This window comes from Schistocerca serialis, chromosome 2 (assembly GCF_023864345.2).
Source record: "Schistocerca serialis cubense isolate TAMUIC-IGC-003099 chromosome 2, iqSchSeri2.2, whole genome shotgun sequence".
Lineage (NCBI taxonomy): Eukaryota > Metazoa > Arthropoda > Insecta > Orthoptera > Acrididae > Schistocerca > Schistocerca serialis.
This window is the reverse complement of record NC_064639.1, coordinates 868,557,747-868,701,925: the sequence shown is the minus strand read 5'-3', so window position 1 is coordinate 868,701,925 and position 144,179 is coordinate 868,557,747. Positions and strand designations below refer to the sequence as shown.

The following is a 144,179-nucleotide window of genomic DNA, read 5'->3' as shown; positions in this document are numbered from 1 at the left end:
GCGGTAGGGCATCGGCTGTGCACGTCATCCACGTGGAGAGGAGACGTAGTTTTCGTCTCATCGGATAGGCTCTCTTCAACGTCGACCTGTGGGGGCGACGGCGTCAGTAATGAGGGGTGTTCGTTGCCAGTGGTCGCCTGTGGCGGGTCTGTCGCATCAGCCTTTCGGTCATCAAAGATCGGTTTGTCGTCCATCTTCGGGTCTGCATCCCCGGTATCCATCCGTAGAATGGATTCATCAGGGGGTGTACGGCTACGTTTCTTTCTCTTTCGTGTCGACCCTTGTTTTCGAACAAGTCGTTCAGAGTCCGATGGCGGGTGGCTTTCGTCTGACTCCGGACCAGTCTGAAGGAAAGCAGAAGTAGGTACCACTCCCGGATCAACGTCCATCTCAGTAGCATTTTCAGTCACAGTGCTGCGATGATTCGGCAGGTTAGGATCTGGCGTCTGGGGCACCTCAGAAGGAATCTCAGGAGCGGTTGTATCTACCTGATCAGACGACGTCAACGGAGCAGGAAGACTCTGTGTAGACGTGCTACCTTCCTGGGCAACCTTGGCGTATGTGACAGGGATCTGAGTCATCACCGCTGGGGACGCTTCCTCGCCGACCGGCGTCTGGATCAGGCGGCGTCGCATGCAGGCGGATCTGACGTGGCCTTCTTGTCCACAACCCGCACATGTTCGGGGTTGGCCGTCGTACATGACAATGGCTCGCACCCCGCCAATGGTCAGGTATGATGGAATATGTTTTTTCAGTTCAATTTTGACCTGACGCACACCATTAAGGACATGGTAGGTCGTGAAGGTTTGCCATTTTTCCTCTACGTAACCGATGACGTTACCGTATGGTTGTAACGCAGAGACAACTTCGTCCTTCGGCACTTCAAAAGGTAGTTCAAACACCCTAATCGTGCGTTGACCGTACTCTGCGAGTTCAAGTGTTACAGCTCCGACGTGACCATCAGAGTATTTGAACTTAAGTCCATTGGCATGGCGGCGAATAACATCTTCACACACCTCGGTGTTTGTCATTTTAATATGAACAACACTACTCGTGATCGAAAAATGGATTCCGATAACGTGGTTAGGATCTAAACGAACTTCTTCACGTATGAACGTTTCAACTTCATGTGCACGAGGTCGCGCATGTTCAGCTGGGAAGGAAACTTTAAGGGTCGCACGGCGGTAAGCGCTCGACATGTTGTTCACAGTGGACGGACGCAAGCCTGAAAGCTACGACGCGGAAGTAAACAACGCCTGCAGCGGAGCACTGGCCGGCGCGCGGGGCCGTCCGCACGCTGCCACGGCTGAGAGCCGACTTACGCTAGACCACAGGCGTAATCAGCCTAGTGTTTCTCTATCATGGGACAAGTTTTCCTCCAGGTAGCGCCGCAGTCTGCAGTGTTGCCAGATTGTGCAGATAACCGGACTTAGAGAATTAGCGAGTTGGCCAGTTTTATTGTCCCATGTCGCGATCGGCGCGGACTTAGCCTCTGAAGCGGCCGGCCGCCGGTCGAGTTTTATGTCAAAGAGTGTACTTTACCATCAATCCTGATGTTAAGTTTCTCGCTGTTCTCATTTACGCTACTTCTCATTACTTTCGATTTACTCTCACTCCTTACTCTGTACTCTTTAGACTGTTCATTCCATTCTGCGGATCATGTAATTCTGCTTCACTTTCGCTCAGGATAGCAATGTCATCAACGAATCGTATCACTGATATCCTGTCTTTTCACCCTGAATTTTAATTCCACTGCTGAACCTTTCTTTTATTTCCATCATTGCTTCTTCGATGTACAGATTTACCAGTAGGGCCGAAAGACTACTTACCTGTCTTACACCCTTTTTAGCATGAGCACTTCGTTCTTGGTCGTCCACTCTTATTATTCCCTCGTGGCTCCTGTACGTGCTGTATATTACCTTTCTCTCCCTTTAGTTTACCCCTACTTTTCTCAGAATTTCGAACATCTTGCACCATTGTACATCGTCTAATGTCTTTTCTAGGTCAACAAATCCTATGAATGTGTCTGAATTTTTCTTTAGTCTTGCTTCCATTATCAACCGCAACGTCAGAATCGCCCTCTGGTGACCTTACTTTTAAAAAAAAAAAAACAAGCTGGTCGTTATCTAACATATCCTAAACTTTCTTTTCTGTCCTTCTGTAAATTATTGTTGTCAGCAACTTGGATGCTTGGGCTGTTCAGCTGATTGTGCGATAGTTCTCGCACTTTTGAGCTCTTGAAGTCTTCGGAATTGTGTGGATGATATTTTTCCTTAAGTCAGATGGTAAGTCGCCAGACGTATACATTCTACACACCAACGTGAACAGTAGTTTCGTTGCCACTTCCCCCCATTATTTTAGAAATTCTGATGGAATGTTATCTGTCCCTTCTACCTTATTTGATCTTAAGTCCTCCAAAGGCCTCTTAAATTCTGATTCTAATACTGGATCACATATCTCGGCAAAATCGACTCCTGTTTATTCTTCTATCACATCAGACAAATCTTCCATTTCATAAAGGCCTTCAATGTCTTCCATCAATCCGCTCTCTCCTCTGCATTTAACAGTGGAATTCCCGTTGCACTCTCAATGTTACCACCGTTGCTTTTAATTTCACAGAAGGTTGTTTTGACTTCCCTGTATGCTGAGTCATTCCTTTCGAAAGTCATTTCTTTTTCTATATCTTCGCATTTATCATGCAGCCATTTAGCTTCCCTACATTTTCAATTTATTTCATTCCTCAGCGGCTTCTATTTCTCTATTCCTGAATTTCCCTGAACATTTTTGTACTTCCTTCTTTCATCAATCAAGTGAAGTATGTCTTCTGTTACCCACGGTTTCTTCGCCCTTACCTTCTTTGTACCTATGTTTTCTTTCCAGCTTCTGTGATGGTCCTTTTTAGAGATGTCCGTTTTTCTTGGACTGTACTGCCTACTGAGCTACTCCTTATTGCTGTATTTATAGTCTTAGAGAACTTCAAGAGTATCTTGTCATTCCTTAGCACTTCCGTACCCCACTTTTTTGCATATTGATTCTTCCTGACTAATCTCTCAAACTTCAGCCTACTCTTCATCACTACTATATAGTGATCTGAGTCTATATCTCTCCTGGGTACGCCTTACAATCCAGTATCTGATTTCGGAATCTCTGTCTGACCAAGATGTAATCTAACTGAAATCTTCCCGTATCACCCGGCCTTCTCCACGTATTCCTCTCTTCTTCTTGTGATTCTTGCACAGAGTATTCGCTATTACCAGATGAAATTTGTTGCAGCACTCAATTACTCTTTCTTCGCTCTCATTCCTTGTCCCAAGCCCATATTCTCTTGTAACCTTTTCTTCTGCTTCTTCCCCTACAACTGCATTCCAGTCCCCTATGACTATCAGATTTTCGTCTCCTTTTACGTATTGTATTATTCTTTCAATATCCTCATATACTTTGTCTATCTCCTAGTCTTCAGCTTGCGACGTCGGCATGTATACCAGAACTATCGTTGTCGCTTTGCTGTCGCTTCTGATAAGAACAACCCTATCACTGAACTGTTCACAGTAACACACTCTCTGCCCTACCTTCCTATTCATAACGAATCCTACTCCCATTATACCATTTTCTGCTGCTGTTGATATCACCCTATACTCTTCTGAACAGAAATCCTTGTCTTCTTTCCATTATACTTTACTGACCCCCTGCTATATCAAGCTTGAGCCTTTGCATTTTCCTTTTCAGAATTTCAAGCTTCCCTACCGCGTTCAAGCTTCTGACATTCCACGCCCCGACTCGTAGAACGTTATCCTTTCATTGGTTATTGAACCTATTTCCCATGGTGGCCTACCCCTTGACAGATCCTTCCTGGAGACCCGAATGGGGTACTATTTCGGAATATTTTGCTAATGGAGAGATCATCATGACAGTTTTTCAGTTGTAGGCCACATGTCCCGTGGAGGCAGTGGTTTCCATTGCCTTCTGGATCCCCATGCCGTTGGTCATTGCTGATTCTTCTGCCATTAGGAGCGGTTTCTCACCCCAAGGAGAGGAGGGTGCCCTGAACCTCTGTCCGCTTCTCCGCCCTCTTTGACAAAGCCGTTGACAGAATGAGGATGAGTTCTTATGCCGGGAGTCTTCGGTCGCCAATGCTGATTATTAATCAAAATTTAATCGATGATTGGTTTTGAACCCGAAACAGACGACGTTTTGATTACTAATCAAAGATGGTACCCCCCTTTTCTTAATCTCATTTTGTTCGATACTGTTCGTTGCATTTTTTCGAGGCGGATGTCCCATAACACCCGTTCAAGTTGGTCGATGATCTATTCACTCAGTTTTTTTTTTAATTGCAGATGGCAGCTAACCCTCTGACCGAACACGCTGAGCTACCGCGCTGGCTACCCTACACTGAAACTAGGAAACATTTACTGCTCTCTCTACACACGGATAATGCGGCTGGTTCCACTACAGCTTTTCCAGTCGACATATATTTTTCGTTTACTAACAGGGCAGGCGAATGGATCGGACTGCAGGAGAAGAAATCACCAGAAGGTGAGTGGACAGTTTTCTGTAGGTAGAAAGTCACAGATAACGGCGCAGTTGCACAATAAGTGGCAGCTTGCTTTAAATGACAATAAAAGTTAATTTGGAGAGCTAGGATAAATACACTCCTGGAAATTGAAATAAGAACACCGTGAATTCATTGTCCCAGGAAGGGGAAACTTTATTGACACATTCCTGGGGTCAGATACATCACATGATCACACTGACAAAACCACAGGCACATAGACACAGGCAACAGAGCATGCACAATGTCGGCACTAGTACAGTGTATATCCACCTTTCGCAGCAATGCAGGCTGCTATTCTCCCATGGAGACGATCGTAGAGATGCTGGATGTAGTCCTGTGGAATGGCTTGCCATGCCATTTCCACCTGGCGCCTCAGTTGGACCAGCGTTCGTGCTGGACGTGCAGACCGCGTGAGACGACGCTTCATCCAGTCCCAAACATGCTCAATGGGGGACAGATCCGGAGATCTTGCTGGCCAGGGTAGTTGACTTACACCTTCTAGAGCACGTTGGGTGGCACGGGATACATGCGGACGTGCATTGTCCTGTTGGAACAGCAAGTTCCCTTGCCGGTCTAGGAATGGTAGAACGATGGGTTCGATGACGGTTTGGATGTACCGTGCACTATTCAGTGTCCCCTCGCCGATCACCAGTGGTGTACGGCCAGTGTAGGAGATCGCTCCCCACACCATGATGCCGGGTGTTGGCCCTGTGTGCCTCGGTCGTATGCAGTCCTGATTGTGGCGCTCACCTGCACGGCGCCAAACACGCATACGACCATCATTGGCACCAAGGCAGAAGCGACTCTCATCGCTGAAGACGACACGTCTCCATTCGTCCCTCCATTCACGCCTGTCGCGACACCACTGGAGGCGGGCTGCACGATGTTGGGGCGTGAGCGGAAGACGGCCTAACGGTGTGCGGGACCGTAGCCCAGCTTCATGGAGACGGTTGCGAATGGTCCTCGCCGATACCCCAGGAGCAACAGTGTCCCTAATTTGCTGGGAAGTGGCGGTGCGGTCCCCTACGGCACTGCGTAGGATCCTACGGTCATGGCGTGCATCCGTGCGTCGCTGCGGTCCGGTCCCAGGTCGACGGGCACGTGCACCTTCCGCCGACCACTGGCGACAACATCGATGTACTGTGGAGACCTCACGCCCCACGTGTTGAGCAATTCGGCGGTACGTCCACCCGGCCTCCCGCATGCCCACTATACGCCCTCGCTCAAAGTCCGTCAACTGCACATACGGTTCACGTCCACGCTGTCGCGGCATGCTACCAGTGTTAAAGACTGCGATGGAGCTCCGTATGCCACGGCAAACTGGCTGACACTGACGGCGGCGGTGCACAAATGTTGCGCAGCTAGCGCCATTCGACGGCCAACACCGCGGTTCCTGGTGTGTCCGCTGTGCCGTGCGTGTGATCATTGCTTGTACAGCCCTCTCGCAGTGTCCGGAGCAAGTATGGTGGGTCTGACACACCGGTGTCAATGTGTTCTTTTTTCCATTTCCAGGAGTGTATTTCTGTGATGATCGAAAACAGTACTAACTGTATCCTGTTTGACCCAGTCACTTCAGTTAAATATGTAGGCGAAGCATTGCGAAATGGCGTGGATCTAGCTGATATAGGAGGACTACGGTTTTTCGGAGACTTTAGGGAAGCTGTAACATACCCATAAGAGACCGTGCAAACGTGAGGCTTGTACGAACCATTCTTGAGTGCACTCGATGAGCCGTTTTACGATGTATGGCATTGATTAGGTCTCATACCACTGTTACTTTCCATCTTTTCCTGTTCCAGACGCGAGTGGTGCAGGTGAAGAAAAATTGTTGCCAAACCTTAGTGTCGTGTTTCTTGGTGATGTACTCTGTTATGATGATTTCGTAGTTGGTGTAAGAACATTTTACCCACAGCACAAGTTCGTAAATAAGTTAGTTCCAAGAACAACTGAAAAATCGTCCGTGATCAGTTGACAATAACAGAAACAACGTTCCATGTTGCAATACCAAGCTCGCAGGAAGCCTCAACCTCAGTGTGTATAGGGCGGCGTCCGCGGGGACAGCGCCGTGTGGCGTGGCGTGACGTGACATGACGTGCAGCTGTGTAGAGAAGGTGTGGAGCAGAGCTGGCTGGTCTCGGCGAGTTCCGAATGGTGAGCTACGAGTGTAGCCGACTCCTGGCCCAGAACTGACTGAGCAACTGGCTGTCCGCTGCGCTGTCGCTATCTTCTCTTTCTGGGGGCGAAGGATGCAAGGCAGTGTTTACCCTTGGGCATTTACCGCAACAACAGTGTGTATTACTATCCATTTCTTTCTTCAGTGTACTGATGTGTCATCTCGTGAGCGATGCACTGCAGGGTCGTAGTTAAGTGACCTTGCCATCTGTTAAGTGACGTCACTGGTCGCCGAAAGCAATCTCTGTCGTCACTTCGTCGGCCGAGTTGGCGGATGATTGGGGTGGGGGATTCTCTCGCCTTTTCGTATGTCTTGCGTACTTGATGTTGGAAGCGGGCAAGGACTTCCATTTCTTGTGCTGCGTCGTGCAGGGGCTGTACCGGAAACCATCGAGGTATATGAAATATACTGTGTAGTGCGACGTTCTGGGTATAGGTGTAAGTAGGCTGTTTAGGTTTTTATGTTGGTAACGTCACGTAGCGCTCTGTATGAAAATCACTGACTGTGCTGTGTGCAGTCTGTGGCTGGTTTGCATCGTTGGAATATTTACCATTGTAGTGTTGGGCAGTTGGATGTGAACAGCAAGTAGCGCTGCGCAGTTGGAGGTGAGCCGCCAGTAGTGGTGGATGTGGGGAGAGAGATGGCGGAGTTTTGAAAGCGGATGATCTGGACGTGTGTCCATCAGAGACAGTAAATTTATAAGACTGGATGTCATGAACTGATATATATATATATATATATATATATATATATATATATATATATATATATATATATATGGGGTTATGTGAAAGATTCAGTGTTTAAACCTCCTCTACTAAGAAACGTGCCAGAACTGCGAGCTCGCATCAACGATACTTTCGAACTCATTGACTTCATCTTTCAACAGGATGGTGCTCCACCGCACTTCCATCATGATGTTCGGCATTTCTTAAACAGGAGATTGGAAAACCGATGGATCGGTCGTGGTGGAGATCATGCTCAGCAATTCATGTCATGGCCTTCACGCTCTCCCGACTTAACCCCATGCGATTTCTTTCTGTGGGCTTATGTGAAAGATTCAGTGTTTAAACCTCCTCTACTAAGAAACGTGCCAGAACTGCGAGCTCGCATCAACGATACTTTCGAACTCATTGATGGGGACATGCTGCGCCGAGTGTGGGAGGAACTTGATTATCGGCTTGTTGTCTGCCGAATCACTAAAGTGGCACATATCGAACATTTGTGAATGCCTAAAAAAACTTTTTGAGTTTTTGTATGTGTGTGCAAAGCATTGTGAAAATATCTCAAATAATAAAGTTATTGCAGAGCTGTGAAATCGCTTCAATAATTTGTAATAACCCTATATATATATATCAGGTTTCTGCCGCCAGAGCGCTCGAGAGCGCGGTGAGACAAAATGGCGACAGGAGCCGAGAAAGCGTTATATATATATATATATATATATATATATATATATATATATATATATATGCTTTCTCGGCAGACAAAATGGTATATATATATATATATATATACATACGCTTTCTCGGCTCCTGTCGCCATTTTGTCTCACCGCGCTCTCGAGCGCTCTGGCGGCAGAAACCTGAAGTGCGGCTCCAGCTGAACAAAACTTCATGAGTTTTTCTACGTATCTGTAGTGTGTCGTGACCATATGTCAATGAATGGCGCTACAGTGAATTTATGAAATCGCTTCAATCATTTGCAATAGCCCTGTATAACACTATTACAGTAAATACATTGTTTGTTCTCTATCAAAATCTTTCATTTGCTAATTATCAGTAGTTAGTGACTTCAGTAGTTAGAATCTTTTATTTAGCTGGTAGTATTGGCGCTCGCTGTATTGCAGGAGTTCGAGTAACCAAGATTTTTGTGAGGTAAGTGATTCATGAAAGGTATAGGTTATTGTTAGTCAGGGCCATTCTTTTGTAGGGATTTTTCAAAGTCAGATCGCGTTGCGCTAAAAATATTGTGTGTCAGTTTAGTGTTGATCAGAATAAGTAAAGAGAATAATGACTGAGTACCTTCAGTTTTGCTCAGCTGTTTGAAAATCAAATAACGTAGAGATTTACGAGCACAGTAATTCACTAATTTTTCTAAGGGGATGTTTCATAGGTGGTAGCTAGGAGCTGTGCCCCATGCCTCGCACGCCTACTCCATGATGAGGTGGGCACAAGGCCAGAAGAACGTGAGGTCACAGTCGTCCAGCTAGGTGGATTCTTCATTCAGGAATGAATAACGTGCGCCATGCCGTTGCTGCATCTTCCGTTTAACATCGCACACGTGTTTTCGACTGGTGAGCTTAGGGTCAAGAGTGACACCAAGGTGCTTCGCGTCATTTGTCCGTTTTATGGGCTCGCCGAAGAGCTGCAGTTGCGGCATCGCTGGACGACATATCTTGGCGAATGGTACACCTTGGCTCTTGGTCGGACTGAAGCCTATCCTCCAATTCGCTGCCTAGTCCTCCATGTCTAATCATGTCTAATATTGTGTGTCAGTTTAGTGTTGACCAGAATAAGTAAAGAGAATAATGACTGAGTACCTTCAGTTTTGCTCAGCTGTTTGAAAATCAAATAACGTAGAGGTTTACGAGCACAGTAATTCACTAATTTTTCTAAGGGGATGTTTCATAGGTGGTAGCTAGGAGCTGTGCCCCATGCCTCGCACGCCTACTCCATGATGAGGTGGGCACAAGGCCAGAAGAACGTGAGGCCACAGTCGTCCAGCTAGGTGGATTCTTCATTCAGGAATGAATAACGTGCGCCATGCCGTTGCTGCATCTTCCGTTCAACATCGCACACGTGTTTTTGACTGGTGAGCTTAGGGTCAAGAGTGACACCAAGGTGCTTCGCGTCATTTGTCCGTTGTATGGGCTCGCCGAAGAACTGCAGTTGCGGCATCACTGGACGACTTATCTTGGCGAATGGTACACCTTGGCTCTTGGTCGGACTGAAGCCTATCCTCCAATTCGCTGCCCAGTCCTCCATGTCTAATCACGCCTCCTGCAAGCGTCGGTGTACGGCCAGCAACTATCGACTTCTCCTAAGGAAGACAGTGTGTCCACGTAAAGCACTCTAGTAATGTGAAGCGTCCTGGGTTGGTCCGAGGTGTACACTGAGTAGAGGGCCGGCTCAAGGACGGTGCCATGTGGGACACCTGCCTCAACGAGTCGGACAGTAGAAGTGGTCTCATCCGCTTGGGCTACGAACGTCCTCCCTTGCAGATAACTTTTCATCAGCTGAACGCACTGGGTAAGAAATCCAAAGGCGAAAACTTTGTACAGCACGCCTGGGTGCCAAACGCTGTCAAATGCATCGCTTCACATCCAATAAAGAGGGCACTACAATATCCCTTTAAATGAAGGCGATCGTGATCTGTTAACCACTCGAAGGCGATCGAGTGTGGCTGAGTGTCCTTCCTCTGAACTCAAATTGTTCCGATGGTAGAAGTCCATCATCGGTAATTCTCTGAGAGATCCGTAGCAGTAGGATTCGTTGAAAGACCTGCTCAGAATGAATAATTCTTCGGATCGGCTCTGCTTTTGCCTGGCTTTGGAATAGCAACAGCGACAGCGTGATTGCTGCGAATGATACAGGCGAAGATATTCTCAAGTACTGCTTCAGCCTCCTTCGGTAGCGCCCTCAGGGCCTGACTCAATAATCATGTCCCGGGGCCCTGGAGACAGGCAGAAACCCAAGACAGAAGCGAACTTCCTTTAGACTAACAGCCGAGATGGGGTGCCCAGTGACAGCGTCGGCTGCTTCTGCTGCAGCAAGGTACGTGCTGAGCCTGCCCTCAACTATATGTACGTGTGGAACATACTGTGGCTCGTCCATAGGGCTAAAGTTGACTTTAAATACGTACGCAAGAGTCTTGACCTAGTCCTGTGGTTTGTAGACAGGGCCAGTCGGCGTCTAAAGAGGTGGGAGGCGTGTGCGTGCACCCCATGTCCCAGGATGTGGCGTCAGGCTTCAAGTTGGCGACCTCGTCTCACCATCGACGGTTTCTAACGTCTACCAGGGCGGGCAGTGTCTGGCGGCGCAGGATCGCATATGACTCGCCAGTCACGGATTATGGCGGAGGCTATGCTCGGCCTTTAGTATCCAGCAGATGGAAGTAGGTCCACGACTACGTGGAGTGCAGACGATACTTGCTCCTTGATGGCAGCACCGCCGGTTTCCTGATGTGCGCACTTATCATAAGCGTGGCAGGTGCTCTCTAGCGGCACCTGTGACAGTGTGTACAGTATTGTTTCCATAACATGTGATGCCTGTGTTGTATCACTAAATGAATGGAAATAATGAGAAACCCCACATGACCAAAAAACTAAACTTTGCAAGAGATACAAAAAACATTCTAGATTTTAAAATTATGTTGAAATTCCGCTTTACGTCTCATCTTTCGTTAAAATAAATATAGAGGGAAGAATACCAATGCTCGGAAGACAATCTTGATTAATTTTTTTGACATTACGTAAAAATTTATGTCGTGAACATAAGAGCTTTCTCAATATTTTATAACAAATAATCATCAATCATTACTTATAATTTATTGTAAAAATGCACAAAACCCAAAATCGTTATGTCTATTTTCCGTTCTCTTTTGCACTATACTCCACACGTAATTCATCCTGTGACACATGTTAGTCAATTGCGTATGTCATATTAGAAGTTCTGGAGGATTTCTTCTTTCGGTAGGAATGGTAAAAAAATCATTTAAAGGCACGTGATCTTGATTAGCCTGACTTACAGGATGTGGTGAAATTACAGATGGATCAGCCCAGTTGGAAGGTGTGTTCTTCTGCTCCATCAGTGAATGGTCTAATTTTAACACCACTAAGACCTTTATGTAAATAGCAGAAACTGCATGATTTGTCTTCATTTGTGCAACCCTTCTTTGAGTTTCAACGGAAACACCGTTTTTTTTTTCAATTCCTTAAAACTGAGCACTTCTTTTGTTTCTCTTCAAAATTCATCTTCTTGCTGGATTCCAATATTAGTTGTGTATTTTCTTTCAGCAAATATATCCTATCCACCTTTCTGATTTTCATTTCTATTATGCTGAAGTCTCTATCACACGGAACGTAAATGTTGCCTCTTATTGGAAAGTTATGCGTGCAGAACTGTAATCTTCCTCGTGCCGCAAGCATTAAACAATATGTCACCGAAGAATGATTTCTATTTTGGCCTCTACAAGAGTCGGACAACAGGAGAAAGTGTTTAACGTGTTGTCCAACGTTATTAGTTTGGAAGTCAATAAATTTTGTATGTAGTTCTATTTTGCTGCCCTGCATAACTTTAGTTGTCATTCATTTCATCTGGAAACTGGAAATAGAACTACATATTCAGTTGAATTTAATGTTCTATATTACTATGTTCACTGCGATAATTAAACATTAATTTTGAACTAATACTTACCTGCAGTCATAGATGTATCCTATTTCCAATTTATACAGGCTTCTTTTTTCACCCTTGCTCGTTTTATGGCTGCATGTTTAAGAAACTCCACAGCATTGTTTCTTTTTTATTATTTCCTGACATTTGTCGCTAGCATCACCATTGTCTGACATTTTACCACCAATAATGATAGAAATCGATTAAACGAAAGGGTAAGTGGCAATACCGATTATTCTTTCTGTTTATAACAGCGCTGGCAACTTAAAATTTTGAGAATGCCAGCATCTTTTGTACATGAGGGGCTTCTCTTCAGTTTAGGTAATACAATGGCCGCATAACAACACAGAAAATGCCAGAACTTATCAGGTTTCTATACATTATAAGAGGCCTATACGTTCAAAGTACAAAATCACAGGTAACTCAATTTTGTCAAAAAACGGATATGTGGCTTTCTCAACATTCCCAATCAAATATTCTCCGGAGTGGAGACGCCTGCGGGCGACGGGTAGGCAAACCCGCATATCGAATACGTCGGACTGGCAGTGTATGTAGACGGCCTAAGGCCGATACATAACATGAAAGACCGTACCTCCACTTGTTCACAAGATCCGCGTAGGGGAAAGCTATATGTTGATAGACTTTTCAGCAAACATACACTCTTGGAATGTTAACAGTAAACCACGCCGTGATGGACAACAGCTGTCTCGTAGTGTCTGCCACTGGGTGTTGGATTAAGCGTTGCTTTTCTTTGTACCTTCACTATTTCCTTTATCATTCCTTGACGGTAAGCGTCCCAGACTTAGGTGCAATTTTTCGTGTTTCGTTATGAAGGATGATTAGATTTTTAACGTCCTTTCGACAACGAACTCATTAGAGACCGAGCCATATTTCCGTCGAACGACAATTCATTAGCAACTTTCTATGTCGGTCTATTACTCTGTTTGCGGTTTGTGTCTGGCATCCGCCTTTCCTACGATTACTTTCAAGTGGTCGTTCCACTTTAAATCGCTCATCACGCGTACTCCTAGACGTTTGGTGGATGTGACTGCTTCCGGTGATTGTTCAGCGATAATGTAATCAAACAATACTGACTCGGTCCGTCTATTTATGCGCAGTACGTAGCATTTGGTTATGTTGAGGATCACGTACCGATCGCTTCACAAAGCGTCGATCATCCACAGGTTTTGCTGCATTTCGCTAGAAGGATTTATTACTTCTCTCTATAAAGAGTGATTCTTATTAACATTTGAAAATCCGTCAAGCGACGTAGGTGGCGCTAAGACAAGTAATTTAGTGTAAGACACATGGGACCGCGAATATCGGGAAACACCCCAAAATGGATGACAAATGTTGAACATGTGACGTCACCCCTCGCAGTATGTGCAGCGGTTGGGCTTGTCACCTCACTAAGTTACTCTGTACTCGTTCTTACATCATCCGATGTGATAGGTAGTGCTCGCAAATATCAACAAAGTACAAAACATTTCACACGTTAGATTTTATCTGATAATCAATCTTCATTTCAGAACACGGCATTCCAACCACTGTGTTACCTTTCCTCAAAACATTTTTTGCCTTCATTGTTTGCTTAAGTGCAGGGTCCCTGTTTCATGGGGTCCCTGTTGCATGCATTCGACGATCCAAAGTAGCGAACCATGCACGAGAAGGTAAAACACAACATGGGAAATGTTCTGCGAAAGTACGTCTTGCTGCAAATGCATTGCAATTAGTAGCACTATGACTAGATGCATGTCTGAAAGCTCGTTAAATGCTAATCGATTCTTTGTAGTGTTGTATTACTACTGCCACTAGCACTAAAGGATAACTTCGGATAATACAAGAACGAAAATCGAGTATCCTAGCCGAACGGTGTGTAGCGCTGCCCCCTGCCGGCGAGGGGAGGATCGACACGCCCAAACGCTGCACGTGCGGTGAGGTACGTCATTTGGTGACGTCATGTGTTCAACATCTCTCATACACTTTTCACGTATTTCCGGGCATTTGCGGCCCCATGTATCCTGCATCAAATTACTTGTCTCTGTATCATCTACGTCATTTTAGGGGTTTTTCTTCTTCTTGCGTATCTGTCTAGGCCAGGAGGCACAGAGGCGTTCGGCCATTGCTAGGTGCTGGCGTTCAGTTTACTATTCACACCTTGAATAGTAATCCAGGGCAGGACGAGGACCAACCAGCTCACCTCCGTAACTCGTTTGAAAACCTGGAATCAACACTAAATGAAGATCGAGCTACACTGAAAAAATACTATGACACATGGCATCTAAAAATCAATGTGACAAAAAAAGTAAGCACAGTCATGCATCTAAACAAGGAAACGAGAAGGGAACTGCGCCTGGTTATAAATGGTAAAGCTGTCAGCCATGAGAATTTCCCAAAATATCTCGGTATTAAGCCAGATCGCAGCATGACTTTCAGACAACATCTAACTGATACTGCCCAAAAGCCAAAGACGAGAAATAACCTGCTCAACAGACTGGCAGGCACCACCTGCGGTTGTGATGCTGCCACTCTACGAACTGCTGCACTGGCACTGGTGTATAGCACTGCAGAATACTGTGCCCCAGTCTGGAGCAGAAGCCCGCCGCCAAAAAAGTGGATGTACAACTAAATACCACTCTGAGAAACGTCAGCGGCACTCTCAGGCCAACCCCCGTCGAGTGGCTTCCATACGTAGAGAGAAAGCAACCCAGGACATAGTAGAAAAAATTGAAGCAAACCCAAGGCTACCCATACATGCCGACATGGGAGGACCCACGTGACTCAAGTCCAGGAAACGTATTGTCTGGAGTAGAACATTGGGCACAGAGGGCCTCGATTCTGAATGGAAGAATGCATGGCAGGGTCTGAGAAGAGGCGTCGTGGAAGACCATCACCTAATCCATGACCCAACCAAAAGGGTTGAAGGCTTCAATCTCAACAGGAAACACTGGTCGGCTCTAAACAGGATTCCCACGGGATTTGGACGATGCAGACAGCAAACAACGAAATGGGGCTATACAGACGATTCGTGTTGTGACTGTGGCGAGGTACAAACAATGGCCCATCTTCTGGTTTGTAACATTCGTGGTTTCAGAGACAGCTCTCTGATGTCGCTCCACAAGTTAAAGGACAATGCCAGGAAATGGGTCCATAATCTTAATGTTACTGTGTAATTAATTGTCTTCAATTTATGTGATTTTTATTCCATTTAATGTAATAATGAAGTTTCCCTGACATAATTGTGATGTAATAACTGATATAATTTGTTTCCACATTGTAAGTTCCAAACGTTTATTGCGATTTATATTAATCTTATCTGTTCTTTGTAAATTGTATCTGGCAGATCGAACGAGAAATAATAATAGGAGTTTTTAAATGTTAATACTGTATCAATCACTCTTAAAGCATCATTGGTAAGTTTATGGGATTCCCGCCAGGTCAGATTAAACAGAGGTATCAAAATAATTCAGAGACGTGCTAACGCACTCCCGGGAATAAAAATTGCAAAACCATGAAGAAGGTGTGCGAGAAACGTCATACTAGCATGAAATATACCACATTCTCGGATATGAAAGTGATCAGCTCTTAATGCTACTGCATAGAATAGCACTTTCCGTTCATAAGGAAAGATTGTGGAACACGTTTCATTCAGAAATCAAAATGGTTCAAATGGCTCTAAGCAGTATGGGACTTAACATCTGAGGTCATCAGTCCCCTAGACTTAGAACTACTTAAACCTAACTAACCTAAGGACATCACACACATCCATGCCCGAGGCAGGATTCGAACCTGCGACCGTAGCAGCAGCGCGGTTCCGGACTTAAGCGCCTAGAACCACTCGGTCAAAACGGCCGGCCATTCAGGAATCGTATTGCTATGATGATTCTTTGTAAGAAGATCGTGTTGCCCCTCGTGCAAATAGGAAATACCGGGTACCAGCACATACAATTCGGAACTGGCAGGATAGTGGCCTGTCAACACTGCGACTTATGATTTCACTATAGAGCTGCTCATGTTGGTTGACATCCCACGATTGCCATGTATATATGGAATCTACGACTTGAGAAGAGCGATACTCAGCACCACATAGGATCTCAATGGCTGCACGCGACTAGCGCCTGAGAGGGTAGTCGTATTGTTCGTTTTGCCTCGCAAGATCTTACAGGCACATAATACACCTTGAGTCAGGGAATCGGTTTTTTTCCAGCGAGCCAGGTATCCGTAAGGACAGCGTGACCTCCTCAGCAGCACAGGCTACCAATACGGCGACCAGCACTGGAGCTTCCCTTACGGGACAGCAGAGAGCGGCCCACTGAAAGTGTTGCGCCCAACGACAACACTGGACACGGCGTCTTTACAGAATAGTCCCCGTCTGTATGCAGCATCAGAACGAACGTACACAGCCGTGGCTGGAGGCTCTGAGTTGAACAAACACTGCCCGATCGACTCATCACTGCGGTACAGGTCCAGCACCTACAGCATGGCGGCATGCAGGTGCCATTTGGTACACTGCTCAATCACCGATGATCCACATAGTTGGTAATTTGTAGACAGGAGCAGTTACATTTCTCACGTGTTGAGGCTAGTCGAGATCTCTGTGACGTTATCTTTCAACATGATAACCCAAGACCCAAAATTGCCAGTACTGTCCTGACGTAGCACCATACAGAGGACATTGGACTGTTGTCTTTGCCAGCAAGTTCTACAGATGTCTCAGTTTTAAAAAAACGGTTGGTCACGGGTTGCTGAAAGACTGACACTCCACCAAGATTGTTGAACTGTGGCATAGAGCTGAAGCAGCGTGGAGTGACCTACCAGTATCTGTGATGCAAGTTCAAAATCACTCAATGGCCAGTCGTGTTAGGCCATTTGCTGCAGCCGTAGGTGACAGGCATTCTGTATACTTACAAAATACAAACCTGTTCAGACTTTGTACCTTTTCCAGATGACACTAGTGTTGAAATAAACGCCATTAGAGAGAAAGGAACAGAAGAAATGGTAAATGATATTTTCCAAACAATTATCAAGTGGTTCTCGAAATATGAACTCACCCTAAATTTTGAAAAAAAGTTCTATATTCATTTCTGTACAACAAATAGTCATAGCAAGAATGATGTAGCACATCAGCAGGAGTCAGGGGTGGAACGCTCCAAGTTTTTGCTGTAGATATTGATGGAAATTTGAGCTGTAAGAAGCATATTATGAGCTTCTCAAACAACTAAGTTCAGTTTCTTTTGCTCTTCGTATGATTGCTAATATTGGAAACAAACAAATCAAACTGTTCGCATATTTTTCATATTTCCACTGAATAATGTCTTATGGAATAATTCAGGCATAACTCATCACTTACAAAGAAAGTATTGATTGCATAAAAGTGACCATTAAGGATAATATGTGGTGTTCACCCACGGACGTCATGTAGGTACATCTTGAAGTGCCTATTCATTTTAGCTGCGCCGTCACAACACATATTTTCGCTGATGAAATTCGTCATAAATAATCAATCACAATTTGAGGACGATAATGAACATACATACAAACTAGAGAGAAAAAATGATCTTTAGTACCAATAATAATTAAAGGGGTCAGTGGCTCAGAAAGGAGTTAAACATGCAGCATGAGCAACAAAAATTTTTCATCACTAGCCCAAAAGCGTTATATGTCTGACAGGTTGAGAATCAAGTCTTATATCCAACTTAAAATTATTTTTCTGAACAACTACTTATATCCCATTGACGAACTTCTACTTAAAAACTGGAAGCCAGTAATAAAAAAATCTTCTTTTTAAGTGCAGCTGCGTGAGTAGAACTAACATAACACAAAAGTGTTCAATAATTTTAACAATAATTTTGTATACATACTCTGTAAACTGCTTCGTTCCCCATCATTTCGATGAAAGAACCGTTCAAATGATCTATGTAACATGTAACTAACTAATTAACAAAAACTAAAGATTCACCATTTACTACCGCCCTCTGTGTTGGAATTTTAAGGGAAATGTGTATCTAGGGTAGACTGAAGACTACAGGACGGACAAGAAACAGAAATAAACTTAACTGGCTTTAGCTATATTTGCATAAAAATCGGGTGTGAATTTTTAACACGGTCTATCCGAAAAAGCGTACTTCGTTTTACTCACTGATCCACCTTGGGACAGGCTGACACACGAATAGTTGACAATTTTAATATTGGATAACAATTGAACATCTAGCAGTATTACATTCAAATGTCGCTCCAAAGTGTGGTGGTTCGTAGAAAAAGTCGGTAAAGGTCGTTTTGTGACAATTTCGGCAGTTCCTTGTTTCGCGGTTGGTGTTTCTCCATGGCCGAGCACGAAAGTTTACCTGTACAGACGCGTGTTAAGGCAGTTCTCGTTTACGTTGAATTGAAAAGGGCAATGCTGCACACGCGTTGGGCTTCATTAAGGAACACAATACTCCGATTAAAGACAGAATTTTAAGATGGAAACAGTCTGTTGGAAGGGAAAGCACCTCCAGTACCGACTGCTAAAAAATGGTTCAAATGGCTCTGAGCACTATGGGACTTAACATCTGAGGTCATCAGTCCCCTACACTTAGAACTACTTAAACCTAACTAACCTAAGGACATCACACACATCCATGCCCGAGGCAGGATTCGAACCTGCGACCGCAGGAGCAGCGCGCTTCCGGACTGAAGTGCCTACAACCGCTCGGCCACAGCGGCCGCTGAAAATGACAGAGAACCTGATCAATTGGGATGCAGGATATTAGCTCAGTACGGCGTGGAATCCGGCTTTAGAATTACTAAAGAAACAACGGTAAAAGTTCCCTTCTCCAATAACGGAGCTCAGACAACCAAGCTGCACGGTTCTCCATAAGAGTTTCCATCCCGTTAATTACGCGCCCCTGGTTGTCTGAGGTCCGTTATTGCAGAAGGGAACTTTCTCCGCTGTTTCTTTAGTAATTCTAAAGCAGGATTCCACACCGTACTGAGCTACTATCCTGCATCCTCATTGATCAGGTTCTCTGTCAACTTCGCCTGCCGCTGTGGCCGAGCGGTTCTATGCGCTTGAGTGCGGAACCGCGCTGCTCCTACGGTCGCAGGTTCGAATTGTGGCTCCGGCATGGATGTGTATGATGTCCTTAGGTTAGTTAGCTTTAAGTAGTTCTAAGTCTAGGGGACTGATGACCTCAGATGTTAAGTCCCAAAGTGCTCAGAGCCACCACCGACTGCTCGTTCCCCGCAAAACATCGCAGCGCATAAGGTCGCCGTACAATGAAGTCCAAATAAGTCATCCCGACGGCAGCTAGATAAATTGAGATAAATGGTCGTTCTGCAAAAATGATTTTGCAGGATGATCTCAAGCTCTTCTCTTACAAAATGATTGTGTACAGAAAGTCACTGAGCAGAACGAACAGATACCGCTTCACTATTAATTATGGACAGGAGGAAAAGATGAAACAATGTTCAAAACATGGTTCTCGAACAAGGCTTATGTCCACCTCAGTGGAACAGTAAACAAATCAAATGTTCGATTTTGGGGTGGAGAAAAACAGCAAAATGTTCATGAAAAAAAAGGTGAATGGGGGAGAAATGACAGTATAGATAGGTAGCTCTATCCAGTCATGGCCTAATCGGACTAGTGTTTTTCAGTGAAACTGTCAGTGCTGACCGATACAAGATAACGTTGGAAAATGACTTTGCGCCAAATCTTCGAATGAACACACACTGGTTTACGAAAGATGGCGCAACACCTCATACGACTAATGCTGCACTGAATCTTCTACAGGAAATATACGGCAGTCATGTGATGATGTCCATCGTTACCCGCAGCCTCCTCATGGGAGATTTTTTGGACTCCTTCAAGTCCATGTTTAAACACGTGTGATTTATTTTGGGGGGTATTGGACAGAGGAACTGTCCTCTTTGAGACTACAGAATGTTATAGAAAAGCACGCCGGTGTAGTCCAGTTCTGCAAAGAGATAAATGAACGCTCAAGCCACAAGGTTGTAAAGAATTTGTGTCGTTGCCTCCGCGAAGTAGTCTGCTGCAATGGAGCGAATATTGAACACGTGATGAAGTGAAATGCATTTCCTTGTACCATGCCACATGTGTCTAAAATTTGAAAAGTTTCATTTCGGAAATAAACGTGTTGTGATATCAAAAGTGTAACTTGAAATGTACCAGTAGTTCTTGTTGTTGTTTTCGTCTTCAGTTCTGAGACTGGTTTGATGCAGCTCTCCATGCTACTCTATCCTGTGCAAGCTTCATCTCCCAGTACCTACTGCAGCCTACATCCTTCTGAATCTGCTTAGTGTATTCATCTCTTGGTCTCCCTCTAAGATTTTTACCCTCCACACTGCCCTCCAATACTAAATTGGTGATCCATTGATGCCTCAGAACATCTCCTACCAACCGATCCCTTCTTCTAGTCAAGTTGTGCCACAAACTCCTCTTCTCCCCATACCTATTCAATACCTCCTCATTAGTTATGTGATCTACCCATCTAATCTTCAGCACTCTTCTGTAGCGCCACATTTCGAAAGCTTCTATTCTCTTCTTGTCTAAACTATTTATCGTCCATGTTTCACTTCCATACATGGCTACACTCCATACAAATACTTTCAGAAACGACTTCCTGACACTTAAACCTATACTCTATGTTAACAAATTTCTCTTCTTCAGAAATGCTTTCCTTGCAATTGCCAGTCTACATTTTATATCCTCTCTACATCGACCATCATCAGTTATTTTGCTCCCAAACAGCGAAACTCCTTTCCTACTTTAAATGTCTCATTTCCTAATCTAATTCCCTCAGCATCACCCGACTGAATTTGACTACATTCCATTATCCCCGTTTTGCTTTTGTTGATGTTCATCTTATACCCTCCTTTCAAGACACTGTCCATTCCGCTCATTTGCTCTCCCAAGTCCTTTGCTGTCTCAGACAGAATTACAATGTCATCGGCGAACCTCAAAGTTTTTATTTCTTCCCCATGGATTTTAGTACCTACTCCGAACTTTTCTTTTGTTTCCTTTACTGCTTGTTCAATATACAGAATGAATAGCATCGGGGAGAGGCTACAAACCTGTCTCGCTCCCTTTCCAACCACTGCTTCCTTTTCATGCCCCTCGACTCTATAACTGCCATCTGGTTTCTGTACAAATTGTAAATAGCCTTTCGCTCCCTGTATTTTACCCCTGCCACCTTCAGAATTTGAATGAGAGTATTCCAGTCAACATTGTCAAAAGCTTTCTCTAAGTCTACAAATGCTAGAAATGTAGGTTTGCCTTTCCTTAATCTTTCTTCTAACATAAGTCGTAGGGTCAGTCTTGCCTCACGTGTTGCAACATTTCTACGGAATCCAAACTGATCTTCCTCGAGGTCGGCTTCTACCAGTTTTTCTATTCGTCTGTAAATAATTCGCGTCAGTATTTTGAAACTGTGACTTATTAAACTGATAGTTCGGTAATTTTCACATCTGTCAACACCTGCATTCTTTGGGATTGGAATTATTATATTCTTCTTACAGTCTGAGGGAATTTCGCCTGTCTCATACATTTTGCTCTCCAGATGGTAGAGTTTTGTCAGGACTGGCTCTCCCGAGGCTGTCAGTAGTTCTAATGGAATGTTGTCCACTCCCGGGCCTTGTTTCGACTTAGGTCTTTCAGTGCTCTGTCAGACTCTTCACGCAGTATCATATCTCCCATTTCATCTTCATCTACATCCTCTTCCATTTCCATAATATTGTCCTCAAGAACATCGCCCCTGTATAGACCCTCTATATACTCCTTCCACCTTTCTGCTTTCCCTTCTTTGCTTAGAACTGGGTTTCCATCTGAGCTCTTGATATTCGTGCTAGTGGTTCTCTTTTCTCCAAAGATCTCTTTAATTTTCCTGTATGCAGTATCTATCTTACCCCTCGTGAGATAAGCCTCTAAATCCTTACATTTGTCCTCTAGCCATCCCCGCTTAGCCATTTTACACTTCCTGTGAATCTCATATTTGAGATGTTTGTAATCCTTTTTGTTTGCTTCATTTACTGCATTTTTGTATTTTCTCCTTTCATCAATTAATTTCAGTACCTCTTCTGTTACCCAAGGATTTCTACTAGTCTTCGTCTTTTTACCTACTTGATTCTTTGCTGCCCTCACTATTTCATCCCTCAAAGCTACCCATTCTCCTTCTGCTGTATTTCTTTCCCCCATTCCTGTCAATTGTTCCCTTATGCTCTCCCTGAAACTCTGTACAACCTCTGGTTTAGTCAGTTTATCCAGGTCCCATCTCCTTAAATTCCCACCTTTTTGCAGTTTCTTTAATTTTAATCTACAGTGCATAACCAATAGATTGTGGTCAGAGTCCACATCTGCCCCTGGAAGTGTCTTACAATTTAAATTTAAAACCTGGTTCCTAAATCTCTGTCTTACCATTATATAATCTATTTGAAACCTTCTAGTATCTCTAGGGTTCTTCCATGTATACAACAATGTACCAGTATGTGAGTGTTAGGTTAAGTATGACGAGAAGTGTAGACATCAAATGTCAAGCTGACACATTTTGAGGCTCATATAAATTGTGTTACATCTTATTTCATTTATCTCGTCATTTTAAAACTGAGTTTGTTATGCTGTCATTAACTTCATTTCGAAGTTAGCAAGCATAAATATATTTCTGCTCTAGTTTGACAGTTACTATGAATACTTGAACATAAATCATAAACAATTCTCATGTTGTAAGTCCAGAATACTTTTCACAAGAAGTGAAACTAGGAACTTACGTACATGTTCGGAACATTTTCCGGCTAATAATTTTCAAGATATAAGCGTTTCTTATGTTATGGCAGTTATAATAGTCGAGGAGCACGAAAGGGGAAGCAGTCGTTAAGAAGAGAGTGAGACAGGCTGCAGCCTATCCCTGATGTTATTCAATCTGTATATTGAGCTAGCAGTAGAGGAAACAAAATAAAAATTAGGAGTAGGAATAAAACTCCATGGAGAATAAATAAAACTTCGAGGTTTGCCGACGACAGTGTAATTCTGTCCGAGACAACAAAGGACCTGGAAGAGCAGTTGAACGGAGTGGACAGTATCTTTAAAGGAAGATATAAGATGAACATAAACAAAAACAAAACGAGGATAATGGAATGTTGTCGAATTAAATCAGGTGATGCTGAGGGAATTAGATTAGAAAATGAGACACTTATAGTAGTAGATGAGTTCTGGTATTTGGAAAGCAAAATAACTGATGATGGTAGAAGTAGAGAGGATATAAAATGTAAACCGGCTATGGCAAGGAAAACTTTCTGAAGAAGAGAAATTTGTTAACATCGAATGTCCATTTAAGTGTTACGAAGTCTTTTTTCTGAAAGTATGGCAGTGAAACATGGACGATAAATAGTTTAGACAAGGAGAGAGTAGAGGCTTTCGAAATGTGGTGCTACAGAAGAACGCTGAAGATTAGATGAGTATATCACGTAACTAATGAGGAAGTAATGACTAGAATTGGCGAGTAGAGAAATTTATGGAACAAACTACTAGAAGAAGGGATCGATTGGTGGGACACCAATTTATTATTAAAGGGAAGCGTGGGGGGGGGGGGGGGGGGTAAAAATTGTAGAGAGAGACCAAGAGATGAATACACTAAGCAGATTAAGAAGGATGTAGACTGCAGTAGTTACTCGGAGATGAAGATGCTTGCACAGGATAGAGTAGTGGCTTGGAGAGCTGCATCAAACCAGTCTCTGTACGGAAGACCACAACAACAACCGTTTCTGTAAAAAGCGCTGCTATCGGACATATTTTACGAATTTCGGTACTCAAAACTAAGATCTAACTAAAACTTGCTGTCGCAGCATGGGAGGAGCGAGTTAATATTTAATTCTGTAATGTCAGTCTGTAAACGGACACAAGTTTTTGACTTTAGTTCTTAAATTTTCTTTCTGTAATGACGGAAGACGTAACATGTAATTGCTGAATTGATTTACAAGCTGTGGTGGACCGGGCATCGGGGTGGCAGATTGTGACAGATTTTGCGAGTCAATCCTATTACAGTTTTGCGCAGTGAGCATACAATTGTGTGTGTCAAACTGTTTACTTAAAATTTCTCTTGGCAACCAAATCGTTAGCTACACTATGAGTAGCTTAGGAAGTTGCAACACATTTTGATGGAGCAGATACTTACAAATTCTTTTACAGCTACTGCAGCATCGGGAAACACCATAAAACAGGAGACGGGTATTTTCTACTAACTAACCCAGAAAGAGCCCTGTTATATTTCAAACTATTCGTGTGCTATCCTGCAGCTGACCTGTTAAGAATCGCTGAGCTGCAGACAGACGGTATTCTGTAGGATGAGTCACATTAGAACACCTTCCACTCAACGTCAACGCATTGGTTCCTGACGTTTTCTGTGTAAGCCTGATAATGCTGCAGTTTACTAATCTAGTAACGTTGCATTGTGGCTAGGAGAGGAATAGAAGGAATTGCTTGACCGACCTGTTCAAGGATCTGACTCAAGTCCCACAAAAAGCTCTTTAGGTGAACTAGAGCAGTGGTTCCCAAACTGGGGGCAGTTGCCCCCTGAGGGGAAGACAAAATTTTCTGAGGGGTAAAAACTAAATGATTCGATTCGGTTTAAGTCACGAACCAAAATTATTTTCAAATGATCATTAGTATTATCACAATTTTGTAACACTTTCATACTGATTATACAAGTTATCAATAATTCCTTCTTCTCAATTACTGGCATTAATGTGATGGAGGTTACAGGTTCCTCACATAGTCCACCCACTACACACATATGTTGTACTTAGTCCCTTACATCGCTGTTGATAAAAGTGTGACATATAGGTAACAAATGCTAAATACTTCAAGAAAACGCCTTCTCAAAGTTGTAGATAGAATCTGCACTAGTCCAGAAATTACTTCATTACTCGGTCCGAAGCAGATAAATAAATTGATAGCACGACACAGCAGTAACTACATAAGGCCTACTATAGTGTTGTGTACAGTATGGTTCAAATGGCTCTAAGCACTATGGGACTTAACATCTATGATCATCGGTCCCCTAGAACTTAGAACTACCTAACCTAAGGACAGCACACAACACCCAGTCATCACGAGGCAGAGAAAATCCCTGACACCGCCGGGAATCGAACCCGGGAACCTGGGCGTGGGAAGCGAGAACGCTACCGCACGACCACGAGCTGCGGACTGTGTACAGTATTATTAGTATTATTATTAGTAGTATTACTATTACTATTAGTAGTTGTGGTTAGACTGAAAGCATTAACATCCTGAAATCTGCCAATTTCTGCCATTTCAGAAGCAACGAGTACAACAATAAAATGATTTACGAACAGTAAGTATAGTGCACACTTTTTAATTTGGTTGATTTTAAAAACGGTTGCAGTGTGCAGGTCAAACAAGTACCGCAGTCGAGAGGAGTAGTGTTGGGGAAGTATGTTTTCTAACGTGTATCTACGGAGTTGTGAGTAGCAATTCCGATGCACTACGGATTCCTTGGTCATTCTAACACACATACGTGTATCTACGGAGTTGTGAGTAGCAATTCCGATGCACTACGGATTCTTTCGTCATTCTAACACACATACACACACAATCTAAATACAGTTCATCTTTCATCATTTTCAAAACTCAAGTGTTCCAAGAAAAGTCTTTACTTCTACAATTTAGTTATGTGCTAAAGTTGGTGATAACGTGGGGGAGTAATATCTAATTGCACACAGGGGTAATGGGATAAGAAATGTTGGGAACCACTGAACTGTAGTGATCGTTACTCTGTAAGCCTAGTAGTGGTTTGATTACCATACTGAGGTAACAACAGAAGCAAGTACCACCTTACGTGCGTCAGCCGTTATCGAAAGCCAATCTCCAAAGCACCAGTTCGGTAACAATGTGGTCATGTAACATTAGAAAGACAGAAAAGAGAAAGTTGGACAATTAGTGTGCAAGATCCACAACATTAACTGTCGAAAACTTGAATTGTGTTGCCTGTACAGGAAAGGACCTTCAAACAGGTCCATGACTCAAATACACTGAAGAGGGAAAGACACTGGTACACCTGCCTAATATTGTGTAGGGCCCCCGTGAGCATGCAGAAGTGCCACAGCACGACTTGGCGTAGACTCGACTAACGTCTGAAGTAGTGCTGGAGAGAACTGACATCATGAATCCTGCAGGGCTGTCCATAAATCCGTAAGAGTACGAGGGGATGGAGATCTCTTCTAAACAGCAGGTTGCAAGGCATCCCAGATATGCAAAATAATGTTCATGTCTGGAGAGTTTGGTGGCCAGCGGAAGTCTTTAAACTCAGAAAAGCGCTTCTGGACGTGTAGGATGCCGCATTGTCCTGCTGGAATTGCCCAAGTCCGTCGGAATGCACAGTGCACATGAATGGATGCAGATGATCAGACAGGATGCTTACGAACGTGTCACCTGTCAGAGTAGTTAGATCGGTTGTCAGAGTAGTATCTAGACCTATCAGGGATCTCATATCACTCCATATGCGCACGCCCTCCGGCCTACACCGTTACAGAGCCTCCACCAGCTTGAACAGTCCTCTGCTAACATGCAGGGTCCATGGATTCATGAGGTTGTCTCCATACCCGTACACGTCCATCGGCTCGATACAGTTTGAAACGAGACTCGTCCGACCAGGCAACATGTTTTTAGTCATCAACAGCCAATGTCGGTGTTGACGGACCCAGGCGAGACGCAGTGGGCCTTTGGCTCCGAAAGCCAATATCGATCATGTTTCGTTGAATGGTTCGCACTCTGATACTTTTTGATGCCTCGGCATTGAAATCTGCAGCAATTTTCCGAAGGGCTGTATCTCTGTCACGTTGAAAGATTCTCTTCAGTCGCTGTTGGTCGCGTTCTTGCAGTATCTTTTTTCCGATCGCAGCGATGTCGGAGACTTGATGTTTTACCGGATTCCTGAAATTCACGGTACACGCTTGGTATCGTGGTACGGGAAAATCCGCACTTAATCGCTACCACGGAGATACTGTGTCCCATAACACCACTTTCAAACTCACTTAAATCTTGATAACCTGCCATTGTAGCAGCATTAACAACTGCGCCAGACACTTGTTGTCTTATATAGACGTCGTCGACCGCAGCGCCGTATCCTGCCTGTTTACATATCTCTATATTTGAATAAGCATGGCTATACCAATTTCTTCGGCGCTTCAGTGTATAACGAAAGGGACTGCAGTAGAGCAGCAATGGCGTATTCACGTTTACAGATTCGTTGTGATCAGGAGTGAATTTACAACGGAATGCCGCAGACACGGGGTGTGGACCCCGTTTCTAAAGGCAGATCAGCTGCTAAGGAACACCGAATGCAGGTTGGCGATAGAGCAGGATGCCCCACGGGAGCGCGTTGGAAGGTCCCTTCCCGGCAGACATGACTTGCTGTTTGTCCCGCCCTCTCCCTCCGCCGCTGCCCTACTCCCCTCACGTGACGGCCCCACGCCTTGTTGCGTTGTGCCGGCGTTCAAGTGACCGCCGGCTGCGGAACAACTGTCCGTAGTTTGCTCAAGTGTTTAATGTGCAGCCCGGACCGTGCGAAGGTCGCGCGTGTCCTGCAAAGTGGCGGCAGTTATCCAATGAGGCTCCGTGCTGTGACGGTCGCTGGACGCTCCAGTCCACTCCAGTCAAGCGCCGGGGGGGTTCGGCTGGCTACCTGCGCCGAGGCGGTGAGTTCCAGCTCAGACCACATAGGCCCACATCACTGGTCGTCAAACTTCCGCCCGCCTCAAGAGTTCATGCGGCCCGCGATTCTCAGCCATATTTTATGATAAGACTAGCTGACCAAACTCGGCATTACAGGGGTATTCATTTCGTCAATTTTCTGTTAAAAACGAAAACAAAAAATGAGCTTTGTTTGTAATGTAATATCGAAAAAACTTCTTTTACATGCCTTCGTCAAAACACCTGTGAAATTATGAAACAAAGAAATAAACTTAATGTACAAATGTATAATAAAATAAAAGACATCAATAAAATAAAAGACGGTAACGTAGTACAATGCTGCTATAATTGTTACTTGCTAAACGTTTTACATTAGCAGTAGTCCTATTTCGGCATTGTTGCCATCTTCAGGCTATCTGCAACCAAATACGCTTTGTTGAAAGTTATAACATTATAACAAACAACAATTTTGTTTTACTGTGTGCTAGTACTTACTTTCATATAGCATCGTGGCGCTGTCGCTGTCTTATTATCTTGCTGTTGTATAGGTCGTTTTGTGGGGCGGCGGGTTACTAATAATAATATATTATCATTCATAAGTAATAGGAGAAAATATTTGAAATATTAGAATATTGTCGAATGGCTGGGTGCGAAGTGAAGACTAGTCTTGGCTCTCGGGCTGTATTTACTCGTATATATACGGCGCAGCGGACGGCCAAGGGAACACCTGCTCTTGTCCGCCCTATGCCCACGGTAGCGGCCTCTAAACGGCCGCTTTCTCGTACACAGTTGTGTATTAATTTAGTATCTTCGTAATTTTTGTATGCATTTAGTTAAATTTGTTAAAATCACAGTAAAAGCTTTAGCTCGCCAGCATTTAAACTTTGCCGTCTAGAATTTTCAGAACGGAACTGACAGTAGAGCCTGACCTCTGAACTACAACTTTAAGAGACGTTGTGTTTGATATTATTTTCATCCAAGCCTTGAAACCAGTTATAGCTCTGCTATTTAATAGGTTTCATCACCTGCTTTAACCAAACTTTCTAGCATTAATATAACAGATACTTAATCTACCGCCGCGCGGGATTAGCCGAGCGGTTTTAGGCGCTGCAGTCATGGACTGTGCGGCTGGTCCCGGCGGATATTCGAGTCCTCCCTCGGGCATGGGTATGTGTGTTTTTCCTTAGGATAATTTAGGTTAAGTAGTGTGTAAGCTTAGGTTGAAATGGTTCAAATGGCTCTGAGCACTATGGGACTTAACTTCTGAGGTCATCAGTCCCCCAGAACTTAGAACTACTTAAACCTAACTAACCTAAGGACATCACACACATCCATGCCCGAGGCAGGATTCGAACCTGCGACCGTAGCGGTCGCGCGGTTCCAGACTGTAGCGCCTAGAACCGCTCTGCCACTCTGGCCAGCGTGTAAGCTTAGGGACTGATGACCTTTGCAGTTAAGTCCCATAAGATTCGACACACATTTGAACATTTGAACTTAATCTACTACAAATATGGACGTTTTAGTTCCAAATTTAGTTTTCTGCAGATTACTCGAAAACTATTAGAGGTGGCTCAGTGAGGTTACATAATTAATGTTTTTATGTTGAACTGAAGCTGCATACAAATTTTCATATTTCTACGTCTAATATTTAACTCCTTCAATTTTTCTTAAAAACGCGGATTCTAACCAAAATATTTGTTTAATCACTTTGAGACTTGCACCAGTTAATTTTGACATACGTCTGCACATTATAACCAGTTTTTGGGTTTCTAGCCTTATTATTTAGCGCCACTTATTATTTTCTTAAAACGATGTATTCAGGGGAAAATATTGACCCGATCATACTGAGATTTGACAGTTTACAAATTAATATACTAAATCACATGCTAACAAAGTTTGGAAAAGCAACTGTAACTTTTCATTCCATTACTAAATTATGGTGCAATACTTGTGTGATACGCACAGACGCGTTGTGCTGCCGTGGCGCTACTAGCGGTGAAATGGGGTAAATCCTGGCACACTCGCTCGCCTCTGTATCCCTCCAGTGATACAGCGCTTGTTTCACAACAGTTTCCAACTGCAGCCAAGTTCTTAAATATTCCTCTTAATCTCTATTAATTGCTGTTGTTCGCAGATTTAAGCTAGGTCTTTTATCTCTTGGACATACTGTTGTGGGTTTGACAGCTACGATTGACAGCTAATCCAGCGATGCTGTATGGTTACAATTTGTTTATTCATTTGTCTGTGTATCGTAATTATCAATTGAGTGTGTAAGTACATTATCCAAATTAAGGAGCAGTGTATTTCAATACGCTGGGCGCAGGTGCTTCGCATGTCTACAACGAAATTTGGAAAACGTCTCTATATAACGCCTCTTCATAGCTCTACAGATATCCATTCTCTTTGCCTACAGCAGTTTGCGCTACGCAGTTGAAAGATATCAAAAGCGCTGGCAGATGTTAGGGATTTCGTTTAGTTGAGGCGACTATAGGAGCATCTTAATGGCAAAGATAAATACACTACTGGCCATTAAAATTCTTACATCAAGAAGAAATGCAGATGATAAATGGGTATTCATTGGACAAATATATTATACCAGAACTGACATGTGATTACATTTTCACGCAATTTGGGTGTATACATCCTGAGAAATCAGTACGTAGAACAACCACCTCTTTCCGTAATAACGGCCTTGATACGCCTGGGCATTAAGTCAAACATAGCTTGGATGGCGTGTACAGGTACAGCAGCCCATGCAGCTTCAATGCGATACCACAGTTCATCAAGAGTAGTGACTGGCGTATCGTGACGAGCCAGTTGCTCGGCCACCATTGACCAGACGTTTTCAACTGGTGAGAGATGTGGAGAATGTGCTGGCCAGGGCGGCAGTCGAACATTTTCTGTATCCAGAAAGGCCCGTACAGGACCTGCAACATGCGGTCGTGCATTATCCTGCTGAAATGTAGGGTTTCGCAGGGATTCAATGAAGGGTAGAGCCACGGGTCGTAACACATCTGAAATGTAACGCCCACTGTTCAAAGTGCCGTCAATGAGAACAAGAGGTGACCGAGATGTGTAACCAATGGCACCCCATACCATCATGCCGGGTGATACGCCAGTATGGCGACGACGAATACACGCTTCCAATGTGCATTCACCACGATGTCGCCAAACACGGATGCGACCATCATGATGCTGTAAACAGAACCTGGATTCATCCGAAAAAATGACGTTTTGCCAATCGTGCTCTCATGTTCGTCGCTGAGTACACCATCGCAGGCGCTCCTGTCTGTGATGCAGCGTCAAGGGTAACCTCAGCCACGGTCTCCGAGCAGATAGTCCATGATGCTGCAAACGTCGTCGAACTGTTCGTGAAGATGGTTGTTGTTTTGCAAACGTCCCCATCTGTTGACTCAGGGATCGAGACGTGGCTGCACGATCCGTTACAGCCATGCGGATAAGATGCCTGTCATCTCGACTGCTAGCGATACGAGGCCGTTGGGATCCAGTACGGTGTTCCGTATTACCCTCCTGAACCCACCGATTCCATATCCTGCTAACAGTCATTGGATCTCGACCAACGCGAGCAGCAATGTCGCGATACGATAAACCGCAATCGCGATAGGCTACAATCCGACCTTTATCAAAGTTGGAAACGTGATGGTATGCATGCATTTGTCCTCCTTACACGAGGTATCACAACAACTTTTCACCAGCAACGCCGGTCAACTGCTGTTTAGTGTATGAGAAATCGGTTGGAAACTTTCCTCATGTCAAACAACCTTGTGTGAATGCTCTGAAAAGCTAATCATTTGCATATCACAGCATCTTTTTCCTGTCGGTTAAATTTCGCGTCTATAGCACGTCATCTTCGTATGTAGCAGTTTTAATGGCCAGTAGTGATATGGCACTTTTTCATGCGTCTCTTTATTTATGACGTAATATCTCTTAAAATGTGTCTCGTAGAATGTCATATTTGTGTAGATACGTTCAGCGGTATATGTGCGTATTCTTTGACAAATATGTTGTGAATTGAGTTAGTAGCAAAGATGTAATAACTTTTAAACGTCATGAATGATGCAACATTTTTTCGCACATCTCTGGTTTATGACGTCATATCCCATAATCTATGTGTCATACAATGATATAATTTTGTAGGTACTTTCAGCGGCGTATGTGAATATTGTCTGTAAAACGTGTTGCGAATAGAGTAACTAGTACAAAAGTAATAAATTAAAACGTCGTGCACAATGAGACAGTTTTTCAGTGTTTATGACGTCGAATCTGCTGAACTACCTCTGGTACTATGATATAATTTTGCAGGTGCGTTTAGCGACGTATTTGGGTACTATCTGCGAAATTTATTGCGAATAGAGTCACTAGCACAGAAGCAATAAATTTGAACGCCATTCTCGATGCAGATTTTTTTACGCATCGCATTGTTTATGACGTTATATTTCTTGAACTAAGTTAGGTTAGTGGCTCTTACCCCCACAGCGATTGTTGCCTGACAGTAAGCGTTATGTGTACCAAGTTCGGTTGCAATTGGTCCATTGGTTTTGAAGGAGATGTCGAAATTACGCACACACATACATATAGTCAGTTCCACAAGACGCTGTACGCCATTATCAGTATGAAATAAAAGACACTATTATAAATACATGTTTAAAAGAAAATACATGTTATTACTAATTGCACAATTACCTAATACTTAATCCAATCACCGCCGTTATGGATTATAGCTTGGCGCCTTTTTGGCAAGCTTTTCACGAGATTTTCTGCATATTCTCTCGTTAACGATCTCCATATCGTCCTCATTTTATAAGACAGCTGCTTTCCTTTAAACTTTATCTCAATATATGACCAAAAATTTCGATCGGATTTGCATCCGGAGACGTTGCAGGCCAATCCATCGTGGACACCCCACTCTCTTGTTTCCACTCTGTACAGAGATGGCTGCGATGCTTCGGATCATTATCCTCTTGGAGCACCCAGTTTGACTCGCTTGAACCAAATAGATCCTTAACGGACCACAGAAGGCATTTTTGATAAATATTTCACATTTTTTAGCGTTTAAACTGGCTGTAAATAAGTGCAAACAGCCAAAACTGCAACCGACAAAAGAACACATTCAACTCTCACGCTATTAATCTATACACTGTGCAAAAGCGCATTGGTTACAGATTCGAGACCACTACCAGAGATATCCCTGCAGACGTTACATTTGACATTATAGCGAACACTTTATTGTGGAAGTAACTGTACATACATTTTTATAATATGTATGGATACACCTATCAACTAACAGTCGATTTCTAAAATATCAATAAGAGCGCCTCTAACCGCGCGGCCACTCAGAGCGGCAATAATATTTCAAGGTGCGTTTAATTTTAGTTCCTGTTTGTGAAGTCGGCCGTGATCTAAGTAACATTGGCCGCTTACGTCAGCAGCAGAGGAGTTAAATAGCACGGACACTGTGGGTGTAAAGGATGTGAGAGGCGGAATGTTTGTTTGTCGTCCAATGATGACAACTCACGAGCGAGAGAGATTAGCATGGGTCAGCCGCTATGGTACAAATTCTGACAAGGAAGTTACATGTATTCACGGATGCGCATTGTAGAGACGGTCATCTTCAAATGACGTACATATTTCTAGCAAGGAATATGAAATTAAATTAAGACTGTTGTAAAGCGACGCAATAGGTACAAGGAAAATGACATTCAAAATATACAGTTTTAACATATTTCGGGATAACGAAAAGATTCTGCGGTGATCGGTAATTTTCGCAGGAACATAGTCAAAGATCATTTTCTCCTGAGTTTACACATAGTGGATATGTCTCTGCTTAGCATTTATGATCGGTGACTGTGCACTTTCTTGGACATCACAAAATAATGAGATGCAAATTGTATCCTGCAGTCGAACGTAAAAACTATACCGATTTATCCCATACGACTAAAAGAAATTGGACAATTATTATCGTTGAAATTATATTTTCCTTTTTTTTAATACGCACTTGATTACAGATGCATTGACATCAAATGAAAGTGTTTTCCATAGTAGAACGAGAGGCCTATTGGACGCGTTGAGGCCTACCTAGTATGTGTAAGGTCGCCGTTGCAGGTGTGCTCACTAACCATTAGGAGCGGCTGTGTCACTGTACTTTAGATGAACAAGTTGCACTTGAGGTGCCCGTCCTATTATCTCCTATTGTTTAGTTGACTATACACGCTATTGTGTTGGCATAGGAGTGTCGCTTTAAGGCGGCAGCCAGACAGTGGACAGCCGAATGCTGCGGACCATCTGGAACGTTCTCCGGATGGATGGAGTTATGCCGGTAAATTTTCCTTTTGTGTTGTCTAGGACCGTTGCCTCAAGGCATGCCGCGTATCGCGAGTGACAGTGGAGGGCCTGGTTGGGCCTACGGCAGTAGACAGGTAGGAAGTTGAGCCTCAGAAAAACAGCAGCGGGTGGGCAGTGGGGGAACGAGACGTTCTGCGGAGCATCTGGTCGTTTGAAGATGCATGTGTCCTCCCTGTCGGTGGATGGAGGGAGGCATGGTTGAGGGGGAGGGGGAGGCGTGGGGGGAGGTGAGAGGGCCCTGGTTTTCAGCAGTTTGTGATTGTACATCGAGGAGAACGCACGTCCAACTACCGCCCCCTCTGCAGTCCTTTAGGACGACAATTCTCCCAGTACATGTGTTGCATTATGACTCGTTCATGACAAGTGCTGGTTTCCTTTTTTTCACATTTTCGAAGTGTAATTAGAACTGTGACGCGTTTTTTCATCAGTTGTGATAGAGTGTATTGTCTTTGATTTCCTGGGCTGCAGGATGGCTTTTGAGTAGGCGGCTGTAGCGAACTCTGACATCCAACAGCGATAGATAGTGTATGCTTACAGGTAACACACTTATTAAACTCTTCTCTGTCCAACACCAGCACCTCATCAGTTGAATGTATTTCCCACCAAAAAGAATAAAGATAGTACCTTACACCTCTGCCTTTTTCCCGCCAGCTTGTAGGTGAAGGGTAGATTTCGAGTGTGTCTCTCTTCCTCTCCTGCAATTGGGCAGTTTCCATGTGTTGGAGGGAGCGCGGGGAGGGGTGCACTTGTGCTTTCCATCCAGTAGAATCAAGGTTCGATTCCCAGGGAGGGCACCACCATTTTTAATTTCCCGTTAATTCTAAGCTTCTCCGGACAATTTCCATGTGTTAGGGGGTGCACCTGGGCTTTCCATCCAATAGAATCAGGCTTCGAGTCGAGGAAAGTGTACCACCAATTTTAATTTCCCATCAGTGCCAAGTGCCCCTTGTAACATAATTGTTTTAAGGGGGGTGAACTTCGGCTTTCCAACCAGGAGGACAAAGGTTCAAGTCCGGGAAAGGGCAAAGCCAATTTTAATTTCCCGCAAAATTCCTGAGTGGAGGGTGAGATGGCGCGTCAGCACAGCCCTGGGACAAAGAAATTCCCACCAAAATTCGATATTCCCAGCAATAGGGTAGGTTAGGAGAGGGGGAAGGTGAAGACGGGGAGGGGAGGAGGGGCCTGAGGCACACATGCGCGCTAAGAAAAACGCGTGTGGTCATCCGGGGTCCGGAATGGGCGTGGTCGGGGGCGGGGGTGGGTGTTGTAGGGGTTGGGGGGTGCTTGATTGATCAGTTTAATTATTTTGCATATTATTCTGATATCAACATTGCACCCGTAACCCCATCTCCTTTCTACTGATGTGGATGACAGAGAATTATGTTGAATAATGTTTATTCAAGAAATGACATCGCAGATTAACAGGTAGCTGTCCTACGATATTCAGTGAAAATACAGACAGAAAATGCCCTTATCAAATGCAATGAAGCTACATTGAGAGAATGGTAGCAAAACCCCGAAACTAAATAGTGATCAAAGATATAAAAAAGCTAACCCAATTTCGTAATCACAATACACAAAATATTCACCAGCTCAAAACAGTTCAGAGTTCGATATGATGATTTGCAAATTAGCACATGCAACATGATGAGTAGAAACTCACATAATGTCTAACCTAAGCTCCGCAGTACAAGCAGAAAAAGTCAGAGTCTTCTCCAGGAGCCAGCCGGAGTGGCCGAGCGGTTCTAGGCGCTTCAGTCCGGAACCGCGCTGCTGCTACGGTCGCAGGGTCGAATCCTTCCTCGAGCAGGATGTGTGTGATGTCCTTAGGTTAGTTAGGTTTAAATAGTTCTAAGTTCTAGGAGACTGATGACCTCAGATGTTAAGTCCCATAGTGCTCAGAGCCATTTTTTCTTCTCCAGGAACACATTCAGACCCCACGAAATATAAAATTCCTTCAAAAGGTAGAGTGTTGTAGCTGTCGTCCACCAACCAGAATCAATCACCTACACGGTTGAATATCACTCATTGCCACAGGCAGGTCTACCTACTCCAAGCACAAACGTAAAAGTATCCAGAAACGCTCCCTTGAGCTCTTCAGTGGAAAGGTTCCAGTCTTCAGTTGTCTCCCTTTATTTTTATTTTTTTTTTTTTTTTTTGGTCATCAGTCTACTGACTGGTTTGATGCGGCCTGCCACGAATTTCTTTCCTGTGCTAACCTCTTCATCTCAGAGTAGCACTTGCAACCTACGTCCTCAATTATTTGCTTGACGTATTCCAATCTCTGTCTTCCTCTACAGTTTTTGCCCTCTACAGCTCCCTTAGTGTTCTGCTACTGTCTGCTTTCCCATAGGCTGAAGGCCATCCCCACGAAAAAGCATTGTTCTTAAGTTCTATGGACATAATTTGGCTCGACAACTTCCCAGACTAAGCTAATGTATTGCAACAATATTTAAATAAAGAAATATTATAAATATTCAGTCACGCATAGCTCATTCACAATAATTAGAGATAAATGTTTCTTCAGAAATTAATAAGCTAGTAATAATAATCAGCGTATGGCATTGGTGGCCGGGAGACCCCTCGCGGGGCGGTTCGGCCGCCGCACCACTTCGGCGACTTGCGGGTGAATGAGGATGAAATGATGATGAAAGACACACAACAGCCAGTCATTTCGAGGCAGAGAAAATCCCTGACCCCGCCGGCAATCGAACCCGGGACCCCGTGCGTGGGAAGCGAGAACGCTACCGTAAGACCACCCGCCGCGGACAATAAGCTAGTATTATCGCGCTAGTGCATTCATTTTAAATGACGATGAATTGTCGTTAAATATTGTTAAAACAATTATTGATATCTTCTTGACAGAAGCGTCTTTTGGGTCTCTTTTCAGTTGTGTTGTCCGGCAGCACATGCGATTGACCGCTTATAAATTATCAGTTTTTTAATAGCAATTGCAATGAACATTAAAAAAAGTTACTGGAAAAGTAGTAAACTGGTCATTAAATAACGACACAAATATATCATAATATGAGGTATTCATATGCTGTGTGATTGTGGAGAATACAATGTCCTGACAAATATTTGAGTAATAAGAAAGATATAAATAGATGATAAGTCAGTAAATAAAATATATACAGATGAGTGGCTTTCCGAGATGATAGGTGTTCTTCAGTACTATCATATGAGACATCGTTTTTCGAAATCGCTTTAAGCGTTTAAAAGTTATTAATTTAGAGGTTCATCATGTAAAGTTTTACTCACTGTGAAATATTAACTTCTGTAGTTTTAAATATATTGAAAATGTTGTGTCAGTGGATGCACCTCGTTTTTCTGAGTAGCAGTTGTATTCAGATTTGCTTTAATACTTGACTGTAAATTAGTATAGATTCTGTAAGAGCTGTAAGAAGCCAACTTTCAGCTTGTTCTGACACTCCTCCTTTTTCGCCACATCTGCTGCACAAACCCCATGAGAGCAACAGCTGTCAAGGTTCCCAGCTTTGGGACTGACCCATTTCCAGCTGCTGCTGCTGCTCACATCTTTTACTTTCCCCTCTTTGGGGAAGTGTGTGTGGGGGAGTTTGTAGCCTTTCTGCTTTTACTCCCCTGTGAACCTGTGTGTGTGATTTTTCTATAGTTTTTTGGTGTCTGTGACTTGTGATGTTTGTTGTGAGTGAGTCTAGTACTTGCCTGAGGTAGGCGAAAAGATTGGTGTTATATGGGAAGGAACTGGATTAGGGATTGGGTTTTGGGATTTTCTCTTCGACTTAGTCGTCGAAGATCGTCATAGGGCGCTTATGCTTATCGCGGGACGTGTCATACCGACCTAGGGAGTGGATGAGCGCGTTTTCGGATCTGGAAGAACCCTCATAGAAGGCCCTTGCCAGATCCTGGAAACGTTCTCTCAGGAGTGGGATTTCGGCTGCGGCGTGCAAGTCGTCTGTGGGGAATCCAAGAGGTAGGTGCAGTGACCTCCCGAGGGCGCGGTTCTGCAGCCTCTGGAGTTTGTCCAGGTGCTGCTTTGCCGCGTATCCCCAGACAGGGCACGCATACTCCATTACTGGCCGTATCAGGGCCTGATAAACATTTACTGCTACTGGGCAGGGAAGGGAGCTGTTTGTGTTCAGGATATGGTATAGAATGGACATTCTGGCGCAGACCTTCCTGTGGACCTCGTCTATGTGGGGTTTCCACGTAAGACGAGAGTCCAAGGCTACGCCAAGGTACTTGGCGGTTCTGCGCCAGGGGAATTGGATTCCATTTAGGTGAAGGTGGAGGGGGGCACGTTGAGGAGGTTCGCGCCTTCCGAGCCTGCGGGTAATCAGCATTGCCTGCGTCTTCTCGGAGTTGATCGTGATGCGCCAGCGACGGGCCCAAGTTTCTGTGTCATCTAAAACCTTTTGTAGCCTACGGATGACCAGGTCCTTGTTCGCATTTCTCGTGTAGAAGGCTGTACCGTCAGCGTACTGTGCAGTGTGCACCAGGGGGGCCGTCGGAGTATCCGCAGTGTACAAACTGTACAATACGGGCCCCAGGACCGATCCCTGTGGCACCCCTTCTGGTGGAGGTGGCAGTTTCTACTTTGACGGAGAAAGTCCTATTCGTGAGATAGCTCTTAATGAGCTGAACTATGCTCCCGGGAAACCCTTGTGTGTACAACTTGTAGAGTAGCCCTCTATGCCATACTGAATCAAAGGCTTTGGCTACGTCTAGTAGCACTATCCCGCAGTAGCCTCTGTGGTTGAAGCCCTCTGTGGCTGCTTCAACCATTCTCATGACCTGTTGTGGGGCATAGTGGTTCTGCCGGAACCCAAATTGGAAATCCGGCAGAATTTGCTCTCTGGTAATGTGTTCTTGTATGGGTCTTAGCAGGAGGCGCTCATAGATCTTGCTGAGTGTTGGCAAGAGGCTAATCGGCCTGTAGTGCTGCGGGAATAGAGGGTCTTTCCCTGGTTTGTGTATCGCGACCACTTCCGCATGTTTCCAGCAAGCTGGGAAAACACGGGAACGAGTAATCTCGTTGAGGACGTTCGCGAGGTGTGTGATCGCTGTGGGTGGGAGTTTTTTGACTAACTGGTTTGTGACACTGTCGTGCCCTGGCGCCTTTTTTGTAGGGAGGGACCTGATTACTCTTGCCACGTCCTCGGGGGCAAAAAGTATGGGTTCGTCCTCTGGGTCCTCCTCAGCATTGAGGAAGACGGCCAGTTGACGACTGACTACCTCTTCATGTTCTTCATCCTGGGGTTCTGCCGCTTGGAACTGCTTCTCAAAGGAGTCGGCGAGGGCGTTGGCCTTTCCAGCATGGCTGTAGACCAGTCCCCGCTCGCCATGCAGTGGCGGCATCCTAGCGCGTCGTTTTGTAAACTGTTTGGTCGCTTGCCATAGTGTGTGATCGTCTACTTTGAGAGATGTGAGGCGGTTTTGCCATTGCTGGTTTCTGTGCTCATTGAGCGCTACCTTCAGCTCTCTCTGTAGACGATTGAGCAGCCTCCTGGTGGCCTGATTTCTGGTGATCTTCCACTCTTTTGCCACTCTGTTCTTGTGTCGAATTTGAGCTAGCAAGTGTTCTGGGAGCTGTATTTGCGGCGGTGGGCCCTCCCTTTGTGGAGGAGTGGCTTCTTCCGCTGCCTGCAAGATGGTGCCTGTTAGGTCTTGTAGCGCTTGTTCTACTGTTTCAGCAGTGGGTGGCGGAGCGCGAGCGATATCAGAGGCGACAGTTTCTTGGTATCGCTCCCAGTCTGTTCGTTTGTACGACGTCTGGTACCGTGGGAGTGCTACCCATTCTCCCACATCGACCTCCAGAATCACTGGGTTGTGGTCGGAGGACATTCTGTTGATTGTCCTTGCGGCCACAAACCCTGCGATCCTCCTGGTGAGAGCTATGTCTAACACATCGGGCCTGCTTCCGTTTTTCGGAAAATGTGTGGGCTCGACTGGACCCCATGTTTCGAAGTGGTGGGCGCGCGCTAGTTGTTGCAGTTTGGCGCCTGCTCTGGAGGTTGCTCTAGAATTCCAATCAGGATGTTTGGCATTGAAGTCTCCCCCTAGTATGAGTTTGCCTTCAATTTGCCCTAGAGCAGCTATGTCTCCCTCATCTATCTGGTCATGTGGGGGTCGGTAGACTGCAACAATTGTCAGGGGTCCAGTGGCAGTGGTTACTTCCACTGCCACTGCTTCGATTTTGTTGGTAGCTGGTAAGAATACCTGGTGGTGGGGGATCCCTCTTTTATCATATATGGCCACTCCTCCACCTTGGGTTGGCCTGTCTTTACGGTAGCTAATGTAGTTGGGAACTGTCGCTTTTACTCCCGGTTTCAGGTGGGTTTCCCCCATCATGCATATGTCGATGGAGAACTCCTTCATGAGTTCTCGGAACTCGACCTCTTGATTAACAATGCCGTCTGCGTTAAAGACGCACATTGTCAGGCCTTGAATATTTGGTCGTCTATTCATGATGGGGTGTTGATACTACTGAGGAAGTCGCAGAGGGGAGCGACTGCTGGACTGTTGCCTGAAGGGCGACGAGGATCTGTGTGTTCTGCTTCTGGGCTTCCCTGAATTCCTTCATCATTTCCATGACGAGGTTCATGGTCTGCACCATTACGCCTAACAACTGATCCATGGGGGGAGAGTGTGTGTGGGGTTCCCTGGGCCTTCCTCCGTCATGGTGGGCCTGGTCGTTGTTGCTGTGTGTTTCCCGGTGTTGTTCTCGTGATAGTGTCTGGTGTTGTGATGGTTGGGCTACGCTTTCATGGTTCCTTGGTGGAGAAACCACTTCCGCATAAGTCGCCCTCGGTGTGTCCGGCCTTGGTTTTACCCAGGCCTTGTCCATGTGTGTTGCCATGGTTTGTTTTCTTGTGTGTCTTGGTGGGTTTATGGTGTTTTGTTTGTGTGTGTGGGGGGCGACCTTTGCGCCCTTTGCCTGTTGTGTGTGTCGTTTGTGGACCTCACAACCTTGGTAACCCGCCATGTGGTTTTTGCCACACAGCGCGCACCTTATTTGTGGGTCCGTGTGGTGAAGTGTGCATGTTCTCGTGTCGTGGGCCTCGGCGCACTTCCTGCACCTTACTGGCATGGTGCAGTAGGCGGCGATGTGGTTAAGGCCCTGACACCTGAAGCACTGCACCGTCTTGTTCTTACGGCGCAGCGGTTCGGTGGTGACAGGCACTGCCAGAACCATCTTTATCTCCCTTTTGTTCTGGGGGATGTCCGGGAGTGTGGCCTGGTATAGTGGCCACTTACTGTTTATGTTGCCCATCTGTTTGGACCGCCTTGACGACGTACCCCTGGGCAGTCAAATCTGTTTTGATTGCCTGGGGGGACACTCGTCTTGGGAGGTCTCGTATCACGATGTTTCTGTTCCTTGTTTTGGTTGTGGGGAACGTGTAGTGTGGTATGTTTTTATTTGTGAAAAGTGTTTTGACTGTTGTGTAGCTTTCGAGTGTGTGCAGTGTGATTTTGATTTTGTCTCCACCAGCAGGTTTTGCCTGGAAACTGCCTCCCCCGATTTCTGCCTTCAACAGCTCGAAAAGCTCTTCGTAGCTTTGTGCGAACTCTGCTACAATCGGGGGGAGGTGGTGGGCGACTTGGTTCTGCGTTTGTGTTGTGTTTTCTGATGCCTCTGGCTCATCAGCAACCGCCTGGAATCTGTTCGGGGTGGGTTCCACTCCCCGGGCCGGCGGAAGCTTCGGCTGGCGAAACGTTTTCTTCGCCAGCACGAAACCATCCGCATCCTGCCCGGTTACGTGGTTCCCTTCCAGTACCGGTGTTTCCTGGTCCCCTCCCAGTGCGACGACAGGTGCTGTCGGGGGCGCTGGCTCCTCAGAGGGTGTGGAAGCGGTTGGGGTGGGGGTGGTGGATTTCTTCTTCCCCTTGGAGTGCTTCTCCTTCTTGTCCTTCCTTGCACGCCGCTGGTTGGATGTGGTGGACTTGAGTGGGGGGGATTTAAGGTATTTGGAGCGGGTGGAAGACTGAGACGAGGGGGTGGGTTTGGGGAGGATTTTTGTCGGCAGACGGGGCATCTGCTTGCCATTCTTCATGGACGTGAGAAATTCGGGAAGTGTGCCGGTGGCGTGGGCAAGCAGGAGCGGAGATAGGACGAGGTTAGGAGGGGCAGGATTGCAAGTACTGACAATATATTTTGTTGTCGGCGTACTGTGTACGACTGCGTTTTTTGGTGTGTTTCTTGCCATGTCCGGGGCGGAAAGTGGGGCTGCTGCCAGGGGGGTGCCAGTTACAGCCTTCGTTGGCACCGTTAGGTATCCCGGCTGCATTGCTGGCCCTACTATTCTAGTGGACGCGGAGGTCTGATCGGCGGCGGCGGAAACCTTCTCTGCGGTTCTGCGGCCGGCTCCCAGGTCCTGGCCCACATTTTCCCTAACCTTGGGGGGGGGGGGGAGGGGGGGGGCAGAGCCTAGCTTTGCGGCAGCCGAAGTACTCGAGACGGCCGACGACGCGGCCCGCGGCAACAACAAGACGCGCTTTTTGTCGACAGCGGTTGACCGCTTCGACCCCAAAGCACCACTGGAGCTCGACATCCTGCAGTTGAAAGAGGAAACACGACAATTCTGCTGTCGGGCGTCTCCAAAAATATCCTGCCCGCCGTAAGACCTTACTGCAGACCTTGACTGGATCCCGCCGATGCTTTAATAAAAGCAAAGCCGTAGATTCCCCTGGTGTGTCACCCGTACAAGCGGGGGCCTATGACTGACAGTGCGCGAGTCAGAGGAGCAAGCTCAACCCTTGACTGCCACTCAGCGATAACTCACAAAAATCAAAATGACATGCCACATTACAACGGTACCCACTGTCCAACCGGCATCTCTGTTCTTCCAGTACACTGTCGACCGCTCATAACTAGTATACATTGTAGTGAAGAATTATTGTGCGTGACTGGCGACAGAGAAAACGCTGAAGGTATTCGACAGAGTCAGTTTTATTGCGGGATACATATTAGGTCAGTACTGCGGGAGTGTTCCACACGTGATCGCTGACACGAATTGAACAAGGGCGAAGGGTGGAATGAAATGCGTAGGCTACATAGAGTAGGTCACGTAAGACGTTAATACATATTTTATTTCGTGAATAGTTCAAGAGATCGGAACGAGGTTTTAGGCAAATTAGAGCAAGCAGAGGATCGCGTAGTTTTGTTTCAAGGTAAATACGCTTAACTCTAGTGTCAGTCGAGATATATATATGGATTTCTTTAATGGATCTATATAGTTCAATGGCCTAGGAAAACACTTGAAAAGATAAGTACAGTAATACAACGTTCGTTGATATTGGCATTGAAACTTCTCCAAAATCATTTTCAAGAAATGTACTATAGTTGAAACGCAAATGGAGCTGCCATGTTAGGTTCTGTTGTAGTAAGTCGCTGGAAGATAGGCCTACGGTATGTATGTATGTATTAATCTGCGGACCTAGAAACGACGGAGATGCTTCGTCCCGGAGTAGCCCTCAGTGGTTGACAAACCCACTACAGGCCACAGCAGTCCACCCACTCCACCGTCTCCCCACACCGAACCCAAGTTTATTGTGCGGTTCGGCCCCCAGTGCCCCCCCCCCTTTCCCCCCTGGGAATGTCTCATATCAGACGAGCGTAGAGTGTAACCCCAAATGTTTGCTTGGTAAAGTAATAATGATGTACGCGTACGTGGAGACAGTATTTGCGTAGCAATTGCCGACACGGTGTAACTGAGGCGGACTGAGGGGCATTCGCCGAGGCAGTTGGAAAGCCGCCTTAAAAAGCATCCACAGGCTGGCCGGATTTTTGCCGGGAACCGGAACGCCTTCCCAGACGGGCAGGCCTATGGTACTAACAAGGGAACCTCCCCATCGCACCCCCCTCAGGTTTAGTTATAATTTGGCACAGTGGATAGGCCTTGAAAAACTGAACACAGATCAATCGAGAAAACAGGAAGAAGTTGTGTGGAACTATGAAAAAAATAAGCAAAATATACAAACTGAGTAGTCCATGCGCAGGATAGGCAACATCAAGGATAGTCTGAGCTCAGGAGCGCCGTGGTCCCGTGGTTAGCGTGAGCAGCTGCGGAACGAGAGGTCCGTGGTGCAAGTCTTCCCTCGAGTGAAAAGTTTACTTTCTTTACTTTCGCAAAGCTATGATCTGTCCGTTCGTTCATTGACGTCTTTGTTCACTGTAATAAGTTTAGTGTCTGTGTATACCGCACCGCAAAACCGTGCGATTAGTAGACGAAAGGACGTGCCTCTCCAATGGGAACCGAAAACATTTGATCGCAAGGTCATAGGTCAACCGATTCCTCCACACGAAAACACGTCTGATATATTCTATACAACACTGGTGACGGCATGTGCGTCACGTGACAGGAATACGTTGTCGACCCACCTAACTTGTACACTTGGCGAATGGGTAAAAAGATTCCTCTAACTTAGGTTTTCTTGTGGATGTGATAATCACTCCCAAAAAAGTGATGAAAACATAAGAGTTTGTCACATAAACTGCAACAAATGAATGCAACAGTTTCACAGTCGCACAGTTTTCCCTGTGCTCTGACAAAACATATGTTTTTAACGTTTTTGCGCATATAGTCGACTGACGTCGTGTGTTTCGATGTTTGTTTAGGTGTAGCGTCCCCATACTACGGCGCAGTTACCTCGCATCGGATGGACGGACGAACAGATAATAATTGTCTGAAAATAAAAAATTAAACTTTCCACTCGAGGGAAGACTTGCACCACGGTCCTCTCGTTCCGCAGCTGCTCACGCTAACCACGAGACCACGGCGCTCCTGAGCTCAGACTATCCTTGATGTTGCCTATCTTGCGCATGGACTACTCAGTTTGTATATTTTGCTTATTTTTTCATAGTTCCACACAACTTCTTCCTGTTTTCTCGATTGATCTGTGTTCAGTTTTCGAAGGCCTACCTACTGTGCCAACTTATAACTAAATCTGAGGGGGGTGCGATGGGAAGGTTCCCTTGTAAGATAAAACTTATTTTCTCTTGACGACACAGATACATCGTCATTTATGACTGTCCGAAATGGAACTGAATGTTAATTTCAAGCGTATCAGAAGAGGCTCAAGAGAAGTGTGTCGAGTGTGTGTACGTACTCTTGTTTTAAGTCTACGCGCTTTGTGTAAACAAATAAACAGTGGACAGGTAACGGCGGAGCCCGACACGAGAGCACCACTTCACTGTGTTTACACAGCAATAGCCGATTCCGTCCGCATAGCTTACATCAATACTGCGCAAGCCGCCTGACGCTGTGTGGTGAAGAGTACTTCTGGTACCGCTAACTGATCCCTCCTTGCCTCTTCCATTCGCGAACGGCGAGTGGGAAGACTAGTAGTCGGCAAGCCTCTGTATTAGCTCTAATTTGTCAAATTTTCTCGTTGTCGTCATTTCATGAGGCTTATGTGGTAGGAAGGTATACGTTGTCCGACTCTTCTCGGAAACTACTCTCTCAGAACTTCAATAGAGAACCTCTTCGTGATTCACAACGTCTCTCTAACTGCGTTTGCCACTGGAGTTTGTCGAGCCTCCCTGTAACACACTCGCGCCGGTTAAACGTTGTCGTGACGAAGCGCGTCGCTCTTCCTTGGATCTTCTCTACGTCTTCTATCACTCCTACCTGGCGAGGGTCCAGGACTGATGAAGAATACTACATAATCGGCCGTACTAATGCTTTGTAAGCAATTTCTTTAGTGGATGACTTACATTTTCTTATGATTCTGTCTATCAATATCTCTGGTATGTGTTTTTCCTGGTACTTGCTTGATGTGGGCTTTCCATTTAAGGTTGCACCGGATAACTATTCCTCTTTATTTTACCGTAGATACTGTTTCCAGAGATTTATCATCAATGTTGTCGTTATACAGTAACGGATTTCTTTTCCTTTTTATGACCAAACTATGTTACATTTATTTACGTTCAGGATCAACTGCCAGAACCTGTACCATTCGTCAACCTGTGTAGATCATTCTACAAGTCTATACTGTCTTATGGCGTTGCTACGTTCTTACAGGCAACCCCGTCATCTGCGAACAGTCTTAAAAAGCATCCGACGCTTTCTACTAGATCATTTATATACACTCACGTTCAGAAAAAACAGAACACCCTGAACGACTGGAGACAGGCCCTGATAACTCGTTCCATGCGATATGGCATCGACGCATATAAGGCACGAATAGCGTCCTGTGGCGCAGCCATCCATACTGCATTCACCTGGATAGGCGGAGAAGTGGACGACGCCCACGTAACCCGTGCCGTGATAAACGTTACACTGCTGTGCCAGAGCCGAGGAGGACGCATATTTGTCCTTCCATACCACTGAATGAGGTGTCGATCTTCTCGGGAGGTGGTCTGGGTGGTGCGACCTGACCCATCTCGTCGTCGTGTTCTACGGCCTTTCGTGAGCCATTCTGCACGCACCCGTTGCACTGCCGAAACACTTCATCCCAAACGAGCAGCAGTTTCCCGGATGGATGCATCACATTTTCTCACGCTAGTAATGCGCCCTCTTCGAAACTCACTGATTTGACGGAACGGTATGCGCGTATGTCTGCGAGGCATCCTGTACGTCTGCTCAAGTCACACGGATCCATTATCTTCGGTTTATAGCGACAACGAGACCAGCAGACACATTTTACCGGTAGGCGCCTTTGTGCCGCGATATCGATATTGTCCTTGAACCCGCGGGCCGACACGGTTCAAATGATGATCATTTCTGCAGAACATAGTAATGTGCATATACTGTGTGAGCCGTGCGTGGCTCGTGTTCCCGCCATCATGTATTTTATACCCTGTTTCTAACGTACTTCCACCTCACTACGTTAATTTAAATTACTACTGTCATTGAGTTGCTGCTTTGCCTGACATTGAGCGGCGTTAGCAGCGTATATCGATATATCCCCTCTCGTAGTATCTTTGCTCGACTGCTACTACTTCCCGGTCGTTGTCTGCCGTAAGGAGTTTGAGTTGCGAGTTCGGGTCAGTTGGAACGCGTCTGGAGCGCAGTCCGGACCTGTCAGTCGGAGAGTTGTGATGCGGTACTAGTGCAGTCGGGTGGAGCAGCAGTGAGGTCTGTGTCGACATGGCTCGCCCGACCATTGCTGCCACGCATCACTTGAGCCGGGCCACGGTCTTGGTGGATCGTCGGTCGGTCGTCTTACCGGACGACGCGTTTTGGCTCGCCGATCGTTCATGAGTCGGCTGTACACACAGCCGACTCCCGAATAGTCTTCGTGTGTGCTTAGTTACTGTTGGGTATCGTTCAGGTCTTCGTGCAAGTGTTTGTCAGGTTGTGGGTGTAGTTGGGTGTTCTTTCCACTGATGATTATTTGAGATGCTTTCGGCATTCTCAGAGGAGTCGGTCGGTTGGTGCGACCAGGGAGGATATCTCCGTGCGGCGCGGTCGGCTGGGTCCGTTGCCGGTCCCTGCGCAGTGTCAGAGAGTGTGTGGAGCTGTCCGATCGCTACGAGCTTCGTGGCTCACCGACCTAGGACGTCAAGGTTGAGCAGTGCTTTCAAGTACCCAAGGTTTTGATAGCTTAATACATATACATATTTGGTTGTGGATAATTACGTCCGTAACATTCTGGTGTTTGACTTCTCATGTACCGGTTGGTGACAAGCAAGTCGTTCTGTCGGTCGGTCCGTGGCTGTCCCCTGGCTGGGTTCCGACGGGTGTAGTTGGGCTCACTACCTGTCTCACCTAAATGAACGAGGGCAGACCGACCTCCCTGGAGGCTTCTGAGTGCCGTTGTCTTTATTGTCTTTCCCACCGGTGTTTAATTATCCGCTTTCAGCTATTTAAAATTTAAGGCTTATGGTTATATTTTTTTAAATATTTGGAAAATTAACTGTGGGCTTTCAGCCTTGCAACTGTATTCTTAAAATTATCTTTCAAGCTTAAACAGTGCGGCCTTCTGCCTTTAAAAGGTTATGGTAACATATTTTAAAATTTTGAAAGTTAATTGTGGCCTTCAATTTGTATTGTACCTTGCAAATGTATGTTCTATCTACCTTGCCTTGAGGCTTTCCGCCTAGCTGTCATAGATGTTGCTTTTTAATTATTTTATTGCTATTTTAATTAGATTTTATCTTGTTGAATTTTTTTAAGATTTCTTGTTTGGAAGCCTTCAGCCGTGAAGGAGTTGCATCCGGTAAAGGTCGGCTATGTGCCGCTTTGATTGTGAATGTGTTACTGAATTACAATAAATTACAATTAAAAGGTGAAACTGACCCCAACCTTATTTGGCCCTTTCCACAATCCTAATTACCTGTTCCGTCCAAAGGGTTTAACGGGCGATTTCATTGTGAATATGAACATTCTATCTCTAGTCGTTCAAAGCGTTCTGCTTTTTCTGAACATGAGTATACATTGTAAACAGTAACGGTCTCGTCTTACTTCCTTGGGGTAGTCCTAAACTTACATTTACGTCTGTCGATTTCGTTCCATTAAGAACGACGTGTTGAGTTCTGTCTGCAAGGGAGTCCTGAATCTCCTCCGGTACTCGATAAACTACTATTCTTTTTCACTAAACGAAAGTTCAGGACGTTGTCAAACGACCTCCCGAAGTCAAGGAACTCGGCATGAACCTGAGCGCCGTTGTCTACAGTGCTGTGGATCTCATGGAGGAACAGAGCGAGCCGAATTTCCCAAGAATCCTATTTGCGAAATCCTTGTTGATTTTTAAGGAGGAGATTTTCATTTTCCAATAACGTCATAACACAAGAGCATAAAGCATATTCCATAATTCTACAATAGACTGACGTCAGCGATATAGCCCTATAATTATCTGCATTTGCCTTTCAATTTTAGCAGATTTGTCAAAAAAAAATTTTAGTAAAAGTTTCAATGACAATATTAACAAGCTTTGTATCACTGTGCTCGTCTTTTCAGTGGCTTTGGCATGCCGTCAGTGTTATATAACCTTCAATATAAAATGATTACCGGTTTCGACATTTCAAGCAGTCTTATTCATACAGTATCATTAAAATTTGGTTGCATCGAGTAACTTGTCACACGTAGTACAGACAGTAGTGTGTCGTTTAAACACCAGCGAGCCGGCTGCTGTGGCCTAGCGGTTCTAGGCGCTTCAGACCAGACCCTCGCTGCTGCTATGGTCGCAGGTTCGAATCCTGCCTCGGATATGGATATGTCTGATGTCCTTAGGTTAGTTAGGTTTAAGTAACATAGTGCTCAGAGCCATTTGAACCTCCAGCAAGAGTTTTAGTGACACAGGATCACAGGATGTCTTTGGACCACACGTGACGAGTTACTGACCGTAATGAAATTTGATATAAACAAGACTGCTTCGACTGTCGAAACCAGTCATCACTTTATAAATGTGGAAGCAAGACAAACAAATTTCATTCCAAAAATTAAGGTGGCGTGCTCCACAAAGGTGACCATGTCAAGCCTTATAAAAGTATGTCGGTCCATTAAAACCACACTTGCTTAAATGTCTATCTAAGACGGCGCAACAAAATTATATGTCCCTCTCTGTACTGTCACTTTCAGAGAACCTCGGTTAAGTATCTTGAAACGTTCACGAAACAAAAGCTGCGTCAAGTCTTAGACGACTCACTCTGTACAGTAGGAGTTATGAACACAGCGCAAGAAATCCACAGAAGAAGAAAGTCCCTCCTCGCCATCAATCCAGAGACATGGGGAATACCACACCATGTTCCTCTAAACTATCTCGAGGAACCGAAAACACTTCTGACAATACATCAATTCAGAAACAGAGGCAACCAAAGCTCCGTGTTCGACCGACCACCTTGTCATCCTCTGCCAATGGCGTCGTTTGGTTGCGATATGGTGGGGCGTGTGGTAAGCACACGGCTCTCCTGGCCTTTGTCGGCTTTCTCGATATTGGAGCCGCTACTTGTCTCTCAAATAGCTCCTCAGTTGGCGTCATGGGGTGAGTGCACCAAGTTCCAGTCCTCCCAGCAAGGAAAAACCCGTGTACCGGGAACTGAACACAGGTCCTCCACATGGTAGAATGCTGACCACTGAATTCCAGAGGCGGAGCCTTCAGTTCTTAGCTCTTGAAAGAAATGAATTTGCTACAATATTTGTAAAATTTCCCATGATTAACAGGCGCTGCTGTTGTGTGTAACTGCTGTCAGGACTCCAACTATACCGGCAGTGAAGGTACTTAACAGTACACCTGAAGAGGGGTGTGGAGCTGAAACATTAGCTCAGGCAGAAGATTCCTACTTTCCTCGAGTATTATCCTGTGTGGTTTCAGTCATTGAAACCTATACTGTCATAGGTCTTTTATCTCCACCTCCAAGTGGGTGTAACTCTCTTGAAAAGCATCTCTGGCCGTGTGTCCATATGACCTTTGCTCTCTGCAAGCTGTCCCCATGTAGCAAAATCACCCTGTAATCGTACATCAATGATGTCCCACTAAACATGGTAGGTGTTGCTCTTTATCTACTTGTGGATACACAAGTGCCTTTGTGGAAGATTTACAGCTAGGGTAAGAAACATAGTTACCTCATGACTTATAGAAAAACATTTGATGCTTAACTGGAACAAAATGTAGAGAATACACTTTCTGAAATACAGACCCTAAGTCTTGTAGCACAGCAGTTGTGTTGTCACAATTTGATCAGATGATCAGTGAAATCGAACATCTTTAATTCTTAGGACTAGAGGCTGATGAAAAGCTCTCCTGTACATATCACATTCAGGATATTGTACAGAAACTAAATGCTGCTGTCTACTAAGAACAATGTAGAGCACCTTCGTACACTTTCCATAATTTTACTCTGTCACACTCTGGAATATCATATTTTGAAGCAACTAAGAACACTCTTAGTCCAGAAAACGGCAGTCAGATAGAGCTGCAGAGTAACTTCGTGACCTACGTGCAGGCCGTTGGCCCGATGTGGAAATCTAATTTCCCATCCCTCTACATAAATATTCCCGTGGTATTTTTGATTAATAATATGCACTCATCCAAACGGAACTGTTACATTAGCCCGCGAAGGCAAAAGAGAAGAATACGTTACACGTGCATAACACTTTTTAACTATCGTACAGAAATGTGCGCGTATTTCTGCGGGTATCATGCTCAATAGTCTTCCCCCAGAAATGAAAACTTTGAACGATAAAAGCTTTATTTTCAAATACAAATTGAAGGTCGTCCGTTTGGCATAGTCCTTTTGTACTGTACAGAAGGCCCTCGAAGTTGTTTAGAGCGTTGCGCTTGTGACGTTACGTATCACTGGATGTCCGGACCTAGATAAAGCCTCAGTTCCCATAAGTTAAATATAAGTACATCAGCGCACATGATGATGGCAACGTGGTCGATTGCCGAAATATTGTGTCCTATGCACACTCATACAGGGCTGTTCGCGCGAGATTTATTTCGTAATAAACCATTTTCTCTGAATTAATGTTTCTACTTATTTATTAATACACGGAAACCTTTAGTACAAGTGAACCCAGATACCAGTCTCTTGGATTGGTCTGCAGTCAGAATACTTCATCGTTGTAACTGATGTACTGACTGTCAGTACATCAGCGCACATGATGATGGCAACGTGGTCGATTGCCGAAATATTGTGTCCTATGCACACTCATACCAGGCTGTTCACCCGAGATTTATTTCGTCATAAAATACGCCTGGAGAAATTGAAGAATCACATCTAATGGTTTATTAGTAAACACAGATCAGAAAAATCACGATTCACAAGATGCACCATGACTAACATCAGCAATATATTTTATTGATACCAATTTAATTTTGGCAGACAGCCACAAGAAATACCCCAATGTCATCTCACCCTGAACTGCCTGCGGCATCCCTTAAAAATCTATATATAGACATGCTTCGCCCTACCACTTTAGGCGATATTATACTACAAAAACAAAGTAAAATATGTACTTCATAGAAAAAGTAAGCCGCCTGTTCGCGGGCAATATATTAATTCATATTACTTTCAACACAAAAAACATTGCCACTCGCATATTTAAAAATCAGTCGGAATATACAGAAATGTGGTAGCAACCATTTTTTAGTCATCTAATCCTTCCACAATTCGTTCTGCCATCTTATCGAGATAAAATAAATGTAACTTTTACGAAATTTAAACCGACTCTAAAATTTTATGGGAAGTGTCTTGTCGTAAACGATTTGCTATGCTGATTAGATTTTGGGAAACAATCATATTTCCAAAGTTATGAATAATTTAATATTGATATCAATATTCTGTTAATATTAATTCATCTGATGCGTTTGGGATCCAGTTGTAGGTGCAAAACGTTTGACCGCTAACATTAGTTGAATGAATATATACTATGAGTATATTTGAAATTATCGTTTCATTGGATTTTGATACTGAAGAGCAGATCCCTTTATCTATACATGATGCAGTTAGGTAATTAGCTAGCAGAGTAGCTTCTTCTTGAAAATGCAGACACCGCAAATACATATTACCTAATTCTCTACAAAAGTAGGGGATGAGCATCACATGGAAACACAGTAGCCGTAATATTGACCCTTGTGGGACGTCATTATTGACTTTCCACAAAATCGCAAAACTATTCCCATCCACAGTTACAGAGTTACGTTGAACAACTTTCTAGAATCTTTGTGATGTGAATAATTTGTTGGTTATTTTGTTAATTGTATACAACGCCAGTTATTCGAACAAAATCTTGTGATTACACTGTGAAATTCCTTGAACAAGTATAACATAGGAGTTGGAATATTGTATTTTTTATTCCTTAATTTTGGGAAACACTTAAGTAAACCAGATTATACGTATCCTGAGGGGCCGTTAACTAATGGTTTCGCATTGTGATTTTGTTCAGTAGACTTATCAATAAAGACGTTATTAACAGCTGGTTTTGAGCACTTAACTGTCTTAGTTGGCAAGTTTACAGTAATACTTAAGATGAATGATAGTGTTACTGACTGTAATGAATTCGTACTGAAAGAAATTTTAAAAAGAACTATAGTGGAATCACCAGTAACCTCTGCTTCTTTGCTTTTTTATTTTATTACTTTAAAACGATATACAAACAGATTAAAATCCCTTGCTGCCACTCCGCATACACTTACTTATTTAAAACAATTGCAGTGATGTTCTGTACCTTTTCCGGATCGTTTGAGATAATGCTCTAACGAAATTTTATTAATGTCTACGTTCACAACTATATGCCAATTGCTGATGAATGTAGCAATTCCTCCTTGCTCCTTTTGTGCTCTACAGAAATGTTGATGCTTACTTGAATGCTGTACTGCTAAATCAGTGGTTATATAATGCTTAGAAAGGCAGCTTAGATCAACTAGGTTTGACGCCTCCAACTCATCGATGCAGATGGGAGGTTCATTAATTTTATACCTCAGTACTTGAATATTGCGATAGAACAAGGATAGCTGACATTTTTCACAGACAGAAATACAATAGTAAGGGAAAAATTCTAGCGATTGCCGTTTGCATCAAACAGTGCTTTGTAGAGGTGCAACATTCACAAATTACGCTTTTCTTCCTCAAATTGAATGTTTACTTCAATTATACATGTCTTAAAACGTGGTTGCTTTCTCTTTCTTCCCGCCCGTTTCCTATCCTACGAATGTGCTGCTGTGACATCTGTAATCACTTTACCACTCTTGATAGTCCCTCCCTCCTTCGGTTTTCTGATATTAGCCCAGCCAGTTTAGCCTCCCTTCTCCTGTTAAAGTGAACCTGTTGAGCAGAAGACCATGTACAGTATAATTCCATCTACTGACAGAATAAACAGGAACGACTCCAATGCGTGTCCCTCCACCCGACGTAAGCAGTCATTCGAACCGCAAATTCACTCTGCTGGCAAAAGAGTTCATTTGAGGTCGGTCGTGGAGTCTCGGAACACATACAGATTCAATCCTGTATTGTATCCAGGATCTCTGTAAGTACTGTTGCTTGGCCCACCCGCTACAACCACGGCGTCTTTGTTGTTTGAATCTTTACACAGCCATTCTAACTCATCTGTCACCTTTCCTAGAACAGTACTATGGCTTTTATAAAATTGGTGGCCCAGTAATCGCAATTCACTACAGAAAGATTCTTCCTGATCATTCCATGAAGCTTGAGCCTGCTCTGAACCATTACGCTATTGAGATGTGAATTTATATCTGCTCCAGGGCACACCTTCCAATCCCATATCTCACTTCAGAATCTTTGTCTCACCGTGCTGTAATGTGACTGGCAGCTACCTGTACCTAGTGGTCTTTACAAAGTATATCTTTTCCTCTAGTGACTTTTTGAACTATGTACTCAGTTATATGTAAATTAAATGTATGAAACTGCATCTTTGGCACCATAGACGAATAATATCATTGTACAATTTCCAATTTGCATGCACTTTCTGTATCTGTCATAATCTTTGTTCATATTATTATGTGAAATGTGATGTGTCCCTGTTCCACCATCCATACAGCTCCTCTAGCTTAGAACTGACACTGTGGACAAAGCTCTTCCGTGCATTACTGATATGCGGACAAGATGCTAGTCATCGCATACTAAGTTCACCCTGAGTGAAGCACCACTTGACCGCTTGTAGCTGAGTATGATTCTCTTCTGGTTCCACGCACGCTGCGAAATACAAGGGAACTTTTGGTTGAGCCATGCCAGATGCAACGACCGGCAGTTGACCCTCAGCGCGAATTTAATGTGATACTCGTAAACGTACGAAAACATCCGATATCGTTTGATTGCATGGTCGACGATCAGTCACCCTAATCAGTCAAAACTCTCAAGTATCTACGTGTTTCTGTCCAGAGCGATTTAAAGTGGAATGACTACGATTACAGGGGTAGATTGAATAACGAATGAAATAGCACTGAATCGAATTGGCGAAAAAATAAACTTGTGACAGAACTTGGCTAAAAGAAGGGGTGGGTTGATAGCGCACGTGCTAAGGAATCAAGAAATACTTAGCTGGGTTGTGGAGAAAATCGTATGGAGGTAAAAGATGTAAAGGAGTACCAAGGCCTGTCTAGACTAAGTAACTGTAGGCTGCAGTGGATATTCAGAGATGAGCCGGTTTGCACAGAGCGAGTGGAGAACTGCACCAAACCATTCTTCGGACTATCAAATTACCCATAAATATTTAAACCATGGGAAAGGCAGAAAACATGCTCAGATTTATCAGAAGAATAGTCGAGATGTGTAATACACGCAAGGAGATTGATTACAAAACTGTCGTTGTACCAATTTTTAGCGATCTTCGTCGGCCTCTGATCCTTACCAAAATGTGGTGTACCTGGTTAAAAGTTTTCTTGTGATTGTTCTCTATTTTATAAGTAGAGATGTTTGGTAGTCTTGCGTAATTTTTGAATGCCACAGTTTTTGCAAGAGCCTTAAAAGTATTTGAGTGAACAATCAGACAGTGATGGAGAACGTTCTGTCCAGAGTCTTCTTCCACAGGTCTACTTCTCAGCTGCCTGAAATGAAATAACATGTTCTATCTCTGTAAGAGTAATGCAAAGTAGTCGGCAGGCACAACGATAAATATGTCTGTTGTCGCTTAAGGAAACTGCGTATTATGATCGGTATTCATACCAACAAGAATAAGTATAAAAATCATTAAAGCTTGTCTATCATTCTCAGCACTCGAAACAGTTCAGAGATGATTTCTACTCTTTGTTCCCATTTACGAAAAGTTAAATGCTTGCCTCAAAAGTATAGAATAATCTCATAGACTTGTAATCTGCGTCCTTATAATATAGCGGACAGCACACAAAACAGAGCACTTTGTACGAAACACAGACTTTCCAGATAAACTCTTAATCCAACCAAGTTGGCGTTTACACAGTCTCACCAGTTACGCGTGATACATCATTCGACCGAAACACAATAATGTCAGCCATTATTAACGCCATCCGAGACTCAAGCGGACGCGAACAGATTCGCAGCGGTGAGTACCATATTCCCGTCTGACTGACAACGATCGAATAACTTTTCAGGTGCGGACATCTCGTTTTTTGTATAAGCACGGCGAGGACGGCAAGGGCAACATCTGCACCAGCTCAGGCAATGGCGCCCAGCCAGCACCGTCTGTGACTACAAAATTATTTACATCGTCGTTATTTTAATACTAACATCGATCCTCATATTTCTGTAAGTAAGTCTAGTTATGTTTCTCAAAATTCGTATCCAGATAAATTTTAAATTGTTAACTACAAAATCTTCCAAACGGAAACAACGGTAGATGGTGGCCTCTGAACTGTCTCTGTTTTCATTTCGTACATTTTTAATATTTACAATATTATCTTGAAACTTAGTACAGCTCCATTGTCACGTATAACGAATACAGCGCTGCCATCTTGGTTTTGTAGCTTAATAACAAGGATTAGTTAATTTTACTCGTTTTACAAAATTTAGATAGGAATATTGTTTTTTTTCTTAATGATTCAAAAAGTGGATGAAGCATCTTCATAGAAGCTTCTAACATATTTTTTTTTATGATAAAATGAATTTAATTCGAAAAGTAGAACTTTCTAGCTTGAATATTAGATGCCTCTTCGCAATTTACAAAAATTGGGTTTCAGAAGTAACTAACTAGCGAACCATGTCGAGATTCACAACATTTAACCTTACATACTCTGACCAAGTTTTGGAACAATATTTAACTTTATAGAAGTATATGGTGCAATCTCTATGTTAGCGACTCACAGCTTATGGCACGCGCTCTGTGAGACTGCGCTTGGCGAAGCGACTGGGAAAAATACCAGTACTTTACTCGCCTCCCTAGACTCGGCTTGCTTCCCCACAAAATGAAAACAAAGATTCAAAGAAGAGCAACACGGCTCATCATGGATTTATTTACACAGCGAGAGACAGTCACCTATATGCTCGAAAAACAGTAATGGGAGAGAGAAGTTAAGCGAAAGACGTTGTGCATCACGGAGAGTCTTACAGAATTTCTAAATAACTCCTGAAACACGCTCCTTCATCCAAAATATACCTCGCTTAAGTACCACAATGACAATAGTAAGTAACGTTACAAAAGGGCCCCAATAATCTTTTTTTTTTCCACGAAACCCTATCAAATAGAAAAGAGGAAAACGATATTGAATGTTCACTGAAAGGCTTAAGAAACTGGTACACCTGCCTAATATCGTGTAGGATCCCCGCGAGCACGTAGAAGTGTCGCAACGCCACGTGGCATGGACTCGACTAATGTCTGAAGTAGTGCTGGAAGGAACTGACACCACGAATCCTGTAGGATTGTCCATAAATCCGTATGGGTACGAGGAGGTGGATATCTCATCCGAACAGCACCTTGCAAGGCATCCCAGATATGCACAATAAAGTTCATGTCGGGGGAGTTTTGTGGCCATCGGAAGGGTTAGAATAATGTTCCTGGAGCCACTCCGTAGGATTTCTGGACGTGTGGGCTGTCGCATTGTCCTGCTGGAACATCCCAAGTCCGTCGGAATACACAATGGACATGTTTGGATGCAGGTGATCAGACAGTATGCTTACGTACGTGTCACCTGTCAGAGTCGTATCTAGACGTATCAGGGGTCTCATATCTCTCCAACTGCACGCACCTCACACGATTACAGAGGCTCTACTAGTTTAATCAGTCCCCTAGTGCCATGCAGGGTCCATGGATTCAGGAGGTTGTCTCCATACCCGTACACGTCCATTCGCTCGATACTATCTGAAACGAGACTCGTCCGAACAGGCAAGATGTTTCCAATCATCAACAGTCCAATGTCGGTGTTGACGGGTCCAGGAGAGGCTTAAAGCTTTGTGTCGTGCAGTCATCAAGGGTACACGAGTGGGCCTTCGCCTACGAAAGCCCATATCGATGAAGTTTCGTTGAGTGATTCGCACGCTGACACTTGATGGCCCAGCACTGAAATCTGCAGCAATTTGAGTTAGGATTTGAGACCTGGTGGTCAGGGGAAGGCAGGATTCGGTTACTATCGTGGACGGGGCCGTAGTCAGTTACTAGTGGTTGCCTTTTATAGTTATACACATTCATTTTAAAGCTGTAATCCAGACTCAACAATAAATAAAAACCACACGTTATTAACGAAGGAATGAACAATAGTGTAAAATGATAGTGTTTTCATTGCGTAAAAATTCAGCAAAACACCATAAAATACAGATACAACAGATAATGTTTTAAAAACAAACCACTGTGATCACGGCTGAAGGCCTTACACGCCAAGAATGGCAATAAATTAAGAATTTTTAAGAACTCGCTGCAATTTACAACTTACAAATATTAAAATATTACAGATAAGTAGCCACAAACACAGCAAAAGGCATCAGACGCCAGACATGGCAGTAAATAAGGTTTTAAGGCTTACTGCTGAAAATACCAATACCATATTAGAATATTAAGGCAAATAACCGCAATTACAGCTGAAGGCCTTACACGTCATGAACGGCAATTATATAAAAAAATTTAACATCCTGCCGTAAAACAGCAAATACAATAACGAAGGTTAATTTTAAAAGAACAAGCAACCGATCACCAAACGGGTGAAATAAAATGATGGTAAACCTTGTAAGACAACCCTTACACTGCTAGATTTATTCCAAAAGTCGACCACAACTATTAAGTACGCATACATAATCTTTAATGTAGGCATTACAAGGTACAATAATAAATAATACAATAATAAAACACAAGGACCAGTCACAGACGTTGCTCCAGGAATTGACCTCCGAGAACAAACACTTTCACGAGCGATGAGACAGGCAGCCAAGAGTTGTATTCACTTCACAAGATGGTAACTCAGACTAGTGGCAGTCCAATGAATGACTTATGATAACTTGCTGAAACCGACAAACCAAATGCAATGATGGAACAATACGCCAAAGCCGGGACCGGTGGTCTGCACTACGTCCCCAGAATACAGTGTTCAGAGCGCCCGGAACGAGAAAGGAATCATTACCACCAGAGTAGAAAAAATCAACAACCGTCCTAGAATCAAGAAAGCTGTCAAAACTACTCGCCTTACCGGACAGCAACGGCAAGGCGAGGAAACGTACACAGCCGTTACATACACTAACCCCCAGGGCAGCTAACTGGGGCGTTAGCGGCCACCAGGCAGGAAAAATAACGCCGATTGAACTTAACAAATTGTAACAAGATGAAAGCAGTAAATAGTAATAAGAAGTCGGGGAAAGCTAATCAGATCCGCCTTCCGCAAGCACTCCACTCGCTGCTCTTCGCATCGGCGATACTACGAGCAGCAACACGACCCAAGTAACTGGAAAATCGCGAGTATCACAATGGTGGAGGTTTCTCTATTTGAATTCAAGCGCACTCACCTTAAAGCTTGCAGGATTCGGTTTACGACGAGGTCGTGCACCCTCGTGACCACAGCCCTTCGATCCAGCAGTCCATGAGCGCTGCCGGTAGTCCCGGCGTGTTCTAGCACTGCGCGAATCTGGCTCCTCCTGAGTCCCCAACCGATTCCACACTCACACGACCCGGAAAAACAATGACGTCGCCCCAAAGATAGGGCAACAGTTACTGCATATCGCTAACCACCGCTGCTGCCACTAGCGGACAGTTAACGCTTGCGAAACGGTGTGGCGCCAATCAACACGAGAAGAAGAGAAACAACCGCAACCATGCCAACTAAACGATACAGTCTGGCCCCCAACAGAAGCGGAAACCTACAAAGCACCAACGCAAGCCGCAACATGGCTCAGTATTGCACTTCTGTTACGTTGAACGATTCTTTTCAGTCGTCGTTGGTTCCATTATTGCAGGATCTTTCTCCGGGGGCAGCAATGTCGGACATTTGATGTTTTAGGGATTCCTGATATTCACGGTACACTCGCGAAATGGTCGTATGGGAAAATCCCCGTTTCATCGCAACCTCAAATATGCTGTGCCCCATCGCTCGTGTGCCGGCTATAACATCAAATTCAAACTCACTTAAATCGTATAACCTGCCATTGTAGCAGCAGTAAATGTAAATGTCGTGTGACTAGAGCCTCCCGTCGGGTAGACCGTTCGCTAAGCTCAAGTCTTTCGATTCGGCACCACTTCGGCGACTTTTGCGTCGATGGGGATGAAATGATGATGATTAGGACAACACAACACCCAGTCCTTGAGCGGAGAAAATCTCCGACCCAGCCGGGAATCGAACCCGGGCCCTTAGGATTGACATTCTATCGCGCTGACCACTCAGCTACCGGGGGCGGATTGTGGCAGCAGTAACCGGTCTAAGAACTGCACCAGACCTTTGTTGTGTTATACAGGCGTTGCCGACCTCAGTGTCGTATTCTGCTTGGTTGCATATCTCTGTATTTGAATACGTGTGCCTATACCGGTTTCTCTGACGCTTCAGTGCATATTCATCACTGTCACAGCAACTAATCCTAAATAGGTCCAAGCCTCGCAATATGACAAAACCATTTGCAAAGACCGATCTTCTGCCCCATTTGAAATTTTCATACTAAATATTGTGCCCCCGGGAAATTGCTCCATGTTTTTACTTCATTTGACAGCTGGTAAACTTCTTCGAAAATTAGACTGATTACTGGACGTGCTTCCTAGGTGTTACAGTTTTCTCAAAAGTGTATTCAGCAGAAAATTCGACCTTTGTTCAACCGAGATGTGACTTGTTTGAACCCAAGAGACGTATCACGTTTTTATCGACGCTGTTTGGCCGGCAATGAGTGTTAACCATTTAGTTTACTTGCGCTTTTTGAGTGTTTCTTGGATCATACTTGCGGCAGTTTGTTATGACATACAATGTGTCAGTAGGTTTATAAACATTACACGTTGTCTCTGTACAAAGCTGACACATGCTAGCCATTTACGTAACTGTATTTTTACTTCTGTCTTAATCTACAGTAATATTTAATAGAAGAAACGCAATCGTTAGGTGCTAACTCAACACGAGCGACCAGAAGAAAGCATTCGACGAGTATAATTTTGTGACTGGATTTTGCACCAAGTGGAAGATAGCGAGCATTGTAAGTCACGTCATATGTACTGACAAATCTAGCTTCATTCAAGAAGGTATTTTTAACATTCATAACAGCTGTTATTGACCAGAACACAACCCACATGTCATCCGTGAACGTGGCTTTCAGGCATGCTTTGGCATAAACCTGTGGTTTGAATAGTGCGGAGACTCCAGAATGAGATTTTCACTCTGCAGCGGAGTGTGCGCTGATATGAAACTTCCTGGCAGATTAAAACAGTTTTAAACTGCCAGGAAATTTCATATCAGCGCACACTCCACTGCAAAGTGAAAACCTCATTCTGGAAACATCCCCCAGGCTGTGGCTAAGCCATGTCTCCGCAATATCCTTTCTTTCAGGAGTGCTAGTTCTGCAAGGTTCGCAGGAGAGCTTCTGTGGAGTTTGGAAGGTAGGAGACGAGATACTGGCAGAAGTAAAGCTGTGAGGAGGGGGCGTGAGTCGTGCTTCGGTAGCTCAGATGGTAGAGCACTTGCCCGCGAAAGGCAAAGGTCCCGAGTTCGAGTCTCGGTCGGGCACACATTTTTAATCTGCCAGGAAGTTTCAGTGGGAAGACTGATTTTGGGCCTTTAACTATGGTCGGAAAAGTTGAATGCGCCCCTGTATCGGACTTTTCTTTGCTGTACTTTACCTGACGCATTAGAATACATTCTATTCGGTGTTCAGCGACAGCTACGGTTTCAGCAGGATGGCGCACCGCCACAACTTGAATGAATGTGCGTAACTGTTTAAATGGATCGTTTGAAGGGAAATTTATTCGTCTAGAGGCCCAATGTTCAGGTCCCCACGTTCCCCAGACCTTAATCCACTAGATTTTTTTTATTTGTGGGACACTTAAAGGAATAAGTTTATGGTTTCCCACCCACGGACTCAATATCTCGCCTGCGTGCCTCTTCTACAGTGGTGGATGCAGATGTGTTGCGTAGGCCTCTACAAAGTACGATCCAGTGAGTGGTGAAGTGTTTGCAAATGCAAGATGGTCGCTCTCAACATCTTCTCTAAAGCGAACGTTGCTCGTACGCGTACGTTCCGGCTCTGTGAAGATAAGCCTGGACGTCAAACATACGGAATGGAATTAGCGTACGAAGCATAATGCGCAATCTACTGCAGCTTACCTGTTGTGTTTTTTGTACGTCACTAGATACAGACGATGTTACTGTATACACCTTTATTTTCTATTGGCCTTATTTGTGACATGGGCGAAACAAAGTGGTCGTTTACGTCTGTAAGAACTTCACGTTATGCATTAATGTTTATAGAAAAGTAACAGTAACAGAAAGAAATCGCAAGATACCACATTGTGTGGGTGTGAATTTAATGTTTCGGTCACTCTAGATCATCTTAAGATCTGACACAAAGCAAAACTAAATATGTATCTTCTAATGCGTCTATTACGTAAACTCTATTTCCATATACAATTATTTTCTTTTCTACTTATTGTAAAATGTTCTATATTACATACACTACTGGCCATTAAAATTGCTACACCAAGAAGAAATTCAGATGATCAACGGGTATTCATTGGACAAATATACTATACTAGAACTGACATGTGAATACATTTTCACGCAATTTTGGTGCATAAATGCTGAGAAATCAGTACCCAGAACAACCACCTCTGGCCGTTATAACGGCCTTGATACGCCTGGGCATTGAGTCAAACAGAGCTTGGATGGCGTGTACAGGTACAAATGCCCATGCAGCTTCAACACGATACCACAGTTCATCAAGAGTAGTGACTGGCGTATTGTGACGAGCCAGTTGCTCGGCCACCAATGACCAGACGTTTTCAATTGGTCAGAGATCTGGAGAATGTGCTGGCCAGGGCAGCAGTCGAACATTTTCTGTATCCAGAAAGGCCCGTACTGGACCTGCAACATGCGGTTGTGCATTGTCCTGCTGAAATGTACGGTTTCGCAGGGATCGAATGAAGGGTAGAGCCACGGGTCGTAACACATCTGAAATGTAACGACCACTGTTCAGAGTGCCGTCAATGCGAGCAAGAGGTGACCGAGACATGTAAACAATGGCAGCCCATACCATAGCGCCGGGTGAAATGCCAGTATGGCGATGACGAACACACGCTTCCAACGTGCGTTCACCGCGATGTCGCCAAACACGGATGCGACCATCATGATGCTGTAAACAAAACCTGCGTTCATCAGAAAAAATGACGTTCTACCATTCGTGCACCCAGGTTCGTCGTTGAGTACACCATCGCAGGCGCTCCTGTCTGTGATCCAGCGTCAAGGGTAAACGCAGCCATGGTCTCCGAGCTGATAGTCCATGCTGCTGGAAACGTCGCCTAACTATTCGTGCAGATGGTTGTTGTCTTTCAAACGTCCCCATCTGTTGACTCAAGGATCGAGACGCGTCTGCTCGATCCGTTACAGCCATGCGGATAAGATGCCTGTCACCTCGACTGCTAGTGATTCGAGGCCATTGGGATCCAGCACGGCGTTCCGTATTACCCTCCTGAATCCACCGATTCCATATTCTGCTAACAGTCATTGGATCTCGACCAACGCGAGCAGCAATGTCGCGATACGATAAACCGCAATTGCGATGGGCTACAATCTGACCTTTTTAATAGTCGGAAACGTGATGGTACGCATTTCTCCACCTTACACTAGGCTTCACAACAACATTTCACCAGGCAATGCCGGTCAACTGCTGTTTGTGTATGAGAAATCGATTGGAAACTTTCCTCATGTCAGCACGTTGTAGGTGTCGCCACCGGCGTCAACCTTGTGTGAATGCCCTGGAAAGCTAATCATTCGCATATCACAGCATCTTCTTCCTGTCGGTTAAATTTCGCGTCTGTAGCACGTCATCTTCGTGGTGTAGCAATTTTAATGGCCAGTAGTATATTTAGTTTTACTTTGTATTAGATCTTAAGAAAATTCAGAGTGATCGAAACATGTAATGTAGTTAAAAATGCGCAACTGAGGCGGAACAATAAATGAGAATTATCCGAGAAAAAAGTTTGGCGCGAACGTGACTCGAACATCAGCGAGTCTGCACACTGGCTCCTGACGGCATTATCTCGGCTGTTTGAGCTAAGGGGACAGCTCTGGCACAGGACATAAGTTCATGCTGCTTGTTCTTGACCACGCTGTACGCAGTTACAGATTTGCCAGAGCCTTATGTGTTTGCATTACGTTTCTATTAAACCTTGGGGCGGGACTAGGTTTTGCTGGATACTCTGGACGAGGAATCGCATGCTGACCAAGTGCGGCCTTTTTTCTTCACTCTGTGCATACCAAGAACAGATGTAGCCACAATGTTGAACCCTGTGGGACGTCAGTATTAATTTCTTTCCTTGTCAGAGGAATTTTCGAAACGAAAACTCCATGAGCTATCGAACATGACCCTTCGATTTCTATCAGGTAAATATGAAGTCAAGAAGTTACGCATTGTTCCTTGTAAACCACAAACTTTTTCTAGAACGTAAGTTGTGATTTTAGCAGTCGAATGTCTTAGACCGATAGCAAAAATCGCAGTAGATGAACTCTCGTCTTTCAGATGTTTAAATACACGGTCGATGATGCGACAGACGGCATGTTTTAATAAGACTGCTGTGAGGGAATATCTAGATACGCTGTAGAGCCTTTATTCTTTGTCTTGTCGATTGAAGATACGTGTCACCACAGGAACTTGTGCGCCGTCTCTAGACACGTCGTCGGCGCTGAGACTTTAATCCTCAACCTCCACTTCCTTTCAAGCGAAAGTGCACATGGTCGTCCGTCCGTCGTATGAGGGCATAAAACTGCCACTCTTTGTGCTATTCGAAATCATGATGTCATGAAAAAGCCACTGCGAACACTTATGCTGCTATCTAGTACTATTTCCTTTCTGGAAACTGTGATGTAACGCTATTTGGACACACAGTAACTCCAGAGGCCGAAGGCAGATTTGTGAATTGTATGACACGCGCATTATCTAGTTGCGTAAGGTGTCGAAAGAGATAAACACACCGACAGACCGGGGCTCAAAGCGTTCGCCGTGTTTGTACTCGTCACGACACAATTAGCATTCTAGCGCCGGCGAGATTTCGGAATCCGCTTATCAGTACAAGGCGGCAGAGCGATATTCACCCTTAAAACTGCGACACTGCACACTACGACCGACATTGTCAGCTGCAGCGGGCTCCGTGAGTGTCCAGGGACAGCCACGGAGAAGCAGGAGCCAGGCAGAGGTCATTCAGGTATGGTAGCGCCCGAGAGGAGGAGTCCGTGTGCGCTTGTCGGGGAAAAAGGGAGTCATAGGAGTGGACGAACTACGAATGTGTGAACGTAGCGAAACGCGGGAAGACCTGCAAAAGATCGAGGCTAGGTGCAGTTGACTGTCAACATAAACCAACTTAACGCAATACTCCTAAATAGGCAGCAAGACCCAGTACCGTAGTTTACGGACTATAAGAAGCTAGGATCAATAAAAGGCACCTTAATTTTTAATCAGTTTTTTTAAAAATCAGACCAAAAAAAATTTTTTTTATAAAACCAAACTTACCTGTAAAATTCCTGAAAATCGTCATCTGAACTTCTTCTATATCCTCTTCCTCATCGCTGTTGTCTTCATATATAAGATGGTCTTCACTGCCGTGTAGAGAGTTACTTACGCCGCTCTTCATGAAAAGATTTAACAATAATGTCTTCTCTCACTCTAGACCACGACTGTTTTATCCATTGACTCACTTGTTTCATTGAAGGTCGTTTTAAAGCTCCCTTCTGCGTAACTTCATGTTGGGTTTCATTCACTATCCATTTCTTTCATTTCTGTCTGATATACACTCCAAATGGTTTATTTATCGACACATCAAAAGGTTGCAATTGTGAAGTAAGTTCTCGCGGGATAACACAAGCTCTATAATTCTCTGTCTCAGTTTATCTCTGACAGAATTTTTCAAATAAATACTAAACTGATCTTGCACAAGAAGAGAACTCTTCTTCAATAATGCGCCTTTTCTTTTCTCCTACACTCTATTAATCCATAATGTCATGCCAGCCTCGTCCTTCCAACCCGTGTGATGTGCGTGAACAACACCTGGCGGTATTTCAAAAGAATTGAGAATCATCATTGGATTTAGTACCGTTAGCACAGCATGAAATGGTAACAAAATAATATCTCTGAGCACTATGGGACTTAACATCTGAGGTCATCAGTCCCCTAGAACTTAGAACTACTTAAACCTAACTAACCTAAGGACATCACACACATCCATGCCCGAGGCAGGATTCGAACCTGCGACCGTAGCAGTCGCGCACAGTAATGCACGTTTTGCACCTGTTATTCATGCTAGCTACCAAACTGTTGAGGATTCCTAACGGAATATTGTCCCACTCCTCTCTCAAGGCGAATTTCAGCTCTTGCGCGGTTAAGGGAGGGGTGTTCACCGAAAAACATCCCAGGCATGCGTCTGGACAGTATTCAGGCCTTCCATACTTTCAATATCGCCGCTTTCCAGTCTGTCTGACACATCAGTAGTCCTGTTGGAACAGACATTGTCGTCCATAAGTAGAAAAGCAGGACCTACCTACTCTTAAAGAGTGTGACATGATCCGGAAGAATCTCCCTGTATTACCGCTGCCCTGTAATGGCACATCGCACAAAGATATGTAGCGGTAATTGGTCATTGTGCATAAAGCCTGCCCACATGATAACGCCTAGGCCACACAGATGACGTTCGTAAGCATTTTGTGGCGTGTAACGTGTTCCTCACTCTCTCTCCACGGTAACTGGTGGCCAGAATTAGTTGCCACAGTGGAGCGGGGTTCCTTCGGAAAACATCGCTCTGGACCACTATAGTTGATCCCAAGCAACATGCTCCCTACACCAACGAACTTTTTCTCGACGATAGGGTGGCTGAAGTGGGATGCATTCTGAGGCTTCTGAGAATACAAGTCAGCCTTACTTAAACGACGAGAAATTGTTCTGGCAGAGATGCGTGTACCGGTAGTGGCTGCAAGGTCTGCAGCGGTCTGTCTAAGGGTGAGGTGTCTTTTCCTTTTCGCCACTGGGGGCTACGTATCGATCCTCTTGCAGAACGGTGGTCCGTCTACGATGAGCGGCATGCTTTCGAATAGCATTCCCACCTTCAGCGCCTTTCTCAGTCGCGAGATGACAGTTTTGGACACTCCCATTACTGTGGTCACACTAGTGACACTTTGACCGCATTCGAGCGGCCCAACTGTTTTTCGCGATCGTAAGCACTCAAATGATGTTGGGTTGGGTTGATTGAGGGAAGAGACCAAACTGCGAAGTCATCGATCTCATCGGATTAGGGAAGGACTGGGAAGGAAGTCGGCCGTGCCCTTTCAAAGGAACCATCCCAAGATCTGCCTGGAGTAGTTTAGGGAAATCACGGAAAACCTAAATCAGGATGACCAGACGTGGCATTGAACCGTCGTCCTCCCGAATGCGAGTTCCAGTGTGCTAACCACTGCGCCACCTCGCTCGGTCTCAAATGATGTCCTGAAGACATATTGCCGTACCCTACGGAATGTTGCACTAATCAATTCCATAACAACCTTCATCTGTACTGCCTGAACTGTTGAAAACATACAGAGCGATGGTGCACAGGGTTGGCTGCAGTTAACACTTCCCGCCCTCTGTATTTCCTTCTACTGTCATTGATTGGGTGTCCTGCAGCAACTGTCAGTTGTACCACACCAAGTGTTAGTTGTTCCTTAGCAATTGTCAAGCAATGTATAATTCCGAGAGCGTACTTTTCTAGAAGAGTCAACCGATACATTGCTCCCTCTCATGTATATCTCGCGAAAAGACTGTGAAGGTACAATTAATGGGATTAGAGTTAGCTCGCAGGGATACGAACAATCGTTATTCCCGTGCACTACTTGCACGGACACAAGCATATCCGATAGCGTTAGCAATCTAAAAATGCTGTTGGAGATCTGAGAGCTTTTGTCGGCTGCAGTCTCATCGTTGGCTGCTTACGTAGAGTTCTTGCGCCATGCTAGCAGTAGTAGTGGGACACGTATTGGCAGGTGCAGAGACAGTTGAAGGGAGTCCAGTCGGTCATGTAAGGCTTTAAAGCCTTCTGAGGCAGCCAATGAAAAAATGGCGTGCACTATAGCTCGCGCACTGGGCCGCTGCGGCTGCCTGCTGACTCAGCGCTGCCATTTGTGGGCAGGCTGCTGTCTCGTGGAGAACGCGTGTGGCTCTCTACACTCTCCGTGCACTTCTGGAAGCAGGCAGACCTTGCTTGCATCCTGAAACAAAATCGGCGATGACTTTTGACAGCTTCTACGACATGGGGGAATTTGCATTTCTAGAGGGACATACAATATGACTTCAATTTTATATTCAACTCTTTCTGGCACATTATTTTTGTAAAACATAGCATGCATTTACACTCGAGCGCCAAAGAAACTGGTATAGGCATGCGTATTCAAATACAGAGAAATGCAAACAGGCAGAATACGGCGCTGCGGTCGACAACGCCTAAATAAGACAACAAGTTCAAATGGCTCTGAGCACTATGGGACTTAACATCTGAGATCATCAGCCCCCTAGACTTAGAACTACCTAAACCTAACTAACCTAAGGACATCACACACATCCATGCCCGAGGCCGGATTCGAACCTGCGACCGTAGCGGTCACGCGGTTCCAGACTGAAGCGCCTAGAACCCCACGGCCACACCGGCCGGCGGTACGTAGTATCCTCAGACACATAATCCTTAGCAGAAATAATATGACCTTGCAAAGCAACCATGCGACGCGTCGAATACCACGATACGGCTGCCAAAATCATCACAGAACCTCCCGCCATACTGCACTCCTCAGACGCACCCTCGACCAGAAGTTGGAATCAGTGTAAAAAAAGGACGCATTCGACCAAATGACTTTCTCCTGTTGTTCCACAGTGCAGTTTTTATGGTTTCAGCACCACGTTTTCCTGTTACGGGCATTTGCATAACTGGTGAGTGGTTTTCGAATTCCAGCTCGGCGTGCAATTTCGTGATGACAGGGATCGCGAGTGCGACATTCAGCTCAACAATGAGGTTTTCAATTCTCGTGCCCTTATTTTTCGTCACAGTCTTCTTCATCAACCGTTTGTCACAATCAATCAACACACATTTTCGTTTAGGTTGTGACTTACCGTATAATGTTATTCCGCTTTCCCTGTATGGGGTATACATCTTCGATACGTTGCCTTTTGACACACAAAACACTTCAGCTCCATTGGTTTCGGAAGCACCCACCATATAAGCGCCAACAGTTTGGCTCGGTAGAATGCACGTATCTCCGACGTAATGCGCTCACAACTACACGGAACACTGTTATGACCATGAATGAAACACTTGCAACGCATTGAGGACGCTGCGTAGATGCTGTTCGCGGTCATTTACAATAGTGCAACGATAAACTTGGCTAGCATCTGCATTTATGCTCAAGCATGTATTTCTAGCGGTGCTTACGTAATTTTGTCCAATCCCTCTCTAAATAGTTCGTCAGGCAAGTTTACAAACTCAAATAAGAACAGCAACAGTGAGCCGAACTGCTGTTTGAGTTCGAAAATCAACTAACGAAATGTTTATAGCTTCTGAATATTTCTCCAGCACTAGCAAAGGAAACGTTAGCGACAGAAACATGGCTCAATGGTCTTTTTCTTTTTTTGAGTCATCAGTCTTATGGCTGGTTTGATGTCTTAACTGATGTCCTACCATCCCGTCCCTTTTTCTTGTCGGTGTTTCCTGTGTATTGCTTTCCTCACCAATTCTGCTGAGACCTCCTCAATCCTTACCTTATCAGTCACCAAATTCTCAGCATTCTTCTGTAGCTCCGTATCTCAGATACTTCGAGTCTCTTTTTTTCTGGTTTCCCCACAGTCCATGTTTCATTAGCAAACAAAGCTGTACTCCAGACGTACATTCACAGAAATTTCTTCCTTGAACTAAGATCTATGTCCGATGCTAGTAGACTTCTCTTGGCTAGGAACGCGGTTTCGCCAGTGCTAGTCTGCTTTTGATGTCCTCTTTGCTCCGTCCGTCATGGGTTATTTTGCTGTCTAGGTAGTTGAATTCCTTAACTTCATCTACTTCATGACCATTAATCCTAATGTTAAGTTTCTCGCTGTTCTCGTTTTTGCTATTTCTCATTACTTTCGTCTTTCTTCGATTCACTCTCAATCGATATTCTGTACTCATTAGACTGATCATTCCATTCAGCACATCATTTCATTCTTCTCCACTTTCACTCAGCATAGCAATGTCATCAGCGATTCGTCCGCCCCAGTAGCTGAGTGGTCAGCGCGACAGAACGTCAATCCTAAGGGTTGCCGGCACGGTAGCTCAGCGTGTTCGGTCAGAGGTTTAGCTGCCCTCTGTAATAAAAAATATATATATAAAAAAAACTGTGTTCACCGATCAACCACTAAATAAAATGAGTGTCTTAAGACATCCTCCCCGAGCAGATACAACGAACGATAGCGAACAAAATAAGATTTTTTTTAAAAAAAAGGGCCCGGGTTCGATTCTCGGCTGAGTCGGAGAATTTCTCCGCTTAAGGACCGGATGCTGTGTTGCCCTAATCATCATCATTTCATCCCCATCGACGCGCAAGTCGCCGAAGTGGCGTCAAACCGAAAGACTTGCACCCGGCTAACGGTCTACCCGACGGGAGGCCCTAGTCACACGACATTTTTTTTTATCAGCGAGTCATGTCATTGATACACTTTCACCATGAATTTTAATCCCACTGCTGAACCTTTCCTTCATTTGCATCATTGTTTCTTCGATATACAGATTGAACAGTAGGGGCGAAAGACTACATCCCTGTCTTACAGCCTATTTAATCAGCGCACTTCGTATTAGCTCTTCCACTCTTATTATTCTCCCTCGGTTGTTGTACGTATTGTATATTTCCGCTGTTTTCTTATTGCTTACCCCTATTTTTCTCAGAATTTCGAACAAATGGCTCTGAGCACTATGGGATTTAACAGCTATGGTCATCAGTCCCCTAGAACTTAGAACTACTTAAACCTAACTAAGCTAAGGACATCACACAACACCCAGTCATCACGAGGCAGAGAAAATCCCTGACCCCGCCGGGAATCGAACCCGGGAACCTGGGCGCGGGAAGTAAGAACGCTACCGCACGACCACGAGCTGCGGACGAATTTCGAACATCTTGCACCATTTTACATTGTCGAACGCTTTTTCCAAGTTCGACAAATCCTGCCTTGATTTTTCTTTAGTCTACGATCATTGAATACTCGAATATCAGGGAATTTAGGCTTGTGCATTCGCATATTCCTTTAATCTTATTCTACTATACTACAGTATTCATCTACATCTGCCGGCCGTGGTGGCCGAGTGTTTCTAGGCGCTTCAGTCCGGAACCGCGTGACTGCTACTGTCGCAGGTTCGAATCCTCTCACGGGCTTGGATGTGTGTGATGTCCTTAGGTTAGTTAGGTTTAAGTAGTTCTAAGTTCTAGGGGACTGGTGACCTCAGCTGTTAAGTCCCATAGTGCTCAGAGCCATTTGAACCATCTACATCTACGTGATTACACTGCTGTTCACAATAAAGTGCCTGGCAGAGGGTTCAATGAACCACTTTCAAGGTGTTCCTCTACCGTTCCACTCTCGTAGTAGAAAAATTTTTACAGAAGTAAATAAGGAAACAATTATTTCGTCAATAGCGTGTGGTTTGTCACAGTAAAGTGTTTCACTATTCTCAACTAACGTAAGTATCCACACATGAGGCGTACTTTTCGTGTGATAGTTATGCTAATTTTCGTATTAATGGGACCGCTGACTGTGCGAACGCACGCGCAACTGACGTTACACCTTAAGAGCAGTTTATTTATGCTCGAGTCAGAAACACATAAATACGCACTATCAGTCAAATCGGGAAACAACTTAGTAAACTCGTTAGCGACGCTCAGTGCATATCTTTCACACACTCAATTGGTTTTCTTGGCACTAGTTTCTACAGCCACTCCACTGGTCGAGCGGTATCGGAGTTGTTCGAACACGTACTAGAGAATTTTGTGCGACGTTACCATGCCTGCATGCAGGGTGGGAGCCACCACATTGAACAACTGTTGTGAATGTGTCACCTCGAACTAGTTGTTAGTACAAAAATGCGGTTCCACCAATTTTTATCATTGCCAGATGATCAATAGTAAAACTGAATTTATTTTTCTTCGTTTTCGCTTATAACTTTGAGCTAAATTGCCTCCAGGCAACGATTCCTCAACTCAAATTGACACATTTCCCCTTCTCTATCATCCTTGAGATTCTGTAATATGAACACAGAAACACCCTGTTACGAAGCTTGACCATATTTAACATTTCTTTATTCTTCTTCGAAAACTTGCATTGTTGTCCGTCTAAAGCACATCGTATGTTAGCTACGTTCGGTATATTTAATATGCCCTACACAATTCTAGTTTTCTAGGCTCTTATCAATAATAATGTAATACTGGATATGGCAGTTTATATAATATAACTTAACAATAATTACATAAATATCCAATTTACTTAGGAAGAATTAGACATGACAATAACCAAATAAAAAACAAAAATTAACGTATTACTTTTGCAGCTATGTGCAATTCTCTTGATGTACTTCGAATTGTAGCTACCTCAGTATGTCTTCGGTTTACACCTACACCGGGCTGAAAAATCTTGTGTAATCATATTAGTATTTCCCACAAATATATCGCCTAACAGACTATGTGTGTTCTAGTATCTCTGGTAAGTGTGTGGCTTAGTAGATGTCCAGCCAGCACAGCTCCGTACGGGTTTCATATACACTGAAGAGCCAAAGAAACTGGTAGGCCTGCCTAATATCGTGTACGGCCCCGCGGGCACGCAGCAGTGCCGCAACACGACGTGGCATGGACTAGACTAATGTCTGAAGTAGTGCTGGAGGGAACCGACACCTCGAATCCTGCAAGGCTGTCCATCAATCATTAGAGTACGAGGGGGTGGAGATCTCTTCTGAACAGCACATTGCAGGGCATACTAGATATACAAAATAATGTTCATGTTTGGGGAGTTTGGTGGCCAACGGAAGTGTTTAAACTCAGAAGAGTGGTCCTGGAGACACTCTTTAGCAATTCTGGACGTATAGGGTGCCGCATTGTCCCGCTGGAATTGCCCACGTGCATCGGAGTGCACAAAGCACATGAATGGATGCAGGTGATCATACAGTATGCTCACATACGCGTCACCTGTCAGCGTCGTATCTAGACGTATCGGGGGTCCCATATCCAACAGCATACGCCCCACACCATTACAGAGCCTCCAGCAGCTTGAACAGTCCCCTGCTGACATACAGGGTCCACGGATTCATGAGGTTGTCTCTATACCCATACACGTCCATCCTCTCAATACAATCTGAAACGAGACTCGTCCGACCAGGCAACATGTTTCCATGCATCAACAGTCCAATGTCGGTGTTGACGGGTCCAGGCGAGGCGTAAAGCTTTGTATCGTCCAGTCATCAAGGGTACACCAGTAGGCCTTCGGCTCCGAAAGCCCATTACGATGATGTTTCACTGCGTGGTTCGCACGCTGACACTTCTTTTTGGTCCAATTTTGATATCTGCAGCAATTTGTGGAAGGGTTGTTCTTCTGTCACGTTGAACGATTCTCTTCAGTCATCGTTGATCCCGTTCTTGCAAGATCTTTTTCCGGTCACAGCGATGTCGGAGATTTGACGTTTTATCGGATTTCTGATATGCAGGATCACTAGTGAAATGGTCGTACGGGAGAACCCCCTCTTCGTCACTACCGCGGAGATGCTGTGTCCCATCGCTCGTGCGTCGACAATAACATCACGTTCAAACCTGCCAATGTAGCAGCAGTAACCCAACTTCTAACAACTGCTCCGGACACTTGTCTTAGCCGGCCGGAGAGGCCGAGCGGTTCTAGACGCTGCAGTCTGGAACCGCGAGACCGCTACGGTCGCCGGTTCGAATCCTGCCTCTGGCATGGATGTGTGTGATGTCCTTAGGTTAGTTAGGTTTAAGTAGTTCTAAGTTCTAGGGGACTTATGACCTCGGCAGTTCAGTCCCATAGTGCTCAGAGCCATTTGAACCATTTTGAACACTTGTCTTATATAGGCATTGCCTACCGCAGTGCCATATTCTGCCTGTTTACATATCTCTGTATTTGAATATGCATGCCTATACCAGTTTCTTTGGCGCTTAGGTGTATTAACTACTTACCTAAGTGACATTTAGCGCTGTAATTATAATTCACTGTTAGTTTATGGTGCGATTCGGTATAATATCGAAACATCACACTTCGCTGCAGATAAGCGACCCATTACGTTACTAGTTAGTAATGTATTCATATTAAACTAAATGACAGTTACATCCGATAGGCCCGCCCGACTAGCCGCGCTGTCCAACGCACTGCTTCCCGAGCTGCAAGGCGTGGCAATCACCGGCCCGAATCCGCCCGGCGGATTAGTGTCGAGGTCCGGCATGCCGACCAGTCTGTGGATGGTTTTTAAGGCGGTTTTCCACCTACCTCACCGAATGCGGGCTGGTTCCCCTAATTCCGTCCCAGTTACATTATGTCGGCGATTGCTGCGAAAACACTGTCTCCACGTACGCGTACGCCATAATTACTCTACCACACAAACATTTGGGGTACACTCGTCTGGTATGAGACGTTTCCAGGGGGGGGGGGGGGGGGGGTCCACTGGGCGCCGAACCGCGCAGTAAACCTGGGTTCGGTGTGGGGCGGCGGTGGGGTGGGTGGACTGCTGTAGCCTGTTGTGGGCTTGTGAAGCACTGAGGGCTGCGGCGGGTCGAAGCCTCTCCGTCGTTTCTAGGTCTCCGGTTTAATACGCACGATACACAATAAACAAATCACAGTAGCATCCGACAGTATTGTGCACGTAGTACATACAGTTGACGCACTTCAGCGTTCCTACGTCACTTGTTAATTTACACTGAAGCATTTATTCGTGGTCATTCTCACTTGTACATCGCGACAGAAACTCACTCACCATCGGCACTGCTGAGATGTGGGCAAATCTCACCTCCTTCATTGACGTGTTCAATGCGATTCACCCCTTCTCTCCAACCCGCAATTCCGTCTCTATTATTAATGTCTATCATGAACTTATTTAGTTCATTTCTAGGTATGTTGTTTGGTACAATATTTAGTAACACAGAGATATCGGTGCTTCTAATTAAGAGCTTTCCGCCCTAAAGGAGCTTATTCCTCCCAGCTCGCCGTTGGAGAGGGCTTACGAGAACAACATCAGGCGATCCTAAACCGCCACATTCACACGACGCGGCGGCCGCTATGGCCAAGCGGTTCTAGGCGCTTCACTCCGGAACCGCGCTGCTGCTGCGGCAGAAGTTTCGAATCATGCCTCTGGCATGGCTATGTGTGATGTTCTTAGGTTAGTTAGGTTTAAGTAGTTCTAAGTGTAGGGGACTGATGACCTCAGGTGTTAAGTCCCATAGTGCTTAGAGCCATTTGAACCATTTCACACGACGCTGATGGCCTCTTTCCTCCTTTGTCTCTCCATTGGAACTATGGGCCGGATTCTGTTATAAACTGAACTGTACGTCCACTGGGGAAGTCTTTCTCTGTTTCTTGGAAGAAGACTGTGTACGTGGCCTGTTGTATTCCCACTGTCCCAATCCCGGTGCCATTTGTCAAATGTCCAGTTTCGAACATCTGTCTTTATTGTGGAGTCTGTCATTTAATGTACTTTATCTGACTTATTTCGCAGTAGCCAGTACGTTACGACAATATATCTCCTATCATTCTCAGGAGATACCTCTCCTGCACACCTCTTAGTAAGACTGTGACGTAGCAGATGGAGTTGGGGATCCCAAAAGATTGCTGCTTGACTGTAGCCTTTATTGCTCAGATAAATCACGTATCAATCCTGACACGGAGATAGGAAATCATGTTGCCACAGGTTGCTCATACCTTCTCTCAATCATCAATAGGTTAAAGCTATAACACACTTACAGTATAAATGATTTACCGCAGTACTATTGTTGAAAATATACGACAGTTCATTGACGTAATGTGACAAACATTTAAGCCACTTGTTCATAACCGCAACACAGGAGGCTTTACATATCATACAGTGTAATAAACTATTCCGGTATATTGCGATGGGACTGAGATAAGAGCTTTTCTTATCGCTTGGTGCCGCTTATCGTGTGTGCTATAGACAGAATGAAAATCGCGCTAGATCCTCCTGAGCCTCAGAATCCTGCGTAAACCGTTAATCGCTGCAATCACAAGAGGTTCATAGTAAACCGTACTATTGCAATGTCACTGTTGGCAAACAACTTACTAACAGCACCAGCCATTCTCATTCTCGAGAAGGAAATTAAATATCTTCGACAGAACTAGACGCCTGCAGCGCTCACCTCACTTCTGACATACATGTTGCTTCAAGTACGATCAATTTCCTCGAGCGAATCTTCAGCCCATAAAGGCTTAACATTTGGTATCGATTGTTACGTGAAACCAAGAAGATATGACAAGCAAGGAAGGAGAATATTCGATTTACTAAGGAGCTATTTGTCGCAGGCGGCAACGGCCTTGCCGCAGTGGATACACCGGTTCCCGTGAGATCACCGAAGTTAAGCGCTGTCGTGTGTGGCCGGCACTTGGATGGGTGACCATCCAGCCGCCATGTGCTGTTGCCATTTTTCGGGGTGCATTCAGCCTCGTGATACCAATTGAGGAGCTACTCGACCGAATAGTAGCGGCTCCGGTAAAAAAAAAAAAAAAAAAAAAAAAAAAATACACATCATAACGACCGGGAGAGCGGTGTCCTGACCACATGCTCCTCCTTTCCGCATCCTCACTGAGGATGGCACGGCGGTCGGATGGTCCCGATGGGCCACTTGTGGCCTGAAGACGGAGTGCTTTTTTATTTGTCGTAGCGTAATCTCTTTTCGCTGCCGAGGTCGCTAAAGCATGTCTGTGCAGTAGCGTCTGACTCGAGGATAAGTCGCTTCGAATTCGAATGGTGGAAGAAATTTCCACATGTGTAGACTCCACATATAATTTAATTGGTTTCTTTTAAGCAATGAATATTTTCTGCCTAAGTGAAGAATTACCATAGAATATTATCCCGTAGTACATCAGTGAATGAAAATATTGCAAAAAATATTAAATTGTTGATTTCTATGCCCCCGACGTTGTTAATATCCTTGATACAAAAGTAGCGGAACGTAAACGTTTTAGCAGATCTACTACTTTTTTTCAATGTAAGTTTTCATCGATATGCACACCCTAGAAATTAGAACTTTCTACCTGGTTTATTATAACCCTATAACATAAGGCTAAAGTATTAAGAATAACAAACAATAACTGTTGTAGGCCTATTTTTTGAAGATCGTCATTTACATTTCACATTTCACAGAGTGAATAAAGAAAACCCACTGACTATGGCACAAAGTTGATGAAACCTATTTGGATCGATGTGAAAAAACAGAATTTTGCATAACAGGAATCTAATATCCACTAATTAAAATACCTTAATTCATTCTGTCATTGAAGCTCTCTTTTTGCTATATGGGTCAAATACCTTCTTCTGCGACTGTAATAAATTCATATTAAAACCAATGTCTTAGTATGACTTCATTAATGTCCAAAAGACTGTATTTAACCTGTGTAACTTGTATAACTGTGACTGGGGAAGAAAGACGCCGGAAAACAAAGAAGACAACATGTCTTTTTGTCCTTGTTTGCTTCCTAATATATTTTTATGGAAACATGGTTCTGCCTTGAGCAAACACAATTTTTTCTTGATTAACACCCAAACATGTTCCAGTGACACAATGCGTGTTAGGAAGAACAGTTTACATAACCCGTAGTGGCATGAAAAAAATCTTCAACAGAAAACCACTTCTATCACCTAGAATGGAAAATTTTACAATTTGTGAAGAAACAGCCGGCCGGTGTGGCCGAGCGGTTCTAGGCGCTACAGTCTGGAACCGCGCGACCGCTACGGTCGCAGGTTCGAATCCTGCCTCGGGCATGGATGTGTGTGATGTCCTTAGGTTAGTTAGGTTTAATTAGTTCTAAGTTCTAGGCGACTGATGACCTCAGAAGTTAAGTCGCATAGTGCTCAGAGCCATTTGAACCATTTGAACTAAATGAGAAGCAGCATATTTTTTCCCTGTGGGTTTCGCTTCTTTTATTTATGAGGCAACTTCAGTGGCGATTTCCAGTGTCGCTAGTAGATGAGTGTGTGTGGTCATCGAGAAAATACACCTCCAGGACCTATGTTTACTGAGCGTTACTGTTGCTTCTAGCGTTGTATGCTTCCAACCGTATACGTTTCCGCCAGCAATTGTTATACACCGTGAACAATTTTGCAGAACATCAAGATGTTTGCAGTTTAATATTAAGAGAAATCACATTTCCATAATTATAAACTACGAGAGACGTTCAGTAAGTAATGCAATACATTTTTTCTTGGCTAGTTTCATTGGAAAATGTGAAACATCTTTCGGGACATCGTGGAATATTTCCGCTTGGTAACGGTACTGTACGTTACCTTCAAAAAGTCATCTGTAATGGAGGTGCGTTCCAAGCAGAGAGCCGATACTGAGTTTCTTTTGGCCGAAAAACAGAGCACCGCCGATATTCGTAGGCGCTTGGAGAATGTCTAGGGAGACCTGGCAGTGAACAAAAGCACGATGACTCGTTGTGCGAGGCGTCTATCATTCTTTTTCTTTTTTTTTTTTTTTACTTCTTTAAAGTCAGTACCGCCATTAGACTGTTGTATATTTACAGTGCTACATTCACACTTTCACAATCATGATTTCGGCTTCACAGCAGTTTGCACACTGGACTCACATTGGGAGGTCGACGGTTCAAAGTGCCATTATCAAGTTTTTTAATTGTTGTACATTGCGTAAGATGGCATACTGTCGTATTAAAATACAATGTGTCTAATAGTATGTTTTAATACGACAGTATGCCATCTTAGCCAATGTATAACAATTAAAAAACTTGATAATGGCACTTTGAAGCCGAAATCATGATTGTGAAAGTGTGAATATAACACTGTAAATAAACAACAGTCTAATGGCGGTACTGACTTTAAAGAAATATATTATGACTGTGGCCCCGCATTATGAAAAATTATTTAGCGTCCATCATTATCGCAACAAGGCCGCGCAAACCAATCGAATCTCCCACTTACCGGCAGGCAGCACACGTCTGTGAATCTTGCTATGCTAGAACGTCCGGACACTCTCATTTGAGGTGACCGACGGCTCACAGTCAATAACCTCGCTGCTCAACTGGACGTCTCTGTTCGTAGTACTGATACACTCATCCACCAGTTGAAGCACTCGAAGGTGCGTGCCCTCTGAGTTCCCCGCCGTCTAACAGAAGACCATAAAGAGCAACGAAGGAACATCTGTGCTAATTACATGCTCGTTATCAGACGAAGCGACACAATTTTTTGTCGAGCATCGTCACAGGCGATGCAATATGGGTTCATCACTTCGAATCAGAAACAAAACGACAATCCATGGAGTAGCACCACACCACCTCTCCTCCTAAGGAAAAGTTCAAAGTCCCACCCACAACCGTTAAAGTCAAGGCGACGGTCTTCTGAGACTCTGAAGGGATTATTCTGCTTGATGTCCTCTCTCGCGGTGCAACGATCAACTCTGAAGACTGAGTGAGGTAGCACAGCAGTTTGCACACTGGACTCACATTGGGAGGTCGACGGTTCAAACCTGTGTCTGGCCATCCTGATTTAGGTCCTCCGTGATTTCCCTAAATCACTTCAGGCAAATGCCAGGATGGTTCCTTTGAAAGGGCACGGCCGACTTCTTTCCCCACCCTTCCCAAACACGATTGGATTGAGGACCTCGCTGTTTGGTCCCCTCCCCCGAATCAACCAATTCTAAAAAGGATTGTGCTGCCCTCAGAAAATGGAAGAAGCAACTCCAGCGTGTTCGCCGCCACAGAAGTGGAAACGAACTTCTCCTTCTCCATGACAACATAAGGCATCACGTAAATGGTTCAAATGGCTCTGAGCACTATGGGATGTAACTTCTGAGGTCATCAGTCCCCTAGAACTTAGAACTACTTAAACCTAACTAACCTAAGGACATCACACACATCTATGCCCGAGGCAGGATTCGAACCTGCGACCGTAGCGGTCGTGCGGTTCCAGACTGAAGCGCCTAAGAACCGCTCGGCCACTCCGGCCGGCCATCACGTAAATCTGCACATCAGATAGGAGCTCAAGAAACTTCATTGGACTGTCCTTCCACATTCATCCTACAGCCTATATCTCGCACCTTCCAAATTCCAATCATTTGACCGAATGAAGGATGCACTCAGCGGGAAACAATACCTGGTTGATGGTAAAGTTATTGATGCAGCAAGACGTGGTCTCCGAAGTTGGCCATGCGAGCATACCGGCCTTCCCTGTGGGGAGACTATTTTGAAAAATATTATTTTGTTGCGAAAAGATTTGGGAATAATATGATGTATTGGAATCCTGAATAAAACCACTCTTTTTTCAGAATAAAATGGATTGCTTTACTTACTGAATGGCCCTCTTACACTGAAAGTATCATGTCCAAAATTATCTTTAAAAGTGAAAGTATCTAACCCAAAATTGTTTCCTTTTTAATTAGTGGAAGTAGCAAAGATAAAATTGTTCCAAAATAATTATTCAACAAACCTGCATCTCACTGCGTCTGTGAACTTGTTTCGTGCACTCCTCCATTTTGCCAGTAATGAAACATGTATTTGACTCAGCAATCAAGATTAAGAAAATAATGCCGTTTGTGCAATGGCATTAAGATGGTACTGAAAAATTAACTTTTGGCCCTGATGTTTACGTAATGAAATTATATCTTGACTTGAATAATGCCAGTTGTGCAATGGCATAAAATTAGTTATTTGAAATAACTTTGCTCTGATAACTTTAGTTATCGATTTCAAACTATGAACCACACATATATATTTCATAGAGGCCTCATTTTCTTTACGTTCTTTCATTTGGTGGGTAACTTCACTTTGCTACTCATTTTCATATTCAGTACAAGCAAAGGATGTTGATTATGATTCAGGTTGTTAGATTTAAACACAATGTTGATCTCTCTCTCTCTCTCTTTCTCTCTCTCTCTCTCTCCCTCCCCCTCTATATATATATATATATATATATATATATATATATATATATATATATATATATATATATATATATATTGTTAAAAATTTAAGTCATATACGAAAGCTAACATTTCCAACGTTTTTGTGGCATGAATCACTCTTACAAAAAATTTTACAAAACGCTTACTGCGTCAAAACTTGGACATACAAATCCTAACTCTGACCATTATCTAACAAAGCCATTTTGAAATCATTTTATAGCTTCTCCCATTAACGTGCTGAAATTTGCTCAGCGTACAACCTGAAAACTGCAAAGGGCGAATCCTACCTTAAAGCTGTCACCACACGTCTGCTTCCTCCGGGCACCTAGCTGCGACCACCCAGTTTTTCACTGCGTGCGCTCGGCACTCTTAACCATCAAAGAACCTCCTACTCAAAGATATTATACTCATTCCACCTTGCGGTTAGCAACTATCGACTTTATTTTCTGGATCTACCCTGATCAGACCTTAGCATATACCTTTCAAAATTAATAATAAGTGCGGTATTTTTACAAGTACGAAATTGGATGAGCTGTATTTCTTCAAGGATTGAAGCTAGTTCATTTTTTGCAAAATTAGCTAATAACTTTAGCGAATATGTCGTTTACTATTTTCTGTCGCATATTGCTCTGTTTGCTGGACAATAAGGTATGATCTGCAAACAGGACTAATTTTGCTTCCTTATCAAATAACGATCGAACCCTGTGGATGTGTCAGTGTTCCTCCAAGTCGCTGTAGCCTCCACTCTACCGCCTGCAGGTGGGAGCGCAGCGCGCTGAGAGGGCGCCATGGGGCTGAAGGTGCCCGAGCCAGACGTGGGCGCCGGTGACGCGCGGCGTCGGTCCAGCGCGACGCAGCGCCTCCAGGAGGCGGGCGCGCTGCTGGACGGGCTGATCGCCGCCATCGGCTCCAGGGGCCGCTTCCAGACGCGTTTCAACCTCATCTTCAACCTGTGCTTCCTGGTGCTGGCCGCCATGCCGCCGCTCAACTACATGATCGCCATGAGCGTGCCCGACCACTGGTGCCACGTGCCCGGCCGCGAGCTCACCAACTACTCGCTCGACGAGTGGAAGGCGCTCACCATACCCAGGTCAGTGACGCTCAATAAAATAGGTGCAGGAATAAAAACCATTACTAACAAGGGAACCTTCCCATCGCACCCCCCTCAGATTTAGTTATAATTTGGCACAGTGGATAGGCCTTGAAAAACTGAACACAGATCAATCGAGAAAACAGGAAGGAGTTGTGTGGAACTATGAAAAAATAAGCAAAATATACAAACTGAGTAGTCCATGCGCAAGATAGGCAACATCAAGGATAGTCTGAGCTCAGGAGCGCCGTGGTACCGTGGTTAGCGTGAGCAGCTCTGGAACAAGAGGTCCTTGGTTCAAGTCTTCCCTCGAGTGAAAAGTTTACTTTCTTTAGTTTTGCAAAGTTATGATTTGTCCGTTCGTTCATTGACGTCTCTGTTCACTGTGATAAGTTAAGTGTCTGTGTTTTGCGACCGCACCGCAAAACCGTGCGATTAGTAGACGAAAGGACGTGCCTCTCCAATGGGAACCGAAAACATTTGATCGCGAGGTCATAGGTCAACCGATTCCTCCACACGAAAACACGTCTGATATATTCTATACGACACTGGTGACGGTACGTGCGTCACATGACAGGAATATGTTGTCGACCCACCCAACTCGTACACTTGGCGAATGGGTAAAAAGATTCTTCTACGTTGCGCGATTTAGGTTTTCTTGTGGATGTGATAATCACTCCCAAAAAAGTGATGAAAACATAAGAGTTTGTCACATAAACTTGCAACAAATGAATGCAACAGTTTCACAGTCGCACACTTTTCCCTGTGCTCTGTCAAAGCATATGTTTTTAACGTTTTTAACTTTTTCCGTTTAGGTGTAGCGTCCCCATACTACGACGCAGTTACCTCGCATCGGACGGACAGATAATAATTGTCTGAAAATAAAAAATTAAACTTTTCACTCGAGGGAAAACTTGAATCAAGGACCTCTCGTTCCGCAGCTGCTCACGCTAACCACGGGACCACGGCGCTCCTGAGCTCGCCCTCTCCTTGATGTTGCCTATCTTGCGCATGGACTACTCAGTTTGTATATTTTGCTTATTTTTTTCATAGTTCCACACATCTTCTTCCTGTTTTCTCGATTGATCTGTGTTCAGTCTTTCAAAGCCTATCCACTGTGCCAACTTGTAGCTAAATATGAGGGCGGGGGGGAGGGGGTTGCGATGGGGAGGTTCCCTTGTAAGTACATACGCGCGGTCTAACGCACGGCTTTTCGGGCGGGAAGGAGCGCCTGGTCCCCGGCACGAATCCTCCCGGCGGACTTGGGTCGAGGTCCGGTGAGCCGGCCAGTATGTGGATGGCTTTTAGGCGGTTTTTCCATCCGCCTCGGCGAATGTGGGCTGGTTCCCCCTATTCCGCCTCAGCTACACTATGTCGGCGATTGCTGTGCAAGCAAGTTCTCCAAGTACGCGTACACCACGCAAACATAGCGGTTACACTCCTCTGTTGTGAGACGTCCCCGGGGGGGATCCACCGGGGGCCGAACCGCACAATAACCCTGGGCTCAGTGCGGGGCGGGGGAGGAGTGAAGTGGATTGCGGTAGTCGTCGTGGGGTTGTGGACCACTGCGGCTGCGGCGGTGACGGAGCCTCTCCGTCGTTTCTAGCCCCCCAGTTAACATACACTCCTGGAAATGGAAAAAAGAACACATTGACAACGGTGTGTCAGACCCACCATACTTGCTCCGGACACTGCGAGAGGGCTGTACAAGCAATGATCACACGCACGGCACAGCGGACACACCAGGAACCGCCTTTGTGCACCGCCGCCGTCAGTGTCAGCCAGTTTGCCGTGGCATACGGAGCTCCATCGTAGTCTTTAACACTGGTAGCATGCCGCGACAGCGTGGACGTGAACCGTATGTGCAGTTGACGGACTTTGAGCGAGGGCGTATAGTGGGCATGCGGGAGGCCGGGTGGACGTACCGCCGAATTGCTCAACACGTGGGGCGTGAGGTCTCCACAGTACATCGATGTTGTCGCCAGTGGTCGGCGGAAGGTGCACGTGCCCGTCGACCTGGGACCGGACCGCAGCGACGCACGGATGCACGCCAAGACCGTAGAATCCTACGCAGTGCCGTAGGGAACCGCACCGCCACTTCCCAGCAAATTAGGGACACTGTTGCTCCTGGGGTATCGGCGAGGACCATTCGCAACCGTCTCCATGAAGCTGGGCTACGGTCCCGCACACCGTTAGGCCGTCTTCCGCTCACGCCCCAACATCGTGCAGCCCGCCTCCAGTGGTGTCGCGACAGGCGTGAATGGAGGGACGAATGGAGACGTGTCGTCTTCAGCGATGAGAGTCGCTTCTGCCTTGGTGCCAATGATGGTCGTATGCGTGTTTGGCGCCGTGCAGGTGAGCGCCACAATCAGGACCGCATACGACCGAGGCACACAGGGCCAACACCCGGTATCATGGTGTGGGGAGCGATCTCCTACACTGGCCGTACACCACTGGTGATCGTCGAGGGGACACTGAATAGTGCACGGTACATCCAAACCGTCATCGAACCCATCGTTCTACCATTCCTAGACCGGCAAGGGAACTTGCTGTTCCAACAGGACAATGCACGTCCGCATGTATCCCGTGCCACCCAACGTGCTCTAGAAGGTGTAAGTCAACTACCCTGGCCAGCAAGATCTCCGGATCTGTCCCCCATTGAGCATGTTTGGGACTGGATGAAGCGTCGTCTCACGCAGTCTGCACGTCCAGCACGAACGCTGGTCCAACTGAGGCGCCAGGTGGAAATGGCATGGCAAGCCGTTCCACAGGACTACATCCAGCATCTCTACGATCGTCTCCATGGGAGAATAGCAGCCTGCATTGCTGCGAAAGGTGGATATACACTGTACTAGTGCCGACATTGTGCATGTTCTGTTGCCTGTGTGTATGTGCCTGTGGTTCTGTCAGTGTGATCATGTGATGTATCTGACCCCAGGAATGTGTCAATAAAGTTTCCCCTTCCTGGGACAATGAATTCACGGTGTTCTTATTTCAATTTCCAGGAGTGTACAAAACAATACAAGTACATACGCGTATATTTCTAATTTTGCCTCAATGAATACAACCTGTTAGGTAAAATATTATTGTTTAAGAGTGACGGCTGATACTATAACATTTTCTTTCCATGTGCCCCGACATCAGTACTAATATAGCTACACTGAAACTTGACAAGAGGCAACAAAGTTATGGAGAATGTGTTTCTGTAAGTAAAGAATAGTATTCCGTTACTCGATGGAGCCTGAATAGAAACGTGTTTTCCATCCAAAGCTCCTATAGTCAGAAAAATGCAACATTTCAGAAAAACCCTTAGCGATGTTCTTCCACATTCCTTCTGTTGTAGTACGCATCAATGCGTCCATCATATAACCTGCAATTATCTTGTGGGTTTCTGGTACAGTTATCTCAACCATACTATCCCCCACGCGATAACTAAATGAAATAGTTTTAGCGCATCTTCAGTAGGCAAATATCTGAAAAAGGTGGGTAGAGGTATATAACAACAAATGTAGTCTTTGCTGTAAGTAATCAGTATCGCGCGAATCAGAAGAAAACACACAAGACTATACAACAGAAGCCAATAATGATGAATGTTGATTTCATATACTCAATTAACAATAAATTGTCCAACTGTGTGTTAATTTTATTATATACTAACAAACCTCAAGCCAACAGCGAGCTGTTCTCTTGGTGCGAAGGCTTTTCCCCCGTATGTCTACCACTTCTTCAGATGAACTTCCAATTTGTTCACTAGAAAGATGAATAATTTTCGGACATTTGTAAACATTCGTAAAACTTTGCTCTACGTGCATCAATTCACGGTATAGAGTTGCTCATTTTTCCAGGCCTGATGAACCGACTTCCGATTTTCACTCGTTTTTCCTCTTCTGCATCCAAAATCACAGCAAGTAGTATGACACCATCGAGAACTCCACCACTCCAGCCGCTCAACTGGTCTTCCCACTAGGACTGTTGATACTTGTTAAAATATCTGGAATCCGATATATCGATAGTTAACAGCACTCTACACAACGAAGAAATTGATATATCGAAGGAAAAAGTATCGACGTACTGACCTATAAAAATATTAGCTCCAACATGCAAATATAATGCCGGTTTTAGAGCTATATTTTTATGTATTGATTTATTACTAGTTATTCTGTACATCAAGCCTGTCCTCCTTCAGCAAGAATTGAAAGGAAAACGATGCACGCTCTCGCTTGGTGATAACCGCTTAACAATAGCAACTGTTTGTAAGTGGCACAATAAAAGGACTCCCGCGTTCGGTTTCGTCACCTGTTGGATATGTCTGGAACACTTCATGTCGACTTCCCTATTTTTATTTCATTTCTGCTAACGCCATCGACTTGGCAGTTGTAGTGTCAAAATTGCGTGGTGGAGTTAAACGTTATAGTTTCTGGGTGCCCCATCAGATACTGCTTACAGTGCCGGCCGAACTCGCGACCCTTAGCGGCGCGTCTTAATCCAGTTGTGCATTCCTAGGAATATTTTATAATGTACAAATATATTTTTATCTTTAACGTGAGCACTGTTGCTCTAAACCATTTCATAACTATTTACTCTATGTAATGTAAAAATTTTTTACTTCTAACGAAGGCTGCCTTAGAGCAGTTGAAACATAGGTAAAGTTGAAAATTTTTACCTGTGCAACCGAAGAGCTGTATTTTCAAGTAATATTATAAATTTCGTCTACGGTTGCTGCATTATCGGCCATGTTCAAAATTGTATATATTGATATTTTATCAACAGCTCTGTCAAGGCAGTAGCAGTCACGGCAGCAAGGCAGACTCGCAAAGTCAAAAAAATGGTTCAAATGGCTCTGAGCACTATGGGACTCAACATCTTAGGTCATAAGTCCCCTAGAACTTAGAACTACTTAAACCTAACTAACCTAAGAACATCACACACACCCATGCCCGAGGCAGGATTCGAACCTGCGACCGTAGCAGTCCCGCGATTCCGGACTGCAGCGCCAGAACCGCTAGACCACCGCAGCCGGCTCGCAAAGTCAGTTGAAGCAAATCAGCATATTTATTTGCTAAGCAAAATTGTCGTGTTCTGTGTTTATATCCGTTATTCAGTAGACGAGTTTTCCGGACAGCCGGAAATAGGGAAGTTAGCTAGGGTATTGGCAAACCAGGTCCCCGTTCATGTCGGATCAGCCCGCGTTTGCACAGGGCAAGGCGCAGAACAGGGCAAAGAATAATCCGCGAGTAGAACCAAACAGACATAGCATTTCAGCTCATGCTAGTATGACAAAGAAAACATACACGCAAAAACCAAAACGCAAACACAAGTTAGTTGAAAATGAGACAACTAATGAAGAAACACCAACATCACAGCCAACTGAAAATATACAGCAAGATATAACTGTGTTAGATACTGACCAAAATGGAGAACAACACCCAAATGTTACAGACTCCATTCATGAGGACTATCAACACACGTATAACATAGTTATTCAAGGTAGTGAAGAACAGGGCTACACTACCTAAATGAAACTTAAGAAAAAAAGCCATTTAACAGACATTGAGCCTGACAACGAAGAGACAATCTCAAAAAATTATACTGATCGTGAGCATGCAGTTCGCGTTTAAAATCTAGAAAAAGATGAAACAACAAAGACATTTTACACAAAATTAAAAAAAGTGACTCTGGCACAAGAAAGTCGAAATGGTAGTGTAATTCTCATTAGTAAAAGCCTAAATATTGAGGCACTAATTGCCAAAAAACGAAAGGCAAATTGCCGACGAGAAGTGAAAGTTGAAGCAATGAGACCCTATTAGTTTCCTAGACAACAACAGCAAAGAAATTTCGGGAATTTTGTTCCAAGTTTGAGTGTAGTCGTAACAAAGGTTGACTTTGATGTTACAATTAATGGCGTTGAAGCAGTTCTCAAGAAACTAGACCTCAATTTTGTCACGGTAGTTAGAATGAAATCCAAAGAAACGGGAAAGAAAATTGCAAAAATGCGCGTGATAACGCGTGATCAACATATAGTAGATTATCTTATAAAAAATCATTTGAAGATGTTTTGCAAAGTACATATAGTAGAAACATCAGAGCTTCCTCCTCCACAGCCAGTACAATGTGTAAAATGTTATAGCTTCGAACATTCTACTAAAAACTGCACAAAGCCACCAAAATGCGGTAAATGTGCAGGTCAACATTTTACAAGTAGCCGCACAGCTAAAAACGTAAAACCAAAATGTCAGACATGCGGAGAAGACCACCTAGCAACCGATGTTAGATATCCCAAGAGACCAAAAGAGGCCGCATCGATTGACACAACTGCCAAAGTACACTGCATTAATACACCAGTTACAAAGGAAGCTGACATTGACGAAAAGCATGTTCAAGTAGATGATCTGCTTAGAGCAGTTATTACAGCTCTGATCAATATACTACCTGATAGGAAGAATAAAATAGAAACAGCCACTGGAAATGTAGCGAAGAAATTTTTCATCAGGAAAATTGCTATTACACAGAGCTTAAACTCCATGCATTTCCACATAAACAATCTTGAGGACCGATTACGTACAATACAAGAACCACTACAGTTGGCACCAAAGCAATGGCCACCTTTAGAAAAGAATAGTCCACAGAGAAATATGCAAGTAGAAGAAACGCCTTCTCCAAAAGCTGACAGTACTTAAAACAAATATCCTAAGGAATAGAAACCAGCCCTAATTTTGAAGATAGCATACAAAAATGGATCCTCGAGAAAATAATGTAAAATGTAATTGCTAGAGAAACCATTATTGCCTTTGTCAGTGCAAACGGTATACGATCGAAAATTAATTTAATAGAACATCTAATAGACTCAGAAAACGTCAGTGTGATTGGTATTTCACAGACAAGGGCATCTGAGTATCCAATAAAGATCAAGGATTTTATATGCCATAGATATGATACTAATACCAGTTGAAGGAATGTTAGTGGAGGAGTAGCAATATTACATAGCAAAAACTTTCCAGCATTTAGGATTGATTTGCAAGAAAATTTGCAAAATGTACAACCTGTGGTATTAAAGACACAAACAAGAACTAAGAAATTCATGTTTTTTAACAATAATATATGTCCCTCCAAAGGACAGATTACCTATAGAATTTTTTGAATATATGACAAGTCTGGGTCCTTTCATTATTATGGGTGATCTAAACGCAAGATCAAACACTTTTGGAGATTCTGGAACGAATACAAATGGCAGAATACTAGAGTCTATCCTTACAAATTTTAATATTTGACGAGTCGACAACGAAGAGCCTACTCTTATAAACCACAGAGGTACATTAACACCCGACCATATTTTATACAGTAATAATATGTATCGACATTTCACTGCTCACTGGATAAGCAAAAGTATTGTTAGTGATCATCTACCACTATTAGTAAGAACTACAATGTACCATTCTATGAAAAGCCAACAAAGTGCAAAAGTAATATACGATTTAAAATACATGGATCAAGAAAAATATCAAACATTGCTTGATGAAAATATACCAGAAGTGACTGATATAACAACAACTGAAGAATTAAACCAATATAACGATGCCATTGTAGCAGCTATAAAACAAGCGAAATATGAAAGTGCCACAGTAAAAAGAATAAAAGAGAATCTAGAAAGGACACCTGAAAATATTTTGGAAACTATAAAACAAAAACGTAGGATAAATCGACAGTTAAAAAGATTTCAATCTGAAGAATTGAGAATAGAATGGAACAGGTTGAATATGCCTGTTAAAAGACAATTAGCAGATTTTCACTCACAAAGATGGGCAAAAACGTGTGTATTATTAGGTCACAATCAATCAAACAAGTTCTGGAAGACTTTTTAACGTATTACAGGAGATAAAATAAACTTTGATGCTCCAATACAATATAATGGGAATATAATAACAGATAGTCAAGAAAAAGCACAAATTTTAGAGAAGTTTTAATAGAAACTCATAAAATACCTAAGGATCCACTTTTTAATAACACACACAAACAAAAAGTCGAAGAAGAAATGCCAATCAATTAACATCCCCAGAGGTTTTAAATGAAGAACTGTTAGCACTGATTCAAGAAATTACAGAAGAGGAAATAGATAAAGCAATATATAATGGCAAAAACACCTCACCTGGAATGGATGCAATTAGCAGACTACATCTTAGACCAGCACCAAGGGAGAAAATAATTAGAACTTTACACTGTCTGTACAACAATGTTTTAAAATTAAAACAGATACCGAAACAATGGAAAACAGCGTTAGTAATTATCATACCAAAACCTGGAAAACCATTAAATATTCCAACATCCTATCATCCTATAACAGTATTATGAACTACTGGAAAATCTTTTGAGTCCATATTAAACAGACGATTACATAAATTTGCAGAAGACCAAAGGCTTATACCTGACATACAAGCAGGTTTTAGACAGTAACATTCAACTATAGATCCGATTATTAGAATATATATTAGTATTACCAAGGCCTTAAATATCACAGATTGTGCAACAGCCTTATATCTGGATATAGAAAGAGCTTTTGATAGGGTATGGCGACCAGGATTATATTACAAGCTTATAACAACGAAAGTGACCTTCTAGCACGTTTTTATGTAGGACTAGTAGTTTACAGGAAGTGAACTAGAGAAAATGGAAATCTCGCACGTTGTATTTGAAGACGTTGTGGGTTGCATAAAACCAGTGGGTAGCAGCAAGTGAAACAGCCTGCATGTTTTGAACTTTTAATTATACACGCTCTGTATTGTATATATCCAGTCTATCCTTAAGAATTCCAATTCAAATCAAGATTCAATGTTATAAAAAGCGTGGCCTTGCGCAACAGAAAAGTATTACGTCAGTCACCCAGCCGTGCAAGAAGAATATTGACGTTTGACATTTTTCACATACATCCCTCGTTCAGCAGCAGTGGCTTACCGACTCCCTATGGCGGCTGGTGCACGGTCGCCTTTTTGCGCCACACGCGCAGTCCACCCCCACTTCATCTCCGCCAGCGCTTCCGCATACTGCGTGGCGTCATTACAAACTCTCTTTCAAAAAAATATTTTTGAAACATATCAGCACATGACAATAAGCCATACTTGCGGCTTTGTCCAGCCTCTCAGAAAAGTCCTTTAACACTATCACCTATTACTTACAAGAGGGGTAAAACAAACGTACAAATGGTCGTCCTAGATGAACCGTTACAAGTGTAGCCTCGTACAGCAGTGAAACGTGGACGATAAGCAGTTCAGACAAGAAAAAATGGAAGGTTCTGAAACGTGGTACTGCAGAAGAATGGTGAAGATTAAACGGGTAAATCGCGTAACTAGTGAGGAGGTGCTGAATAGAGTTTGAGAGAACTAAATTTGTGGCATAACTTGATTAAAAAAAGGGATAGGTTTACAGGATGCATACTGAGACACCAAGGGATCACCAGTTTAGTACTGGAGGGAAGTATGGGGTGCAAAACTTTTAGAGGGAGACCAAGAGATGAATACTGTAAGCAGGTTATGAAGGATGTAGGTTGCAGTAGTTATTCGGGGTTGAAGGCGAGCTGCACCAAACAGGTATTTGGACTGGAGACCACAACAACACCAACAGCCCCAGCAAGACCCTTTTCCATTTGTTAGAAACTTGCTGACTGTGCGACCTCTTCCCAGCCTCCTGCCTTACGAAGGTCGCTGTTGCTTGGTTTAAAGGGTGAAGGGCGAGTCGGCGTTCGAGCACTGCCTGCAGTACAACGTGAGCTGGGAGTACGTCGACGGGCTCGCGACGCCGGGCACGGGCAACGAGTCGGCGGTGGTGGAGTGCCAGCACGGGGTCCAGTTCGACGACACGTGGTACACGCGCACGGTGCCCTCGCAGGAGCGCTGGGTATGCGGCGAGCGCCTCAAGGTGGCCAACGCCTTCGCCGTCCACCAGGTCGGCCACGTCGTCGGCGGCTTCATGTTCTGCCAATTGGGTGACTAGTGAGTACATCTTCGTGTTCTGCCAATTGGGCGACTAGTTACTACATCTTCATATTCTGCCAGCTGGGCGGCTAATGAGTACATCTGTATGTTTTGCCAGCTCGGCGACTACTGAGTACATCTACAACTGCGTCTAAGCAAGCCACCATGTAGTTTAGAGTACCCTGTAGGGGAGATAGGGGCTAGTTGGCATAAATTTTGGTTTTTGATTTCTCTGTTTTTGTGCAGCACTTGGTGGCATTCTGGTGAATCTGGCGGATAACTAAACTTTTTGACTGCAAAATTATGTATGCCCTATTAATTAAATATATATTTAGGTAATCCCAAAAACAATTTTGGTAAAAGCTTGCAATTATGCCAGTTAACTGCAGGTTGGAGGTTAGTTAAGACACCCTTAGGGGGAGGTGGCATAACCTGATATGGATTGGAGTACTTGCAGAACACAACAGCTTTCTAGGAAGAAACATTTTATGTTATGAAGACTTCATGTAGCTTCATTTTCAAAGAGTAAAGTTTCAGAAAATAAATTACTCACGAAGAAATAATACTTGAACAAAAATAATTTATGCTTAGATGTATAAACAGCAGTATTATCTTAAATGAACAACCAATGAATTCTTCAAGAAAATAAGTTCTGTTTGTAATTATAGCTACCTGTACTTATTCAAAAAGAGTTAGTACAATGTTTTGAGTTGACCACGAATGTTGAAGTTGGGCGCTCATTTATTTGAACTGAAGGGTTCAATATTCGCACATTTTTACTTTGGTCGTACCAAACTGAATCATCTTCATCTGGCCATCTCTAGTTTTCCTCCTTTTATCCCTGGTGGACACGCAAATCTCGTTGTCATCGGTTTCGAGAATATTCCCAGCATTCTGATAGGTCTGATATTTCAACAAAACAAAGTCATTTATGTGGTAGCGTGCAGAGATCGCGTTGCCAACTTACCACAGACGTTAGCGAGGGCTCGCTAGAAATCGCAACGACCAATGAGAGGCGCTTCTAAAGACCACACCTTCCCTATCAGTCTTGCAGCGCCCTCACACTGAGGTCAATATAGCGTCGAGACTGCCAGAGCTCGTCCAGTTCGAGACATCTACAGCAGTCAATATGATCGGGTAGGACAGAAACAGATAAAGTTTCTGATGAAATGTACTTCATAAATGCTGCGTTTTGTATCTCAAGAGAACAGTTTTTCAATCAGTGCATCGAGTGATGCTTTACTAGTCCATGACAGTTGTAAATTATCAAGTACTCCTTTGGCAAAGAAGTACGTCAGAGTTAAGTAAATCTTTTATTTGTTTAAAAATGAACTAATATTTAATGCGTTCTAGTATGATGAGCTCTCTCCCAGAGTAGCGAAAGAATCCACACTTATGGCCAGACGAAAGTAGTTTCACCTGGTCGCAACAGTTTAAATGTATTCATGGTGATCAAAAGGCCCTGCAGAATGTGGGGCATTCGTTGTTGATTTTGTTCCATGTGACCTCTTTGTATTTCTTCAGGTTCACTAGGGTTCTTGGGGACTGTCGAAAGAGATACTTCGCCATTATCTTGGCAGCAGGTTATAAGTGAAAGGTCTCTGCCATAGAGAAGTTCTTCAGCCTCTGAACTATCATTAGGAAGGCCACGCTGTCCTCACCTTCGACATTGCTTATGTCTTACACACTATCATGGGAATCGTAGAAAAAAGTTGAAATTGGCCGTCTTACAGGTAGTTTTTTCTTCTTCGATTTGTCAACCGTAGCCGGGTCGCCCTTTTTGATTGTACATGGCTTTTTCTTCATATTAGCCCCAAGAAGCAGCGATTCTGCCTTCGATGAGGCCATGTTGTCATAGTTATGCCAACTGACCCCATACCGAACTATGCTAGTTAGCCCCAAAGGGACATCAAAAACAAAATGGAAACCACACAATCACATCAGGCACAAAATCACACATGCATGTAACCACAGTTAACCTCTCTTTCGAAACTTTTCCATCGTGATCTATAGATTCACCAGAATAAAAAGAATTACGATCAACGAATTTACTCACCAGTCAGAAAAACGATTAAACAGTGTTCCTGTCTTAGTGACGTTTCCAGGCACACTGAAGTTACTAAAACAATTAACGTAGTAATAAGCTTGTCTCAAAAGAATTTGAGATGATATTATAATAATAATAAATGTAATGTCAACCACCAAAGTTAATATTCAAGCAGTCGCAATGAAAATAGCAACATCACCAATTCGATTACACAAAACAGTAAACACATTTTGATAATAACTAAACAATAAGAAACCAAACCGAAACTATCTCAATAAACTTCTAATCAAATTTGGAATAGTAATTAAAACACTTATTGAAAGAATAAACATGCACCTTTACATACACTCACCATTAGTGCGATGACAGCGCTCTAGCACCACGGCGGCAGGAAATACACTCCTGGAAATGGAAAAAAGAACACATTGACACCCGTGTGTCAGACCCACCATACTTGCTCCGGACACTGGGAGAGGGCTGTACAAGCAATGATCACACGCACGGCACAGCGGACAAACCAGGAACCGCGGTGTTGGCCGTCGAATGGCGCTAGCTGCGCAGCATTTGTGCACCGCCGCCGTCAGTGTCAGCCAGTTTGCCGTGGCATACGGAGCTCCATCGTAGTCTTTAACACTGGTAGCATGCCGCGACAGCGTGGACGTGAACCGTATGTGCAGTTGACGGACTTTGAGCGAGGGCGTATAGTGGGCATGCGGGAGGCCGGGTGGACGTACCGCCGAATTGCTCAACACGTGGGGCGTGAGGTCTCCACAGTACATCGATGTTGTCGCCAGTGGTCGGCGGAAGGTGCACGTGCCCGTCGACCTGGGACCGGACCGCAGCGACGCACGGATGCACGCCAAGACCGTAGGATCCTACGCAGTGCCGTAGGGGACCGCACCACCACTTCCCAGCAAATTAGGGACACTGTTGCTCCTGGGGTATCGGCGAGGACCATTCGCAACCGTCTCCATGAAGCTGGGCTACGGTCCCGCGCACCGTTAGGCCGTCTTCCGCTCACGCCCCAACATCGTTCAGCCCGCCTCCAGTGGTGTCGCGACAGGCGTGAATGGAGGGACGAATGGAGACGTGTCGTCTTCAGCGATGAGAGTCGCTTCTGCCTTGGTGCCAATGATGGTCGTATGCGTGTTTGGCGCCGTGCAGGTGAGCGCCACAATCAGGACTGCATACGACCGAGGCACACAGGGCCAACACCCGGCATCATGGTGTGGGGAGCGATCTCCTACACTGGCCGTACACCACTGGTGATCGTCGAGGGGACACTGAATAGTGCACGGTACATCCAAACCGTCATCGAACCCATCGTTCTACCATTCCTAGACCGGCAAGGGAACATGCTGTTCCAACAAGACAATGCACGTCCGCATGTATCCCGTGCCACCCAACGTGCTCTAGAAGGTGTACGTCAACTACCCTGGCCAGCAAGATCTCCGGATCTGTCCCCCATTGAGCATGTTTGGGACTGGATGAAGCGTCGTCTCACGCGGTCTGCACGTCCAGCACGAACGCTGGTCCAACTCAGGCGCCAGGTGGAAATGGCATGGCACACAGGACTACATCCAGCATCTCTACGATCGTCTCGATGGGAGAATAGCAGCCTGCATTGCTGCGAAAGGTGGATATACACTGTACTAGTGCCGACATTGTGCATGCTCTGTTGCCTGTGTCTATGTGCCTGTGGTTCTGTCAGTGTGATCATGTGATGTATCTGACCCCAGGAATGTGTCAATAAAGTTTCCCCTTCCTGGGACAATGAATTCACGGTGTTCTTATTTCAATTTCCAGGAGTGTAGAAGGTGTGTGCCAACTAACTCCTCGTGCCGACGAACCTCGGTCTCCCCCACAAATGCTAGTCATTTCCTTTCCTATTCCAGTCCCAAATGAAGCGAGGGAAAAACCACCATCCTTTTGCCTCCGTACAAGCCCTAAATTCTCTTATTTTGTCTTCGTTGTCCTTCCGCGAAATGTACGTTGCCGGCAGTAGGATCGTCCCGCAGTCAGCTGTAAACGACGATTCTCTAAACTTTTTCAATAGCGTTTCGGCCACTCACCCTATGTATATAGAAAACTAGAATGGTCCTATCACACTTCCCTGGAACGCTTCTGACTACACCCGTGTCTCTCATGAACATACACTGTAGTCTACCGAGAGCCATATGCAACCCTCACAGCTTACACGCGCTTCCTCCATATCTGGAAGTGCTAAAACGTGTAGTAGTTAGTGCCTACCAATTCGTATTGCCAAGGAGTAGGGTGGATCAGTGGTGCAGTGGTTTCTATCATGCATCAGGGCCAAGAGCTACCTCTGCCACATATGTTATAGTGATATGCAGAGCATGGAAGTATAAGCAAAATGCAGAAGCGTAAGTCAGAGCCAACATCACAATACGAACACTCGACCAACAATTTTTGCAACGGCGCACAACAACTTCTAGGCTTTCCCCAAAAGTAACAATGCAGCGGTTTTGTAATGAGTATGGAACTCACTTTTAATTGCAATATACACGTACTCAATGAAGTTCGCAGCAAATTTCTTCGTTTTCCTTCAGGTTGATGCTTATGTGGAAGAAATTTTCCAAAGATCTCTTCCCTCCACATTATTTTTTTTTTCGGTGCCTCTCATGTCCAAATGCATATCTCGAGTTAATATAAACTCGTCATTCAGGGCACATGACGAACCGCCAGTATTCCATCGACCAATATTAGCCATGTAGAATCGCCATGATTGGTCGTTACATGAATTTTGCAACTACTGCTTCCTTTACTGGCAGTAGACAGTTGCCTATACAAAGATCATACAATTTTCAAGGGATGGTTAACAAACTTTCCTATGGTAGAGTACCATAGCTGACATCCAGTGAATTTGCGGTTCAGCATATGAACTGTAATTCATCATAGTGATCTAGCTCATGCAAGTGTAGCACGTCTAACGTCTAGTGCTGTCGGCAAATCTAGTACTGATGAAGTCTATTTCTGACTCGGAAGACACCGAAAGTGAATAGGTGCAAATAATTGCAAATATTACTAATACTGTCACGTTTCTGCAGACTCAGAACATAAGGAACGACGCAGTTAGTTATAAAAATTACGATCAGCACACCTTAATATCCAAATTGTACTTGCGGAAGAGCTCAGGAGATCATTCACTACGGGAACCAGAACACCGGATTATAGTTCCTAGTCAGCCGACGTGGGCATGAAGGAATACCTGAGAATTTTGTAATGACAGGCCTAATTCCATATCGAAGGGCGTGGGTCTTGGGAAAAAGTAGTTGTGAAATGGAGTGTCACGCAGAACCTTCTTGACGGAGAATGTAGTGTGATGTTTGTGAGACTTCTTTCATTTCTTCCAGCTGCGGATAATGTCGTTTCTAACGTGCCTTTTGCTCTAACTTGGGACCAGTAATTTTGCATTCGTTTCTTGTGAGCCTCCTTTGTTCCGTCAGTCCATGCGCAGTTTGTTTTCTACTTTGACTCTTCTTTTAAGCGCTGACGTGGTTGATGTTTCATTTTGATAATGTCACATTTCTGGATGTTTTCATTTGCTATCTCCACTTCTTGAAGAGCCTATTCAAATACAATGAATTGGGCCCACCTGAGACTTTTATCGTGAAAATGGGTCCAAACCCCGTTGGTCACTCTTCTGGGTCCCTTTGCCTCGTGGTATCTATGACCTTTCCGACAAGCGGATCCAGATCGTTATTATACCATTCACAACACTTTCCATTTCTCTTATCGGGTCTGAGAGCTTCCTCTTGTTGTCCTTTAACTTCTAGTTGAGAGAACATTTCCTGTTCATCGTGAATCATTCTGCTGCATACAGCGCCTCAGGTCCGATGTATAACTCAAAAAAATATCTGTGTTCTTATCAGAAATGACATCTGCGTTAGTTTATATTCCATGACTTGTACTAATTCAGTACAGATACTGAAACAATATTGAATTAATATGGAGAAAATACTGGAAAACGTTAATCGCTAAAACCAGAGATACGTGCTTCACGAGCAGAGAGCTTTTTCTTAATTTATCGCTAACATTTCTCTCCCTCCAAAAGTGGATTCTTTTTGGTCTTTCTGAGGCCGTTTTTTGCAGAAAGCACGACATTCGATGCATATTTGGAGTTAAAGTCGCTGCTGACGTTCTCTTTTTCTTTTGGGTGCTAAATGAGAAGCAAAATTAAGAATACATTGTCAGAATGTGACTTACACTCGCTACACCAAGAAGAAATGCAGATATAAACGGGTATTCATTGGACAAATATATTATACAAGAACTGACATGTGATTACATTTTCACGCAATTTGGGTGCATAGATCCTGAGAAATCAGTACTCAGAACAACCATCTCTGGCAGTAATAACGGCCTTGATACGCCTGGGCTTTTTGTCAAACAGAGCCTGGATGGCATGTACAGGTACAGCTGCCAATGCAGCTTCAACACGATACCACAGTTCATCAAGAGTAGTGACTGGCGTATTGTGACGAGCCAGTTGCTCGGCCACCATTGACCAGACGTTTTCAATCGGTGAAAGATCTTGAGAATTTGCTGGCCAGGGCAGCAGTCGCACATTTTCTGTATCCAGAAAGGCCCGTGCAGGACCTGCAACATGCGGTCGTGCATTATCCTTGCTGAAAGGTAGGGTTTCGCAGGGATCAAATGAAGGGTAGAGCCACGGGTCGTAACACATCTGAAATGTAACATCGACTGTTCAAAGTGCCGTCAATGCGAACAAGAGGTGCCCGAGACGTGTAACCTATGGCACCCCATACCATCACGCAGTGTGATACGCCTGTGTGACGATGGCGAATACATGCTTCCAATCCAATATGTGTTCACCGCGATGTCGCCAAACACGGATGCGACCATCATGATACTGTAAACAGAACCTAGATTCATCCGAAGAAATGACGTATGGCCATTCGTGTACCCAGGTTCGTCGTTGAGTACACCATCGCAGGTGCTCCTGTCTGTGATGCAGCGTCAGGGGTAACCGCAGCCATGGTCTCCGAGCTGATAGTCCATGGTGCTGAAAACGTCGTCGAACTGTTCGTGCAGATGGTTGCTGCCTTTCAAACGTCCCCATCTGTTGACTCAGGGATCGAGGCGTGGTTGCACGATCCGTTACAGCCATGCGGTTAAGATGCCTGTCATCTCGACTGTTAGTGATACAAGGCCGTTGGGATCCAGCACGACGTTCCGTATTACCCTCCTGAACCCACCGATTCCATATTCTGCTAACAGTCATTGGATCTCAACCAACGCGAGCAGCAATGTCGCGATACGATAAACCGCAATCGCGATAGGCTACAATCCGACCTTTATCAAAGTCGGAAACGTGATGGTACGCATTTCTCCTCCTTACTCGAGGCATCACAACAACGTTTCACCAGGCAGCGCCGGTCAACTGGTGTTTTGTATGAGAAATCGGTTGGAAACTTTCCTAATGTCAGCATGTTGTAGGTGTCGGCACCGGCGCCAACCTTGTGTGAATGCTTTTAAAAGCTAATCATTTGCATATCACAGCATCTTCTTCCTGTCGGTTAAATGACGCGTCTGTAGCGCGTCATTTTCGTGGTGTAGCAATTTTAATGGCCAGTAGTGTAATTTTTACCCCGGTACAAAAGACCTCACTCTCGAAAAATTCCGGTAAAAAATCATTATTGCAGAAACTACTACCAGCACTGGGGATTCTGTAAAAAGACGTTACGAATGTCGTATCATGGATAGAAACAGACAGCATAATTAGTGTTTTCTAAATTTCTACATCTACTTTCATGTGTCATATATACGGTACTTTGGCCATCATCAAGTTAATTGCCTGGCCGAAAGTGACAGACTGGTGTGTGTGCGAATCAGAGCAGCACGTCGGAAGTTAACCGACTTTCAACGTCAGATGATCACTTCAAGAGAGAAGTAGAGTTTCCGACATCAGCGACGTCTACAGTGAAACTTCGCTACTGCAGTGATAATGTTTCCCCAAAAGTAAACCTCTGTACAGGACAACCGCAAGTGTTTGATGACTAATCGCCTCTGCAGGGCCCCACAGGGTGTCTGGAAGTCATTTTATCAGATTTTTCGGACACAAATGCAGTGCATAGCCTTCACAGTGGAGGAGTGGCTGGCTATTAACCTCACATCCAGTGCCTTCCTGAGGCTTTTGGCCATTCAACGTAAATACTCCCGAATAGATCACCATGTGCATATCAGTCCTCTCTTTCAATCTACAATTCAGTGACACGATCTCGAAAAATGAGACTTTTTAAAAGACTCTTACATTCCATTTTTTCCACGCAGCCAAATACTGCACAAGACTTACGACACTACAATATACAGAAATTGATCACTCCATGAGTCGCCTGCAGACAGTATCCACTACCAGGTGATCGAGCTGTTGCTGACCATACAATGACCTCTTGTGCTGTCATCCGTTCTTTATGCTTCCATACCTCCTCGTCGCTCATTGTTTCTCTCTCTCTCTCTCTTTCTGTCGCTCTGTCCTCCGACGAGACGCATACTGTGATAATTGTGCTGGTGTCTGGTGGTGGTGGTGCACTGGAGTCATGCTAGAGTGCTCAGCACTGGCTGCCCTGCGTGGAGGTTTTTGCCCTGTGGCTGTTGTGTGCCCACAGCCTGGGCCGGCGGCCGCAGTTCTTCCTGTCCATGGTGTTGGCCAGCCTGGCGCGCAGCCTGCTCGTCGCGACGTCATCTATCTACCCGCTCTTCCTCGTCGTCTCCATCCTGGGCGGCGCGCCCATCGGCGCTGTCTTCGAGGCGCCGTTAGCCCTCAGTAAGTAGAAAACCTCGCACCACGCCTACAGAAAGCCACACTGTGCGACACGAGCGCGAGGAGTACTGTGCCCCAGCGGTTTTTTGCAGGAAGTCGGGAAATAGTACGCAGAAAACCATTCAAGGAAACTTCCATATACATTGTTAATCGGCTGCCAGATCTGCGCTTAAACATTTATCCTTACATGTAGAGGGTAACACTGGTACCAGGCCGGCCGGGGTGGCCGAGCGGTTCTAGGCGCTACAGTTTGGAACCGCGCGACTGCTACGGTCGCGGGTTCGAATCCTGCCTCGGGCATGGATGTGTGTGATGTCCTTAGGTTAGTTAGGTTTAAGTAGTTCTAAGTTCAAGGGGACTGATGACCTCAGCTGTTAAGTCCCATAGTGCTCAGAGCCATTTGAACCATTTTTGAACTGGTACCAGTGGATACATCCGAGTGAGGTTCAATCTCCTAGTATCTCGCTCACACTTTCCAAAACTGCAGAAGATCTACTGAATACGTTTAAATTCATTCTTATGTCTATATACCACAGGCTATACATGGTAAAGCAGCAGACCCATCGACTTCCCTCCAATGAGCTCACTCTCAGTTCTATTTCAGAATGATACAGGCATAACAGAGTTGTCGGTACCTCTCTATAAAACACGTATACTTGTTCGCCCCATACTAGGCATAGTCCTATTGGATGTGATAAGCCCTTCTCTTCCTGTGAACTTTTGACTGACATACTCAGCCACCCATAAGGGACCTATAGTTTGATGTGGACTCGAAACCACGCTCCAAATTGGCATTTTCCACTTTAACAACATAATGTCAGAGTTGAAATAAGGGACAAAATGCAGAACAAATCTTAGGACCGACTGAAGTTTGAACCTCAGGCTTCGGATTTGAGATGCGCGGGGTAGCCGTGCGGTCTTGGGCGTCTTGCCACGGTTCGCGCGGCTCTCCCCGTCGAAGGTTCGAGTCCTCCCTCGGGCATGGGTGTGTGTGTTGTTCTTAGCGTAAATTAGTTTAAGTTTGATTAAGCAGTGCGTAACCCTAGGGACCGATGGCCTCAGCAGTTTAGTCCCACAGGAACTTACCACAAATTTCCTTTACCTCGGATTTGTAGGTAGCCTCTTGCTCATTCAACCACTTCACTCCTTTAGTAGTGGCGTATCTCTGCAATTAACATGTGTGTGTGTGCGTGTGTGTGTTAAAGTTATTTAAAAGTAATTGCCATACTTATAGCTGTGAGTAGATTGACACTAGCCATGGTTTGTTAGTAGATTTTACACAAGTGCTGTGCAGTGGCTGCTTGCGCCTATTAATGTGTATCTTGATTCGGTTCACATCCTTGAAAGCTGTCCCTTCATGATGTGATTTACGGAACACGATAAACAATGAACAGAATGGAATATAATGGAGGCAGAATCCCAACAAACTGGGAGCAGATTGGGTGTCTGACATTCCAATTCAACCATTGATGCAAATTTTTCAACAAGCAAAGGAGCTGCACATGTGCATTCTCTGGAATACGTGAACGACACCTGAATCTTTATTTATTTTTATATTCGAAAAATTTTGATATTGTAAACATTTTCTGGCTGTGATCTTAGCAACCATCTATGCAATTATGTAAAATGTAATAGTCAGCCAACTGTTTACACACAATTGTTTTTAAAAAAACGCATTAACCAGGTTTCGACAGTTCTAAGACTATCTTCATCAGAATGTTAAAAGTTACATGAACTCATATAATGACTTTAAAATTTCAGTAACAATGCTCTTTGAAATGACATGTTTGTGTTCCATGAGTTGACTCATGGAATAGTGGTATCTACCAGCAGGACAATGCAATGTCTCGCACAGCTTGCATTGTGCCTTTCCTGGCTCAAAGAGCACCAGGATAAGTTTACCGTTCTTCCCTGGCAACCAAACTCCACATATTTAAACCCACTTGAGAATTTGTGAGTCCAGCACGATAGGGCTGTCCGTACCATGGATAGTCAACTGAGAAACGTAGCGCATGTGGCCACCACCCTGGAGTCCACGTGCCTGTCCGTTCCTTCCAGGGCCTCACTCACTCCCCTCCTGCGCGTCTCACAGCAGGCCAGAGTGCAAAAGGTGGTCATTTGGATTTTTGACAGATGGTCACATTAATATGACTGGACAGTGTATAACGTTCCTTTTTAAGGAACAACTAACGCATATTGGAGGCTATTTGTTTGTAAAACTCGTAAAATAAATGTGTGGTGTTGTTTAATGCTTACATTATTGACCCATTTCTGTTTTTACGCTAAAGCTTTCTACCACAATTGGGTCGTGCATGGTATGACCACACTTGGAAAAACGTTCTGAATCAGCCAGTCAATTTCTAAAGGTGACTCAAATGTTGCAAATCTGCCCTGTTGACGGACTCGCAGAGGTGGCCCAAATTTTAGATTGGCGGAAGTGGCCTAATTGTTGAAATGTTAGAGGCAGCCCGAATGCTGGGATTGTCAGAGATGACCAAATGATTGAATGCTTGGATTGTCAGAGGTGGATCTATTTTTGGAAAGGCAGTAGCGGCTTAGTTATGGGATTGGCAGACATTGTCTGGGCTTCTACATCACCTGACGTTATGCTCTTGGACTTTTTCTACTGGGGTTTCTCAATGATTAAATTCTGTAAATGCACATAGAAGACATCAATGACTTCAATACTCAGATCACTGACAGTAGCGCCAAAACCGACGAAAACGTGCTGCGTCGAGTTTAGTTGGAGCTGGAATAACGATTAGATATAATACAGGGTGTCCGAAAAGTTTTCCCTGATTACATAAATTGATAACTCAGGCTAGAAGTAAGATAAAAATATGAAACTGGTGTCTAATTGTTTACAAACTATCAAAGTTTTTTTCATACATCAGTAAACTTCCACATGAGCACCCTTGGTAGCACGTAGCACATCTAGGCGATATTCAATTTCCGTCCACACATTAGCCAACATCACTGGAGGGATCGATTCCACAACTGTGGTTATCCGTTGCCGCAGGGTTTCAAGATCTGGTACACGTGTTCGGTAGACCTCGTCCTTGACATAACCCCATAAAAAGAAGTCTAATGGATTTATGCCAGGAGAGCGTGGAGGCCAAACCGTTGGCCCATCACGACCAATCCATCGCCCAGGAAAGGTCATATCGAGATAGGCACAGACGTCCAAACCCCAATGAGGCGGTGCACCGTCTTGCTGAAACAAGACATCGGGGTGATACTGAAGCAGTTGAGGAACAGCACACAGTTGCAACATGTCCAGATACACTGCAGATGTGATGGTAGCCTCAGCGAAGAAGACTGGCCCGATAATTCGATCGTGCAATAGCGCGCTCCAAACATTCACCTTTGGACTGCCTCTGGTGCACTCCATGACCTCACCAGGAGGTTGTGAACCCCAAATACGCACATTATGGTGATTCATTACTTCACTAACAAAAAAGGTCACTCCGTCGGAAAAGGCAATTCGTCTGAGATAACCATCATCGTCCTCAATACGTGATACCATTTCGACTGCAAAGTCATATCGACGTGTACTGTCATTGGGCAACAAGGCCTGAACGATTTGCACTTTGTATGAACGAAACAATAAACGTTTGTGTAGAATGTCATGGAGAGAGCTTTTTGGCATCTGTAATTCACGTGAGGCCCTGCGCACCGATTTCTTCGGACTTCGCAGAAAAGACTGCCTTACAGCTTCCACCCTGTCTGCTGAGGTTCTTGGTCGACCAGACCTCGGAAGGTCAGCAACCGATCCTGTGTTCTTGAACTTCTCATACCAGGCTTTATTGCTCTTGACATCAGGTGGATTCCTTCCAAATGTTGTCTGGAAGTGTCTCTGCACTGTGGTTGGTGATCGTGTCTCATGGTACCACAGGACACACTGTGCCTTCTCCTGATTGGTTAACATGGCTTCTTGGGCACTGCACCTCATCCACTACTTACGTACTGCGAACCTAAAACAGAAAAAAACTTTGATAGTTGTAAACAATTCGACACAAGTTTCATATTTGTATCTTACATCTAGCCTGATTTATCAATTTATGCAATCAGGGAAAGTCTTTTCGGACACCCTGTATATTCCATTTAAGAACATATTGAAACTTAGTGAATTAGTGAATTGCATAAGCCGAAACATGTATGTTACTTCACTGCAAAGCTATAATAGTCGGACACCATTCAGTCTGCGTGTCAAGCAGTTACTGAAGATAGTTGTGGGGGAGTAAAGAAGCAGTACAGCAGGAACGTGGAGCAGGCTCCTTCCGTGTGGACACTCGGCTGAGTGGGACGCTGTGTGCGGCAGGCATGGAGGTGTCGGACAGCGAGCGGCGCGGCCACATCGCCATGATGCAGCTGGTGGGCTGGTCCACGGGCATGTGCATCGTGCCGCTGGTGGCGTGGGCGTGCCGCGACTGGGTGCCCTTCATGCTCATCACCTCGCTGCCCTCGCTCGGCGTCGTCTTCTTCTTCAGGTACAGTACAGTAGCCTGCAGCACTGCGCACTCCACTGCCGGGCGTCGACACATCCCGCAAGTCTCACCACGCTGTCGCTGTAGAATCCACTTGGTGGAAGTCTCCTCTCCCCTTTGACTTTCTCCCCCTTCCCTTCCGAGGCCAAAGATACTGAGATGATAGCAACACCATTTACTTGCAACTTTACTGGAGAGTTATCATAGAGAAAACTTTCATCATCGTAATTGGCTCGAAAAGATCCAAATATCGGCTTTCTTGAACATCAGACGGAAACAAATTGTCCTAAGTGAAACTGCAAATATCTCTACAACATTGTAACCTACCTTTTCGTTCCCGTTTCATATTGTCTCTCCATCACTTCCTCTCGCCGAGACACTATTTATGTAGGCCTCACTAGACATATAAATAATCAGACTGCGAATTCGCTTGCTCCACAGAAGACCCACCTCGTATTTAAAATCCTGCCAAGTGAAGGCTAGTGGCATCCAAGACAGTCTTACGCTCTCAGAGTACTTCAGTCTAGAAGATCGGTGATTGTTTCCTGACCGGCCGGAGTGGCCGTGCGGTTCTAGGCGCTGCAGTCTGGAACTGAGCGACCGCTACTGTCGCAGGTTCGAATCCTGCCTCGGGAATGGATGTGTAGGATTTCCTTAGGTTGGTTAGGTTTAATTAGTTCTGAGTTCTAGGTGACTGATGACCTCAGAAGTTAAGTCGCGTAGTGCTCAGAGCCATTTGAACCATTGTTTCTTGTATTGGTGTAATTAAGAAAGATTATCAATTGGGCGAGATTGATCACAACAAACTATATGCAAACATGCAAAGCAGCCACAAGGATGAATTAACAACGAGGAAGAAATCACATGAATTACATTATAAAACAATATTTATCCAAATTTAGTTTAACAGATTCATTGTCAAATTAACAACACCTGGTTAATGAGACTTCCATCAGGCTTATGAATGTTATCCAGGACTTCAACATGTGCTCTAGTCCCCAAAATCTTTCAATAGCTTTTCTAATATAACACAATGTTTATGACACTAGTCACATTACTTATACAACTGTGCTGATATTTTTAATAAATGTGTAAATACCAAATAATATACTGCATTTTAACTCATAGAAATGTATTGTTTCTTGCCTTGTAAATAGAATGTTCAAATACTTACTTGGTTTGTTTTTATTTATCTTTACTACTTGTTGCTGTAGTTATTAACTATCAATAATCAATCTTCAAAATTATAGATAATTTTGCGAAAAATAAAGTAATATCTAAGACAAATTACTCCACTCTATTCTGTCCTAGTGCACCAACAGTGGTTCCACGTTCGAAATAAAAGACAGGCTTTGTGGCAACATTTATTGGCCAATAACGCGGTTCGCGTTCTTAGTGCATCATCAGATTAACTAACTAGGATGTAGTAAAGGGTTATGATGGTGAAAACTATCATCGTAATAGGCTCAAAAACAACTGAACGTGGGCTTTCTTGAACATCAGATGGAAACTAAGATGGCTGCCGTCATGGCTTCTAATAATGACCAATGCTGTCTTTTATTTGGAATAACATTTATGAATAATTCCCGCTGTTTGTAGACTAACTTTTCTTCCGTTCAAATAAACTTTCGTAGTTCTGTGTTTATTCACGTTACATCTTTTTAATGTACCCAAACAATTGGAAAAGTTGAAGAATTTGACATTTAAAGATGACAGAAAACTTATACTGTCATTACCACTGATATCCTTAAATAGAGAATAGAATCCTCTGGCTACTAGCGATACCAGCAGTGACGTCACAAGCGCCTCAACTAGTTGCCCTAGGCTAGTGGTGGGCGCAGATGCCCGCAACTGGGAGGTGCTAGTGTCGCTCGAAACTAACATTGAAGTGGAGTCAAAATGACGCATCTTCCACAGAACTCGAAGGAAACATGAAATTCAATATCAGTCGATAAATGAAGACCTTGTGAGACGCCGTATTGGATTTCCTCGTTTTTCGTTGTTTTCGTGCTACGCTTGTGTGTTATGACACTACACCGTTTCAAGGCAATGAGACACTGAAGATTTATCACAGACACGTAACTCTTGGTACAATGTGCCACAATTAAATGTCAGTGAATGATTCATCAGCAGTTAAAGCTTTCAGAATACCAATGATGAAAGACACTGTTGTTGAATGTTGTATGAGTTCACCTCCGTGTAATAGTTAGAAAGGTGGAGTTATGGAGCCGGAAGAAGTAGGTTTGTGTGCTGTTATGTCCGAATATTTCTTACACATCTTCGTGTTTGTAAAAGATTATAGGACTTTCTTGTTAATGCAATAGAACAATATTCAGCAGTTTCGATGTTATTTGCATGTAAAGACTCTCTCCCTCAGGAGTGAGTTTTTTCGATTTCGTGACTTCCGTCTGATTAAAAAATGTTGTCAGTGAAATGAGTAACGATGAAATTTGTATTCTCGCTTATTACAAATATTCGGCTGCTTATTTCGTAATATATCACGATTTCCGAGGATCCACTCACACACCTCACTCGATGTGATGTTCAGAAATGTGGTGTGAAATCTTATGGGACTTAACTGCTAAGGTCATCAGTCCCTAAGCTTACACACTACCTAACCTAAATTATCCTAAGGACAAACACACACACACCCATGACCGAGGGAGGACTCGAACCCCCGCCGGGATCAACCGCACATGCCATGACTGCAGCGCCCTAGACCGCTAGGCTAATCCCGCGCGGCTAGATGTGATGACAACACTCCATAGCAGTCGACAAGACGCTGAACAAGTCACGTCATCTTGACGCCTGTGTCCAGTAAGCTTCGAGTTAAACTGTCTCCTCCCTCCACAGCTGCGCTAGCCTCTGAACGCTAACAATGATTCGATAACAGCCGAGCAGAGAGTGTGCTGTGCAGCTGTGAGCTATAGTAGCAGAGCGACGTGCTGGCTGTTTTGTGCAGGATGTTCCCCGAGTCCCCGCGGTGGCTGGCGGCGAAGGGGCGCACGCACCAGTGCCTGTCGGTGTTGCGCCACATCGCCAAGGTGAATGGCCGGTCGGTGCCGCACGGCGCCATGGAGGTGCTGGAGCGCATCGCCGCCGCCAAGGAGCGACACTTCGGCATTGCGGGCCTCTTCAGCAGCGCCCGCATCATCCGCAACACCGTCATGATCTCACTCTGCAGGTACTGCCTCAGCTCTCTCTGCGTCGTTTAGTTTATTAACATCGACTGTAGGTGAAGATCTCGCGTCTTGTCGGCATTGAAAAATCGTAACATTCTTGCAGGTATGCTGCTAGATTGTTGCATTTTCTTGGCACAATATTTCGACAGTATAGCTCGTCGTCATCATCAGGTGCTCCCTTCCATGCTGAAATGTCAGGGGGACTGTCTTCCCTCCACACATGCTCTTCACCTGTACCCACCGCCTTCCTGTGTTTGGTGTTCCATATGCCATCCACACCCAGCTCGCCCATCTAACAGTATGCGATCTGCCCTAGTGATGTGCGATCCACTCTTGAACTGATCCTTTCATGGAGTGAGCGATTGGTGCCTAAGAAAAAAGGAGTAGTATCACTTTGATACTAAAGGTGTCTCCAGTGACATCAGCGTGCGGAACACAGATTCTAGGACAGGGTGCCACAATGGCATCCCATCCAGTATGCTGAATTGGTCACTATGACATAGACTACACTGCAAAAAATACACCATACAGGATGGTCCATTGATAGTGACCGGTCCAAATATCTCACGAAATAAGCATCAAACGAAAAAACTACAAAGAACGAAACTCGTCTAGCTTGAAGGGGGAAACCAGATGGCGCTATGGTTGGCCCACTAGATGGCGCTGCCATAGGTCAAACGGATATCAACTGTGTGTTTTTTTTAATAGGAACTCCCATTTTTATTACATATTCGAATAGTACGTAGAGAAGTATGAATATTTTAGTTGGACCACTTTTTTCCCTTTGTGATAGATGGCGCTGTAATAGTCACAAACACATGGATCACAATTTTACACCAACAGTTGCCAACAGCTAGGTTTTTTAAATTAAAATACAGAACGCAAGTATGTTTGAACATTTTAGTTCGGTTGTTCCAATATGTTACATGTACCTTTCTGAACTTATCATTTCTGAGAACGCATGCTATTACAGCGTGATTACCTGTAAATACCACAAAAAATGGCTCTGAGCACTATGGGACTTAATATCTATGGCCATCAGTCCCCTAGAACTTAGAACTACTTAAACCTAACTAACCTAAGAACATCACACACATCCATGCCCGAGGCAGGATTCGAACCTGCGACCGTAGCGGTCACGCAGTTCCAGACTGAAGCGCCTAGAACCGCACGGCCACACCGGCCGGCGTGTAAATACCACATTAATGCAATAAATGCTCAAAATGATGTCCGTCAACCTCAATGCATTTGGCAATACGTGTAACGACATTCCTCTCAACAGCGAGTAGTTCGCCTTCCGTAATGTTCGCACATGCATTCACAATGCGCTGACGCATGTTGTCAGGCTTTGTCGGTGGATGACGATAGCAAATATCCTTCAACTTTCCCCACAGAAAGGAATCCGTGGACGTGCGGGCCATGGTATGGTGCTTCGACGACCAATCCACCTGTCATGAAATATGCTATTCAATTCCACTTCAACCGCACGCGAGCTATGGGCCGGACATCCATCATGTTGGAAGCACATCGCCATTCTGTCATGCAGTGAAACATCTTATAGTAACATCCGTAGAACATTACGTAGGAAATCAGCATACATTGCACCATTTAGATTTCCATCGATATAATGGGGGCCAATTATCCTTCCTCCCATAATGCCGCACCATACATTAACCCGCCAAGGTCGCTAATGTTCCACTTGTCGCAGCCATCGTGAATTTTCCGCTGCCCAATAGTGCATATTATGGCGGTTTACGTTACCGCTGTTGGTGAATGACGCTTCGTCGCTAAATAGAAAGCGTGCAAAAAATCTGTCATCGTCCCGTAATTTCTCTTGTGCTCAGTGGCAGAACTGTACATGACGTTCAAAGTCGTCTCCACGCAATTCCTGGTGCATAGAAATACGGTACGGGTGCAGTCGATGTTGATGTAGCATTCTGAACACCGACGTTTTTGAGATTCCCGATTCTCGCGCAATTCGTCTGCTACTGATGTGCGGATTAGCCACTACAGCAGCTAAAACACCTACTTCCTGTTTCCTTAAATAATGTAACTATCCGGCGAACGGTCCGGACACTTGGATGATGTCGTCCAGGATACCGAGCAGCATACATAGCACACGCCCGTTGGGCATTTTGATCACAATAGCCATACATCAACACGATATCGACCTTATCCGCAATTGGTAAACGGTCCATTTTAACACAGGTAATGTATCACGAAGTAAATACCGTCCAGACTGACGGAGTGTTACGTGATACACGTACTTCTACGTTTGTGTCTATTACAGCGGCATCTGTCACAAAGCGAAAAAGTGGTCCAACGGAAACATTCATATTTCTTTACGTACTACACGAATATCCAATAAAAAATGGGGGTTCCTATTTTTTTAAAAAAAACGTAGTTGATATCCGTTTGACCTATGGCAGCGCCATCTAGCGGGACAACCATAGCGCCATCTGGTTTCCCCCTTCAAGCTAGACGAGTTTCATTCTTTGTAGTTTTTTCATTTGATGCTTATTTCGCGAGATATTTGGACCGGTCACTATCAATGGACCACCCTGTATAATGCGTTCTACATGTGACTGTACATCTTACTATTTTGAACAGCTTTATCAGCCACAAACATAATAGAAAGCAAAGAAACACTTCATTAATGCATAAAGCACTTTATCGCCTTTTTATTTCTGCTTTTGATTTGAAAAGACAGCTTCCAAAAAACTGCCATGGTAGCCCATTCAGTGCTTCACCACAAGATGTAATGATCTACAAAGTGGAAGCACTTGGCTCCCGTAACACTCCTGACTCAGTGTGGAGCTGATTGCTGTTGACTCATGAGTCAGTGCACTCCTGGCTCACAGCTCCAGGCAGCCATTCATTGCCCCTGAGTTCGTGCAGAGTGGATCGCAAGGCGACTCAGGAGTCACCCTGCTTTTTGCGCTCTTCACTCACTCACTGTTTCTCCTTGTGCTGTATTGGCTTGTTCGCTGATTCAGCTTGCAATTTGACTTGTATCTTTGTCTCATCACTCACCATTTAGAGTTCAGATTGATGTGGATATTGTTCATTGTAACAACAATGCTATGTTTATTAGATTATTAAATTTTGCGTATACAGGGTGAGTTTTTCACCTTGAGAGAACAAAAATATCACAAAAATCTCAGATTAAAACACGAAAAATACAGGTTCGATATCTTTAAAAACGCTATCTGGCAACACCAATGTTGACCTGATGCCCCACCCCCAGGATTTTGGGCTTGAGGCAACTTCCAAATCTTAAATAGGAAAATACCATTTTTGTTGTAGACTCGGACTCAGTGGGAAAAAATACGTAACTTTTGCATGTAACATTCTTGTCGTTGTATGATAGGTGGCGCTGTAAGCGCCAAATAACACAGTTGAGTTCCCGAATTGTGTTATCTCGAAAAAAATGCTTTGAATAAAAAAAAGAAACGCAGATAAGTTCAGTAATAGTGAAAAAAGTTTGTCATGTGTTCTCTCGCCTCTCACCAACGGGGTGCTCTTTTTAGGTATGTCTTCTTGCATCTTGCTAACAGGATGCTTGTTTCTAAGAACTGTTTCACAGTAAGTGCTCAGAAATGTGGCTGCCCACTTCGATGCAATAATTTATCTGCAGACGGAATCATTCGACATTATTGTATGCTAAAGTAGGTTGTCGCGTATTGTTGGCACTTCACTGTTCAAGTAAACTACCATACAAAATGCAGGAAAAGTAAGATGCGACGATCTTGGAGGCCAAGACATTGGATTACCTCTTCTAACCCACCGACAATTGTACACCCAATCTAATATTTCTGAAGGTGCTACAGAATAATGTGATGGGCAACCATCATGTTGAAATTACATTGTTTCTCGCAAGTCCAAAGGAAGGTCTGCGGAAGGTTTGCATGTAATACTGAAAGTTTGTCCTCCAAGAATTTTCGATATTTATCAACACTTAAGGTGCCACCGATAAGGAATGGACCACTGACTTTGACAAAAATTGTTCCATCCAAACATTCGTCTTTCACAGGCGCTGACAATCAACTTGGAGTAATCAATGTGAGTTTTTCACATTCCTGGAGGTCACTCGTCAGAGAACAATACTCCAGAAAAAATTTGGATCTTTCTGTATTTACGGAAGCGACCCCGGGCAAAATGTTATTCGGTTCTGAAAATCATAGCCATGAAGTCCCTGATGGAGGGAAATATTAGACGGATGATATTTTCTATGGTACAAAATTCGGCAAACAGTAGTCCGACTAATGCCCAACTTACAACTTTGATGCCGAGTGCTAATATGGGGGTATTGATTCACTGTAGCTAATATCGCAGTTTCATTATTCTCTCCAGCAACAGTTCTACGACGATTCCTTCCAAGTGGTAAGGCGGTCACTCGTGATAAGCAGATAATTCGGGTTCGAATCCCGATCCGGCACGGATTTTCATTGTCGTCGTATCCTTATACAGCTAATGGTTGTCCGTATTCGCAACTGCGAATACATTTCATGTATTTCATGGTGGCTGTAGCCGCCGCACCACCTGTTCCTTCGGACTTGCATGAATTTTTCCCTTCTATCACTGATGTATATCAGGAACAGTACTGGTCACAAAATGCTACCCTGAAGAACTTCAATAAAGAAAAGAAAATTTACTAAAACTTTAGACTTATTTGTGGTGTGTGTTATCTTTAATATTTGTACCCTATCTGCTATGTGTGATCAGAACCAATCGTTAGATATATCTCGCTACGGACGCAACAGCATTCTTTCCAGTATGTTCCAAAACGTCACGCATAGAAACGTGATTTTTCCGTGGCTCGTATCTCGGGTTCTGTTGGTGATAGAAAAGTACTGTCAAGTATTTTGGATGCCCTTGAGCTAGAGACCATTTATATACCAACAGAACGATCGCCTTAGTTTCACCGAGCTAGGTGCCCCAGTGGTCAGCACACTGCACTCGCTTCCGGGAGGACGACGGTTCAAACCCAAGCCATCCTGATTTAGGTTTACCGTGATTTCCCTAAATCGCTTCAAGCAAATTCCGGGATGGTTCCTTTGAAAGGGCGCGGCTCAGTTCCTTCTGCATCCTTCCCTACTCCGAGCTTTCCCTCCGTCTCAAATGATCTCATTGTTGACGGTCATTAAACATTAATCTCCTCCTCCTCCCCCTCGTCTTAGTTTCACTATCGCACAGTACAGGCTCAAATTATGGTCGAATTACTTCCTCTAGCTTAGTCAACTTGAGCAAATCGTTTGGTTCTTTTTGCATTTGATGTGGTCGTCGCTGGGCCATAGGGTGTTTATGGAGGCACCATTAGTTCATGGATGGTTCCTTAGAAAAACCGAGTCTCGGATTCCGAGGTGGCTATGCACAGAAAATGACTGAAATTGTTACGATATATTCCTAAGATCCCTATGTCGGACACCCTTGGACATTTTTTGATATCTTTATCCGTTTCCGAGATACCCTACTTGTACACATAAAATACGATACGAAGCGAAAACGTAGTTTATAAAGTGACGTAACACAGAGAAATATGCCCTAAGTGTGTTAGTTATCATCAGAAGGGTTCTGGAAACCCCATGATGATGTAGTTCTGAAGCAGATGCAAAATGTTTTTTGCACATTAAATCCGGTCTGAGGTGCAAAATTATAGTTCTGCGCTATTTCAATTTCACACAAGTATGAAAAGTTTACTGGCCCATAAAGTTATTTTCACAAGAGTGACATGCCTTGATGTAGTGTGGAAAAGAATGGAATCCGCGGAAAAATGCTCCTGTCGGAACAAGAGAAAGGCGAATATGCCCCTGTTTCAAAGACTCTGACTGAAAAGTTGCGTACCAGGTGTCTCATTGTTCCTTCCTCAGCATCTTTAAAAGTTTTCACAAAAATTTCGGCATGCGAAATATTCGCGCTTCTTTATGCCGAGAGAGAGAAGGAGACAGTGGCAGTCATAAAAGTAAAAAATACTGGAAGACAGCAGACAGTGGTTGTGTTACAGAAAGAGCGAAGGACACAAAGGTAGTGTGAGAGGAAGAGGGGAGACAGCGGTTGTGAAACATAACTGACAGTGACAAAACACTGCTAGGAAAAGAGTGAGGGAGAAATACAGAGAAAACAGAAGTGGGTTAGAGCCAGTGATAATGACAGACATAGTCTATGACGGTGATAACGAGAAAGAGAGGAATAGTGATAATGAGAAGAGACAGCGGCAGTGGGAAGGAATACATGAGATAGTAGCAGTAAGAGAGAGCAAGGGGGAGAGAGTGACAGTGAGAGGAAACAGTAGTAGTATGAGAGAACGAAGGAGACTGTGGCTGCGATACAGGGATAGTGACAGAGAAAGAGAATGACAATAATTTGAGCCGAATGAGCAAGTGAGAATGGTCAAGTGGAAGTGGATGGGTGTGAGCGACTTACAGCGATGGATAAGTGAAACTGAGCGAGTTACAGTTAGGGAAACTTGTGCGAGTGAGAATTGAACTGCATGTTACAAAGAGCTCGAATTTGTTCGCATGCCAAAATTTTTAGGAATAGTTTTAAAGGTGCTGAGGGAGTTACAATGAGGCAGCTGGTACGCCACTTTTCAGTCAGAATCTTTTAAACAAACACGAACATATTCGCATTTTTTGTATTCTGATAGGAGCATTTTTTTCGCTGGTTCCTAATGCTTGCACGAAGTTTATTTGATAGAATCTTACGTTGAGCCGTATCAACAGCCATAGTAAGATCTCTAAATATGCCTGTGACATACTCATCTTCGTCAAGAACATCTAGAACCACTTTTGTGAATTGCGCTATGACTGATTCAGTACTTCTACCACTTCGAAATCCAAACTGTGATTCACTTAAAAGGTTGTATTTATCTAATTAACTCAATTACCTGTGTCTCATAACTGATTCTACTTTTTTTGAAAACGGTGACAGTGGGAAAATGAGCCAGTGATTTTCTGTGCCCTCTGCTTGATCTTTCTTTAACACAGGTACGACTCTTCCCTGTTTTAAATACTCTGGAAATTTTGCTGATGTGCAGCATTAGTTTATTGTGTTTGTTAAAGTAGCTTGTATACTCTCTATACATTGTTTCAATATAAACGCTCGTACTTCACCCAATCAAATGAAAACAGAACTCCCGCCACAACGGGACCATGGAATGGTTCCATTCAGAAGTTCTCACCACAAGTATCAACACATTTATCCCACTGGGAGACGAGACGATCAGTTCCTGTTTCGTAGAACGCGGTCGGCCACGGAAGGACCCACAACCGCACCCCGTCTTGCACTTCCTGGTCCGACTGAAACCGACGTCCACGTATGTATTTCTTCAGGTCGGAAAGGGTGTTAAAATCAAATGGTGGAGGATCCGAGCAGTATGGAGGATGTTGTGGTATTTCCCAACCATATCGCTGATGTCTGATTGGCAGGGCGTTATCAGCCAGTAGGAAGATATCATCCGACAGCTTTCCTGTGCGTTTTGACTTTATGGCACGTTGCAGTTTATGCGAAGTGTCTTGATAGCGCTACACATTGACTGTAGTTCCACGCTTGAGGATCTCGACGAGCAGAGGGCCCCTGCAGTCGAAGAAGAAGGTCATCAAGACTACTGGAACTTGTATGAACAGCTTTTGATTTCTTCAGTGGGGGAGATGTGAGATGTTTCCACTGTAGACTTTGCCGTTTGCCCTCGAGCTGCCGGAATGATATCGGACGGAATCATCCTGTTGCACCATAACACCCGCCCCCACACTGCCAATCGGACGAAGGCTACGCTTCAGCAATTTTGTTGGGAAACTCTGCAGAATCCTCTGTACAGCCTGGACCTTTCACCGCGTGATTTTCACATGTTTGGCGACCCAAAGAAAGACATGCGTGGACGTCAGTTTCAGTCGGACGAGGAAGTGCAAGAGTGGTGGTCCGCTAGTGGCCGACCACGTTCTACGAACCATGAATTGACCGTCTCCTCTCCCAGTGGGGTAAATGTGTTAATGTTTGTGGTGATTACTTCTGAATGGATTCATTCGACGGTTCCACTGTGGTGGGTGTTCGGTTTTCATTTGGCTGCCCGTTATACATCAGTTGTTGGTATGACTATTTGAGTATAGTGTGTTTTTCCTAAATTTAGGACAGGCCATTTCTAGAGGACCGCTTCAGAATCCTTTAAAAATATCATTACAATTTCTTCTGAACCTTTATCTCTAAACTTATTTATTATAATGTTAGCATGGTCTGCAAAAAATCACAACTTTGCTTGTTGAATATTAGTGGAAAGTTACGTATCTAAGGAAAGGAGTGGACCCAAAATTGAACCTTCATGATTCCTCTCCGCTCATTAAAATTTTCTCTCCTTGATGTCATGGTACTTCGGCAGCTTCTGCCATTTCCATTGCTTAATTTTTCATGTAGCTTCTCATTTGACTTCACAATGCCGAGCTGACATTCCAGATGTTTCCAGTACAGTACAGTCTGAGTTGGTCTGGGGAATCCAGAAATCAAGCCTGGAACCTTTCCATTAGTATGCAATAACATTAACCACTATAGCAGAGAGATGGAGAAGGGAATTACTAGGAGAAATAGGAACATGAATCAAGGAACAACATGAAGCAACACTGATGGAAATGGCTGAAGACTGTAACAGTTGGAAAAGAGAGAGACAGTCATTCCACAACTCTATATACAGGATTTTTAAGAAAAAAACAGAAGGTAGTATTGGTGAAGACAAGGAGAAAACTTCCATAGTTATATGTTAAGAAATCAATACATGTTGACATTTGGGACGTTTTACATGTGACGAGTAATGTATAGTAATCGGTCACGCGGATGGCCACAACTGAGGGCATAACAAATTGCTACAATACGCACATGCGGACGGACGCAAATCTTTGAGAGGCATGGACCTGAGACAGCAGGATCGTTTCGCTATCAATGTATTTGCAGGAATTGCCAGCGAAAAACTCGGAGGGTCACAGACTTTACCAAAGAGATTAACAGGTGCTGTGTATCACCGATTTCTGCACGATGAATTGCCTGCGGTATTGGAGAACGTTACCCTTGCAGAAAGTCAACGACTGTGGCTTATGCAGGATGGGCAAACACACTGTTTTACGGATCGTACGACAGTGCCTCACCACGTTTCACAGACGATGGATTGGTCGAGAAAGTCTTGTGGCACGGCCTCCTCGTTTACCAGACCTACATCTGCTGTATTTCTGGCTGAGGGGATGTTTAAAAGCATTGATGTACCACCAACCCATTGACGATGTACAGACGTTACAGGAGCGTGTGACCAATGTATATGACACAAAGGGAATGGAGCCAGATGTAGAAGAGCGTGTGATTCACTGCGAGAAAGGGCTGAAGGGTGGATCAGCATGCGTGGTATCTACTTCTACGTAACAGATGAGGCAGAGTGCGATTGGCCCAAACCTCAGCAGGTACTGATTTCCGGCCACAGTATTGTCCTTTACTTAAAATTATCAGTAATTATCTAAAGGAGTATCTTAATGTTTTTACCATGTATTTCTCGGCTGATGAAGTTACGGGAGTGCAGCCGTAACCAAGTCTTATTTCGGCTGCCAAACGTCCAAAAATCTCCTGAGGTAATCCTAAGACATGATCCAGTACTCCTACCTGCTTTATAAATGCGTCCCACATACCACGTCAACGCATATGAGGCCACAGACAGGAGTAGCTAATAAAACAATCGTATAGTGTAACTGCTTGGGATCATCTCGGATATTTTGCAGCCTGGTGCAAGTCTTTCAGTTAGACACCATTTCGGTTACTTGTGTTTCCCTGACCTACCTCAGTAAGCCAACGATGCAAAGGTGACCTAGAGTGTAAAGCGGAATCTGATCCACGTGTCGTTTCTCGTGAATCTTGACATGATTTACAGACGATAGCGAGGTTAAAGCCAGACTAAAATATTCTGCAGTCCGATTTTCATTCGACCCTGGGACGTTTCGGTTTCCAGACACTCGCTTTACCACCAGACTCCCAGGCCTTGCTTCTTGAAGATGAAATTGACTTCCCCTCTTTTCTTACCGGATCACTGACTTCCAGCCGTTGCCGTTTTGTTTGTAGCGTGATGTGACGGATCCATGTCTGATCCACAGTCATTAATTACGGCATGAAAACGATCCATACAATCCTGACAAATTCGATTTCTTATTTTTGAAACAGTTTTCAAGAAATTCTGCAGTTCTTTTGCGCCTATATTGTTATATTTGCTATCTTCACGTAAAATGTAACACGGTGTTTTTTCTTACATACCTGTGGTGTAATCTAAACCACGAGCCCTACTTGCTTATCGTTCGATATTATGCAGTCCACTTTTTCATTGTTCTCATCTGTGTTTGCAAGTTCCACACGTCCTTCAAGTGGACCATCTTCAAGAGAAATGCAGCCACATTTCAAACGAGCTCCCTATTTCTTAATACGTAGTTGAACGTTAATGAGCAGATTCTTAACTGACCATCTACATCTACACTCTTCAGGTTATCTTATGGTGTGTGGCAGAAGGTACTTTTTCTACCACTACCACTCCCTTCCCCCTTTCCCGTTCCAGTTTCGAATGGTGCGAGGGAAAAACGATTGTTGGTAACACCCTGTACGGGTGCGAATCTTCCCAATTTTACCTTCATAGTCTTTTCTCGTGATACGTTTATTTACAAACATTTGGTGACCTTCCGTTGGTGATCAACTGTCCTAAACAAAGAATCTCATCATAGGACAACTTTCGACTTCATCTGTTCGAGCGAATCCCACACAGTACAATAGCTTTAAAAGCCTCAGAAACAAACTCATTCTTAGATCAAGTAGACCAACATGAAATAAGAGATTATTGAAATTTATGGCATCTCTTTACTACAGCAAAGCAAAGCAGCTACAACAGAAACTATGCCTCGGACTGACCGTGTTTGCGTGTACCCGCCTACAGGATCAGCGGCTTTCTGACGTTCTACGTGCTGGTGCTGAACGTGAGCAACATGTCGGGGAACCCGTACCTCAACTTCCTGTACCAGGCGCTGGTGGAGGTGCCCGGCTTCGTAATGGGACGCTACCTGGGTGACTGGCTGGGTCGGCGCTGGACGCAGGCCGGCAGCCAGTGGGTCATGGCGCTCGCCAACTTCACCATCGTCATCATCCTCACCTGTGAGTTGCGTTACCCATCCATAGTCGTTTGGCTCCGTCATGAATCAATAAGTGAGAAGTGGTTGGGCTGGTACTGTACGTAGGGCGGCACGTGTTACTGCCCCTCTACAACTTCGCAAACATCATTATAGTCATCTGTCTCATTATTCATCTGTACTGCACTCAATGACAAGAAACGTTAAGCACTTAGAAAGAACTGTCCGCTATAGACAACTCCACTAACATACATACCATCCATGTCTATGTAAATGATTGGTGTTGCAGTCATATGTAGTGACTACATAGGCCATTGGACTGGGTTGCTGTTGTTAACACGTCTCCATATTACCAGGTCTAATGCGAGTGCAATGCATTAATGTAGTCAGCACCTGACAGAGTTGAAAAGGATCGCCATTGTGGGTCTGCGCATGGTCGGCTGGACAATTCTTAGAATATCTGGGCATTTTAGGCGTCCAGATGTGACCACGGCCAGGTATTGGACTGTAACCAAATTTGAGGAGAACCATACACATCATTAAATTTCTAGTCGACCAAGTCTGATCACATCACATCCATTGTGCACCATGTAACATCATAATCCCTTCACATCTGCGCCTGGCGTGTGGTTACAAGTAACTGATTCACTACAACAGCTTTTGTCATCGCATACTGTTAGAAGACTAGCAGAAGACGTTTCTGTTATCACCACAACACAAAACAGAGAATTATTGTTTGTCTTAGAGCACGAAACAAGCAGCACAAAGCAAGGCTCCACCATAGAAGGTTTTAAGAGCCATCAGATGATGTAGTTTAAAAATCCAAATCAAGTAATGATTAAACGTGAACAAACATTTTATGCTATGCTTGTGACTGGTTGCTAAACTTTATAATCCTCATAAATGTTGTCTTTGAGTGATGCCAGACCTGGAAAACGGGTTGTTGACGAGTAGCATAACATCATTTACAGTGATAAACTGGGTTCTACACTGCCTCAGGTAACCATCATATATAAGTATGGCGGCAACCAGGCCATAATATACATACTCCAAACGTTTTGGAGAGACATAATACTGTTACCAATACAACCATGGTGTGTGGAACCGTCAGGTGTGAGTTTAGGTTATCCCTAGCAGTGATTCAAGGAACTCTCACACCACAGTGACAGGCCCGCAAGGCATCCTGTGCCGTCATGTACTGCCTCTCACGAGACAATCTCCTGATGTCACATTTTAACAGGACAAAACTCGTTCACAAACAGGACACAGCTTGTCCACAGAAAAACCACAGACCAGCCAACATGATCTCCTTGCTTCTCCCAGCTTAGTCCCATTTTGGGAATGTTACCTTGTAGTTGCAGTAATCATTTGAAATAATCATTTGAAACCCGAAAAAAGTGTCGAATTGGAAACGTGGAAGAGATTGTAAGCCTTCTTTTTAAGGAAAATTTCACAACTTACTTCTTTTCACTTTATCTGTGTTAAACAGTAATAGTTATTATTTCAGTCTGACTTTCATTGATAATAAGTTCTTTCTCAGTATACAACGGTTGCCTGGAATGTGAAACCTCCGTTTAGGCTATATTTAAAATACTGGAATAATCAAAACCATTGTGAGTCGTGTGCGGCTCGTGTTGGTGCCGTTGGTAGGTTGGCATCGTGTAATAGGGATCGTGGCGTCCCGTTTTCTTCTTCTATTTACTGGCGCCACTACGTTTGCTAGTGTTGTCTGTCCGCGAGTGGCAGCAGCAGCGTTTATCGATATCTAGTACCCGTACTATCTTTGGAAGGACGTGAAGTGTTTTCCGGGTTGGGTGTGTCGGTAGTTCGGTTGGGACGGAGCAGCAGAGAGGTCCGGCAGTACAAGGACATGCCGGGACCGCTGGCGGCACGCAGGCATTGCCAGATCGAGGGGTTGTAGTTGCGAGGGCCACAACCTTGTTGTTCACCGGACCCAGCACGTTGAGTTGAGTGAACATTAATCCAGTAGTGAAACTTCCACTATTTTGTGATCACGCCGTTTGTTCGTGCATTGCTGCTCGCGAGGTCGCCGTGAGACGAAGAGCAACAAGTGGAGCGAGTCAGGTTGGCGGAATCTATTAGCCGTCTTCTACTGCCTGTTACTAGTTTTTGAATTCTGTGTTATTATTGGTGAAGTAACCAGCGGTATTTTACTGCCTAGTGGCCGCTAATGCCTTGGAGGTTAGCGTATTTTTGTGGCAGTGTACTTTTCCTCGTCTTGACGATGCTGTCCGGCATGATGTGTAGTTTGAGAGCCTTCTTGATTGCGGTGAGGGTTGTGGTTTTTTTTTGTCTACCTTGGTTGTAGTGGTTCCTTCTGCCTTTCGATATTTTAAACACTGGATTCTGAAAACACAGTGCTGTCTGTCACTTCATCCTCGGTTGAATTTTTCTGTTTTCGTACTGGTTATCAAATGTTAGGTGGATTTGGTAAGAGCGTTGATCAGTGTTTAAACTCTACCTAGTTTGAGTTGCCACACTGGTAGGTGAGCATAACTCTTGGCTACCTGTCTCACCGCTTACACAGCTGTAGGGACTTTTTCTCAGGGCGATCCTTGGAGCACCGTCTGTGGATCACTCCCTTCTTTATTTGGTCTGATAGTGTCAATTGCTTAAAAATAATATTTTGTTTAAATTATTCCTATTGCTTAAGGCCTTCAGCTGACAATAAATTGAATTCTTCTTAATAAGGCCTTCAGCCGTCAGTGTAGCTTGTGTTGCAGTCAATTTTTTTAATGATTGTTTTTAAAAAATTACTTCCTTAAATAAGGTGTATGTGTATACTGTGCAACCAACGGTAACTGATTAGGCCCCGTTCACACCTTTTCCTGCTTTCCCTAAGTTCCACGTTTCACATTGTATTAGTCTGACGTTATCCTTCACCCTGCGAACATATTGCTTCATGCGTAACTTGATACACTACATCGGTAACAATGATACAAATTATCATTTCTGGACGCATGACCTGAGACGACCTCCCTGATGACTGTGGCATGAGAGTCCACAGAGGTTTTGCGGTGAAAGGGGGGAGGGCAAGTTTAATGAAGATGAGTTGGTCAGTTTCAAGGCGTGTCATGTCATAAGACCTAAACGTTATAGGTGACACACTATTACATACACTCTACGATAGAAAAGAAAAACACGATGCACCACGAAATGATTATCCGAATGGGATGGAAAGCGGTAGATGTGGTGTTTACGTACAGTCAAACAAATGATTAAAATTTCAGAAAAATTGGATGATGTAATCAAGGGAAAGAGATTCATAAAATGAGCATATCAATAACGCGTTGTCCACCTCTGTCCCTTATGCAAGCAGTTATTCGGATGGCATTGATTGATAGTGTTGTTGAATGTCCTCCTGAGGGATACCGTGACAAATTCTGCCCAACTTGTGCGTTAGATCGTCAAAATCCCAAGCTAGTTGGACACGTCTCTGCCCATAATGTTCCAAACGCTTTAAATTTCGAAGAGATCCGGCGACCTCGCTGGCCAAGGCAGGATTTGGCAAGCACTATGTCAAGCGGTACAAATTGTCGCTGTGTGCGGGCGGGCGTTATCTTGCTGAAATGTAAGCCCAGGATCGCTCGCCTTGAAGGGCAACAGAACGGGGCCTAGAATATTGTGGACGTGCCGCTGTGCCGTAAAGGTGAGACGGATGAAACCCAAAGTGATGCTGTTATGAAAAGACACAAGACACGAGACCACCACTCCTGGATGTCGGGTCGCATGGCTAGCGACAGGCAGATTGGTATCCCACCACTGTCTAGGGCATCTCTAGGCGTGGCTGATCATCGCGGCTCAGTTCGAAGTAAGACTCATTACTGAAGACCGTTCTGCTACAGTCACTGAGAGTCGGCTGGTGTGGCCGAGCGGTTCTAGGCGCTTCAGTCTGGAACCGCGCGACTGCTACGGTCGCAGGTCCGAATCCTGCCTCGGGCATGGATGTGTCTGATGTCCTTAGGTTAGTTAGATTTAAGTAGTTCTAGGTGTTGGGGACTGATGGCCTCAGATGTTAAGTCCCACAGTGGTCAGAGCTATTTGAACCATTTGAACAGTCAGTAATGTCCCAGGTACGTCGACGATATTCTGTACCCCGTTTTGTTGCCTTTCGTGGCATACCAGCCCGGGCTTATACAATGAGGTGACGAAAGTGGGAACATATGCACTTATACAGATGGCGTTAGTGTCATGTACAGAAGGTACGAAAGGACAGTACATTGGCGGAGCTATCGTTTGTACTGAGGTGATTCATGTGAAAAGGTTTCCGACGCGATTCTGGCCGCATGGCGGGAAATAAGACTTTGAAAGCGGAATAGTAGTTGGAGTAAGATGCATGGGACATCCCATTTTGAAAATTCTTAGGGGATTCATTTTTCCGAGATCCACAACGTGCAGAGAGTGCCGAGAATACCAGATTTCAGGCATTACGTCTCACCATGGACAACGCAGTGGCCGACAGCCTTCACTTAAAGACAGAGAGAGCGGTGTTTTGCTTCAAGTTGTGAGTGCTGACAAATGAGCAACACTACGTGAAATAACCGCACAAATCAACGGGGGACGTACAACGAACTTATCTGTTAGGACAGTGCGGTGAAATTTTGCATTAGTTAATGGGCTATGACAGCGGACGACTGGCGCGAGAGTCCGCAGCTCGTGGTCGTGCGGTAGCGTTCTCGCTTCCCACGCCCGGGTTCCTGGGTTCGATTCCCGGCGGGGTCAGGGATTTTCCTCTGCCTCGTGATGACTGGGTGTTGTGTGCTGTCCTTAGGTTAGTTAGGTTTAAGTAGTTCTAAGTTCTAGGGGACTGATGACCATAGATGTTAAGTCCCACGGTGCTCAGAGCCATTTGAACCATTTGACTGGCGCGAGAGTCTCTGCTAACAGCACGATATCGCTTGCAGCGCTTCTCTTGGGCTCGTGACCATATTGGTTGGACCCTAGACGACTGAAAAACCGCGGCCTGGTCAGATGAGTCCCGATTTCAGTTGATCTTTTCTTCGTACTTGCTAAACCCCACCTTGACCGGCAGGGTCCCCGGATCCCTCCCAGTTGATAAAGTTTTGAGCATTATGGAGACGGTCCTCCAACCATATCTGAATTTTTACGCTTGAACACGCCAGTCGGGCAGAATTTGGCACTATACCACTCAGGAGGACATCCAACTACACTATCAATTAATGCCAAGCCGAATAACTGCTTGCACAAGGGCCAGAGGTAGACCAACGCGTTATTTACTTGCTCAATTTGTGAAGTTCTTTCTCTTGGATCAATCATCCATTTTTTCTAAAATTGCAATTGTTTGCTTGTCTGAATATGTACACCACTTCCACCGATTTCCATTCCGTTCGAATAATTCCGTCGTAGTGCGTCTTTTGTTTTCTTATATATTTAAGACTTATTATACCTGAGAGAATAGATGGTTCTCGACTCAGTGTATGAATATTAAAGGCTTACTATACCTGAGAGATGGTTGTTGACTCAGTATATGAATAAAAACTGTGTACTCCAGATCTGAGCGTCGGTGAACAAGTACCCCTTCTGGTCCCCGTTGCGGACACCTATGGCATGAGGATAGTCTGATGTTTAGCCGAAACTGACAGTGTTTCGATAAAGACGTAAGATATCGCCCCTTTAAAAAAGTATTAGAAAAATTGTAAAACAACGCTCATGTATTATTCGTTTGAATAATCACCTTTCAGAATTTCCAGTCTGAGCATCAACAAAACCTCTGCATAAACTTGTGCCGCCTAATACTGCATCCAGACCATGAGAACACGTTGAAGTTCTTGGCTAGAGACAAAAAGACTGGGAGCCAAGCCCCTAATCCATGAGCTTGGGGAGGCGGTAATCACTGCAGCCAAGTCTGGACTGTCGGGTGGACGTTCAGAAACGCCTCATTTCAACACCCTTAGCAGCTCCTATGTTTGCCAGGTTGAGTGAGGCCGAGCACTTCAAAATGGTTCAAATGGCTCTGAGCACTATGGGACTTAACATCTATGGTCATCAGTCCCCTAGAACTACTTAAACCTAACTAACCTAAGGACATCACACAACACCCAGCCATCACGAGGCAGAGAAAATCCCTGACCCCGCCGGGAATCGAACCCGGGAACCCGGGCGTGGGAAGCGAGAACGCTACCGCACGACCACGAGATGCGGGCAAGGCCGAGCACTGTCGTGCATTGATTACAGTGTTTGACAGAATTGTTAAAAAGAGACTGCTAATACGGGCTACGATGACAACTTGGAACCAAAGCAATCTCAGCTTGTACGCGAATCGGTGTGAAACGCAACAGTACAGCCGTTGCGACCAGCGGGATTACGAGTTGCCCTCCTGCTGATAACGACGATGAACTAAACGTGACGCGACAGTGCTGCTGCCTCCCGGCTTGACTTCCATGATGTCAGATTACGCAGAGCTCCCTGTTATCCTTACTACGGATTACGCGGTGCACAGTTCAGCGTTTTTATTAAATAAATGAGAAACGAAACCTAAACTATTGTTATATTTAGAAAAGATATTTTACTTTCGAACACAAATGTCTGGTTGTTAAGGCAGATATGAGGAAAATATCCGCGAGTGTTTAAACACCGGGATTTTACCAGCTTATTAGTAAGTAATTGTGATGAAGAGGCCAACTCCATCAGCATGCTCACCGAGCTACTGAAATGCACTGATTTGTGATTAGGAGCTTCAGCGTACAATTCGTTTGATCCCCGGAAACGATAAACTTCGACAGGAAAAAGAATGGAATGAAAAGCAGAAACATGAACAGAATTGGATGGTAATTTTCTGAAAGTGAACTTAAAGTAAATGACATGAAATACAGTGCGTTTTAAGTGCAATTTTGTAAACAAATTGCCAGTTTCCCGTAAATGATACATTAGGTAACTAAAGCACTGGGTTTTCAAAGATGACATGAAGCGTATTTTGTAAACACAGTAAGTACAACATCGTGGCAGAAACATGTGTATTTAGGATTAGTCGTGTTTTATGACTTATACGAGCAATCCCGCGTTCGTATTGACTCACATAATCGGAAGTTTGCTTCAGGTACCGTACACTGACGAGCCAAAACATTATGACCACCTGTTAATAGCTTGTTTGGTCATCTTTGCAACGTAGCATATCACCGATTCTGCACATCCTCGATTCTGTTGTTCGCTGATAGATTTACGGAGTTCTGTGGCACCAGGTGCCTATGCACAAGTCATGTGATACCCGTAAATAACTCGCATTGATCTGTGTACCCGGTGATGGTGCTCGATAGCGACCCAGACTGGAACCATCGGATTCACATAAGGCGAATCTGGTTGGCAAGACATTAACGTGATTTCGCTGTCATGCTCTTCAGACCACTGTAGCCCGACCCTGGCTTCGAGACAAGGACAGTGACATTGCTGAAAGATCACATCGCCGTCAGGGAAGACATCAAACATGAAGGGATGCAGATGGCCCACAGCTGACATGGTGTCTTCGATTACTACCACAAGTAGTAACATAATACTGCTCCCACCAGACTGCGTCCGTGGCGCGGTGCACGTTTCGAGCCGCCTCGAGGAAGGAGACGACCATCGATCTGGCACAGTAAAAACGTGATTTATCCGACGAGGCAACACGTTTCCAGTGATAAACGGCCCAGTCGTAATTGACGATGTCGTTGGGCCAACCTGTGAAGAAGCAGGGGTCGTCTGCTGCCGAGCCCCTCGTTCAACAGTGTGCTCTGAATGGTGTGCTCCAAACCACATGTGCGCCCTCCAGGCTTTGTGCTCCTTCGCCTGAGGTGCCGCAGATGGCCAGTGTAGGATATTATTCTGAACTTGGAACGTCTACAAGTTTGTCCCCAATGGGTTTCACGTTTATTGATTGAAGGTCACATAGTTTAGTGGAGAACCATCACCAATATTAGAAATGTCTCCACAGCAGAAGCAGTTGTCCATAACTTGCCCAGCTCATTGGAACTTACAGATTTCGAAAAGATGCACAAGAGTTTTCGATGAGTATTCTGATAAGCGACGGAAACTGGTTCCATCACTATGTGCCTGAGACAAAACGTTACAGCGTTGCCTCTGTCTCGAGTGAAAGGTGGCACCAAGGACTGAAAGAGATGAAGACCGAGAAAGTCGAGTTGATTCAGAATTACAGTATTGTCAATGAATGAGACGCGTTAATAATTCTTTATCATATCGATGAGAAAAATGCCGTCTCTTGCAAATACATGTTTTATTTGTATGAAGCAAATATGTTGATGCCAAACTATTATTTCCGCTCCATATACTATGTTGACAAGATTCTAATTTGGTATCGCTGGATGGTATACAATGATGGGCCGAAACATTATGACCACGTGCTTAATAGATTCTTTGTCCGTGTTTGGAACGAAGTACATCAATGATTCTGTGTATCAGGTATCCGACAGTTCTTTGGTAAGCTTGTGAAGGTATGTGGAATTAGATGTATACGCACAGACCACGTAATTCGCGTAAACAGCGGGCCACTGATTTGCGCAGGCCGTGATGTTGCACCATAGCGATCCAAATGGGTTCCATACGATTTACATTAGGCGAATTTGTTCGCAGAGACATCAACGTGAGTTCACTATAATGCTCCTGAAACCAGTGTAGCACGGTTCTGGCTCCAGACAGCGGCAATTATACTGCTGAAAAATGACGTCGCCGTCGGGGAAGACATCAAGCACGAAGGGGTGCAGATGGTTCTCAGCTGTCAGCGTATCTTCGATTACTACCACAGGCCCCATGCAAGCGCAGGAGAATGTTTCCCATAGCATAATACTGCTCCCACCGGGCTGCGCACTTGGCGAGCTGCACTTTTCGAGCTGCGGTTCACCTCGACGATGGCGTTTGTGGAGACGAAAGGTGCAGCAAAAATGCGATTCACAAGAAGAGCTGGCACATTCCCACTGGCCGACGGTCGAACCCCGAGGGTCCCGTGCTCACCGCAATCGTAACTGACGAAGTCGCTGGGTCAACACGTGAACACACAGGAGTGGTCTGCTGCTGAGCTCCTTATCCAGCAATGTACGATGAACGCTGTGCTCCGAAGCGGTTGTCCATTGTTCTCTTTCGGCAAATATACCACCTATCCTACTTTACAGTGTAGTAAAGCCTCTAAACCTGACGTTCTCTGAGTAGTCGTGGACGTCCAACTACTTAGCGACAAGCGGTAGTTGCACTCCCCTTCTACGTCTTTCCACGGATGCTCTCGACAATAGCACGTGAACATTCGACCAGCTTCGCAGTTTTATAGATACTCGTGCACAGGCTCTGCGTAATGATGATCTGCCTTTGTCAGTGTCGCTTATCTTATTGGATTTCTCCATTTGCAGCGCATATCGTAGCTAGGATAATGACCCATCCGTCCCTGCTCGGCTTACATACACATTCCCTTGTAACCTCCCCAGGATAAAAAATATAATGTATATTGCATTCACATTTAGCGTAACCTACCAACAGATAAATATAATTATACAGCCTAATTCACATTCAGTGTAACTACCCAACAGATAAATTCCGTAACCTTTGAACAATAAAATGTGACTAATCTCCCAATAAAATTGTGGTTCACTTATAATCTTTCAATAATTGACTGTGAATTTAAGCTAGTAAATTTTAGACGTCAGCAGTGCGGCGTCATGGCCCTGAAAATTCATTCTGAATAAATTGAAAATTCTTACCTCAATATGGTCGCCGGATAACGCGCATATATCTGCTCCTATAAGAATTTTTTCTGGCACAGCCCAGTGCAATGTTGGCCGATAGATTTGTCATGTATAAGAGGAAACAACTGATTCTTCTTTACAATAGTCGTAATGACCATGGTTTGGAGAAATTAGTAAATTCTTTAAATTGAGATGAATAATTGTCAAAAAGTTAATTTTTATAAGAAACATTATTACTAAGAGATTTCTTTTTAAAAACATTTACATGGGACTTGATGTAACAACACTACATATGCGCGAGGCTGCTTTTACCTTATACTACAATGCTCAGGCACCGTCATCGCTCCCCCACGACCGGCCCAGCCAACTCCACACACACGACTGCTAGCTACTACTTAATTCTACTGCCACACAGTTCCTACTGCGTACAACAGTGCCCTCTGGTCTGAGATTCTCTTATACCTTACATATCGCAGGCAGCGCATGAGCAATCCATCGAAATTACATCTGCTCGAGTGCGCTAGATACAAATTCCTTAATCATGGACCTCTCACACCCTCAATCCCAGCAGGAGGTATCCAACCTTGCATTGGGCAGTGGTCATAATGGTTTGGCTGATCAGTGGGTATACGAAAATGGTTACTTTCCAGACAGCCCTCGTAATTTACACTGTTCAGTGAGTACGTTGTAACGAAACGCTAAACAGCACGTAGTACAGTTTTCGCCTCGTTTGCAGTCACGTCGGTGAGCTGGCCGACGACGGTGCTGGTGGTGTTCATCCGCTTCGGCACGACGATCGTCAACTACATCGCCTACCTGCAGAGCATGGAGCTGTATCCGACGTGCATTCGCCAGACGGGCACCTCGTTCGGCATGCTGGCGGCTGGAGCTCTGGCCGCCGTCGCGCCCTACGTCGTCCACCTGGTGAGTGACGACCTCCTCATCAGCTCTCCCAACGAGCTACCCGCTACTGTCGTGTTGCCGTTGCCCTCTTACCGCCAGGTGGAGGTCCAGGGCTCGGTTGTCAAGGAGTCACAGTTTGTTACTGTCTCTTTCCAAAATATAACTATCGTCACCCCCACATTTAACGAGTCACAGGTGTCTAAGGCGTTAATAACAATAACAATAGCCGGCCGTAGTGGCCGAGCGGTTCTAGGCGCTACAGTCTCGAACCGCGTGACCGCTACGGTCGCAGGTTCGAATCCTGCCTCGGGCATGGATGTGTGTGATGTCCTTAGGTTAGTTAGGTTTAAGTAGTTATGAGTTCTAGGGGACTGATGACCTAAGCAATTAAGTCCCATAGTGCTCAGAGCCATTATTGAACAATAACAATAAAATATATAGCACGTTTTAATATTGGAACAATAATATTTGTAAAGAAATTAGAATTATATTAATAGCTTCAGCTGTTGACGGGCGTTGATATACACTACTGGCCATTAAAATTGCTACACCACGAAGATCACGTGCTACAGACGCGAAATTTAGCCGACAGGAACAAGATGCTGTGATATGCAAATGATTACCTTTTCAGAGCATTCACACAAGGTTGGCGCCGGTGGCGACACCTACAACGTGCTGGCATGAGAAAAGTTTCCAATCGATTTCTCATACACAAACAGCAGTTGACCGGCGTTGCCTGGTGAAACGTTGTTGTGATGCCTTGTGTAAGGAGGAGAAATGCGTACCATCACGTTTCCGACTTTGATAAAGGTCGGATTGTACAGTATCGCGACATTACTGCTCGCGTTGATCGAGATCCAATGACAGTTAGCAGAATATGGAATCGCTGGGTTCAGGAGGGTAATACGGAACGCCGTGCTGGATCCCGACGGCCTCTTATCACTAGCAGTCGAGATGACAGGCATCTTATCCGCATGGCTGTAACGGATCGTGCAGCCATGTCTCGATCCCTGAATCAACAGATGGAGACGTTTGCAAGACAACAACCATCTATACGAACAGTTCGACGACGTTTGCAGCAGCATGGACTGTCAGCTCGGAGACTATGGCTGCGGTTACCCTTGACGCTGCATCACAGACAGGAGCGCCTGCGATGGTGTACTCTACGACGAACCTGGGTGCACGAATGGCAAAACGTAATTTTTTCAGATGAATCCAGGTTCAGTTTACAGCATCATGATGGTCGCATCCGTGTTTGGCGACATCGCGGTGAAAGTACATTGGAAGCGTGTATTCGTCGTCCCCGTACTGGCGTATCACCTGGCGTGATGGTATGGAGTGCCATTAGTTACACGTCTCGGTCACCTCTTGTTCGCATTGACGGCACTTTGAACAGTGGACGTTACATTTCAGATGTGTTACGACCCGTGGCTCTACGGTTCATTCGATCCCTGCCAAACCCTACATTTCAGCAGGATAATGCACGACCGCATGTTGCAGGTCCTGTACGGGCCTTTCTGGATACAGAAAATGTTCGACTGCTGCCCTGGCCAGCACATTCTCCAGATCTCTCACCAACTGAAAACGTCTGGTCAATGGTGGCCGAGGAACTGGCTCGTCACAATACGCCACAAGAACTGTGGTATCGTGTTGAAGCTGCATCGGCAGCTGTACCTGTACACGCCATCCAAGCTCTATTTGTCTCAATGCCCAGGCGTATCAAGGCCGTTATTACGGATAGAAGTGTTTGTTCTGGGTACTGACTTCTCGCGATCTATGCACCCAAATTGCGTGAAAATGTAATCACATGTCAGTTCTAGTATAATATATTTGTCCAATGAATACCCGTTTATCATCTGCATTTCTTCTTGGTGTAGCAATTTTAATGGCCAGTAGTGTACATCAACGGGGACAGGTGAAATTTTGTGCCCGACTGGGACTCGAACCCGGGATCTCCTGCTTACATGGCAGACACTCTATCCACCTGAGCCACCGAGGGCACAGACGATAGTGTGACTGCAGGGACTATCTCGCGCACGCCTCCCGCGAGACCCACATTCTCACCTTGTATGTCCACACACTACACTCGTAGTGTCCCACCCCAATACACTCATTACTCGTGGAAGACATCCTTCCCAAGTCCCGTAAGAGTTCGGGGAATATGTGTGCATCCGCACAGAAGAAGAAGGTTATGGCCGGTATTGCCAGAACTATATACTTATATGGATGTGGTGTCTGTTCTTTCGGACATGTCCGAAAGAACAGACATCATATCCATATAAGTAAATAATATTTGTTAACATCAGTTCTTAGTACAGTCTAAGCCAAAAATAGTACGGACCACGAAGGAATTATCCGGATGGGACGGAAATCGGTAGAGGTGATGTACATGGACAGACAAACAAATGATTACAGTTTCAGAAAACTTGGATTAATAATTCAAGAGAAAAATTTTCACAAATTGAACAACTCAATAACGCGTTGGTCCATCTCTGGCCCTTATGCAAGCAGTTAATCACTCGCCTTATCATTGTGTGTGTGTGAAATCTTATGGGACTTAATTGCTAAGGTCATCAGTCCCTAAGCTTACACACTACTTAACCTAAATTATCCTAAGGACAAACACACACACCCATGCCAGAGGGAGGACTCGAACCTCCGCCGGGACCAGCCGCACAGTCCATGACTGCAGCGACTGAGACCCCTCGGCTAATCCCGCGCGGCGTTGATTGTTGTCAATCCGACACGGCACTCGATGTTGGAATTATCTTTCTGAAATAAATAACCAATTTAGAACCATCAACAGTGATAAAAGTCCGTGCCATGAATATTAATTACATCGACAACAAACCGTAAACTGAGATCTGCAACCGTGGCACCGACACTGCAAGAAACACACACACACACACACACACACACACCACGGAAGCCTTGGCCACCTCTCCCTGAATAGCGCTCTGCACTCACCAGAGAGGTGATTATCGATATCGTCATGAGGGACAGGCAGCGATATTACAGTATGCGTACATGTTAAACGAAGCTAGTATTTTTTTTCAATTCTTGTCATTTTTGGCACTCATTTTTCATGCATCTGTCTTCCGTGAAAGCTGAAAAAATTATAAATTAATATGTGTAAAACATTAAATACCTTTAGCAGAATGTTGTTTGGGAGGCGGTCTCGACTCACATCACAACAGCCCCTCCCCAGCCCTCAGCGCCAATCTGCTAGTCGACCTTTGATAATCCTCGTGTACCACTAAGGCTACAGTTGTGTCACTGAAAAGCCGAATGAGCTACGTTATCGCTTCTTTTACATTTACTTCTACATATACGACCTGTGAACCACAGTGAAGTACTTGGCAGAGGGTACTTCCTATTGTACCTTATAGAAAAGGGTGGTTCATGTTCCATCCATGGGCTGAGCGTGGGAAGTATGTCTGCTTGTACGCCCCTGGACGAGCTGCTATTTGTCCGGTTTCACCCGTTCGATCCCTACGGGGCAGAAACTAAAGGGGCTACACAATGCAGCTGTTTCTATCAGCTTCACAATTCTGTATTATTTCAATCTCGTACAGCGCGCGGAAAGAACGATCACATATATCTTTCCGTACAAGTTCTGATCTCCCTTACTTTATCATAGTGATAGTTTGTCCCTATGTAGGTCGATGTCAAAAAAATATTTTCACCTTCGGAGGAGAAAGTTGGTGATTGGAATTTCGTGAGAAGATTACTCCGCAACGAAAAACGCCTTTGTTTTAATTATGTCTATCCCAAATCTTGCATGATTTCAGTGATACGCTCTCCCCTATTTCGCGATAATACAAAACGTGCTGCTCTTCTATGAACTTTTTCGATGTACTCCGTCAATCCTATCTGGTAAGGATCCCACGCCGCCTAGCAGTATTCGAAAAGAGGACGGACAAGCGTAGTGTAGGCAGTCTCCTTAGTAGATCTGTTACATTTTCCAAGTGTCCTGCCAATAAAGCGTAGTCTTTCGTTAGCCTTCCCCACAACATTTCATGTGTTCCTTCCAATTTAAGTTGTTCGTAATTGTAATTCCTAGGTATTTAGTTGAATTTACGGCCTTTAGATTTGACTGATTTATCTTGTAACCGAAGTTCAACGGATTCCTTTTAGCACTCATGTGGATGACCTCACATTTTTCGTTATTTAGGATCAATCGCCAATTTTTGCACCGTACAGATATCTTTTCTAAATTTTGCAGTGAACACATAGTGCGTAGTGGGGCGATCACTCCGTTGTAGAAATAATTCAAAAGCCAAGATCGCTTAAATACTGTTTACTGGAAAGCCGGTTTCAACACACCAAAGATGCCATCATCGGAACTGAATGTAGATTAACATTTATAAACCATCTGGATATGTGATGCTGACCGTTGTTAGTCGAGCAGCGGTCATGTACCAAATAGTTTTATCTTGTGACTTCGGTTTTACATATTTTATGGAAAAGAATGACCATGAGAGCAGTAATTTTTTGATTTTTTGTGACAATGATTTTATATTAGCTGGTCTGCCTCATGTATCGTTATATCCAAATGGTTTATAAATGTTAATCTACATTCAGATCTGATTATGGCACCTTTAATGTGTTGAAACCGGTTGTCCAGTAAACAGCATTTAAGAGATCTTGGCTTTTGAGTTATTTCTCTTTTCTAAATCTTTTGATGACTTTTCTAGTCGATAAACGACAGCGCCATCTGCAAACAATCTAAGACGGCTGCTCAGATTGTCTCCCAAATCGTTTATATAGATAAGGAACAGCAAATTTCCTATAACACTACGTTGGGGAATGCCAGAAATCACTTCTGTTTTACTCTATGACTTTCCGTCAGTTACTACGAACTGGACCTCTGTGATAAGAAATCACGAATCCAGTCGCATAACTGAGACGATATTCCATAAGCACGCAATTTCACTATAAGCCGCTTGTGAGGTACAGTGTCAAAAGCCTTCTGGAAATCCAGAAATACGGCATCAATTTGAAATTCCTTGTCAATAGCACTCACACATCATGCGAATAAAGAGCTAATTGTGTTTCACAAGAACAATGTTTTCTAAATCCTTGTTAACTGTGCGCCAATAGACCGTTTTCTTCAACGTAATTCATGTTCGAAAACAAATATATGTTCCAAAATCCTACTGCATATGGACATTAATGATATGGGCCTGTAATTTAGTGGATTACACTTACTATTTTTCTTGAACATTGATCTGACCTGTGCAACTTTCCAGTTTTTGGATACGGATCATTCGTAGAGCGAACGGTTGAGTATGACTGTTAAGTATGGAGTTATTACACCAGCATACGCTGAAAGGAACCTAATTGGCATACAATCTGGACCAGAAGATTTGCTTTTATTAAGTGATTTAAGTTGCTTCACTACTCCGTGCATATCTGCTTCTACGTTGGCAGCTGTTCTTGATTCGAAATTTTGATATGAAGTATTCTCGCGAGGTGTACTGTATCTCTCTTCGAGTGCCCCCATTACTGTTACGCTCTCTCACCAGTCAGAGAAGCGGAGAATTTTCACACCGCTGTGTATGTACACGCTCCATTTCCCCTGTTAGTGTGACCTCATATGGATGTCACATACCTGAGAACTATTCAGGTATGGGCCGAAAAATTGTTCTGTTTGCAATCTCATTTGTAGTCAAGCCGTAGTTTCCAAGTATGTAATCAATGAATTCCAGGCTGGCATTTCCTTTACCCACAACTGAGACTATACGCAGTGCGTCCCAGTTCCGTTAGCACTGCTTTGTTGGTTGGTTTTGGGAAAGGGGACCAAACAGCGAGGTCATCGGTCCCATTGGAAAGGAAGAAGGATGTTGGAAAGAAGTCGGCCGTGCCCTTTCAGAGGTTCCATCCCGGCATTTGCCTGAAGCGATTTAGGGAAATCACGAAAAACATACTACATCAGGATGACCGGATGCGGGTTTGAACCGTCGTCCTCCCGAATGCGAGACCAGTGTGCTAACCACTGCACCGCCTCGCTCGGTAGTACTCCTTGTGAGAAATTCCAAACTGCAATGCTATCTCATGGCGAACTGCGGCGTTATGATCCTTGAAGTTTTAGCTGTGCAAGCGTCCCCTTTGAAAAATTAAGCACGACTGTGCTGGAAAATCTCTTACGTTATTTGATTTTCAAACAGCTGAGTGAAACTGAACGTACTCAGACATTTCTCTCTTTACTTATTCTGATCATCACTAAACTGACACGCAATATTTTTAACGCAACGCAGTCTGACTTTCAATAAACCCCACAAAAGAATGGCCCGGACTAACAATAACCTATACCTTTCATGAATCACTTACCTCACAAAAATCTTCGTTACTCGAACTACTGCAATACAGCGAGCGCCAATACTGCCAGCTAAATAAAAGATTCTAACTACTGAAGGCACTAACTACTGATAGGCATAGTTAGCATATGAAAGATTTTGATGGATAACAAACAATGTATTTACCTTAATAGTGTTCAAAAGTCATCATACATATATCTACCAATTCATGACATCCATCTTTACAAATTTCTTATTTCTGGCTGACACACGTCCAGATCGTCCGTTCTCAGAAGTCTGGCATCTCTCTCTCCACATCCACCACTGCTGGCGGCTCACCTCCCAACTGCACAACGCTACGCGCTGTTCACATCCAATTGCCCAACGCTACAATAGCGAATATTCCAACAAATCCAACCAGCCACAGACTGCACACAGCACAGTCAGTGATTTTCACACAGAACGCTACGTGACGTTACCAACATAAAAACCTAAACAGCCTACTTACAACAGTACACGTGTGACAAAAAAATGGTTCAAATGGTTCTGAGCACTATGGGACTCAACTGCTGAGGTCATTAGTCCCCTAGAACTTAGAACTAGTTAAACCTAACTACCCTAATGACATCACAAACATCCATGCCCGATGCAGGATTCGAACCTGCGACCGTAGCGGTCTCGCGGTTCCAGGCTGCAGCGCCTTTAACCGCACGGCCACTTCGACCGGCAAAATGACACGTGTGACACTCACAGGTAAACGGCAGTGCAGCAGTGAGGCAACATCAAGGTTTCTGAGTCCTCCAACGTTTGTGGGTGAAAATCCGTCGAATTCGACCCGAATACCGAGAAGCAGGTTCCTGGATGCTACGCCATGACGACACCCCAGCCCACAAAGCGAAGATTTTGCACGAATTTTTGGGCAGCAAATTGACCACAGTCCTGGATCACCCACCGTATTCTCCGGATTTGGCCTCAGCAGACTTCTGGTTGTTCCCCAAACTGAAGCTGGCAGTGAAAGGACACCATTATGACAATAAAGGACATCCAAGAAAACTGTACTGCAGTACTAAATACAACACAAAAAAAGACCGCAGCAATTGTTTCAAAACACTTTTAAAACGATTTCAGCTGTGTTTTCATTCAAGAGTAGATTATTTTGAATAAATACAGGGATTTTGTGATCATAATCCATCACTTTTAATTTTTCGTAGCTGGAGTCCTAACAGAAGTGGGACACGCTGTGTATACTCGTTGCATTTTATATTTCTTTATACTGTTGTTCCAAAGTACGGCACTCCACTATAGCACACCAGATATTATTACAATGTGTGCCAACGTTGCCCTTAGCTTACTCTTCTTGATTTACCGACCATCGGTACAATGACATAATGGTGTCCATGTCTCCCAGTACTTAAATCTATCCAAAGATGTTCCAAAGTAGGGAAAGATGCCACAGAAGTTAATATGTATGTAAGCAGTCATTTATTTGACATAGCTAAGCTTTCGCGAAGGTTCTTAAAACTCCATTTCTGACATTTTAAAAGAGGTGCTCTATTGGAGACTATCACTGTAGGCTGTGGGCCAGGTGTGGGGTCAAGGAGTGTGTCCTACAAGTCGTGATCACTCTCCCCCCCAATACCCAAATAAGAGTTTATTTAAAATCTCTTCACATACATAAAATCTGACATTTTTCAGCCAATGGCAGAGAACAAAGTAGCATGACAACTAAGGTATCAAAAGTTGTGGGGAATTCTAGAAAATTAAGATCTATTGTAACGGAATACTTGCTATAGGGTCGGTGGTGATAAAAGAAAGCAATTGATTTGTACAGTGTCTCAGATCGAAAACCAACTTCCGCCAATCCAAAAATAACAAATATTCTTAGTCAACTGATAATGAAAACATGGCAACATACAACAAAATACATTTCATTCAGGTAAAACTATGTTTATAGCTCTCTAAAAATTGCTCATTGTAATACATGCAAACATAGCCAATGAGTGACACACATCATCAACTAATCAAAATCTTCCTAAGTTCCTCTATGTTTTTATTTTATCGAGTTATTAATTTCTTTAGGACAGTGATGAAAATAGTAGGAGTTTTGTTACTTACAGCAGCCAGCTGGTCATGTCATCAGTATAGGTAATTACTAATTCTGCTTTATAAGTAGTACTCAGGAAAATTATTTGGTTGTAAATGCTTGTCCTCTCGCGATAATGCGACCTCCTTGTCGACTTCTCGACAGCCATAAGCCGATCTCGATCTTCGGGTGTGGAAATGTTCCACAGACCCACCGCTGAAAGGGCGACACACCACTGGCACACTGTGCCCAACATGTGCAACAATCCGTCGATACGTTCATCCAGCTTACCCTGGTCCGCAATGCGACACCGTGTAAATGGCTGAAATTCTTCAATAGGAGTATGTACTCCTCTGTGGCGGCTCTTTGTACCGTCAGACTAATGTTGCAAATTCTGTTCACCTCTAAACACAGCACAGTTACTGCCTGCAGACTCAGAACAGAGTTCACGGGCTGGGCTCCTAACTCCATCTGATCGCCGATCATAATCGTCATCATAATCTTGAACAGTTTCCAGCCCCTGGCTGGGTCTGTCTGGAACATTAGCTTTGTCATCTAGTCCTGTTTTCCCACCGTCTTTCTGCCGCCCCCGGTAGCTGAATGTTGCCGGCGCGGTAGCTCAGTGTGCTTGGTCAGAGGGTTAGCTACCCTCTGTAATAAAAAACTGAGTTCAACACAGAACCTGAACGGGTGTCATCGGACGTCCGCCACGAACAAATTCAACGAACTATCTAGAACAAAATAAGATCAACAAAAAAAATAAAGAAAATGGTCAGCGCGACAGAATGTCAATCCTCAGGGCCCGGGTTCGATTCCCGGCTGGGTCGGAGATTTTCTCCGTTCAGCGACTGTGTGGTGTCTTGTCCTAATCATCATCATTTCATCCTCATCCACACACCAGTCGCCAAAATGGTGTCAAATCGAAGGACTTGCACCCGGCGAACGGTCTACCCGACGGCAGGCCCTAGTCACACAACATTTATTTTTTACCGTCTTTCTATGTCCACTCTGGTACAGTTCTTGCCTCTTTTTGCAATACACTCCTCCACACTTTTCAGCCATCGCCCTTGGTCTTCCTCTTGGTCGTTTCCTTCGCATCTCCATCTCAAGTTTTTTTAGTCTTGTTTCCGTCCTGCTCTGTAAGGGTTCCTCTTTAGCTAATTCACTTACCTTAAATGTATTCGCAGTTGCGAATATGGACAGCACCAGCTGTATAATGAAATGACAATGAAAATCTGTGTCCCGATTCCCCGCTCCCACTATGGAAAAAAACTACGAGTTGTTCAAATGGCTCTGAGCACTATGGGACTCAACATCTTAGGTTATCAGTGCCCTAGACTTAGAACTACTTAAACCGAAGGACATCACACACATTCATGCCCAAAGCAGGATTCGAACCTGCGACCGTAGCAGCAGCGCGGTTCCGGACTGCAGTGCCTAGAACCGCTTAGCCACCGCGGCCGGCCTACGAGTTGTATTCTTTTGAGTTCGGCAGGTCTTGTGAAAGTGAAAGCGAATCTTAATTGTTTATATTAGCTCGTACAATTGTTAATGCAAATGTGAGCGTCTGTAGCGCAATAATCTGCAGCAACAAGAAGGAGACACCACATTCGGGTTTTTCGTTCTTTTTTTCCTAAGGAACCTGAGAGGTATGAAATGATACATCACAGGACATTTTATTTACGACTCTGCCGGCCGGTGTGGCCGAGCGGTTCTAAGCGCTTCAGTCTGGAACCGCGCGACCGCTACGATCGCAGGTTCGAATCCTGCCTCGGGCATGGATGTGTGTGATATCCTTAGGTTAGTTAGGTTTAAGTAGTTGTAAGTTCTAGGAGACTGACGACCTCAGGTGTTAAGTCCCATAGTGCTCAGACCCATTTGAGCCATTTACGACTCTCTTGCAGACAACAGACGTTTACTGAAGAATGTAGTTTTGTCTTAAGAATAGAAAACAGCTAATTAACATCAGAAGACATAATTTCTGCAGAAAGACATCGTATATTGGCTCAATAACGGGAAGTTTTCTTCACTACACTTCAGTCAAATCAGTGAATGTGGAACGTAGGAAACTTGTATGGAAAGCAATACCTACTTTATTCGTACCAAATAAGCCCTCTCAACCGTAGCTCAAGGGAAAACTACTCACACGTGACAGTAAGACGTTGAAAGCAATAAAACATGTTCCCAACAGAGAAGAAATCATTTCCACATTTGTTGCTACATCTGAGCCAAAGCGGCAAGAACGTCCTTGTTGATGCACAAGAAATTACTTTTGCAAGAAAATTCGAGCATTGGAAATTCGAGTGAGGTGTGAAAATGTGTGAATTATTAGTTACCTCACAAAACTGTTACGAAACAGAAATACATGCTTCTCGTGCATGATCAATGACTTCATGTTCTCTTGCTTTCAGCGTAGTTAGCTGCAATTATGCACATATTCGAAAGCAGTTCTTCGTGAATAACGTGTAGCTTATGCCACTGAAGTAGTGAGATTCGTCTGTTTTTGCATTTATTTCATGACTAGCTGAGAAACTCAGCATTGCCTGGGTATTAAGTTCCTTTGTATACACCGTTCGAAGTAGTATGATTGGGAGCATGACTGAAGAGCTTGTTTGCTAAGCTAACACGAAAGACAGCCAAGTAGAGCTGGCTATTTGAAAAGCAACTAAGGTTCACACCTACATGACACAGTGTCTGGCTTTGTACTTTATTTACGATCATGGCGTAACAAACTCAGTGAGAATTGTGCGTGTTTAAAGTAAAAAGATAAATTGTTAGGAATAAACAGGGTTCAGGGTATAAAAACTCGCACCCTATGCCATTTCCCATCAGAACTTCTGCTTCCGTGATGTTAGCCGCGCGGAATTAGCGGAGCGGTCTAAGTCGCTGCAGTCATGGACTGTGCGGCTGGTCTCGGCGGAGGTTCGAGTCCTCCCTCGGGCATGGGTGTGTGTGTTTGTCCTTCGGATAATTTAGGTTAAGTAGTGTGTAAGCTTAGGGACTGATGACCTTAGCAGTTAAGTCCCGTAAGATTTCACACACATTTGAACATTTTTTTTATGTTACCTTGAAGAGAAGTAAGTTTAAGCTCCTGTGAGTAAAGGGTTCTGAGGGAGAGAGATAATGCAAGACGCTCTCGACCAGAGCTACATTATGCCTCGCTTTCGGACGGAGTTTCCAAGGAGTGAGTAAGAGACAGATGAGGTTGAGTCACAACTAATCTTCCCTCGTGATCTTCATTGAATTTTTGAGACCGTATTGTCCTCAGTGTTTTAGCCATTGTAGGGTACTTAGAAAGCCCCTTCCATTTTATAGGCATTTTATTCATAAATCAAAATGTAATAAGTTAGACACCCAAATTAAAAAGGAAACTCAAATTCATTTCTCCTAGCCAAGAGACCAAATACGCATAAAATCTACCGCAAGACCGAAAGAAATTTCGTTAAGTTCTTTCCACACAAAGCGCAATCAGTAAATCCATATACCCTAGCAAGTTAAATTCAATTTTAGCTTGTAGTTGTAAAGATAGCAAACGGCCTTGCCACAGTGGTAACACCGGCTCCCATCAGATCACCGAAGTTAGGCGCTGTCGGGCTGGGCTAGCACTCAGATGGGTGACCAGCCGGTCTGCCGAGCGCTGTTGGCAAGCGGGGTGCACTCAGCTCCTGTGAGGCAAACTGAGGAGCTACTTGATCGAGAAGTAGCGGCTCCGGTCTCGTAAACTGACGTAAGTCCGGGAGAGCGGTGTGGTGACCACATGCCCCTCCATATCCGCATCCAGTGACGCCTGTGGACTCAAAGCGACACGGCGGCCGGTCGGTACCGTTGGGTCTTCGAAGGCCTGTTCGGACGGAGTTTAATATAGTTTTAGTGGTAAAGATAAGATATGGCACTTCAGTCACTGATGTAAACTTCCGAGTGTATATCTGTAACTGAGGTCTAAACACATTGCGGAGAAACAAGTCGAACATTAAATAAAAGTGTTAAAAGAAGCAAAGCAATGTCGGTAAGTTATTGATATAGAAAGCAAATTCAATAAATCCATATATCCTAGCTAAGTAAATTCGCTGAAAATTTGTAAAGATAAGATTGCGCCACTTAAATATGTCACTGACGTGTGTCACTAAGTTAAAAAAGAGCTATTCATTCTTTGGTGACTATGAAAGTAACAGCACCATCTATTCGTTTTGTGGTGTACTACGTCATTATGACTAAACAACTGAATTACTAAGCTGAACAGACGATTGTAAATAAAAAAAATTTGCCTGTGAACCAATTTTGATGAAATAAAGCCTATACGTTGCCTCAGACTATGCTAAAGTTACCTGTGAACACTTGGTGAAAATTCGTTTGGTAGTTCTGGAGATTAGTGTGTTCAAACAGACACACACATCGGTTTTTATACTTTTATTATTTCTGTAGGTAATTCATCTCCCTTGATATTTTACTGATGCTTGGAATACAAAAATATAGTAAGCATTATGTTAATTAAGTGAAAAAATAATTAAAAACAAACATTAATCTCACGGCTGCTTTCTAGCTGCTAGGGGTGCTAGTGTCGTTCCGACTATCGGACGTTAACAACTCACGCTGCGGGGGGAGTGTCTCGACTGTATGTGTTAGACTGTAGTAAAACTACGACCGAATGAGTCAATTGTGCTGCAAGATGCGACTGAGTCGATTGTTTTGAGTGAGTCGATTGTTGGCGCTTGCAGGGCTCGGCGTACGACCCGCGGCTGCCGTACGCGGTGCTGGGGGCGACGCTGGTGGTGGGGGGCCTGCTGGCGTCCTTCCTGCCCGAGACGCTGCACTGCCAGCTGCCCGAGACGCTACGCGACGCCCAGGTGTTCGGCAGCGACGAGAAGTACTGGAGCTTCCGCCCGCACAAGCCGCCCGCCAAGGGGCCCGTCTAGCTCTGTTTCCAATAAAACTGCTAAAACCACCCGCCGTCTACTCTCCTCATTACCACAACCTGTCCCGTCCTCACACTTGAGACACATCACTGAGAAAGCGCACTGCTCGCTTTAAAGTTGGAGTTGCCGGTGATACCGTTAATTTTTTTTCGTCTCCACTTCAACCTGACTTAAAAAAAACTGTTCAGAATAACCGGCTTCCAAAATTACCTACTATAAGTTTTTAAATTCTTCATTTGTGTGGCCATGGTGTCCGTAGTTGCTTTATAATTC

General features: G+C 44.4%; 1 protein-coding gene across 1 annotated transcript; it reads left to right on the top strand.

Annotated features, from left to right (window-relative positions):
• The first annotated feature begins 27,726 nt into the window (after nucleotides 1-27,726).
• Nucleotides 27,727-143,935, top strand: LOC126458187 (carcinine transporter-like). The gene is made up of 9 exons (XM_050095063.1): nucleotides 27,727-27,826; nucleotides 82,062-82,392; nucleotides 92,103-92,372; nucleotides 101,052-101,209; nucleotides 105,528-105,696; nucleotides 108,656-108,877; nucleotides 119,815-120,029; nucleotides 130,445-130,632; nucleotides 143,709-143,935. The coding sequence occupies exons 2-9, from the start codon at nucleotides 82,091-82,093 to the stop codon at nucleotides 143,904-143,906; spliced, it is 1,722 nt and encodes a 573-aa protein (XP_049951020.1). The 5' UTR covers nucleotides 27,727-27,826; nucleotides 82,062-82,090; the 3' UTR covers nucleotides 143,907-143,935.
• The last annotated feature ends 244 nt before the right edge of the window (nucleotides 143,936-144,179 follow it).

Bases quoted from the DNA above. Each gene is read 5' to 3' on its own strand.
- LOC126458187 (XM_050095063.1), top strand. From the start codon at position 82,091: ATGGGGCTGAAGGTGCCCGAGCCAGACGTGGGCGCCGGTGACGCGCGG. The intron at 120,030-130,444 runs GTGAGTTGCGTT...CCTCGTTTGCAG, and splicing joins CATCGTCATCATCCTCACCT to TCACGTCGGTGAGCTGGCCG. The intron at 130,633-143,708 runs GTGAGTGACGAC...TGGCGCTTGCAG, and splicing joins CGCCCTACGTCGTCCACCTG to GGCTCGGCGTACGACCCGCG.